Here is a 144,179-nt window from a genome sequence, read left to right as displayed (position 1 = left end):
GCCATTTTTAACCCTTCACATAGGTTCATACTATTGTAATTTACTTGGTGATTAAACGTTTTATGGATCATATGAAAAATAATTTATGAATAACATCTAAAGCAAGACTAAAGTTTTGTTGCCATGATAATATATATCCATTATCACCCCGTCTATCTGCTGCTTTTTTAATCTTAGAAAACAATTTTAGTAGCTTGTAATTGGAGCCCACCTGAAGGCAGATTTTGGAGGACAGTTTTCACTTTTTTTTTTTTTAAATAGTTTTGATTCTGTGGCTTCATTGATCCGCTAATAGTATCTATATACCTCAACAAATGTTGATTGAGAATGGAAAATTATCCTTTTATTTAAATATTTCTTTATATGTCTAATCAAAATTTAGTCATGGAAAAGAACTAGGGCAAATTATATGGTCCTCTCTTTGATTTGCATCACAAGTTGCACTCCTTGATTAAACTACAGTAGAGCTGCAATTATTAGTAGACTCCCAGTAACTACCTGTTTGCATCTAGTTAGATGGCAGTGCACTAAGCACTGCATTTTCTGATGTAAAGGTGCTACCAGTTAAAGCCAGAAAGAAGAGACTGTTAAAAGAATTAGTAAAAATGTACAGCAAGTATAATGGCACATGACTTAACATCTTACATAGGTATATGTAATAATGAAAGGAGTTGCAATATCAGTTAGTAGTAGGTAACCTTACACGTATATGTGTAAGGCAGTCTATAATTCATCTGACGGAGAGCTGGCTGTGCAAAAAGAAGAGAGAGCGATTGCTCGAAATTTGGGAAAAAAATGTTTGGGTGGGAGAGCAGCACTAGCATTTAATTAGGAGATTGGGATTGGGCACTCCCAGGAATGTGCAGAGGAAGAGCGAAAATTCAGAAGGGGAAGGGGAAATTTGAGGAAGGGACAGGGACCTAAGTATGGAGGTTGTGAGTCAGGAGACGAGGAAAATAAAACAAGAATGTTTCTAAAATCGTAAAGTGAAATGAAGTTTTACAGAGAAGCAATTTCTTCAGCTGCCCACGGGCCTACATTGTAAATCTTTTGGCATGGCCCAAAATATTAGATGCCTCTGTGTGCTTACAGCCACCTTCTACTGTTCTGAGTTTCTCCAATTAAATAGTCATGATAGATCCAATATGTACTGCCCTTATTGCATTCTGTAGGTGTAAAAATGCTCCTGTGATGGAATTTTAAAAACCTGGGCTCACACTCTACAATGAAACATTATTAATGCTGTGAAGTAAAATACTCAAAAGGCATAAAATTCTAGTTACCCATCTTGTGCATTAAATCAGGGAGGGAACTTGGGAAGAAAAGAATGACGATAAAAATTAAAGTTTGTATCATAGTACATACAGACACAACCAAATCGATGTTATCAAAGTAAGCTCTTGGCATCTCCATATACTTCAGCATGTCCAGGATTTCACCTGAGGTTTAACATGGATTCCTTCTTCATGATGCTATGATTCCATGTTGTTTGCAAAGTCTTAAGTCTTGAGATTTGACTAGACATTTTTTTCAGTGGCTTGCTCTTTTCTATACAAAGTAGGCAATAAAGCAGGTTGATATGATCAGTACAAACAAATGCAAAATAACAAAACGTGAGATTGTATATGGCAAAAATGCCACTGGTTTACTACTGTGTATTTAATATTTGATTTTTAGGAAACAGCTGGAGTAAGACCTTTCCTAACCGTCAGCTAATTATTACTACACGTGTTCTAAAACCAAAATAATGTAGGGAAAAAGTGCCCTGTTCCCATGCGACGCTGTGCTGTTGACAGAGAGTTAAGAATTCACCAATAGATTCAGAAGAGCAATTCTCTGTAATGATTGCATTATTTATTACCCACCTGTCAGAGACAGGGACAACACTTAGTCACAAAAATGTAAGGTTTTCCAGCTGTTTACCATCTGAATGGTAGATAAGCATTTGCTAAACTGAGGGAATCTAATAAAAGGGTGTCTTTACTAGAGAATCTCTGTAATTGGTTTACATAGTGAGCTCCACCAGATTTCCTCACTTTTTCCATTCCCTCACTTACTGATAATGAAGTCCATGATATCTACTAAATCTATGTAAATTCAGGCCAGAATAGTCATTTGATAATCTAGTAAGGGTGTGAAAGGATGTAAAGTGCTCGGGATCTGAGCGCAGGTCACCATATCAAGTGCAGGGTTAGAACAAGCATGTCGGCATCGTTTCTGAAGCATCTAGTGTGGGCCAGTCTTTCTAACTATAAAAAGAAGAAAGTGTCAAAATACCTTTGCATTCAGAGTAGCAGGGCAAATTGAGACTGTGTCAAAACTGCAGTTTCTTTCAGAGCTCCCGCAAGAGAGTTAGGCAAGATGGGACACTCAATTTCAAACTGACTGTAATTTAAAGATGCCTAGGCTCAGGATTATTGGATAGTTTATATTGCAAGTAAATAGCTCCATCCTGCTCCTCTGTGCATGTAGTTCTGTAGATTGAAGGAGTGATCCCTTCTATTTGTGAACAGCTGTACTTGCAAGAGTTCAAATGTCTCCTGCTGCAGCTGTTGCTCGGTTGGATGGCTATTTGCCTGTCTTGTGGTATCAGCAAGGATTGAATTTTGTCAGCAACTGATGAAGGTCAGGCTTTGAAACAGATCTTAATCAGAATTGATGTTGTTCTGATCTGCCTCTTTACTCCTGCCATATTTTGCTTATCATAACTATCACATTACTAAAATAATTTCTACCCTTTTAACATTAATTCCAGCTGCTAGTTTTTCACACTTTTTGACAAAGACTGTCCATTGCAACTAAAATACTCTCCACCCAAACCTAAATATTACTGTTCTGTGGAGCTGGAACGCAGAACATTTAGGAGGTGATCGAGAGAAAGAGAGGGGGGGAAAAGGCTAGGACTAAGGGATCTGTGTATTACTTTCTCCCCTAGACAGACAGCTTTTTAATCCTATAAAAGAGAGGGGAAAACTTGATTCCCTGATAGGAGTTTGTCTAGCGTAGCGGTAACTTCTCCTTATCAGCTGTTTATGATATTGGGTTGTGCATCCATACAGTTTGTAGCTCTTGCATCTCTGTTGGCTGAGCCGTTCTTGAGAGTGTGTTACTGCAACAGAGAGCTTTTCTGTAGTAAACTTCTTGACCTGACTGTGACAGCAAACTGTGTGAATACAACCCTTTGGCTTCAAGGACTTAAACGGTGCAGATTGCCTTGCCCTGTACGTCACGGGTGAAAAACTGTGGCATATGTGTGGAAAAAAAAAAAGTTTGAGGAGTAACTGTTCCTAAGAATGCTAGTTATTCACTTAGGCAGCAGAAATAATGTGATTTTGGAGGCTATTGACCACAAATAGTAAGTTCATAAAACAATTCATAAAGAACCAATACCATGAAAATTGCTTTTCTTATCAATTCCATAAATATACATACACGAGGTTGATTTTTCCAGATACTTTTTAAATATTAAAAACAATAACAAAACCAACACCAACACCCCAACCCCTTTTTCTCCCAGAAAAAAAAGGGTTTGTGAAAGCTTTTTTTCACAGTGAGTAGGTGTATGGGCTTCAGTGCTGAAGTTCCTATGCTGAACTACATCATGCTGAGGTACAGAAAATGGCAGTCCCTTGACATGGCAGTCAACTGAAAAAGTTTGGTTTTATTTTAATCCAGTTGACTGAAAACCACAGAATAAGAAAATATAAATATTTAAGAAAGTTACTGAAAAGCCTTTTTAAAAGAATTTTGACAAGCAGTTTTTTGCTACTTAACCACACTTCAATAAAATTCCTCTCTGAAGATCATGCCATTGTTTATTTTTTTGTTGCATAGCATTGTTAGACATGAACAATACGTTGGCAGTGCCTGGTATGAATTCTTGGTCTCTAAAAAGTCTCTGGTGAATAGTTTATCAAATTTAACATGTGTTCTATAATCTTGAGTTAAGGATTAGTTTCTCTGCTTGAGTAAATGGGCTGTGCCCTTCCTAATGGTTCCTGCTGGTGACTAAAACTTCTTGTATCTTTTCTTGATTGAGAAGCTTGTGGAGGAAAAGACAGCTTTCCTAAAGTATCCTAAAATCTGGGGGCTTGTTACCATTATTAGGTTCCTCTGTGAGGATTGTGAGGTTTATTAGTAATCCCCAATACCAACACATTGCTGTTGAATTAATGGCTATCAAAATCATGAAGGTATCTTTTATAGGAGTCTCTACTTGTACAGCTGTGGAGAAAAAAAAAAAAAAAGTGACAATGCAAAGAAAGATCACCTTTGTACACACAAAGTTGAAGTAAGTTTACATGAACAGTGTTAATTCTGGTATTTCCTGAATTCAGAGTGCTTGACTTTGCAATCTTGATTTTCTTTTGATGTTGCTGTAGTTGATAGTTATAATTGTCGATTTACACAGTTTGTCATGTGAGGAGGAGGAGGTGTCGGATCACAAAACTTACAAAAACCCCAAAGCTGCCATTTATTCCATTAAAAATTCTTTGCTCTGTGGAAATATTGTTTCTTATGCCTCCAGAGGGGTGTTTGCAATGTCAAGTCAAGGTACGTCTGCCTTTTTCTTCAATGCAAGGGGCAAAGAATTTTCCTTAAATATTCTTCTAACCATCTCTGTAATAGTTATAGGCACCAGTATCACACAGTGTGTCTCAAAGAGTGGAACTCTGATCCAATACCAGTCTTTCAACATCCACAAATACTGCTTCTCATGCAGGTTACTGTCTGAGTGTGCAAGCTCAGTAAACTTTTGCATGAGGGCAGTGATGGATGTCCTCAAGTATCCCAAGGGACCTGTTAATGTACAAGCAGGTGTTGGCATGTGGAAGAGAATGGAGAACTAGCTATGGGAAGAGGGAAAAGAGGAGCATTAAAAACAGTGGAAGAGAAGAAATAATTGAAAAGAAAAAAGGGGGGGGGGGGGAGCTCCCAGAAAGAGGGGGAGAGATGTGAGACCTGGAGAGGGACAGAGGAAAGTAATGAGGTCTTAATGTATGCAGTGCGTTAGAAGAGATAGGAGCTAGAAAATAGGAGACCCCTGGAGGTAAACTCCAGTATCCTTGGGTCATTTTAAGAAGGTGCAGGGAGAAATCAATGAATTTCTCATATAAATCCTCTCTTCTTCTGTCTGTGTTTTCAAACCATATCTAAGAGAAATAATATCATTTGGCAAATCAAACGTGTATTAGGCTGTACTGCATGGAATCTTTCATATCTAAGTTTTGTATATTTAATACTTGGTGTATTTTGGCTTTGGTAATGCAGTGAAGGACTTCTAGTCATGGAGTAGTTACTGTACCACACGGTGACAAAGCTATGGTCACACAAAAAATAAGATACTGATACCCAAAGGTGTTGATGAAAACTAGAAGTAAGTTATCTCTTCTGTTTTTGTATGGTGTGCTGTTTCAAGCCAAGTTTTGCAGGTGTGACTTATGCTTTTCCTTCTAGAAGTGACTCTCAGCTGCAGCAAAATGACCTGGTGTGGCTGGGACAGTGGTCATTATGGTTGGTGCTGAGCCGGGCCAACCCAGTCTCTCTTCTAGTTCTTCTGAAATTAAGGTAGATAAGTGAGACACATTCTTTTTTTTAATTACTATTTTTTCTACCCAAGTGAAGAAATCCATTCTTCTATGTGTTTGCAAACGAGAGTGCCACCCTTTTCAGTGGTCTCTGATTCCTGGACTAGATGTAAAGGTGCAGGGGAAAAAATATGGCTTCAGTAGGGTCACACCGATACCTGCAGTAGAAACTGTTGCATTGAAGTTTGGTCCTGTGATTTCAAATTTGTGATTTGTGATTCCTGTTCCTTTGTGAATGGAAATGTTGCTCTTTTCTAATGCGTGTGAAGAAACAGCTGGTCTGCTCTGCAAAACAGTACCATTAAGTCATACTCAGTCTTCAAGATTGTAGATACTGGCCTGCATTTAGCAGAAAAAGAGCTCCCATCAGGATTGACAGGAAGATAAGACTTCCATTTAGTGGTTCTCTGGAGTTGAAGATAATTTTTTTTGGAACCTTGGTGTCATACTTACAGACCAGTAACCCAGAGTGGTATTCCTGTAAAATGCTGAGGTCTAAATGTAAACTAATCTTTTTTAATTTCCTATGAGCTTTCTTTCTTGTGGATTTATGAGCAAAACTGAAAATACTGGTTTTTCTTTGTTTTAATGTTGGCTGGTGCACCCGATTTTGAGATAATGGTGCATTGGAGTATAATCAAAATAGGTGTCTGAAGAACTAGATTGTTTCATGTTTCTTAGGGATTATTTTGTGAAAGAGGAGAGTTCTGGTTTTGAGTGTTTTTGAGTTCCTACCCCACCCTTCTAAAAGATACATACGCTCTCCCTCTTCAGTTTTGAGAAACACCCCCAGGGCATCCTTTTTATTTGAATTGATTTTCTGGTTGTTTATCTTTTTCAATCTGGTCATGAAAAGCACATCTGGTTCCTATTTTAATCAGTATTCCAGTGGGAGCAACATCATATTATAGAAGGCTAACAATGCTAAAATAATAATCCATAATGATGCAACTTCTGGTAATTTAAAACTTTTATCCACTGTTTGTAGAAGTGTGTTAATGATGTAGGCCAACTGATCTCTTTGTAGATTAAACTCACCCTGGGTCCTAATACCAGAGAAATATCTGACATCTACATAGGCAAACCCTTCAAACTGTCAGGAATTCCTGTCTATTCTGAAGTGTCTCAGCATTTTAGTACTTATGGAAAGTGCAAAACTGACAGTTGTGAAAACTAAAGCAATCAGTTGACAAAGTGATTGGGTAAAGCGGCCCCAGTGCTAGTTTACATGTAAACTCGTTCTGCCTTTTATTTGATGCAGTTTGCGTCTAGAGGTGATAGGGTTGGAGGTCTTTGTCTTGTTTTTCTTTACTCTGTTAGCTGATTTAGTACTTGACGGATACGGTAAGACCGCCAGAAAGCGACAGCGGTTATTTTATTACAAAACTATGTGCTAGCGGCTAAACTGAGACCTGCCGTTTCGAATAGGTCGCCAAACAACCTTCAAGACTCGTTTTCTATATTTCTCATTTTGATATGAGCCAGCAACAAAGAGGAGAGACTGCTATCATTTCTCTGACTAATGCATACATACGTACTTTAGCAATTACGTAAAACTGAAACATGATATCTCTGCAGTTTTCACACGAGTTTGCAATAGTCCAGCAAAGCAGCAGACTGCAATACCTTGTGTGACAAGGCAAGGCTTTGTTGAACTGTGGACCTATCTCAGTTCCGTTCACATTTGCCTTGCCACTTACATTAATGTGTGTCCATTTTGATACCGTCTCCAGACTAGACTTCCACAATCCTGCAGAATAATCTGAAGAAGCTTTCCTTTAGAAATAATTTTTGAGAGGTGGGGAGAACATACTTTTATTTGTTGAGAAACCTCTGATAACAGAGTACTCTATCTAAGCCTTTAATTCAGCCTTCAAATTATTTATTGGAATTGCCACTTTAATATATACCTGCTTCTCCCTTGACTCTAGTTCAGCAAAGTCTCCCAGTGAAGCTGAACGTAGCATATTTTAAATCGGAAGGTCAAATTTAATACCGGCATGATCAAATCAGGAGTGACATTCTTGGCAGGATGACAGTGTTACACATTAATTATTTTAGAGACTAAACTTCCAAGTGAAAGTTGGAGTTCATGACCCCTACTTCTCTCAGCTCGAACCTGGTTTTAGGAAAAGCTGAATCCTGAAATAAAAAGAAAAATTAAGATTTTTTTGCAAATTCAGTTCTTAGAACAGGAGTGGTTATGTTTTCTGAGCACTATAACTGTGGTCACCATTAGTGGAATTCTTCTAGGTCTGTGTTCTTGATAGGAGAGCATAAAGAAGGTACAAAAATTAAACTCAGCAGTAGGTTTCTCTACTTCTCTTAGAAGCACTGCTCTTAATTTGTTTTAGCATTCACTTTCCTATCTCGAGACAACTGATAAATGGATTAATATTTTAGCACTTCCATGATTTCATTCTTTGGAGCAAAATAAGCTATTTTTCCCACAGTTCTAAAAGAGCAAATTATATAAAAAGTCAGAGCAAAGCAATCCAAATTTAAGAGGAGCTAAGCTTTTGAAATGCTGTGTCTGAACTTCTGTAAATAATCTGTGATTGAGGTCAGAATATCAGGTCAGGGATATCCAATGACTACACATTAAAGCAGGGGAGCCACAGTATCTCTCATCACTGGTTTTTGGTTTGCATTTTTAAATAAACCAGGAACAAGTGCAGGGTATATATAGTGTCACAGCCCTGTGTTGGCAGAGGAAATGACTTGAATAGCTTTGTTCCATCATCTTGAAACATGGAGTTAGTTTAGCTGTTGAAATGCTGTATTTTCAACTACCATTTACAAAATAGAATCTCTATACGATTGTCAAGTGCTATTCATTGCTCTCATTTGAACTGATGCTACTTTCTTGGTAGACATGGATGCATTTCAGTGGTAGATAAATGGAAATATTACTACCTACTACTTGCAAAAGTACTTTGACAACCTCATTGTATTGTGGAGCCATTATTTCTCTGCTAGTTGGTATAAAAATGTTTAAGAAATACTTTGCTTAGGGAGGAATTATAGAACTGAAAATAATAGAAAGATGGAAGATTCTCTTAAATGTTACTTTGGTGAACTAGATTTTATTATTTGTTTGACTTTTATTTCTATTTTGACACTGTATTATTTCAGCTGTATTTTATAAACCATTCTCATCTCAAAATGTTCTATTTTGAAAGGACTTTCCTGAGTCAAAAAATATTTGTGTTTCTATGAAAGAAGGGGATGGAGAATCACTCTACTGTCTGTTTGGCACTTTTAGATTTCCCTAGTAACTAGTTTCAAGCTGTGGGTACTGAAACAAGTTTCCAACCTGGGATGCTTTTCAAGTCGTAAATGATGTACATTGGCTAATGTTTCTGGTGTTGAAATTATGCCCTGAATACAAACAAAAATTAGTTTTTTCAGATCCTTGGTTTAATTTCTATATCCTTGTGGTCTAACATCAAGTGCCATCCTCTAGTATTTTTCTGTATCACAATGTAACTTCTACCTGAGTTGCATAAATGCTTTCAGGATACTTGGGCATAACTGTGTAAATAATAAAGAGGAAAAAAACCTTTCCTAATATGTAAATTAATGGTTTCTGAAAGCTGTCAGTCTTCTTCAGAAAAGAAATTTATGAACCGCATACCAAGCGGCATAAGCAAGTAGCAGTCATTCTGAAGAAATAACAGAGAAAGTCATTGTAACTTGGGCTCATAGTTGGGGCAAGTGAGGTATAAAGAAGTCAAGTCCATTTTGCAAGGCTGTGAGATGAGGTAGCCACAGACCTTGGAGTTAAGTTCAGGTGGCCTCACTGGAGGAGCTTTCAGAATGAGAGCAACCACTTCGGCTGTACCTTGGAGTGTATGTTTAATTTTTCTAGTTTTCCCCTTTTTTATATACTATTTACAAAAGTACATACATTGTCACAGTTTTCTATGTACATTTATTTAGGAACAGTGTGTATGTTGTCAAATAAAACACATTCCCAAAATGGGATAAATGTGCAGGGAATTAGAAGAAGTTGCGGAACTTTTGTGACTTTTGAGAACTACTTTTCCACCCCGCTCCATCACATTGCTCACCCACAGCTCAAACATGTAGTTTTTCACAAATCTCTCCTTGGCCTCGGTACCAGAATAGCGCTCTTTTTGCCACATTTTGTCAGGACACTTCTCCTCCCTCTCTCCCCGCTAAAAATCATTAGCTCCATCTTCTACTTTGGAAGATGCTCCTGTCTTGTTTATGGAAGCCAGTTCAGTTTTTCCTTTGGCTTGTTTGCTGAAGTTGTTCTTTCCGTGTGCATAGTGCCAGTTTGGAATTTTGCTGAATAAATAAGTAAATAAGATGCAGGGTGTGTGGGAGAGAGGCTGAAAGAAATATTTGGCGTGAAGTCACTTCCTCCAAGTAGTTAGTCAAGCAAATTAATAAATTTTAACAAATCTGTGTTAAAACGAAATACAAATTTAGGTGTAGCCTATAAAGTAAAAATTATCATTTTTCAATTGGCAAACTATAAATCAGTGGGATAATACAGCCTTTTCTTTTTAATTTTGTACAATTATACATCATTAGTTTTCTTTCACTTTCTCACTATAAGTAAGATGATACTGGATCATATAATTCCTCTGTTCTGGAACAGAAAACCCACCTGAATTCAATGATTTTGCTTAAAAACTGATGGCATGATAAAGTCACTCTATTTAACATCCAATATTATAAGATAAGAATATTAAGAGCAGCTTTATTGTACAAAATGAAAGCATATAAATTATCTCTGCTTTATCAAAGCTTTACACATTCTAGAAACAGATGCCTTTTCAACCCAATACAAAATTCCTAGATATTAAATTTTCAAACAATAACAGCTGTCAGGAATCAATCCCTTTTGATTTACTACTCTTGGAGTAGGCCAGATTTGTTTTAAAATTAAACACTATCACAGAATTAGTTTCTAAAATCAATATATTGTTTTCATGCTTAGTTCAAGGAAATTCAAGTTAATTCAAAATTTGTTGTATATTTCTTACCATATTTCATAATACGGGAAAATCTTTTGTAACCTGAGTTAAAATGTTACTTTTGTCTTTGCTCGCAGTTTAAAGACTACGTAATGCAGCTTTTCTCTTTAATTTTTCTGATTGTTTTAATCTATTCATAAGAGTGAGAAATGAATTAGGGCTGGTGTGGATTCAGTCAGTTGTATTGTTTGCCAGGAGAAATTATTCAGGCACCTTCTTGAAGAGATGAGTCAGTTGGGGAGTTGGACCTCATCTCCTCTTTTTTTTTTTTTTCTTTTTTTTTTTTTTTTTTTGATTATAAACAGATAAATGTGTAAATTGAATGTTTGGAGATGAAGTTTGGAATTGTAGGAGAGTGCCTGATGTCATGGAGCTGGAGTCCTGCTAGATCCTCTGCAGCATGCCTGCTTCCCTGCCCCACTGCACCTGTTCAAGCTTTCTGCTATTCTGAGAATACATTTGTGTGTGGCAACTAGTCTGCTTTTTAAATGGAGATGCGTTGCTAGTGCCTTCTGGGCAACAGTAACCAGTGTATTCAGAGACTCAGATAGCATGGTGCTTTCCCAGTCACAATTAAATTATTACATTGGAAAAAACAAAAAAAAAAAAAGGTAAAACATACATTCTTTCCTTTGCTGCTGTTACTGCAATTTTACACTAAAAGGTTTGGGGAATTCAGATGTTCTAATCCATAAATTGATGGTACAGTTTAGTTAGCAGTACTAGAGATAAGGAGCAAAGCTCAAATGATTGCCCATTCATAACCCTCACTTTAGACATTAATTTTTATTAACCAAAACCAGCTGTCTATATCTTAGGTGATTAAAAGCAAGATGCAGTTTTCATGGAAAAAAAAAAATAGTTTACTGTCCATTTTGGGAAGGATTGCAGTTCTAACTTTCTATTCAATTTAGAAGCAGCAATAACTGTGTAACTGCACTAATGAAGCTGATAACTGTCACAGAGATACTATCATTTGCAGGAATGCAAATCTTTGTTAATTAACTTTATCACAATGCTTTTCCTTTACTTTGAAGACAAATACAATCAGCATTTTATTTAACACCTAGTACTATTTCCAAGCATGAGACCCAATAATAAAAATACAGAAGTACAAGTTATTTTCTCTCAAATGTTGATGTCTGTACTCAGAAATTAATTAGACATGAACTGAAGTGTCAGACCCTCAAAACAATAGGAATAAATTTGTAGTGTTCAACTTGGAGGCATCCTAAGCATATTTTTAATAAACTCTTCCTCTGATAGTCATTTTCTAAAAGCACTCAGATTGCTGTATACATGGCAGTAATTAACGAAGGATTAGGAATTATAAGGTATTTTCTGGTATTCAAGCAGGCAAGCAAAAAACCCCCAGGTTTTCCGTTACTGTGAATGGAAATGATATATGAGACCAAATTTTCCGGACTTACATAAACACTTTTCAGGAAAGAATCTCTTTTAGGTAGTTCTAGGTATTTACACTGACTAAGGAAAATAGAAAGATGTGAGTTCCACCTACAGCACCAGTTCTTTTCTTCTTCCATATTTAAAAATGCAGGAATGTATTAAAGTGCTACCAAGTCCTCATCACCTGATATTTGTTCATTCAAAATTACCGTAATGATTAGAACCAGAATCTTAGCTCCTTCCTTTTTCTAAGCCTCAAATAGTCTCAGAGAATAGAAAGGCCTTGGAGTGTTTCATCATTTATTAAAAAAATGGAAGAAAGCTGAATTCCTAAAGCTTCTTGGAAGTTGCTCTTTGGGACTAACAGGGAACAGAATTTCTGTACCTGTTTCTTGGGGTGGTGTTTTTGCATTCATGCATATTTGAATGACCAAGATATCAGTAACTATTTTTCAAGACTCATGTATAAAAAAGGTGTGTCACCATGTCAAAAATACATCAGCTTTTTCTTGCCAGTACTGTTCCTGCTGTTAGTCACAGAGTTATATACAGTATTTAATCAGAAAGAAACAATATACATATTTTCTACTCCTCTTATTCTTCTACCATGAAAAAATATGCAAAATCACTTTATATAGACTGTTTGGTGGCCAATAAAGAGAGAGCAAATTTATTTTCATTGTGGACTGAGTTCACTTCTGTGCCCTAAAATCTGCTGCTGTAGGTTGTTGAAATATTTTTCTTGTATCTCCCTAGCTGAAAATGAAGAGGTTTTGGTTTTTTTCTTTTCTTCCAGCATGCAAATACTGCTCAGAAAGGTTCTGGAAGCATTCATCCACGGTGTAATCTCTCTGACAGTGCACACACTACTAATGGAATTTCCTAGATATGTGTGCAACAGTCATTTGCTTCATCTCATAAAAAGGGGGGGGTGTGTGGATGGGACCCATCAAAACTGTGTCATACTTTTTTGACTAGGTGATTATAAATAAAGCCTGATTATCAGTTGATAATAATTCTTCATTTCTTACTTTCATTGGTGGGTATTTTGTGGCATGCTACAGTAACTACTGACAGTCTAGCTAATCTGGTTTTTAAATCAAAATAATAAAACACATTTTTAAGAGTTAAATGCTTTCATTTAACCTGGAAAAAAAAGCCCCAGCAGAGTAAAAGCTTCTGTAGTACAACTTGTGCATGATACTAGAGCAGGCTCAGAGTTCATTCTAAGTTTCTGCATGCTAAGTGTCTACTGAAATCAATGGCAGCTGCACATGAAGATGTATTGCAGAAAACATTCACAGCTTAATGATTACTAAGTAGTAGATATGGGATAATCTGACTCTACTTCATTTTAATTGAGAAAATTTGGATTCAAAGTTTGGGATAATATTGTACCTAGACTTCTGTGTGAGTTTGTAAGGTGTCAGTTTACTTCTGAGTATGTCCTGTATAACCTGATTAGGTACTCATCCTGAGCAGTTTGCTCATGTGGCTTTTTCTCTACACATTTTCAATTTATAAGTCTAGTCTATTTTCTAAATCAGCTCTTTGTAGATATATTTTCAACAAATTCCTCTCAAATTTTATTGTAGCCAATGGGATAGTGTTTCCAGCTGTTTCTACCCAGAACTGATATTAAATACTGGAAGATAATGCAACCAGATCACTTTCTCTATCAGACTTTGACACTAGGTCATGAGAATTAATAATGTTCAAAATGTATCTCAGATTGAAGCTGGAAAAGCCAGTCAGAGATCTCAACCAGCAGCAGATGTTAAAGCCAAACTCTGATCCACTTATTACCTTGCACTGCAAAGAGGAAAAATATTCCAGAGGCCAGTCATGACATTTGGTCTTTCTGGGTGGCCTGCTTGTCTTCTCTTCAACTGATCCGTTCTGAATATTACTCGAGACACTTTCAGGTCCTTCAACTATCAAGTCAACATTTCATTGCTTCCCACTGCATGTTAAGATATTGGTGAGATAAGATGTGGGTAAGTTATCAAGGCAGTATCTAAGCTAATAGATTTGTTACTGCCATATTTTGTTAGGGCATAATATGGCTGTTTGGCAAGTTTCCATACTATTTCCTAATTGTGTACCAGAGATAACACTAAAGGTTATACAAAAGTAAGAATATTGAAAGCACGTGAACTCCCAATTGCTAGTTGACCAGAAGCAGCTGATTGGAAGTACTGGATGCTAACTACAAACTCCATACGCACTTGTAGTTATTGCTGATATTTCTGTTGTGATGAAAGGATCGACAGCCACTAATATGTGGCTACTTAGACATTTATTAATGAGGTAAGGAGTATATATGATGTGATATAATTTGCTCATATGCAGCAGTGTCTCTGAAGACTTTAGAGAACCCTGGTCCAGAAACCACTCTCCACTTGGGAGCAGTACAGTAGTTGTGCCACTATGATGTGCCATATCTAAAATAACCTACGGGGAAAGATCCCATACTTGCTGGGTGGCAGAATTTTTTTCAAGGATCAAGGTGATCACTTAACTCCAAGTAGTTTTTATGAATTCAATATGTCTTGTACAGTAAAATTTGGCTTCCAACAAAGTAATCAAGGAAAAAGGAAGAAAAAAAAAAAAGGAAAAAAAAAAAGAATAAATCCTTCTATTGACAGCAACAATATTGCTTCTGTAGACGCAGAAGCCTGGGCAGCACTGCTAGCAGCAGGAAGATACTATGTTGTGGTAGTTGGCTTGCACCCAAACATTCTAATACTATTTTATTACTAGTTGATTGATCCTACCTGCATGCCAGGTAACACATTGGTCATGGCTGTACACCTTAAGCAACAGACTAGTTTATCACTGCACTGTGCCCTTTGTTTTCAGGCTGATGCATGTCAGTATAATTTATTCTCTAGTTTTCCTAGACAGAATTGTGAATGTCCAACGTTTGGTTGAAAGAATGTCCGCATAAAGCTAACAATCTTCATAGTTCTGCTAGGAACCAGGTCTAGGTGAATCCTGAAAAATGGTTGTGGATCAGAGCTGCTTTGCTTTTTCTATCCAGTTTATTTGCTCTTTCTGCCTCTTTTCCTCCCACTAGCGCTGCTGAGAAGAGTAGAATTTAAATTGCTGTATACTGCCAGTGCCTCAGAGTGAACAGCTACTGAGAAAAGCTGTTTACTTTAACCTCTAAGCTATTTGTTTAGCTAAAGGACTGAGTTAAGTGAGGTGTGATTGCTTTATTTAAGGACTGAGATAAGTGAGGTGCACTTTAACAATTGTGCATCTTGATATCTGGGTCTGCAGACAAGCTGGTTTTTACAGTGATGTAGAAAAAAGGAGGGAGAACAGCTGATCTTCATCTGGCTAAGTAGTGCTGTAAAATCTTCTCTCAGAAAAATATAGACTAATGTTAAAATATTTGTCAAAACTGCTATTAAAAGTTTTGGTTATAGTCTAAGAACTTGAAAATACTGAATCCAGAAAATATAAATTCTTATCCAGTGGTTTGAGAATATTAAATGAGCAGAAACAGGAAAAGGAACCTCAGTTTATTCTGCCAGAGAACATTCTGGGAGAAGAGCTTTCTGTTTGCAAGACGTCTTAATATACAAGTCTTCAGCTATTTTATATGTTACAAGAAGTTCTCTGATTAAATGAGACTATCAGATTAAACTAAAATAAAATAGAAACAGCACTTCATACAATATTGTTAAGCACCAAAGGACACGGTAGGTACTAAATTTTAAAAAGATTACTGAACTAGTTAGAAAAAACTCATACAGATCTATTAAATAGAGTGACTACCTCTGGTTCCTGAGCCACAAAATGTTTGTGGCCACGAGAGATTTCTGTGGAAATACCACTAGTTGCTCGTCATGTTCTTAGTCTTCCTCAGGCATCTGAAGTTGGCCATAGCTGGAAGTTGGATCCTGGGCTCTATGTACCTTTGGTTTGACTGCGTACAGCTATTCTTGCGTTTTCTCTTGTAACAGGAAACAATCCAGATATGTCTTATTTGTTTCTACTGGGAGTAGTCAGATTTTCACATCATAAAGCAGATGCAGCATTTAGCACTCTGGTGACATCTAGTCATACAAGCTCTCAATGTGTTCATTTTGATTTGTAAAGATGAGCAGAAAACCTAATCTATAGATTTTATTTAAATAAGAAGGAACCAATAGCAAACCTTGATTTTTTCAATTATCTAATTCTACTCTTACTCAGAGCCTGCACGCCTTAGCTCCAGAGGCTTGCTTAGGAAGCCATCTTTTTCTGATTTTTTTTTCTTCAAGATTTCAAGAAGATTCAGAGTAATTAAGCACTATCTGATGGTTGTCAAAGTTGTTCTTTTGCATTGGTGTTAGAATGATGAATTAGGCACATTTTGAAATATCCTTCTATTGTTGACCTCTTCTTGAACATACAATTTTTAATGGCCAGCCTAACATCTTGGTTTGTGGTTTACTTATCCTGCACTTAGTCCCTTCTGTATTTCTTTCCCTTTAATCTTCCTTGGGTCACCAATCCTTCCTTCCTTCAACAAATCCATTTTTCTCTGAGGCTCATAGGACCAGTAATGTAGATAATTTCAAATTGGAGAAGCAGGTGACATGAGGTTTGCACCATGTGTAATTCTGAGTCCCTTACACAGTGAGGAAAGAGGATAATCTGCTCATCTCTCTTCAATAACAACATAAAAGCTCATGGGTCTTGTAAAACTGGTTCTCTATAGAAATGTTACCTCACATCTCTGAACCAGGATGACAATAACACTACTTCTAGAAAGATCTCCTGTTTGTTGCTTTTTCAATTGGAGTCATATTTTTTAAAGCATTTTCATACTTCTTGTATATCTGGAAAAGATAGTTACAGCACTTTCTACAGCAATACTGTTCTCTTTTCAGATAATCAGAGTCAGTGCTTCTCATTTTAATGACAAAGGTTGGTCTAGTTTTTCACATCTTGACATAGCTGTAAAGAACTTGCACAAATCTGAGACACTAAATCAGATTTCTTCCAGAATAAAATATTTTAATGATATATTTTTAAATTTTAATTGTATTTATATAATATGTTTAAGTAGCCCACTAATGCTACTGTTTTCAAATTATTTGTTTATTTTTGGAAAGCAAGGAGTAGAAAAAGGTGCATCTCCAAGCACTGATGATAATAGTGTGTTGCCAGTCATGATCCAGAAAAACAGATTACAATTTAGTTTACAAGGCTGTCATGCAAAATAAGCCAGTTGCTTTTGAACACCAAAAGGATGCAAATACTTCATGTGACAAGAATAGTTTAAAATCTCCACAGCTACTTTTAAAGATTTCGTTAAGGAATGATCTCATGGGAAGTTGTGGCTGGTCTCTTTGCTTATTGCTGAGCCTGTCAGATAACGGACGAGCTATATTGGGGTTTTGTTTGAGGCTGATTGTGGCAGCACACTTTAAAGTTGACTTGCTGTAATTTTTTACTTTCTTTTCAGAATGCCCTTTGTCATCCTAAAAAGAATTTAGTAACATGTTTCACTAAGCAAACCAACTTTTCCTTCTCCTTTCACTCCATTCTCCTTGTTAGGAACTGAGTCTTGTTGAAGAGAAGGCACTAATTCCTCAGCAGTAAGGGAGAAATCAGATAAAATGAAAGCCTGCAAAGCTCTTCTCCGTAGGATGACATGTTGGAAAAATACAACTGTATTCTGAAAAGTGACTGTAAAGATGGCATCTTGGGAGTGAGTGGGGGAAGGTTATGTTTATTATCTGTTAATGACTTCCAGATCAAGTTTGCTCAGTTTCCAAGTAAAAAAAACGATCCTTTTTTAACTGCCTTCTCTGCAGACTCAATTTGGGATTTAAAAATCAAGCTGTGCTAATTCTAATCCAAGTATTACTGTCAGCAATAAAAAGGTTCTTTGGGGTATATTGTGCCTTTAGTTAAACTGTCCATCAGTGGACTGTAAATGAATGATAATCCCGTTGATGAGAAGCTTGTCAAAATCAGGATTTGTCTAGTCCTGGTTATTCCTGATTAAGTCTTCCTTAACTAATTCTTATTAAATCTTTTTAAACACATCTATTTAAATCTGGACTTATCTACTGTGGAAGAATGTAAAAGGAAGAAGAATAAACCTCAGAGCTATTATTTGTGCATTCCTGATAAGAATTGATGGGTAAGGTCATAGGAGTCATAAAAGAAGTCTTGTTGACATACTAACCATCTTGTCAAGTTTAAATTTCTCAAGGATTTGAGCATCTAGCGTTCACATGTAACACAAATGAGAAAAGTTTGTGGGGAGAAGCAGTATTTTAACTAAACCAAACAATGTAATTTGGAAAACATCGGCTTTCAGACATGCAGGTCCTTCTTTAGATCTAGTTGTAATCATGTTATAAGAGACAGAGCCAGCGATTCAGGAAATGTTGAAATGCATTTAAGTGTGGTCTCTGACCGTGCTTTTATGGCAGTGCCACTGAGCTTGGTGGTTCCAGCAAGGGGAAAAGAGTGGTAACCCCGCACTCCTGCCTCTTTCTGACATACGCAGTGATTCAAGTTGTGCTCAAATCTTGTCAACAAAGCCCTCGTTACTGACTTGACGGGCTGCAGGGCTCAGCCATGTTCTGAGACATGACTTTTCCACTGCTGTTCTCACTAGGCTGGCAAACTGGGCTGGATACTCCCTCTCCTTGTCTCGCTCAGCCTCGGGCTTTGGGATCCTTTGGGGATCAAGGTAGGAGGAGAAAGCATTCATGTTCTTTGGCATCCCTTTTCTTCTTTCTGATCATCTGGCATTGTCTTTGAGGACAGTAGCTTTTCTTTAGCCTCATCTTGTTAGTTACCAATCCTGTTCCACTCTGTCCACTGTATTCTCTCCAGGGAGAACGCTACTGAGTGACAGGAGAGCGCCGCAAGGATTTGAGATCCCTCCTGGTTTTTAATAAGCAACAAAACTTCTGCCCTCAGTCCTGCATCAGAGGAGACCTCTCCATTCTCTCTCTCCCTGGTGTAAGGGTATTTCCTCCTCAGAGGTACCCTGCACCAGTGACATCTAAATTGGTTACTTCTACTGATCAGCCTTTCAGGCCCTTGTCTGCCTGCTTGCTGCTGCATCTTTCCATGGAAGTATGTTTCTGTGCCTGTTGCTTCTGCATGCAGTGGGAGATTTTTGTACAGTGCACTGATGTTTTTCCCAGATAGCATGTCTCTGAAAACAGTGTCGTGGAAAAGGTTAGATTTTAATTCAGTTTGAGTCAGGACGTTACTTCATCCATTTTCTTTCCTAAATTCATATCTTGGGGCTAAAGTGTTTCTGTGCTCAGTGGTTTCAGAAAGTCCTGAACTATGTCTGAAAAACCAAGCCTTTTCAATGACGTCTTCATTTGGTCTTACTGCTGAGACATGCAACTACACATGTCTGCAGAGGGAACGACCACCTAAATGACGTGCTGTGGAAATAATTGCTAGAAGGCAATCAGAATTTTATTCATCGGTGATTAGACCTGCTCCAGGAAGAGTTTACTACAACAAGGATGTGGCCAAAGAATTGTTCTACCTCACATCTCCGCTACCTGGAGCTGCATTCATGCTTTTCTGTGAAGCTCTGTGCTTGAATACAGTGCCTCATTCACACTCCCTGAATCATTGCTCTGCTGAAAGAACTCTCAGACACACTTTGAAATTATTATTGAGCTTCTGGAGGGGAGTGTTACCTCCTCAGTTACACCGTAAACAAGGACTTTTTTTTTTAAAAAAAAAGGAAATCTACTTTCCAGTAACTACAGATTTTGTGTTGTCCAAATATACAATCAGTGTCACAGATCTTTCTGTCTTTTTCTACAAGTCTGTTTTAATGCTTCTGAAACTATGAAGAACTGAGTATTCCTATGACTGTGCGGGGCTTGAAAAAGGTGAATGACTGTACATAATCTGTGTGCGCTGCTAAGGCAAAAAGGCAAGTGGTGAGATGCAGGCTGCTGGAGTAGATGTTTGCCCATGAACCAGCATATCTCGGTATGAAGTGACCTTTCTTCCTGTTTGTATTCTGACATCCTTCTAAGAATTCAGATTAACTGATCTGCAAGTGCTTGGTACCTCCTTCCCTTTTGCTAAATTTTTAACAGTCTGGAACATTATTCCCACACGTATTCTTCTTGTGAGTATATAAATTGTTTTGAAGCTCTATGGGCTAATTGTCATTGCTGGAAAACTTTTTTTGAGTGGTGTTTGTCTGCCAGCATCACAACTTGAGGAGGTTATTTCATCTTGGCTTTCATTGCAGTTCTATTTTAGCAGTTCTTTGTCTTCAACTCCATCATCTTCTCTGTGCACTGAGCTGCTGTGTTCAAAGACATTTTTTAGAAATAAAATTCTTCACTTTGTGGTTCTTACTCGATGATGTTATTTCTCATTTTAGGAGCTTTTGTATTTCTTTAAGGCAAATTAGGCATGTTAGTGGTTATTTGTAATTCTTTTTTGTTCCGTGGATTTCCTGTTATGCAGAAATGTAAAGCTTTTCTCGCTGTTCTTCCAAACTTTTGTTTTTCTGTCTTGATAGTTTTGTACATCTGTGTCTGCTTTATAACCTGTGGCTAAGATGTGCTTGCCCAGTTAAGATCTGGCTTTGTCTTTATGGATGCCTGACAGTTTACTGTAAAACTGCAAATTAGAACTCTCTTGCTTTCTTGCTTTTGCTTCAAGACCTTCAAGAAGTGAACAGCTTTATTTAACAGCTGTTCTGAATGGACGTGAGGGTGCTGAAGATCTATCTAAAAAAGTCAGTTTGTCATGCTTATGTACTCCGTTTGTTTGGTAATTGTTTTACTCACTTGTTGCTGTAACAAAAAAATTACAGGAGGAGCTTTGTAGAACGTAAGGCTTGCAGTTGGACAATGTGTGTGCATGTGTGTGCACTGCATAAAGTGGAATGTTTCTGTGTGGGGCACAGGCAAGATCCCATCAGCCTGCTTCTTGTTCAAACTGCACAAAGATGAATGCTCACATGCCTGTGTTTTAGAGTTTATTTTTCTCTTGGGGTGGGGACAGGCAGGCTGAAGGACGTCAAGTTTTGTGAGACTGGATAGTTACTTTCTACTACCCGAGGAATCTAGGATTATTAATAGTAGCCTTTAAAAAAGATCTGAGATAGGCAGAGCTAAGGATCTGTGGTTTATCACTAGTATTAGTAAGATGTCTAGTTTCCAATCAATGGACAGATCAGTTTGTTCCTAATAATGTAGCTTAATCATTTAAGATACAGAAAGTGGATTAAATAACCTTCTTAGCACCATTTTTCATTAATTGATTCATTATCTGTAGTGAAATCTCTTTGCCTAGCACTTTTGTCTGGAAAAACTTGTGGAAAATGTGCTAAGGAGAAGTTTGGTTTATTAACATTTCATAACTGAAAGTGTGATGTGTATCCCACAGCACCAAGAAAATGCTACGTGATGAAAAGGGATGTCAGAAAAATTGGAAGACAGCAATGTTCATGTGTTGCTAGCAAGGGAAGCTGTACAAGCTTTATACTTTTGTTAGCAGAGGACATAATTTGCAAAGATCTGCTTGAAGGTAGGAAATAAATGGCAATTGAAGAAATAAGTGAAGATTGAGAACATATAAGTGATATGCTGAAGGAATCCAAAACCATAACAGACGTTTGCCTTACACGCTTCTGATATTAAAAGGAGCAGACTGTGGGTAGCTCACTAACAATAGTCGTGTTTCTGTTAATATCTCTAAACTGTGCTACTAAAATACTCTATGGAGCAAAGTTGTCTCCATAGTGGCAATATCAGAATATAGAGTATTACGGAGAGAAAAGCAACTGTACGTGTGACTGGAGAAAATAAACAGAAAACCAAGGAGATTTCTCTCTGCTTATTTGCAGTTGCAGTAATTTTAGGTGTGATTATTTTTTTAAATAGATAAAAATCAGGCATAAGTGTAATCTTTGTACGTATTATACTGTCAGTGGTTTTGAATGTTGTTGCATTTGTTGGACTTTTACAACCTGTATTTGTGCTGGGATGTTTTTACATGGTTTATATTTTTTTTTCCAACTTTCTACCACATTTTAATGCTTTCAGTGCTTACAAACAGAAAACACTTTTGCCTTAGATAAGAATTACTTAGATTAAGGGGAGAGCCTGATAGTTGTAAACTGCAGTTTAAAATGGGATTCACTAAATTCTTTCTTGATAAAACTAATTTATCCCACACTTTGAATTTTATTTTTTAATTACTGTGCATAAAATACTGCATTGACTTTAAAATAACTCGGGCTTATTTGCAGGTGTTTATAATCCATGCCAAGGACTTGGGTTTATGACTATTGTAGTCTGCAGATTTCCTGTGTGAAATGGAGAACTATCTCCCATAACATTAGATCATTGCCATCAGTCTTTGTCAGTTATTCTGATCCCTTTTTGTACTGCTACCACCATCATGTAATACACTATGTTGTGGGGTTTTAAGTAAGATTTCTTTTTTTTTTTCACCAAAAAACTCTCAGCATAAGTTCCTAGTCTGTTCTGTTATTATTTTCAGACAGTTAGTTTGGTAATATCCTTTCCTGACATTTCTCCCATTTTTACAGTCCCCTTGTATCAGTTCAGATCCAGAATGCAAGCGTGTGCTCTTCAGACTTTGGCGGCCAAAGTCCTTTGGTCTCCTACTGTCTTAAGACACATGAAATAGATAATGCTGTGTCATATTCCTTGACTTGCAGGACTAATTGTACTGAAGTTTACAAACAACCGTATCCTTTTTGACTCCCAACCTGTATTGAGTTTCAAAACCTTTCCTCAAAACTTTTTGCCAAGATGGTTTAAACCAGCTGGGACAGGGAGGAGAAGAATGCATTACTAAATTCTCACCCATTTATTTTGTTTCCTTTTTCTGCTGTGATCCACAATAGCTGGGACACTTTTCTCTTTTCTAGACTGAGACAGACCACAGTAATGCAGACAATCTCAGCAAGTGGTTTGCCTAAAAGAGAGAAACTTAGAAATACAGAAAAAAGATTTGATTGGTCCTTCATCTTGTTATCCTTTAACCTAACATATGATTTCAAATGTCTTAAATGAGACTGCATTTCAGCTTGGTTACTTTATTTTATTTCTGTTAGGTTTTAGGGGAATGAGGCTGAATGAGAAACGTAAATCAAACCTCAAAATGTAATGAAACTCCTATTGTATCTGGATTCTAGCTTTATATATTGACTTGGTTCTATTAAGGCTCTGAACTATACTCTTTGGATCCAAACATATATAAATCTTGAAGTTTAGAGTCTTTCTGAATTTGGACACTTTTCTCTCTGGCATGTATCTTTCCAACCGTGGAGAGCATTTAACTGTTGTGTAGTACAGATATTCAGAGCCCTTTGTGTTTATGTCTTGAACTAAGGGGTTTCAGAAGCAAAGATTTCCTAATTAATTCTGTTCTTTTCCTGATGTATATAAAATGATTTTAACTAGACTGTTTCTTAATGAAGAATTACTTGAGTTCCCCTGAAACATTTTCTAATGGGAAATATTAGAATTTCGATCTTCTGTATATTGAAGTATTCGCACACAACACATTAAAGAAAAACTAGTTTGCCACTGCAAACCAATGTATTCTAAATATAGTGTAAACGACAGTGTGTTCAGCATAAGGAAGTCACGGCTTGCTTATAAAGAACCTGTCAAACCCTAGGAGCTTTAATCACAACAGGGCAGCTCTTACTCAGTGTATTTAGGTGTCAGATTCTGTGTTGCAGTAGTTTAACTTCACTGGCTTCAACAAATTTCGCAACATCATATAGAAGAATGGAAAACTCCATTTTTTTCCCCCCCACAACTTTCAGTGTGGTATTTTTATATTTGTCATATTGTTTTTATGAACTTTACAAGGAAAAATTGTAAAACTTGTTATTAGGCTGACTAATAGGATAAAAAGAAAATTTTAGACTTCATGTGAAACCGATTATGTTTTTCTCAGCAGATTTTAGGTGACTGTTCACATTATGAGCAGAATTCTGTCTAAAAATAAGTTGTGTCCACTTCTTTATGGGTTTATTGAGAACAGAAATTTCCACACCATTCTCCCTTTAATGTGACCACAATGGGCAATTTAATTTGTCCATTTATGTAAAAAGAATAAATTAGCAAATTAGCCACCATAAACTGTTAGTATATCCACTTTTGCTGACATGTTTATTGTAATTTGCAATATGCATGATGTTGATTTTCAAAAATGTTCCATTTTCTTTTTTTGAGAGTATGAATTATAAATTCATGAATCACAGAAAGCAAGACTGTAATAAAACTTAAAAGCTGGAAACACTACGTAGCGCTCATCTATGTCATCCTCAAAAAAACAGGATTTTGAAATTTTTCATAGTCTGATTAAAAGCCCAAGACCTTTTATTAATTTTAAAGCTAAAACAGAGCAAGACAGACGTTTTTTTCATGCATTTATGTAGCGAGCAAAAGGCAGCTAATGAAGGCATCAGAAAATGTCTAGAGAAAACCTAAAAATGGGCAAATAACTAAATTTCAGTGCAGCACTCGCAACTTTCCACATCATAGAATCTCATAAAATAAACACATAACTTTGTCTGAAGACTTGAAGTATTTTTAATGGGTTTTTTTTTAGTGGTATGTATTTCAAAGGAGGGGAACTTATCTCCAAAAAACACATCCAGGAATTAAAGATGGCCCCTAATGAACAGACAAAGGGAGTAAAAAAGTAGAAGCCTTTGCAGCCATAAAAGCAGAGTTCAAAATATCATCCCTCTTACAAAATATTTCCTGAAAACAGGCTTGTGGAGCACAAAAGTTAGTTCTGGAAACTCTAGAACTATGAAAGCAAGTCCAGTAGTCGGCACTTTCAAAAAATAAATAAAACCATCAGGCAACAACTGTATGCTAATTGCATTTAAGAAATAAGAGACCACCTACATAGAAATAAAATAAATCTCATTAGTGGAGCTAAAGCAGATAGTTGAGATTCAGACTCTGTTAACCCAGCCCCTTAGGCTTGCCTGAAAGAGCTTACAAAGTCACTGCCATTTTCTTAGTGATGGAACAGAAGTATAAAACGTGCCCCAAAATCTCGAGGCCTCTAACCGAAGCGTGCTGCAGTAGTTATGTGCATTTCTTGGCAGAGTTGTGCCCCCTCTTGCAGAGGACCCGACCAGATTTTTCTTGCTGAATGAGCACAGCTAAGACAGGGAGAAAGAAGGTCACCAAGAGCAGGTTGCGTACGAGAGGCTGCTAGTTCAAGTATAATACTAAAAACTCCCATAAATCTACATTTTTCTGTCAGTAAAATCTTGTTTAACCATTTGTTTTACCAAGAAAAGCTTTGCGAAGGCAAAACCCTGAAATCTCATAATCAAGAAAGTTAAATTTTTATGAATTTCAGACAAGACAATAAATTTTGGAGTTTTTCAACAACAATAGCGAGAGGCCTGTAAGTCTGTCTCTTGAAGCAGCTTATACTGGCCATGCTATTCCCTCTAGAGGAAGTACTGAAAATCATTTGCAACAGTGCCCCCCTCTCTCCCCACTGGCCATCATCAGGTTATAGATCTTCAGAAACAAAAGCTGCCCAGGCCTCCTCTCACTCTCTCAAATGGTCTTCTGAAAAGAAAAAAAAAAAAAAAAAAAAAAACCAGAAAAAGAAAAACCCACCAACAAAAAAAACACACACAAAAACATCTCCAGGCTTTTGAAAGCTCATCATCTGTTCTGCTGCTGATACAGTTGGTTTTGCTGTAGAAAGAATTGCCCAGGAATTTAACTGGATGTATTCTTAAGGTCAAAGCCTGACCAAAACTAACTCTAAAACCAGCACAAAAGGTATTTTTCCTTGATCTTTAACCCTTTGTCTCCAAATGTTTCCATTCATAGTGAGTATTTGTCTCTGATTAAGTTTATGATTCAGCTGTGGAGCTTTATCTCACAGAAGTTCTGTAAATCCTTGCTAGACTCTTTTGGTTCTGATTTTAGCTTCTGTTTTCTGTTAGACTTTTTACTTCAGCTATGAAAGATAGAGCTTTATGATTCTGACATAAAATTAGGTTCAGACGTTCATAAAAAAAATTATTATTCATGCAGCCACTATTGCTGCTTGAAAAGTGGCTCACTGAATTCTTCCTCAAGGATTGGGTCTCCTGGTAAAATTATAGTCTTAATTCTTCTCTAGACAGAAGCCTGGACAGGAAGGAAACAGTTACAAGAAAGGATGTTCACTGGGAGAACACCAATAGAAAACTCTTCAGCATTTAATCAGGACAATTTAATTCTGTTGGTAATTGATCAATAGAAACACAATTTAAAAATCCTGCTCAAAGTCAGAATAACTTAGCCAACAAAAATAAATATATATATTTGTCATATGAGGGACAGACAAGAAACTAGAAAATGTAGACCAACATGAATAAAACCCTCCATTATATGAAATCTGGCAAAAAAATAAATAAATAAGGCCTTTAATAATAATCCTCAGGAACTGCTCTAGGAGTTTCATACAAACCTGCTTCAGTGTCCCTTGAAAAATTAATATGGATTTTAAAAAAAACCCCAACACAACCCCCACATCTGGCCTGATCACTGGCTAATAGAACATATTTTTATTCCCACACCAAATCACACACAGCTCGTCTGGAAAGAAGACAGCTGCTTGGGCACCAGTGTGTTTCAGTTCGAAGTACATCTAATCTTTATTGAGTTATTTGAGCCTCATGTGCCAAGTGCAGAAAGACATGCTTTTGTGGGGAGAGGATTTTTTTTTTTTTCTTTTAATATTAATGTGTAATTTTGGCCAACAAAGTAGTGCTTAGGAGACAATAGCAATTCTCTAAATGCATCAGGCTTAAAATCTAGTAAATACACCAAATGCTTTTGTATAAATCCTCATCCAGTTGGTTACTTCTGCAGGAACCTCTGCTGTTGGAAATCAATCTCAAACGTTTTATTGGTCAATTAATTCTGAAAGCTCCTTAATGTCCTTTCATCTGATTAGCTTCAACATCTTTTACTCCTCTGCAGATTTTCCATAAGTAAGTCTTACACATATGATGAATTTGGCACGAGTGCCTTAACTACATGTGTGATTTTGGGCATGTCAGACTTCTGTGCAAACTCTCACTACATGTTATCCCCCTGAGTGAACTGCCTGCTAGGGAGTGTGGGCTGGGGCAAATCCACTTTCTGCTGAACTCGGTGACCAAATCTGCGGTCTTCAGGGGCTCCAGAAAAGGTTCATCAACAGATTTTACTGGTAAAACAATGGTAGCTGACCTGAGGAGAAAAAAAAAAAAAATTCTGCCCAGGAAACAGCAGTTCCCAATGTATCAATTACAGCTTGGTCCTGCTACCTTGTTTTTTAAGCCCTTGAAAACATTTTTCAAAGAGTGAGTACTGCAGTCCCACTGAAGTAGGAGACGTTACAGAGGAGGTGAGTATTGCCCACTGTCAGCACCGTGGCAGATTCTGTCTCCCAGTACATATGGTGCTGTTACCAGAGGCTGGGATGTGGCATCTTGCAGAATCTTGTAGTTACTTACTTTTGACACCAGTCCAAAAGCAGAGGGCAGAGTATAAGAGAGAAGATCAAGTGCAGAATTAATTTTTTGTCTCTATTTTATGGGATATTGAGTCCCAGAAGAGCGTTGAGTGAGAAAGCTGGCTAAAGGGAAGAGCTGAGGTGGGACAGATGTGACAGCTATATTGCTTGGCAGCACTTGCTCTGCCAATCCTGGGAAAATCTGTCAGACAGGGCTGTATCACAGGGAGCGCTTTTCAGTGACAGTTTTACATTCCCCATTGTAGCTTTTCTGCATTGTGAACTAGTCCCTTATCAATACCTAGCTTCCATCTCAAAATTAGCATTTAAAATATAATTTAATATGCTGCATGATTCACAGGTTTCATGACATTAAGCCCTACCAGTCTGGTTTTCATGCCGTTGTTACTTTACAGTATAAATCCTTTTATAGAGTTCGTTTTTCTTGATGAAGCATATAATTATGAGAATCAGAAAGCACTACTTCAATCCTGTCCTTAACAGCTATGATTTGCAAAGTATCTTTTTTTTTTTTTTTTTTTTTTTAGAACAAGATAACTCTGGTGAATGTTATTCTGGGTGTATCTTTGTTGAACTAAGTCTGATTGGGATTTAGCACACAAATAAACTTCGTAGTTAGATGAAAATACAAATCTTTCACTTGACTGAAACTGTAGTGCAGCAGTTGCTCCAACATATCAAGATGTTATTAAAGAAGACGCATGGACTCAGGGAGGAATTTCAGAAGGATTATACTGAGTAAGTACCCAGCAGTTACTAAAATAAAAGTTGGCATTCAGATCATATCAACTAGAAACCAATATTCCTGAAGATGTTATGTAAGTAATTGCTATACGTTAGGCTGCCATATGTATGTGTCTGCGTGTCTGCTGTGTCCAAGAGAGCAAATGTCAAATACACAGTCGTGATCCCCTCTCATCAAGTGAATGGTAAAATTACTCTCATTCTATTTCAGAGTGTGAGCATGCTCCTGTGCAAGATACACAGTCAGCAAATAGTGATGAAGATGTACCTGTCAGTGGGATTAAGATAATACAGAGCATTAATATGGCCCCAGGCAATGCTGCTGCACTTGGACATCTAACAGCATCTCCATTCCAAACCCCTTCTGGAAAGGTTTAGAACCCATTTACTGCACAGTAAGGTTAAACTCACCATTGACTGAATTACAGCCTGACATTATAATAAGATAAAATCACACTCCATTGATAATCATAGCTTGTGCTAACAGGACGCATCACCTCTGCATATATTCTGACATTTAATTTTGTTAGTTTTCCCTATCTCTCTCTATATGTATCTGTGGGGATGTGTGTATGTACTAATCATCATTATTTTAGCTACAGGAGAGATTTTGAAAACATAGTCAGAAGAATCTATTAAAAATACAGATCTGGAAAGCCTTGCTTAGGAAATATGCTTAGGATTGTTGCTTTATACACAAAAATTTTCATCCAAACCAAATCTTCTTGCTTTATTCTTAGGAATACTACTAATACCCTTGCTGCTTACCTTACGTACTGTTGGTATATCATTCTCATGCTCTGATTATTGTGTGGGTTTTTTTTACCATTATATAGAAAAATGTTTTCAAAGGCTTAAAAACCAAAAAAAAATCCCAAAACACAGATTCTTTTTTGTTGTTGTTTAAAAAGAAACATTTACTTCCTGTTGATAGTCGATAAATAAAAATGTCTGAGTGCCATTTTTATGTATATAGTTTGAATACTGTAGGTCTTTCAATGGAAGTTATGTCCCAACTTTATTTGCAGATTTCAGCAAAAGTATGGGAAAGACATTGAAGCAACAAAAAAGGAAAGGAAATAAATTAATCAGAAGTTTAGAACGTTTGGTTTTATTCTTTTATACTGTGCCAGTTTTCTGTTTTCCTTTTCTTTGTTTATGAGAATATAATTTATAAGATTCATTGACAGAAAACTTTTGAAATGTACTGCAGCCCAAAAACTTGCCTGCATGTTTTTGGTGCGATTCCATGACTTTGTGTGTCATGCTCAACTTGAAAAGGAGGGGAGAAAAAAACCCCAACCTAATATATCTTTATTCTGCTCATACACTAATTAGTGTTTCCATGAATCCAGCTGAACTAAAGTTCAATGCAAACATAACAATCCTTCCATTAATATGTACTGTGTTGTACTCCATTTTTATGACAGTATAAGAAACAGGAACTTGCTGAATTAAACCAAGGATTATATTTAATAAGGCAGTTGGTGACAAAGCCATGGCATTATTTTCTTTAAAATCTCTAAGGTTATCTTGGAAATTCTTGAAGATATTTACCTACTGTTGTTTGATTTCTGGAGTCCTGTGTTTACAGGTTGAGTTGAATTACAGCCTATCTGCTGTACGTTACAAATGGCTTAGAACATATTCAATTTAGAGAGTAATAGCACGTGTTTTGAGATTTAATTCTTGACTGTCTCCCTGATCCCTTGCTTTCCCCTTCTCAAATGCATCATTTTAACTGTCCTCCCTCCAAATCCTGTCTTTTCATCTCTCCCCATCATGCCCAGACCCTATCATTTTCCTCCTGACAACTTGATTTGCTTGATCTACAGCACTCTCTGTTCCACTTTTCCTGGTTGTCAGAAAACAGAAATCTTCTCTAGTGATAGTATTACCATTATATGTCCCCTCTGAGGTTCCTGAAAAGATCTGGCAGTTTGCGTTGGCTGTTGTTCATCTGCTGTGTTCAAATTTGGCAGAGTCCTCTCACAGAATTAGTAGCCTCTAAGAATTTGGTTTTGGCCTGAATGAGCATGGGTAATGTACAGAGGATCTCTTCTGAGCAATCTCTAATTTGACGCAGACTTCTGGATGTGAACTTGTACTCAGCATCACAAAAATGTGCAGAGGGACACATCTTGCTCTGTCTTTTATGGCTCCAAGGGTTATGACACTAGCAAAACTTCCCCTGAGTTTCCATTGTAGATAGCAGAGAGGTGGAAGCTTTTGTGCTGTGAGAGGGAGGGCGCAGGAACCCAATTTTCCACTCGGAAGCAGGTTTAGGGCATCTTTGGGGTATCTTGCTGTACAGTCACTGTTCTGCCATCACAGTCATTTCTCCTGGTGAGGAGATGGGTGCTGTCCTCCCAGTGCACTGCAGTTACAACCTTGAGATTGTCAGGGGTGTAAAGTGGGAGTGAGACTGGAGTTGGTCAGTAATACATCAGTGACACCTACTCTTGGTCTTGCCTATTCACTTTTGCTTAGTACAACTGAGTGAATTATCTCCTTAATGATTCCTTATAGATTTTAATTGCTTTTTTAACATGGTCAGTGGATTATATTTAATCCTTTTTAATAATTTTGCATAAAACCGCAAATGTTCTACCTTACAGAAGCACAGCTAGGATTCAACAATTAGAATATGGTGTTTGCATAACTCAGAACCAAACTTTGCTTCATTATTTGTTTACTCACTTAGGGGAGTGGGTTGTCATATTGTACAGCTCACAGAGAGAATTAATTTCTGTCAAAACTTTCCTCACAAGTCACACCTGCACAAAGATGCCTAAGAGATGTGGCTAGAAGGGAAGTTTTCTTTCTTAACATAATATATTTCTAATGTTTTACTTGGCTGAAGGTGCTTCTCCAATATTCTGAATAACAGCAGTAATATTTCTATTTGAGGAGAGTGTAAAGCTTCTAACATTGAGCAAGGTCCTTCCAATTTTCCGAATGCTTCATTTTATTCTTCCATTTTTACAGGAGAATCTAAACGAAAGAGTATCCAGCACTCAAAACCAATAAGCACTGAACAGCTCTGCAACCATTGCAAGGTTCCTACCCTACAACCAAACAGCTCATTGCTCCACCTGGTCTTACTTTTATGACAGTAAATGGAAAAGAAGAGAGATCCACTGTCACAAAGTATCACCTTTATTTCAGTTTCAGTTTTCCTTGTCAATACGTTTTTGTAAATCAATGTTTATACTGAAAGATATTTTTAGTATGGAAAAAAGACGACTTTACAATCAAAGAGTTTTCTTTTAATTGCTTCTTCAGGAAATGTATTTTGATAATAGCCACTGCTCATTACAGTAAAAAAACAGAAAAGGCATTCATTTACTGTGGCATGGGAAGTACTGCCAGTTCTAAATGCCCTACATAGTTTCTTTAAAATTTTTACGTTCTTTAGGCCTCAACAAAAACCAAAGCTCCTCTTCCAGGTTTGGTAGCAAACAGACTATTATTCTCCAGTGCTAACCTTTGGACATCAGTTTGGTAATAAGCTTTTTTTACATTTTTTAGGAAAGTGTTCAGCTTGTCAGTAGGCACCATTGACACAGTGCAGCCACCCCATCCAGCTCCAGTCAGACGTGACCCGATGGCCCCAAACTGCCTAAAACAAAATAACAGAAAAAAATCATGTAAATAAACCAAAAAGGGGTAATTTGTCATATATAAAATTCCTATAGAAAATTCATGAATACTTTACTCAAAACCATCTATGTCATCTGATTTTTCTGAAGTTTACTTGGTTGTATGCAACATTACAGCAATTTGCAGTTACCATTTTGGGAAAAAAAAAAAAAATGCTGACACTTTAAACTGTCAATAGTCATGTTATAGTCATTTCTGTCAATTCCAAAAGTCACCCTCTTTTATAATGCTTCAGCATCAGCCGTTTTAAGGATCACAGCACAGCTGAGATGAAGAAAGCAGGAGAAGAAAGGAATTGTGTTAGCAACATTCATAAGACATCAGAAGTGAAAACAGAAATACATGACAAAAATAACAAAAGAGGGTTCATAAACTAATTGCACAGGATGTAGGCATGCAAGCCATTTTCTAATGTGGCAAAGACAAATAGCTCTATTCTTCCAGGACAGATCTAAAACATGCTGAAGATTCACAGGCTTCTGCAGGACTGCTGAGCGTGCCTGTCAAGAAAAGGAGAGTTCAGAAACTCCTAAGAAGTCGTACAGTCATTGCACTCAAACATCTGTTTATGCTGAATGGACAGAGTTGGGTATCTCTTTAGAGGAACCTCATGAACTCAACAGATTTACAGCAGTAGAGGTAAAATAAGAATTTAGTCCCAAAAGAAAAAAATGCTCGTAATAAGGAGGGTGAATAGAAAGAACAATGACAAATAAATGACATCCAAAATATAAACCATTCCCAGCCTCAAGATACTGGCCTGCTAGAAATGTCCTACAGCAAATCCCATGCCATTACTCTGCAAGATTCAGATGCCATCTCATTAGAATTTACTAGAATTATTTTCATTCGTTTACTTACCTGTGTTCCTGATCCTTACTTAGATTCAGAAAAAGTAGGAAAATACCACATAATAAATTTCTTTGCCGCTTTTCTAACCTAGTCAGAACAGGATGATTTAGAAAACTCATTTGAAATCTTATTCTCATGAGAGATCTAATCTGATTTACAAACAAATACTTTTGATATGTTTCCAATAGCCATGCATGGAGAGATTTACGAGCCCTAGAATGTGTTTGAGGGAGAGACAGCATCATGTGAGTAACACTGGAAAATGACAGCTCATTCTGAGTAGGCTGTGGTAATTTTTCATATGTGCATTTTATGTTAAATGAATCTGGTATACCGCTGGGTTAGCAGAGGTTTAGGTCATATTTCAAGCAAGTACTTACATATGTGTTTGATTCTAAACATGCTTACATCTCTTCTTGAACAGAAACACTTTCTTCAGTGTGTCTGTGTGGTGCCACCCTTCATATTGACTCCATTTTATGTTCATTCTTTATTTCCTGTTGGTGTTTTACTTATTATTATTATTCCTGTAAACCACTCATTCTCTGATGCAATTTCTGATCCATGGAGCAACCTCCTAAAATAAACAGGATCCAATCCAGTCTCAATTGCAATCAATAAGAAACTTCCCATCGACTTCGTTAAGGCCCAATCCACTTTTCAGTCTGCTAAATCAACTGTCTGTACTCATTTGGTCTGTTACCTCAGTCAGAACTTCTTATTTCGGATGGTGTCTGGCTTTTATTCTGGTAGACAACTGAAATCCCTTCAGAATTGTTCTGAACCTTTTATTGATTTCATAATTCCCTGTGGTCATGCTCATGCCTCATTTTTACTGAGTCATTTTAAAATACTTAGTTGAAATAAAGCATAATGTAGACAGAAAAGATGCCTGTTTCAGAGCTGAAGTCACTGTGTTTCAAAATACTGTGGCTAACAGTTTCAAATGTGGTGATATGATTAGACACTTGGGGCTTAATGCTGAGGAACTTGGCGTTTTGAGGGCAGTGCTGTACACCTGAAAGCTGGCTACCTGGTATTACATGAACTCAGAAGTGAGCACCTGGTTCCACACCCACTGGACACGCAGTGTGCAAGAGCTATCTAGATCAAACACAACAAAGTCAACTTTGGAACAGGTCTGCAACTGTCTTTTTCAAGTCTTAATCAGTCCAGTCCTAAGCCGGACTCCTCTGGCACAGAGGGATTCGTAGCCAGACACTCTTCTTGTGCAGCGGCATCTAAATCATGCACTTATGAAGAGTATGAGCAGACAATAAGGTTGTGGATGGAGTGCTCACCCACACGGTGGGCGACGTGGATTTTACACGTGGGGAAGTACCCTATGGACTGCCTGGGCTGTGCTGCAGCCGTGGGGACAAGGAATAGGGGAGAGATGGGGGCACACAAGAAAGAGAATGCATCTGTAGTCCAGTGTTGGGGGCACTCCCATCCCTTTGCTTCTTGAAGAGATTATATATCTTGTTCCAGTATTCACTGGATAATTATCTTATGAGAAAGGGGTTGTGTGTGTGTGTGTGTAAATGAGAGTAAAAACATGAGTACTACAGCAAAGAAGAATAGAAATGCGGTGTACGGAAGCAATAGGTAAGACAATGCAGTATCTAATTTTAAAAATAATTGTGCTGTAAAAGGTGAAAATATCAGAGCATTATTATTAATTCTAAATACTGAAAATTATGAACCAGCTAGTCAGAAAGCATGGAGTTAACACAACAAGATTTAAATATATCAGTTGGGAGGGTGAATTATTTTGTAGCTTGGTGTGCGTTTGAATAACATCTTTAAGCCTTTTTGGCTCTGAAAGAGCTGCAAACTTCTTGTGGTAAGGTGTTTTTTTGTTTGCTTTGTTGAATTTTCAACTTGTGCCATGACTCCAAGCTTTGCAGCTTTAAGACAATCATCAGTGATAACGAGTCTTGATAAAATGCAGAGTTGACTTGGTTGCCATAATGCACCTGGATGTAATGTAAAAACTGTATCTTTTAAAAGTGATCAGAGAGGATTCGGCTATCTTCAACTAGAAGGGGCGTGGCTGGTAACACAAAAATTATCAGGATTTACACCAGTGAAATATGGAGAGTAAGGGAATGAAAGTTATTTGTAATACTCAAGGATTCCGAGAGATTTTCAGAAGCACCTAATGAATTCAGGAGCTCAGATCCAGTTTTTCGTTCCTGAATTGTTTAGCTAATCTTCAGTGTTACGTACTTTAAAAGACTAACAGGTAAAACAGCTATTACCAACATGAGGTAGGTTAGAGAAAGTATGAGTCTTCTGTCTTTGCAAAAACAGAAAAAACACAACTGACCAACTAGCGGTTACAGTTTTCAGCACTACAAACCACAGCAAGTATGGATCCCTTTCTTTCTTGGCAGAGGCTGTACAGTAAAACATAAAGATCTAGGCAAAACAGAAAACATCTGGATATGCAGATTATTCTTCACAGTTTAAACCTTGTAAGGAGAGAGCAGCAGTAGACTCGGGCAATTCTGTGGAATGTATTTTTGGAAAGGCTTTTTAAAGTTACAGGGCAGCTGTATATCATTGTATGTAAAGAATGTAATTTATGTAGTTCCTGGCCATTTCTATAATCACATCAGCCAAGTTTTCCTAGAGTGACTAGTGATTTTATGTCCCCTAGTTTTTTAATGTACAACTTGAGGAAAGTTAAAGACTTTTTTTCCAATAGTTTCCAAAAATTAGATGCTGGCTTAAGCTGCATTCATCTAGAACAGCTTTAGAAATCTAACCACAGATTCAGAAAACCTTTAAAGAATATCAAACTTCTAAAGAAGAAAGATACATTTCTTAGGAAATACTCTTGATGGGACAAGACTGTAAAGAATAATAAATAATTTACTTCCTTCGGTGTGATGAATGTAATAAAGAAACCCCAGATTAAATAATTTAAATGTACCAATTAGAAATTGTTTCACACGAATGACGCTCCACTGTGGTGCTTAGCTATGCTCATCATATTAGCTGTGGGCTCTTCTGCTGGTAAGTTAGAAATCTGATGTGACATGGGCACACACATTACTCTTTGCTGTTTATATTTTGGTCCCTGGAACTGAAATGCTCTGATTAATTTAATTTAGTAAAATCCTAACGGCATCCTCCTTTCCTTTGGGTTCTGTGGCTGTGTCCATGCTACTGCCTGCAAGTTAGTGTCACGATACCCAAGCTAGCTCAGACAACAGCAGCTGTCTAGTCGTGAAAGCACAGGGCTCAGCATAAATGAGAAACAGAGAATTTCCATCCCCACGCTGAGCTTCATGCTCCAACAGACTGTCGCTAGCATCCATGCTAGGTTATTTAAATGTAGGACAGATAACTCCATGATGTAGTGCAGATCTTACCAGTTTATACCTACTTGTTTTCCCCTACTTGAAACAGGATAGTTTTCTCCCCACGTTTCTAACAGGCCCTGTCAGTGTGACTCAAGCTGGATCCCCTGAGTGAAGACACTTAAAACGGCTAGTCACCTTTGCCAGTTGTCATCAGATGCCATTGACATCAACACTACATAGTTAATATACCTAAAAATAATGCAGATGTTTTAAGGCTTTTCCTCTGTCAGTGCTGTCACAGAACAGGCAGTGCTGACACTGAATCAAGACTTTGTAGCCTAGGATTTTTGATAATTCAGTAGAGCGTATTTTCTGTCTTCAGCTAACTCTGGAGACAGTTCTCCCTTCTCACACACAGATCAGCAATTCCCTCTGAGTAGCTGGGATAACCATGGAGGAATTGCCCTGCTGAGTGACTGTCGTAGCTTATTCTATTATGTGATCATTATGTGATACAATAAACTGAACATGGCCTGTGAGTTATGTACTGGATTGAATCCCAAGAGAAGAAACAAAAATTGTATTGCTAAATTACTGTCAGCCTGTCCAATGGCTATCATGGCTTCTTTGTTTTTTATCACAAAACAGCATGTATATCCCATATGCAAAATAATCTGTGAACGTCCAGAAGTCTTCGGTTCAGTTTTTAAGTTTTGTAGTTAACTGGCTCAGAGGCCATTCCATCTTGTCTGCAAAAGAAATCAGACTAACCTAAATAATCATCTGTATCATTCTCTATCAATTTACAAACCTGGTAAATGGGTATTACAACTTACAAAATCTGCGTAAGTACAGAAGTCAGAAAGCATATGGCAAATTGCATGTTTATAAAATTTATATTTTCATTACAAGCCAGACTAACTTTTTTTTTTTTTTAAAAAAAAGGCAGTTGCAAAATATTTTTGTAGCTTTCATTTTTAGGTGATAAGGTATTCTTTTTTTTTTTTTAGCTTCAAGTTGAAACAGTTTCTGTTTTCTTTAAGACTGAAAGATATATAGAAAGAATGGGATACTTCTATAGAGTATTTGCTTCTAAAAGATAGTGAAATGACATTTCATGGCTTAGGGCAGAGCTTCCCAAACCAAGCACACCCTTCTCCAAGGAGAAGCAGGGACCATAACAGATGAGCAGAAATATGAAGGTGGCATCCTGAGGAGCAATGATGGAGTGAATGGGGGAGGCAGCTGGGAGAAGGTGGCTGGGGCAGAGGCAGGGATGGAGTATGGGCAAGTGTTTATTCCCCCAAGCCACTGTTTAAACGATCACCAACCACTGAATTCCCTCTATAGGCACTGAATTTAGATCAAAGTTAGCATAAGATGTCTGTCCCACGGTTAAATGTACCAGAAAAGTGGAAATAAAGAGGGCCTGAAATGTGCACATCCTTTCATGCCGGTCCTGTGATATGGACAAAATACTATGTCGAATGTGGATAATAAGTATTTGTTTTTATTTTCTGTGTTAGCATATGGTTATACCAGATCTCATCATCCACTGTAGCAGAGTAATGAAAATAACAGCTTGACCTGTGACTTCCAGCTCACTTCAAGCCATTTCTCCAACTTGGTTTATTCTGGCTAGAGGATATGAAACTGGGGAAGAATTAAGGGAGAAGGGACAAAATGACACTGGGGCAATCTGTTTTGTAGCTGTGAGCGCTGGTTTTATCGTGGCCAAACTGAGTGAGGGAACCCAGCTAAAAGAATGAGGCTGGGGTGGCAATGGATGCTAAATAATGTGGGGTAAGCTCAGACACACAGTGCAGAGAGAAGCAGAGTGCTAACCACTATAACAGTTAACACACTCATCTTTTAAATGGGAAATGCCATCCAACCTATCTGATACCCTAGACAACATATTTTTTGAATTGAAAAAAAATGCAATAGAATTTCACAATATACCATCATGATTCCAAGGCAACCTAAGAATGCAGAATAGCTTGCCTATGCCCTGGAATTCCCATGGCAACAGTTCTGAAATGGTTAAGAAATACACAAAAAGTAACAGAATTCAAATAGAACAACTAAGATGATGTTTTAAGAAAAACAGCTATGACTTCTACAACTTAAAAAAAGAATAGCCAACAGTCTAACGTAACACTTGTGACGATGAGTCAGTACAAAAGCAAAGTCTGTAATAAAGCCATAAACTGCAGCTTTCATCTGAAAGTATTACACAGATGTCAGTAGGGAAACAATTGACCATGTAATGTCCCTGCAGGAGATTAATTTTGTAATAAGAGACAAGAATACTTTCATTTTAAAATTGCAATAGCCAACGATGTCATATTTTCTCATCAATTCAAACAATATTCTCAACAGGCGATTACTCTTCTTTGTGGTCAAAACTTACAGGCAGATGTCTACCAGCCGATCCAGTTCAGGACAGCTGCATTCATACATTTCCCTGCAGCTGATATAGCTCTGGTTCATTAATTCTCCCAGCAGCTGGATTGCATTGGCAGGTGCTTCATTGCATATCTTCTTAAATTCCAGCACTCTGGCAGCTTCGCTATACACATGCGTTGCACGCTGGTATAACTTAAAGGTGGAAACTAAACAAAATGGAAATATTAGGTACTAGTTATCCGTTAATATTCACTACAAAAGGAACATACAAAACCACGGTAGAATTATATTTTTTTAGTCATTTGTATTTTCTGTTAGAACTCTATAGGCTAAAAGTCTTCTACAAAAGCTCACCTACATCTTCTTTAAAAGCCCTAATAAAACAGCATTTAGAGTTCATCAAAAGACAATGTACTTATTTTTTTCATGTTGATAACTTCATGCACATGCTCTGGTTATTTGCTGTGCCACTGAACAGACCCAGTCTCTCTCCTTCTACTTTGCAGAAGCAAACCACAGATCGAATGTTAGCAGTGACATGCATCAGGGCATTAATCTAAAGCTTTCACATTTTCAAATACAAACAAAACTGAGTCATGAGAGCACCAGGAAGGTGCCCTGTGCCCTGCAGGCAGCCGTCAGCCAGCACCTGCTTGTATGTCACTGCTCCAGGCCAAATCTGCATCAGCTGTGTGGATGGAACTTTTCTTGAAAAAAACAACCACCAAACCACAAAAAACCTTTTCTTTTTTTTTTAAGACTGAGATTAACAAAAATGCTAGTATCCATATTGCCTTGTGCATAGGTAAAGAAGTACTCTTCAATATTTTCACCATGATGCAGGCTCACCCTGACTACAAATACTAGATTAAAGGTAGAGTGAAGAGCACAGGTGCTTTGTTTGGTCTTCAGGGTTTATTTTTGGTGTGTGTTACCAGCCGGAGTGTTAGTGCTGCCCGTGTGGATGTGAAGAGGTATCCAGCCCAGATAGGTACTGCTTAGTACTGACCTACTACGACCAAGGGCTAGTGCAAGGATTTGCCTGAAATGTTTCTATTGTGCCATGAAAAAGCAGTTCCTCTGGGAAGGCAGGGGGGTGTGCCCAAACGGGCATGGCCGTTGGGGCAGAAACCTCCACCAAGCCTGAACAGTGGGGCATAAAAAGAAAGGAGGGGATGGCTGGGGTTAAAGGCTCCTCAAGCTACTACTATTTACAGGAGGGTTTGGTTTGCAACTAATATCCAAGAATTGATCTGCCTTTCCCAAGCTATTGTAGTTCATTGTTTTACTCTCCCAGTATAGTTCTGTTTGCTTTAATATCGTGGCTGCTATTGAGGAAGTACTGTTTACCAGAAGCATATGTGACAAATTAAATTATTATTACATTGGTTTACTTGAGCTGTTTGGGTAGTAAACGTTAGATAAATGGACTTTATTCTTTATGTGAACACCTTCTGCAGTATATTTCCTTATTTCATCGCAACTCAAGCACGCCCTTGTTAGAACACCGCAGAACATCCTCATTTTCTTTCTACATGTAAATTCTCCTTCAGAGCAAAGTCTCTCTCCTTATTTCAGCTTCTGTCTCTCTTGCTTTCTAAATGATGAAACACTCAAATAGAGGTAAAAGGAGAAGGGAGACAAGCCGTGTATTCAAAACAGAACTCACTATCTGACCCCGACACGTGGAGTTCCTATGTGGCTGTTCTGTGGAGACAGCCCAGTTCTGGAACCACTTCTGATGATTTCAGCAGTCTACATTTGCAAGTATATGCAGAAATCTTCCTTGAAAGACTGGAAATAAAATTGTGTCCAGTATGAAGTCTCTCATATACTCCAGATTGCAATCCTTACAGATGAAAGCTTCATCAGCACCTGTATAATCCTTCTTTATTTCTCCAGAGTAAGTGTAAATCACAACTGTAAATGCTGAAAATACAGTGCTGAGAGACACACAAGTAGTCTAAAATGATAGAGAAACATTGAACATAGCAGTGTTCTGCTACTGGTGATGTTGCTTCTGGTGATATTTATTTTGTAATTCAATACAGCCTGCTACTGAGAAATCCTGTGTTGCTGTCTTTTGAACTGGCCTTCTGAATGCCTTTCAAACTAGGACAGAAATGAGAAAATTGAGTGCCCCCCCCCCGAAACATCATCTTGAGAGTATCACACAGGAAGAGCATATTTTGGTTTCCTATTTAGAGGTGTGTTTTACCCCACTGGATTTTGTTGCTGCTGGAGTTACTTGCGCTGTGTTTTGCAGAGCGATGCCTCAGTATTTTTAAATGGTGAGGAAAGGCAGCTTGGCCTATTTTAAAGGATGGTTTCTCTTTAAATACTCTTTTCTTATAAGCTATTGTTTTAGAGCAAGGAGATTTCTAAATGTGCATTCGTTTAGGGAATATCTAAAGTTGCGTGAGAGATTGCCATAGCTCACACTCTCTTGTAAATCACCATTGAACAGTAGTAACCCAAAGAATGAACTGAAAACATGTCTGGTTTCAATTGTAAGGCAACAGACTTGCCAAAGGCTGTGATTGATTCGGAGACCACCCTTTGGTAGAGCAATGCTCTACTGGCCAGATTACCTTAAAAATCTCCGGGGTTGTGTTGTGCTCGTCATGTTAGGAATTGGCAACCCGAATGGGCGCTCCAGCTGCTGGCTGCCAGCCAGAGGATCTGAGCTCTGTCCTTGACAGCATTCGCTCCCCAGAGAGCCCCTCTCTGTAGGGGAGAACTTGCTACCTTGACACTGGATTTCTCTCGATGCAAAAGCAATCCTCTCGGGCAGTTCTTAAGTGAGAAACAGTGGCTATATGTTATTTTCGGACTCCTCAGTGGACGTTTCCTGAATTAGTATCGGTTGTTATCATTTTGTTAGCTATTGGCTGGTTATAGGCAACAACTTTATTTCAGAAAATGATGTTTGTCTTTACAAAATTTCTTTTATAGTTTGTTTTTCCTCTCTGGCAGTGCACTGTTCAGGTAAAATTATCTTCAGGACAGCAAACACCTCTGTACTCTGTAAGCCCTATTCTAAAATAATGAAATGATTCACATATTTTCAGCTTTCAACACCAAATGCCTCTGACACAAGAGAAACCCTCTTGTATCTCTTCTGTTTGGATGGGTAGTCCAACTAACCATCTCCATAGAATAAAAGACAGCAAAGCACATATGGTATTTCAAAAAATTACATCTATATTGGAATGTCCTTGCTACATCACAGCCTGTATATTAGCTCCACATAAATAAAATCTGAATTAACAGGACATGCCAAAGAGCTATGGAGGCTGTGGTTTTAGAAGAGTACAGAAACTGATCAAAATCTGCATGCTTCATGCGACCACATTTTTTACAATTAAAAAGGGATGATTTCCCAAGCCATACTGTGTCACGGTTAAAAGGAACAAAACCAAAGTGCACACAACCTTCCAGTGTTGCAGAGGACTGGGTTATATGGTCTCAGCCTCTGTGGTGCTCAAAGGAGAGAAAAAAAAAAAAAAAAAAAGTAGGGTTTAGGGAACTAATGCCAGACTCTTAAAAGCATGTGTATCCTTAAATCTATTATAGTGTACGGAAATAAGGTATTTAATCTGACTGAAAATGTAAATATACTTTCCTAATCCAAAAGACTATAAAGGCCTGGTTTCTCCCACTTAAATTTATTTCCAGATTAGGGGTACAGGGACCCTCAGCTCCATCTTCTGTCAGCAAAAATAACAGGTTAGGGAAGGGTTTATCCCACCCGAGAGCTGGATTGCACTGTGGTACCCATTTCTCTGATGATTAGAGAGGAATTTAAAACCTCTGGTGCAATGAAATTATCTGGCTGCCACGCTGATGTAATTGTCTAGGCCATGTCTAAAGTAATGTTTCTTTCATAAGGGGATCTGTGCAATATCCAGTTCAGGTGCTCTGCTTGTTTAAAATGACATAGCACCATTCAGACTGATATATCATCTGAGGATCTGGTCTCTGACCAGAATCACGCTCTCAAAAACTGTTCTTTGAAAATCACTACACATTTCCTCGCTGCCACATTCTGCATTGCTCACTGCCATGCAGAAATGAACTGTTTGATTTTAGACCGAGACACACTCACACAATCAGAATCTCAGGGTCTCTTTTGCCTCTTTCTGAAAAGACATTATGGAGATTGTGATTTATTCTGTCCGGTATCAGCTGCAGTTTCTTGTGGACTCAAGTGAGGGTGAATGATACTTTTTATGGATTGAAACAGATACAGAGCATAAGAAACTAAACCTGAAAAGTCAGAATGAGATCAAAGAAAACTTTAAGAAGGACAAGGAATCCTATACCCATTTTGTCACTAAGTTTTTAACACATTCCACCTGTATTCAGCCTGTTACTGGAGCAGCTAATTCACCTTCCAGGTCACAGCCTCACTAACTGTGTTTCTGAAGTTTCAAAGAGGACACAGTGAATCTTCTACCAGGAATCTCCTCTGCTGTTAACTGCTTTGTATTACCAGTCCTTATCTATTTTTCAGAAAATGTCAGCAACTCTTGCTGACCCTTTGTGAGTTCTCTGCACCCCAGCTTTGCTCCCCTGCAGGGGGTTTCTGTAATGTCATCCACGAACAGGTAGCTTCAGTGCACTTACAGACCACCAAATGCCCTTGACAGAAATGGTGACGTTTTCCAGTGCACTAATAGCTCGCACTGCAGCAAGAACCTTCCAATTTGTTAAGACACAGCAGACTAACATTAATGAAAGTTTGTCCAAAATCCATATAAAATCTCTTAAAAACAAACAAAAATCCTGGGCTATTAGTCCCAAATAACTGTGGGGTAATTAAATATAACAGAAAAGGTTGCTGTGGGTTTTCTCCTGTATGGTTATATTTTTAATTTTAGCTTTACAAAAATTGTACAAACCTGTCCACTCCATTTACAGGGATTTTTTTCTTTATAATTAAACATTGTGGCTTCTCAGCAACTCATATTATGTGCTACAACTTCAACTTCAGCAGATTCCTTTCTTTAGAGGCTTCCTGTACAATTCTATCTGACCTTTAGCTAGAGACCAACCTCTTCAGGCTATATATTTTTTTTCTAGTTGCTTTGGCAGCTTCTTAAGATATGTTTCACTGTAGATTAATGAGCTACACATGGCTGATGAGACTGTTAGAAATTTACAACAGGAAAAACTCACCGATGCAAAATCATGTAGGGGACAGTTTCTACCACCATTACTCATGTGGAATAGTACCCTTCTCTGTTAGGCATCCTGCTGATTGAACATGATGAGGGTGAAGGTTTCTGGCTCATAATGTATATAAGAAAATGCTGCCAGATGGCTTTAATTTGAGCCAGATTGTGAACCCCCTACTCGAAGTGGGGAACAGTTACTCTACTGGGACTGCTCAAGTAACTGTTTGCAATCTGGCTTTCTGAAAATAAACCAGGGGACGAGTCATTGCTGGATTCAGTGACCCATTTAGCAGACACCTGCTTAGAGATTATGATAACTACTGGTTTGAAGTGATTTCTCCTCCAGAGGAATGCTAGCTTAACAAGGCTTTTGCAACTAACCCAGACCATTCAGTGCCTAACCCGTGGCACACCCCGAAGGCCTGCATCCTCCAGGTAGCTGTTTGGGATCTGCCTGGAGCAGCCCCCTCTCTGGGGTTCATCCCAAGTAAACCATCTTTTTGTGGAAGAGGATGGTATATTCCCAAATTTCTCCCATGACACGGATCAGGCTGAAGCTGGAGTAGGCACATGGACCCTCAGGCTGGGAAGTTCTCTTAGGTCTACCAGTTTGGAGGTAACTTCTGTTCATGCAAGACAGAGAGCCCTACTAGTGCACACAACAAAGCTTTACGTGTCCCAGAGCAGCCTGACAGAACATCTGAAGGTCCACCTTCACATACACTCGTCTGTGCAAATCAGGTTGAAGCTGTCCTCGCACTGAGATCACCATTAATACAAATGACTTGGCAGTGGGAATGAAAGGCTATTCAAGCACCACTCGTTGAAGCTACAAGCACAGATTTAGAATTCTCTTTCCAGGGGAAAAATAGGAGGGCAGTTAAACAGCCAGAACCACACAGCAAATGGCTGCCTGCTCCTCCCGTGGTGATTTCATTCCCAGGTTTAAATGTCAAAATTAGATTACAATTTTATACATGAAAAGGAAAAATGGGTTTAAAAATACCTCATTTAAGAAGGAAAAAAAACATTTCATGGTTAAAGGAATACACTGTTTTACAGGAAAATATCCTTTTGTGGTGAAGCTTATAAATACCTAATGTCCCACAATCACCACACACTAAATGTTCTGTGAAGCACTGAAGTCCAAGCCAAAATTATGGCGTAGTGCACCTTAGAAAGTAATAAATATTATTTTTCTAGAGATGTTCAGAAGCCACAAGTGCAATCCATGTGTAAACATTTGCAAGGGAGATTTAAACTCAGGATTTTGAGTTGGCCAAAGAACAACTGCAAGAAGTTTAGAGAGGCTTTATGCACCATCTGTACTCATCCAAACCTGGGGAACCAGTGGGCTGTACAGTGGGGAAGAGCAGAAATCCTTGAGTACCTGCCTATAAAAGAGATGCAAAGTTGCTGTGTGCTCACTGGAGAAGTAGAGGAGGAGAAGCTAGACTTAAGGCTAAAATAATATTTACACAGCACTTTCAGATCCTTAAACATGGGATACAGTGCCAGCACAAAACATTATTTGTAACTATCACTTGGCTTTGAATAATACCAGAAATTAAAACTACTGCCAGTTTATATTCAGCCACAGAGAAAAGTCAGAATCCAGTAAATTATCTAAATAGTAATTCTCATGCAAATAATTTACCTTTAACATTAGAATATTTTATCAGGTAAGTTTATAAAATGTGTACAAAGGAAGAAAGATACTCTAAATGTTAAGGTTCGTTCTTCATGTTGAACAAAGAAGTTCAACAACGTTCTGAAATTCTCTGCAGAGGTTACTTATTTGTTGGTATGTTTTCTCTCGGATGAAGAAACCAGCCATTGTCATTAAAATATAGTGGGAAAGTAGAGGGGAAATAAGAAAAATATTTTTGTCCAACAGCCTCTGGTTTTCCAAAGCCAACATAAAATGTAATTTGTTTAGTGTGTAACAAAAACAAACAGTGGATTTAGATTCCTTCTTTCTGTGTCTGTCTTGTTTCTTCTTTGCATATAGTTTTACAGAAATCTGTTATTTAATTTTATATTGTACGTGCAAAGAGGCTTTCAGCATAACCCATTTTAATTGGCCTTATCAAATGAAATCATAGTCATGCAAGTTTGAGAGATTCTGTTCAGCAAACATCTGCAAATGCTATTCAGAGCCGTGGTATAAAATTTCCTTTGAGTTTCTTCTATAGCTTTTATGTTTAAATTTTTTATCCAGACTTTGATTTTTGAAAAAAATCAAAATAACCTGTATAAACAATTCAATTCTAGAGAGCTGTAGAATTTTGTTTTATAAACCAGGTATGAGGAGTATAAACATGTGTAAGTTAATAGTCTTGTATTGCTTCATGAAGTGTAGGGTAAGGGGATAGCAAAAAAAGATTTACAATCTTGTAATTTTCCATGAAAATGTTGCAGAGTGCAGGTACATGGTTCAGTATATTCCTCGTGTACATAGAGCACAGAGTTACCATAACTCTTTCTATGGAGGTAAAGAGCTGGATTATGGTATCATATTCCATTCTGGTACCCTCTACGGTGTAATTAGACAATAAGATAGTTTCATATTCTCTGATACCACTGGGCTGCAAAACAGGTTATAGAATCAGGACCTGATCCTTGGTCAATGTCTAAAGTTTACAACCATTCTAGACATACAGTTTATTTAAATATAAGCATCAGGATAGATAGATATGTTACTGATTTATACACATCAAATATATATGTCCCTGAAAACAGTCTTGGGAAGGACTGGCAAGGGTGTAATTCAGCTATGAAACAGCAGAGGTATTAAGGCTACAGAATAGAAACTAGGAGATAAGGTTTATTTTAAGTTCTCAAAGAAGGATTCTGTTCTCAATTGGAAACCTGTTATGAATGCAAACAAATTATTTCATAAATGCTCTATTATTCAGCATTACTAGCAACCCTACTGTATGCATCCGAGAGCCATTCCATGTGTGCCAGTGCTCACGACTGCACGGTATAAGCAATAATACATGAGAGATACTTTAAATAGTAAATTGTTCACCTCCACCAACATTTTCCTAAAAAAAACCCCAACCTGATAATGACAGAAACTTCTTTCTCATGAGAGACCTAGACGACTTGCTGCCCAGTACATGTTTTAATGAAGTGATCATGTATTTATCAATTAAAAAACAGAAATACAAGCCCTCTGTGCTGGTGTTTAACACCAGCTAAGGGAGAGCAAACAGGATTCACTTTAATGATGTTGTAACCATCCAAAATGTTTGGTTTTGTTAGAGCTATTGCCTAAAAAGGAAGCCTAGTTTAGTCTTTTCCCTTGAATAAAACCTGGGTTATTTGGAGTTGACTCTCAAACAGCACAGGCTAATCTAAAACAGTAAGTGATCTGCTGCTTCTACCATTTTAGAAACAGTTTGATCAAAATCAAAGTTTTGCTCTATTTTAAGTTAAAAGTTAGAATGAAAATCATGATATCCCTTCTCTCACTTGTCACCCAAGGTTACGGAGAAGTATTCTGGCAAGAATTCCACTTGCACTACTTATTAATACATAAACTTTTTATATAATACAAACATTGTACACTAAACCCCACCATTTCATATATGCTTACCATCTTGCGTGTTTTGACTAAGGATCTGCGAGCGGAGCTCCTCCAGGCTAATTCCCAGGCATTTACAAATTTCCTCTGTGCTGTAAGGCTCAGGATGTAATACCTCCTTGACAATGGTCAGCATTTCCTCTAGGCTAACTCCTAGCTTGGTTTGCACATCATGGAGTCTCACCATTTTTTTCCAGTCCAAGCCTTTTGACTTTGAGAGAAGCTAAAATGAAAAAAAAAAAAAAAAAAAATTGTGCCTTCCTGTTTAAAACTATTTAATTGTCCATAAGCACCTTTAAGACCTCTTTGCTCTTTTCACTTCTTAACTGGGAACCATCAGAAGCTATTTTCTATCAGCAGGCAGCAGATAATAATTATATTTATTTATAAAAGGTCTGTGAATGACAGATACTCTCCCCTCAAATCAGATTGGATGTTGTTTCTTCAAGCCCTTATTAACCTTTTACAATCACATTCAGACAATTGCATATACAAATGCTATGATATTGTAACATTAGAAGTCACTTCAAAGTCTGTTTCTGTACTGTTACAATTTGCTCTAACATTTAAAACTCAGTTTGACCCTTCCAATAAGCTCCTGGAGTTTTCTGATGAACATTTGAGGTTGTCATTAAAACCCTTTCTCATAATAGTCTTAAAAATATGAAAGTGGGCATGAGATTTGTGTGGGAGAATTAACCGTAACCTTTCTCAATCTCTAGAGTTTAAAGTAAATTGTAAGTACATGCTTTTAACATCCAATTTAAAGGAAGTTTTGAGCCTTACAGGAAGGTTACGATGTGTTAGTCAGAATCTGAACCATTCCTACATGATTGCTATGATGCTAATTAGCTATAGACGTATCTGTTTTTCCCATTCCAGACAACTATGTCATTCTTTGTTTATCTTTGTGATGTTTTGGCAACTGACAGTAGTTACTTCAACACATCAGAATGCTAAAAGGAAATATGTCAAAGAGGCTTTTCTCTGCAAGGTTGCTACATGTCTTGATGCTCTCATGTGCCTAATGAAAATGGTTGAGTAAAGCATATTTCCTCATAAGGTGGAATATTTTTATGTGATGCATTATAGAATAATATTAAGCAGTCCTTGTGGGATCCTACCGACATACCATTTTTAATTTCAACAGATGACTACAGAGTAAAACACAAATTAGCAGGTACATGCCAATGTCAGTTTATGGTGTTCATAAGCACATGAAATACCTCCAGTTCTGCACCATTTAAATTGAGATAGAAGCCTGCAAGATGCCAGATCAGGCTGTATGTTTGCAGAGAGTTTAAACCAGTGCAGCAAGACCAGAGAATTAAGTCCTTTCCCTGTTCACATCAGCATTAAAACCTCTCAACAGGGTCAAGATTTCAACCACTGTGTTTTGTTATTCTTTTCAATAAACACTGGTTTTGAGTGAGATTGGTTTGAAATCATTTCTCAATTCAGCAAAGCCATTTAACTTCCTGGGTTAAAAAAAATCAAGAGATTTGTATAGATGTGTGAAAAGTATTTGTTTCTCTTTGCTTTGTGCAAAGTTACAGCATGAAATTTAAGCTGAAGATCTCCTGCCCAATATCTGCTATAGATCTCATCCTCCTGCTTTCCTCCAACAGTGCTTTTGCAGGGGCTCTTGCAGTTTTGCTTTAGTACAGTATATAAAAATTAACTACTTTTGGTGCCATCTAGTGACTTGCTAAGATTTATGTGAGCCTTAGTAGAGCAGAACAAACAAAATCTAATCAAAATCCTAATCATATGACTGTCGCCATCTAAAACACAGTTTTGTATGTTCAGTGGTAGAGAAAGAAGCAGCACTGTCTAGTGGCTAATAAAGAAATAAGGGTGAGAAAATTTCTCGTAAAAGACTGATTAAATCCTTTCTGGCCTGCTTTTCAAAGGCTCTGAGTACCTAGAACTCCACAGCCTTTATCTAATTGTGGTTTAGCTTATTGATAAGTTACAATAACAATTATTGCTTCGTTTCTTTTACTTAAATACTCAGTATCTCTTATGTTGGTGCATGTTTGTGACATGTTCTTGAATCTGCTTCAAGGTGCTAAATGGGTGGAAATGTTTCTCCTCATACAGTAATCCTAACGTTTAGCATCCCCTAGACTTTATTACCAGAAGTTAAACAGAACTAAGAATTTACCAAAAGAAATGTTCTATAAGACAACAAAAAATTTTCTACTCCCTTTTTAAATAAATAATCCCCTGTAGAAATATGTCGTGTGTATTGTCACATCTGTTCCCGTTTCTAGATGCTTTATTTTAGATGAGCTAACTACACTGGGGTTTTACAGGTCAAATGTTCCAAATGCAAACTGACCCCACCAGACCAGCAGGCAGGGCTTTGTTGGAAAGGTCTATACTGCTTATAGCAAAGTTTCAATTCTAACAGCACGGGGAAAAACGTTATGGGCAAACAGAAAGGGTTTTTGAAAACAGTCTAGCCACAGCAACTCGAATTGTAATGGACACAGAACAGAAATGGGAAAAAACCCATCTAATGTACAAAAGTAATCCCAATACTGATCCCACAGTTGGATATTTTCTTGATGACCTCTGACTAGATGGATTAAAGATGTAGACATCATGCAGCTGGCTCTTAACTGCCAGGATATAGCATCTGTATGGCTTTATTGTCCTTTATTGTTCAACACAGGCACTCTGGAGAACTGAAAGTAACTGAGAGGAAAACATACTTAGTAAATGATGGGACAAATATAAATAAAAGAAAGTCTGACTAGGAGCAAGTACAGGAATACTTAGCCTTTACATAGCAATGTCACTTTCTTACACTTTACATTTTTATAATGTCATCTGAGCATCTTTCAACATTTAACAAACATTAGTTAACTCTATGGCATTCCAGTTGCAGACATTCTTGGCACTACTCTAGGGCTGACAGTGAGGCGAACCACACACGGTGAAGCAGGGGAGAGCCCAGCATTCACTGATGTGCACATTCATCCTGCAGCACCTACTGTGATTTTTCTGAAGTATGAAGTACAAGTCAATTTCCTTTGGAATTGCCAGCGTTCTGCAGAACAGAAGAGTCTTTAATCATATAATAGAGTACAGGAAAGCAATCACAGGCTACAGCAAGAATATAGAAAGAAAAAAAATAACAAGCAAAAGATTGACTGTTCAGAAGGGAAGGGAAAGGAACAGAACCTGTGAAAGATAATTTTGTGAGGATGATCAGGAGCTCACTTGCTGTAGGACAGACTGACATCAAACTGTTCTACACTGATGCCAGCACAGGTACGTTGTGGAGCTTTCTGCAAACAGAACGAAATCTAGAGTGACCTAAAGCAGAAGGGGGGGAAAAAAGCCTATCCTAAGGCATTTACCAACAAGAATTTATTTTAAAGCATTATTGCAAGGCCCAGCATGTTATTTCATAGTTCCATTAGCTTAATGATGCTTAAAAGACTTCCCTGCTTCCACTTACATACCTGCCCTCCTTCACCCCACTGTGACCTGTTCCTAAAGACAGTCTTTTCCTGGCTCAACGTATTTTTATAGTGTGCAGCTTTCCATCTGGGTAGCATATGTTTAAAAATAGACAGGTGTGTGTTGTTAGACTCCTTAAAATCAAGCATCTGCTAAAGGTGCCTTTTTAGAGATTGCATCATAGCTAACAGGAATGTAAAAAAAGAATTTTTTCTTACCACCTTTTCATTTTACTGCACAGGACCAATTTAGAAAACTGTGATTCAATTCAGAAAATCTAGTATATGGAACAATACTTCAAAAGGTCTTACAACTTAACATACCCGTTGTAGTTTGCCTTTTAGAACAGATCATCTGTGAAGGCTCTCTTGTTTCTTATGCAAAAACAATTTCCAAAAGAAGCTCTTCCTAAAATACATCCTTAGTCAATTAACTATCCTGAATTGGAGGTTTATCACTTATACCAGAACCAACACACAGACGGGTCCTTATCTTGATTTACTCAGTGGCATAAGCATCTTTATAACTGCAGTGACAACAGCTCTAGTTATGGTCATTGGTGCTATTATTTTTACTGTATCTTACATACACCTAAAATGAAGCTCCGTTCTTTATACTTAAGTTTAAAGCCCAATTAAGAAGTCATTTGAAGTTTAGCTTCCCTCCTCGAAAAATATATCTCAACACAGTATTTTATATTCTATTCTTCAGTATTTGATCATCTCTTAAACTTTTTTTTTTTTTTTTTAGCATTAGTTAGGTAATTTTTCACAGAATTATGATGCAGATGTGCAAAGCACTTTCGAGTATTGCTCAGATTTTGGCCAAATATTTTGTGGCAAGTAGTCAGATGCTGAAGTTTTTAAAACTTTAATCTAGAATTTGTGACCCAAATTCTGTTCTTTCGTGTGAAAGCACACTATGTTGGGTATAACTGCAGTGAATTTTTATGCTTACTCCTCGCTTAATCTAATCAAGTAAAAAATCCACTGTATTCCTATAACAAACTCAAATCAAACCTTACATTTACATATTCCTAAATGTATGGTCTTACAAAATCCCATATTAAAGTGGAACTTTGATTTTTTTCATGTTCAAATTCCATACATTTTAGAGATAATCGCAAGCTGTAAACTGGCAGCACAACCTAAATGTTGGGTTTTGATTCAAGCCTGGTTTTAAACTTTACAGTGACATACATGCTGCTATTGAGCATTTCCAATATTACTTCCAGGCCTCCAATAAGTGGCTTTGATGTCCTCTAAATCCTAGAAAATACACATCTATTGCCCTATATACATATAAACATGTGACCACACTGGTTGCTTTCCATTATTTGTCATTATTCAGCTTTAATTAGAAACAGTCTATCTTATTAACTGAGAATACTTTTTGCTGCAAAATAAGACTTATTTCCTTCATCGAAATATAATCCAAAATAAATTGAACTAAATCACATAATCTTCTATATAAGGGCACAGTCCTTGCACTTCCATTAAACTCAGCAGGAGTTGTTTCTGTAGAGATGGAAGTGTCTGGTTCTGGAAAGAAAAATGCTACTTAAAGTAGCACCTAGCCAGGTGTTAAAGACACGGTTGGTCAGAAGTGGAAAAAAGCACATATTTAGATGAAGGTTTCATTAGAGTTTGACATAAACCATACGTTACCTTTGTAGCCAGACGACACTCCATTACCCTAATATTGTAATGAGAAGTTGCTGCTTTATTCATTTCAACACAACTGTTAGCAATAACAAACGCTGCTCCACTTGGAAGTCTAACATCAGTTGCCCTCAGAGGGCTGAACTCTATCAACTTGGCCTATTGAAAGAAAAATGAATGGTTAGTTTTAATTTACTACTAGCTAACAGTGCACTTAGTTCTATAAATCAAATGCAAATTTGCATGTTTTTTCTCTTGAAAATCCAAGGACAGTTAAGGAAAGAAAACTGACATGAAACAGCGAGAAAAGAGGTTTAACCTCATTGGCCAAATTACACATATATTTCAAACCTTTCCCTTGTAGCTGGATTTTAAAATGTTTCCATTAAGTCTTTGGGTTTTTTCAGCATTTCACAGAACCCCACCCAACCTATTTTTCTTCCCTGTTTAAGACAACAGTTTTTCTTTGATCTACAGAAAAGTACCAGGCCTGGCTGAAGCTAATGTGCGTGCCACTAGAAACAAGGGGCTTCGCATTCCCTTCCCCTTCACCAACGTCCATCTCCCCTTTAGTTTTCTGATTTTCCACTAAATCAAGATTAGTTCACTGACGTACAGAATAGTAACAAAATTTTAGGACTGCCTGGATCATGTTGCATACAGACAGAGAAGTGAAATAAAACTATATATAAAAATGTAGTTACTGTCTCCTCCCTTCTGACATAAGAGACTGCCTTGCCTCACAGATGCCTTACACAAGCTGTGTAAGATGTTCCCAACATTTGTGACCTTTTCGTGGAATAAGCTAGGCATCCATTAATTAAATAATTCAGGATGCAATGTAATCAAGAGATTAAATTCACATCTGTTTTTTCATTGGGATAAGTTGTAAATCATGTGCCCTGCTTTGGCTTCTTAGAATAGACTGTAACTCTGCAAGCAGAGACATCTTACTGGTTTTGGCATTGTTCACCCCCAGAGAGTTCCTTGAGCAGCTAGAGTGCTAAATAAACAATGACAAATCTGCTTGTACATTATGTACAGCATGTGTGTTACTCCCTGCCATTGAGATTCTGGACCACGTCACAAAATTACTATCAAGACAGACAAGCTTGCTTACATTTAAATATACCCTTGAAGAACTGCTACATTAGATCAGAATTTACCACTAAGCTGGTCCAGTGTCCTTTTTTCTGACAGTAGCCATAAATGGATATTTAGGGGGAATATAAAAATAGGACATATACAAACCAATCTTTTTTGGGGGTATATTTTTCCAGCTTCCCATAAACAAAGACTACAGCACTTACACTTACACTGGAAGAAACATCAGACTATTACATTTAATAGCCACAACTAGGCTAATACTCTATCAATGTATCCAAGGTGGTCTTTTTTGAACCCTTTTTAAACTTTTGCTTTCCACAATGTATGGTATTTCTCAATTTAACAATTAATGTTTTGGAAAAAAAAACCCAACTTCCTTGTTTGTTTTTAACAAGCTGCTTGCTAATGTCATTGTGTTTCCATTAGTTCTTTGGTCATGAAAAACACTGAATTCTCAATATACCTTCTCTTACCCATTCTCGGGTTTTACAGAGCTTCAAAATATCACCCTCAAAAAGACTTGTTTTCCAAGCTGAAAAGTTTTAAATTATTCAGTCAATATTCACATAAAAAAATAGCTTTGATCAACCTCTGTGTCCTTTACTGTACTTTACTCATTCGAGTATATTTTTTTTGAGATGGGAGACCAGAACTGCATTCAGTTGCAAGTGTACTGAATCAAGGATATTTTCCTGGTTTGTTCACAATTTCCTTTCTACCATTTTCTTTGCCTTTTTGATCACCATCTCTATATATCACAAAAGCCTCCACTTAATCATCTGTGTGTATGCCAGGAAAACATGTTGCTTCCAACATTCATGTAGCTGTGTGTTTACTACTAACAGTTTAAAGTGTGAAGGAAGGGTGTAAAGTAGGTACAGGTGATGGGAAACTGAAAATATTTGTCTCACAATGGAATTAAACATTTGGTGTAATTCTAGGAAATAGCTTATTTTCTGTATAAGCTCATTCAAGACATGGCAGTAAAGAACAAAAGATGTAATACCACAATCACAAGGAAAGTAAAGGTTGTCATGAAACACTACATTAATTTCAATGTAAGTATTTTGACAGGTTTTAGGTTGGAACAGTTGCAGTCCTGTGCACCCTCTGGGACAGTGGAGGAACTCCATTGGAAATTCCACTGCAAGCACTCAGGCATAACTTGTCAGGTCCTGTTTATCATTGCTAGTCCACCTTCTGTCACCACGTTTAAGACAGCTAAATGCCTTCTACATCAGAATCCAGCCACAGAATTGTCTGGAATTAGCAAAACTAGGGAAAAAAAATCTCCATTGTCTTTGTAACTGGACCTGGCAAAACTTCCTAGAACTGTTTGGTTATAAGAAGTTTCAAGAAAGCATTTTTGCAATAATTATCCCATTTGCACTGAATACAAGGCATACCGACCATTCAGATTTCATTATATGGGAAACATTCTAAGTTCAGCACTGAATTAGCCAGTGTGGAACCTGGTGCTCTTCTAGAGTACATCCTTCCCCACATCTTTTCTTTCCTCCTTCTTGCCATTTCTCATTTTCATCATCTTATTCATTCACACTTGTCATGCTTGATTGTACACAAGATTATACATATAATTCCTGTTTCATGTGCATACCAACGGTGTTTATACTGCTTACTAAGGTATTTCGGTTTCTTGTCTTTCTGCTAGATACATAAAAAGATATGTTTTGTTTACATAAATTATTATTACGTTGTTAGTTTAGATTACAAAGATCCACATACAGTTCCTTCTTCTGCCAGAAAAGAGATTGACTGGTCCATTCCTCCACCCTCTGTGCCAATATAACGTTCACTCTTTGTGCAAATTTCTGCAAGTTCCACCTGAAAAAAACATTAACATGTGAACCTTCAGCCAAGGTTAAAGATGATACTTTTATACTGCTTGAGTATGAACTAGTGAGAAAACAAAGGAGATAATGATAGAGCTCCGAAACCATTGTCTGACACCCCAAGTAGTGTAAGTTGGTGTCAACCAGGATGCCACATGGCCTCTTTTTTCTTTTGTTCTGAAGCAAAAAACAATCAGCTATTCAGCCTCCACTGGGCCCACCATAGCCAGGTGCTTTTCAGAGTGTTCTTGTTTAGGTGCCCGACTCCTGTAGCTGTCCTCCTCCCACCTTCCTCATTCACTTCACATCCTTCCATCCCAATAGCCAGTATGTTGATTTTTTAGTTGAATCCATCTGTATATCTATCTTGATAGCTTACAGAAAAATGGCAAGTTGTTACTTTATAGTGTTTTAATGCCCTGACTCCATGATCAGAAATTATGTATTGAATCTAACTCAGAAACCCTTTCTCACTGTAAATACTCTAATCAGTGGTGCTTGTCATTTCTCCTTGAGAGCCTGTACTCTGCTTACATTGTTTATCTGAACTAATTTGTAACTATATGCAATTTGCATTCTTTTGTGACATTTTAGGCATATCTTTGTGCATACTGATACCTGCAGGTCAAAGAATACTATGGGAGGGTGGAATATCACTATCATAACTGTCAAAAATAATAACTTACAGTAAAGCTTTCAGCCATCAGGCCAAGTCAAAACAAAACACAAGAGAAGCCTTGGAGAGTGGTCGAAGAACACAGACTAGTCAAAAAGAAGTCAATCAAAAGGAAAGCATCCACGTCCACCTACTATGACCCCTACCAGTTTGTTTTTCTAAGTACAAGGTAACCACAGGGAAGATGAGAACAGAACTTTAGAAAAGCCACAGTCTGTTTTTCAGTCTGGTGGCAAAGTCAGATTCAGATTCCACGCTAAGGATGCAGCATCACAGGACTGTAACAAGCTAACCAGCAAGGCAGGGACATTAGCCAGCACCCAGCTGTAAAAGGCAGCAGGCCGAGGCAGTAAATCACCGTGCTGAGAGGTATGTGCAGGGTGCCTGCCTCCTTGCTCCTTCAATTTCTGTAAGGCACTACAGACAAAGTTGTAAAATTGGTGCTTAGATCAATGTAATCAGGCTGAACTGTTTGCAAATGCACAACCAACCAATTTACTCAGGTCACAATGCAGATATGGCCAATAAGCCTTAGGCTGATAAGGAGAAGTTATCAAAAGAACATTAACAAAGTTACTCTAAAACTATGCAGACTGGATCTCTTTGAATCAAATACGGTAAATGACCCCTCACAAGAAAAAGACCATTAATGAGAGAACATAGAAGGTATAATCAGCAAAAATACTCTCCTTTCCTACACTGCCTTTCCTTTGTGTATTTTAAAAAGGAGCTGAAATAGAGATAATGCTGCTTTTATTTTTCTTGAGAAGGCACAGGAACATCACACATCTTGGTGTTCTTTCTAACAAAAGGCATCTCACAGTGCCTGACTTTTGCTGAAGGTCAGGTTCGTCAAAATTTGTTTTTCCTCCCTTGTCCCGTGGTCACTCCAAGCAGTCCCATTTCCAGTTTAAACCTCAGATCCCTTCATCCTATCCCTAAAAGTTTAACATCCAGTCACCGTGTGTCCCTGCTCCACTACAAGTTGGAAATAATTCTGAATGAAATGCTCATGAATGTAATGATGCTTTTTGTTCCCATTTAATGCTAAAATACTCCGCAACAGCTCCAGAGAAAAGAACAAACCACCACACACAGTAGATGCTTGCTCCTTTCTGTATGTGAAGGCGTGCCTATTTACAAACATCTGTTGCTGGGATGTGGAAATGCCAGCATGTTCAAGCCTGTTCTGCTGAACCTGCCTTTCGCCTCTCCGAGAACAGAGCAATACCACGTCCCTGATTTTCATAGCCACTGGCAGGAGACATCAGACTGGAGTTCGTGAATATTACTCACTGGCAGCAACAAACTTCTCCACACTGGCTGAGGAGACCACGTCAGCATGCTGGTCATGCACACTTTAACAGGAGTTGTGGCTCCTGAGGTACTCACACTTGGGCACAGCTGCCTTGCACCTGCAATTGCCAGATAAAGCTTTGCAAAGTCAGAAATTAAGCATTTCACCCTTCACTTAGTCTGGCTGCATTTCATCTCCATGTACACATCAGCTACCACTTGACTGCTTAAATCGTTTAGACTTTATGAGCCTGGGCTTATTAAATAAATATCAGGAGAAGTCTTGCAGAGGAGGAATGTTAATAATTAGGACAGTGCCACTCCCCTGTCCCTTTACATGGTCTGGTGAATTGTGCCTCGTTAAGCGTTGGGCCTTGCTTCGTCCCAGCTCACCAGCTGTCCAGCTGCGTATGCTGGGCTAACAGCGCTGTTCGAGCTTGAGCAACTTTTGTTTTGAAACTTAGCAAGGATTGGCAGGACCACCAAGTAGTAACTGGCAAGGGTTGAGAAGAGCCCTCTCCACAAGACAGCCCAAGGCATCCCTGAAACATTATTTGGTTTCTAATTTAAACAGGCCCTTGCTGACACAGGCTGGCCTTCTAATACTAGGATGAGAAGCATGTGAATGGAGAGGAAATGATCATCTGTATAGAAAACAGTTTCTACTTACTATTGAGACAAATGGGCAAATGTTTGCCATTTTGCTAAAACGAGTGAAAGGGCAAAGTTCAGACGAACTGAATTGTAGCATTGGAAACTAATATAAAGACTAAACTGGAGAGCCCTGTATACATGATACTTGGAAAAGGATGATCATATGACTGAAATAGTGATCCGAATGTCAGGAGGTCTGGGCTCAATTTCTAGCTCCACATTAAGATTCTTGTGATTCAGGGAAAGTCCCTTTAATTTCTCATGGCTCCATTTCCTCAGTAAAATGAGGAGTATCTTCCCCCCCTCTTTGTAATTAGTAATTGCTACTTGGGATTCTTAGATGATAATGCTATAAATAAGTCTGACTTCATTACTACAAACTGAAAAAAAAACACGTTTTGCTACACAAGTTCTCTGACTTCAGGCTTCCACAGAAAATATCTCTGAGGAAAAAAATTTGCTAGAACCATGTTACAAAAGGAAATAACTTTTGCCTATCTCAGGCCAATGACTTGTTTCCATTCAACTTGCAGTGATCAGAAGCTCTTTAGGACAGGGACTGTTTGAATCATCTGTTATTTCTATCTCTTTGTAGAGTATGTCTTGCCTGTAAAAATACAGAACTCAGATCCCAGATTTTATTGCACATTTTGGCAACGTATCAAATGTAAGTCTAAACGATACCTACACATGCATCACCTTCTTCTTCCTGGCTGCACTGCAGTTTTTGCAGAGAAATAGAGCATCTTCACACCACATGCAGGGGGACTGCACCCCAGGCTACTCCACAGCATCCCCTGCCAGGCAGGTGGGTCAGAGGGGGCCAGCCAATCCTTGGTAGGGCTCAAACTACAAATGTTATGCATATAAAAGAAATAGTGTTGCCCCTCCTGAGTTCTGCAGGAGCCCTAAACAGGCTTTCTGGTAGAGCTAGGTGAAAGCAGACATTTGTTCTTTGTGAAGCACCATGAGAAATACGCAGAAAGAACAAACCCCATCTGCACATAGACTCCATTTCCATCCCACGTATTCTGATCCGTACAAGAGATCACTTCGAGCCAGCCACAAAACACAACTAGTTCTACGCACCCAAGACTCATTAGCATGTTTTTTCCATCCCTAAAGCAGTATTTCAAAAACACTAATAAATCATAATTTAAGTCTTCACAGAATTTTACATACTTTACTTTAAAAGCATTCCTATAAGGCTGCTGTTATCTTCAATTTAGAGACAGCACAGATATTTACATGATTTGTTCAAAGTCATGTGAATCAGTCGCAAAGCTGAAATGAGAATTCAAAACCCTCCCTACTTCCAGTATTGTGGCTTATTTCTCTAGAGTTTGGTCTTAGAGAAACCTTTTCAGGGTGGGTTTAAAATCCTTTTAAGGCGATGGTAATGAAAATTGGAACAAAAAGATACTAAAATCAAACTAAAAATGGGTCTGAACAGTAGCGTTATGATTCTAGAAAAAACCGACTTAATCAGACATATCAAAAATTGCCAACTTTCTACGATCCACACATGCTACTGCCTTCCAAATTTCTGTATTATTGTTCCAGGAGCTTGTTCCAACAGGACTGGCTAGACCAGGTCATCTTTTGTGAATAACTGTCATGCAGACAGTAAGTCCTAAACTGTCATCTACACTATTAAATAAGCAAAGTGATATATTTAATGGAGTAATTAAAAAAAAGTAAAGCTCAAACATCAGGAAATGTTTCCTTTGATCTTGTCCCCCCCAAAAAAAAACCCTATCCAGCAAACAAAGTGTATTATAATGCCCATGAGTAAGTAAGGGGTTGTCAGCTAACTAAAATTCATTAGAAGATTTGGGTCAGAATAAAATTCTGGAATATATTAATATTAAAGCAGCCTTTGTGGGTCAAACCAATGCCACTTCTAGTTCTGTATCTTGTACCTGAAAGTGGGCTCTTAGTATGGACCAAAGGCCAAGTACAGATATTTTCTCAGACGTTATTTTTTAATAAAGAGCTTCCTGAGATGAATGTGAACTCTGCACACTTAAGTTACCAACAGTGGATTTCTTATACATGAACTTGTCCAGGCTCCCTTTTAACTCATTCAAAATTTAACCTGTAGAACATCGAGTAACAAGGACTTTTACAACCTGTCAGATCTCCTTTTGTGGATTATTAACGTTCACCTGACTAGCTTCATTTAATAGCTTCTGGCTCTTATAATGTGAGGGGCAATGAACAACTGATTCCTATCCACTCCATCAGTTACATTCATCATTTTATGGACCTCTGTCACTTCCTCCAAGTGCCTTTTTCCAGAGTCCCAGCTTACTTTTACAAAGGTCATTCTGCACCTTTGATCATCCATGTGGCTTTTCCCTGAATCTTTTTCAGTCTATCTTGGTTGGTAAGAAAGGAGAGAGGCAGACTTTAAGCTTTTCTTAAGACTACCTTAGAGAAAATGTCACTGTATTTTCTGCTATTTTTTATGTGGCAAATAAGCCACGTAAAATGTGTGTTAATTAGTGTTGACACAGACATACGGTAATGCAACCTTAATCAGTTCAGCACTACTTTCCACCTCTTTCACTGAGGTTACCGTCCTGACACCACAGTCAACGGGAAAGATTATGTGATCACACTTCAGCCACTCCTGTGCCAAGTCCCTTTGTTTAAGCCTGCTTTGCAGGGACATGGTTGAAGCAAACTGTTCCCTTCTGCTGACTGTAGTGAGGTCTGTAACAATGAGCAATAATAAGCAGGAAAGCTGGGATGGAAACTCAAGTATCTGACGTTAGTCTAGCAGTACCCTGAGCTATTTTGTACAACTGGTCTGTCCTGCCTCTGAACATGGGAGAGGGATGAGCGTAACATGACAGTAGTAGTAGCTGGTAGGTGAGTTAAACCTTCAAGTCTCCCTTGTGATCTCTCAAGAAACACTAAATATTGCAGCTTTTGAATGCCAGACCCAATATGATACATACAAACACAAACAGGACTTTCACAGCTGTTGGCAAGTACACATGCCAGGTTGGCTGTGCTTCCATGGGAGATGTTTAGTATCATGCGTTACATGATATAGTAAGGTTTTTTTGTTGTTTATCCAAAAAAAAAAAAGATACAACAGTACATGAGAATATCCATAATTAAAACTATACAAAGCAACATCATTAGGAGTAGAATCTCAGTGCATACAATTCACTCACGTGCCTAATGAGCATAAAGAAATTTATGTGAAGTAATGATCTGTTTAAGGAAACTGCTGTCTCTCAAGGATTTCAAAACTGAACTCTTAGGTTTTAGACGCCTTTAGTTGGAGCATATGGAAACATCTAAAACTAAAAATGTACAAAAAATGTATTTTTTTTTTTCAGGCTGTTCCTTTTCAGAAGCTTAATTCTAAACTCTGCTCAGAGTGTATCCTATTGCAGAAGGCAGTGCATACTGGTTTGTCTACCAGGCAACTGGCCCCCATGTGCAGACCTAGGCTAGCCTTTGATCTAAGAGCTCTACTAACTACCTCTGCTTTTTGTTTGAAACAATTTAAGGTTCTCCCTGATAAGGAGAAAGTCAATCTTAGGTTACAAAGAAAGAAATTACTACTACTTAAATCTGTTTTATCTTTGAGCTACAAGATTTCCTATCCAGCATGCAGAAAGTCTAATCTGGGAAATCATATTAGTGGAGATATAATTTAGTCTGACAAAGAAGGCTTGTGATTTTTTATTATTAGTTGCCTTATGCATAGTTACTCTAGATGGAGAGATTTCTTGTAATAAGAACTCATCAATAGCTCTGCATCATGTTACCTTGTTTGGGATTTTTAATTGAAAAAGTGGGTTTTCAGTAAAATGATACTTTTCACTAGTTTGTATTTTTCTCAGCTTGTTTATATTTCAATATGAAACATTTAAAATTCAGGGTTTGATTTTCAACTGAGTATTTTTGGTCTTTCGAAAATGCTGAAGAACTGATAAAAGAATATTTTTCTGCCTGTTTCCAAGCACAATCCAACACTGTATTAGATTTGGCCACATACACCCTGATACTTCCACAGCATGATAAATTATGAACCACCCAATACAGCTCATTTGATTCTGTTATCCCATCATTTACGTTGGTTTCTCTCAGTTTGATGTTGTTTATCAATAACATGAACATGAAGGCTTAAATGTACAAAGGTATTTAGGCATCCAAAGAATAATGAAAGTGAACACATGATTGCTTACTTATAAAAAAATTTCTAAAAATAGAAACCTAAAGAATTATCTGAGTGAGAACAGATAAGGGAGTTTCACCTTTAACAGTCCCCTTGCTCACAAAGAGGCCAAGGGCCAACTGCTCTGATTTTCACTCATGCAGTGGGCCTGGACAGTCTGTAAATTGTGACAGAATTTGTCCCTATATAACTGTCACTGTCAATATGTTCCATACCAGTGATCAATCCCTTTCAGTCTCACATAGACCTTTAAAGAAGTAAACCTGTGTAAGATTAAACCCCTTAAAAGAGTAAGACAATTAGTGAGTAGGAGACAGGCAAGTATTTGTTAGTAAAACAGAATTAGTGTTGCTTAGTATTTTTTTGGAACAGCTCACCCTACATTACCCAGAAACTTGATAGAGACAAATCCAGAATGACAGCAGCCAAAATAAAGCAACCTTCTTTATAAAATGATAGTATTAAATTACATCTGCCTCAGTGGTTTTATATAAGTTTATTTTGGCCAAAGTTAAACGTGCTAGATTTTCTATTTATAACAATGCAGGAGTGGTGATAGCTAATCTTTAAAATCAAAACCCATTTTTCTTCCTATATTAAATTTTATTGTTTGTGAAGGGAAGCTCTGTGAAGAAAATACATTCATTAATATGACTTATTTTTAGACTGTCATTTTCAGTGCTCCAAAAGTCTCTTAAGCATGCATATTTAACTAGCTGAAGTATTTAAACATGTCTTGAGCCAAAAGTCCTGTGCGTACACTTCATCTCTTTGTGGCAATACAGGAATGGTTGCCCAGTGCACATTCATTAACATTTTGTCAGTTTAATCTGAACAGTCATAATTGGTCTGCTGCTTCCCTTTATAACAAATAATGTTGGTCGTTTTACAGAAAATTTAGTGTAGATTTTCTGTTAAATTCCACACAGTTTGGTTCACAGCACACAGGACTGAAAACAGAGAAGAAGCATTTATAGATAAAGATTATTTTACACTAAGAAGAAACGACTCTCCATCACTTAAGCCATATTTAAAGTCTAGTTACATGGTGAATTTTTTTTTTCAATCTGTGCGTGTTTTGTATATATCTATGAAAACAACTTCTGAAATATAAGGCACCATGTTTCATTTATTAAGGTATAAAATGGAGCCCAAATTTTGAGGATATTTTTACCAACAGGAATGTCCTTATTTTTAGTATCTGGTCTTGACTAGGAATAGATTGCTGAAAGTTACCATCTGCTTCCAGTTTGCATACAAAAATCCCAATTAGCTAAACTTCATATATGTTCTGCAAGGTAATTATGCTTACTTTTTTGCAAAATGGAAAAATATTTGTCAGATAGTATCTGGATGTCCTCATAAACACTGCAATCTTAGCTTAGCTTCATCTGCACTCTAACATGCTCAAATACAAGGTTATCAATTTGGTTGATGAGAGATTATGGCCTTTGATTACCACTGCTCTGAAGTACTCTGTTTCCCCTTGATTACAAACACACATAGTCAAACTTAACAAGTTAAAGAACCCTAGTTTTTAATTCCACAGGGAGAAAGGAATTTTAACATTTCTCAATATTCACAGTATTTAAAATACAATATATACTGGTTTTTGTGTAAGCCATTTGAGTTTCTCATATAAATAACCTGAGCATGCGTCTATCAAACATTTTGGATGCAGCAATATTATAAAATAATCCTAATCAGTATTATCAGCACGTTATTAATTTCAAAATCACACAATCAGTATGAATATTCACAGATTTTCTTGCCACGTAGCTAGATATTAAAGCCCTATTGCACATCAGAAAAATGACTAGGAAGTGGTAACTTGTTAAATTAAAGCCCTTTCCTTATTATATACAGGCTTCAGAAACAAAGTGGAAAGGATTTCAGTTGGTCTATCTATTCTCACACTCGAATTCATCTGAGCCATAGTTTGAGAAAATTGAAGCCAATGGACACTGTGCCATTACAGATTAGATTTAGGTCCTTTATTTATCATTCTATCTGACTTAGATTTTTCTCAGTTTAGATAGAGCCAAATATAATTCTACTTCCTATGTTCAACATTTCACATCAAATTAAATAAACCCTATTCACTTTTGATCTGTTTTTCCCAATAAGTATGTGCACAGCTGCCCAGCCTTGAGCAACCAAAAAAATGTTAGGGTGGCTGAACAGAATTTAGTACCACAAGATTTAACATTTGGACAGCAACACTATCATCACATCTTTCAAGTAAATCTAGTTATTCAAAAGTACTAAGTGATTTTCTGTACTCATTAATTGCTACCATGAAACACAAAGCTGGGACAATTTAGAGCATTATTCTATTTCCTTTACAAAAAGTATCTTCTCCTGATGAAAAGTTGTACAAAAGATTGATTTTGTAACAGTAAAATAAAAATCACTTTAAAATCAAAAGCTAATACTGAGCATTGCTGTTCTTTGAGTGATGCCAACACAGTCTTAGACTGGTATCCTGTTTGGAGGAGAAAAATGGATTCTTTTTAAAGATCGCATTCTAAATTTTCCATCTTGTTATTTGAATGCTATTGCACTGCTGCAACTGGTTAGCACTGCACATCTGGCTGAATTGTCTTGGACTGGTATTTTCCCTAAACTATTGTGTATGTGTGTGATGGGTTTTCAAAAAAAATACTGTATGCACACTGAAACAATGCCCTATTGCAGACTGCTACACACAATAATTAGTGAGAGCATTTTTTTTTTTTCTGATTTTGTTTTCAACGTCAAAAAAGTGCTATTTTTAAAGTAAGCCACCATGAAATTCTAGCCATGCTTTTACAATATTTTTCTTTCTGTTTTTTTTTGGCTCTTAATCTCATAGGCCAAACTTCACACTGGAAGTGTTATCTCATAAAAGCTCTGAAGTACAATGATTTTTACTCTACAGCTACTATTTTAAACATATTTATCAAGAAAAAGAGCATATAACTCAAATATTCTCATAAAAATAGTTTCACAGAAACAAAACAGATAAATGTTCCATTCAGTAAAAGGTCAATTTTTCATAACTTTGGCTACAGAAGCCCTACAGTTCAGCCAAATTTGATTCCAAAGCCAAAAGTTTCTATGTTCTGCTGCTACAGACCATCTTATTAAGATTTTGCAGAACCCATCAGTCTAATGAGGGGCAAAAAGTCAATCCTTTCTCATAAAATTACCGCCATGACCAAATATTGTTACTTATAAATACTACCATTTACAACTTTCACAACTCTTAGGCATTTGGGGAAAAAAAAAAAAAGGAGAGAAGTAAAGCAATATTTCTTCTTTAAAAATAAACAAACACATAAATATCCAGAGCCCTAAAAACACAAGGTCCTGGTTTGCTTTCTAGTAGAAAGGTTCTGGAAAGCCCCTATTTCTGGTCAGCTAAGAATTCCCCTGCCATGGGGGAGCGCCCAGCTGATACACAGCCAGCATTACTGGATCCTGCACAGATACCATTTGACACCAGCACAGGATACATTAGGAGCTGGAAAGAGCGGCCAGAGCACGTTTTATACTTCTGAGGGCTCACATCTTACATTGCTCTAATTTATATTCAGACTAGCTCTGCCTTATACAAGGCAGTTCTGCAAGGCTAAGCATAAATTCAGTGCAACAGAGAATCTGGATTTAGCTAGATATAAGAGGTCTCTAATGCTAAATCATAAATTAGCCAAGAACACTGAACCTGTTTTTACTGTCCTGTAAGGTTTGGGGAAACTTAGAGCCTGGACAAAAGTAATCAGTCTTCAGACCTCTCATCCTCTGTCTTAACCACCACAACCAGGTGTCGGTCTATGCAAGCACACAAAACCTTGGGTATGTTCTTAACTGCACCTATGTTGGCTATTGGGAATCCTCATCTGTACATTAATTGCTCATTTTTCATCACAAGTGCAAAATATTTGGCTGCAGACATCAGGATTTCCGTACAGAAATGTGCAATTGTGTCTCTTCTGTTTGTCCAACTATATTTGAGACACAAGACTAACTTTCAGCACATTTTCCAACCAGCAAGCAAGAGATATTTTGGGTTGATTGAACAGGACGCATGAGGAGAAGGAAAGACATTCAGTGAGTCTCTGTCTTCCTTCTGCTCCTCCCCAAGTTTCTATGAAAATGCCAAAAAGAGTTTTGCACCTTTCTTTAGAACAGGTCTGGCTTAACGCCGGCCAGTACTCCCAAGCCATGTGTAAATTCAGCTCAAGATACACACTGTATCATTTATTCTCTCAAGAAAGCTGTGCAGTATTTCTTGGAATAATGAAAACCTGGCTTCTGGTTTTCCAGATACAGATTTCTACTACCTAGTAAAATGTGGGCTTTCTGACCTCTGTCAGTTTTATGGATTTTGCAGATAGCCAGTTTCTGAACACATGATCTCCAGTGATTTTGATCAGTAGTTCCCAAGCTTAGCTCATTTGGTTACCACCAACAGAGATGGCGCTGACCATCTATGCAAAACCAGAAGCTTCTTGCCAGGCCAGGTCCATATGTATAAAAAAGCACGTCTGTCACCTCCAACCTTCTTACTGCAAAGTCTCGTCCATCAAAGTGGGATCCTCAATTCCATGTTTTCATCTACCAGTGCACTATATGTCTTCCTCACAAACTAGAGCCTCTGTTACGTGTCCAATCCCTCACTCACCTTCTGACCCCACTCACACCAACACAAAACAGGGTGGTGTTGACTGTAGCCACATCCTCCTACATAAAAAAGCCACCCTTTCTCACCAACCCTGCTTCTTTCTGCCCAAACTAACGCTGCTTGGTACCTTCCCGAAGCAAGCACTGTGAGCTGTGCAACGTGGAATGGAGCACTGACTGCCGAGTGGATTGCTGCAGCTGCAGCTACGCAGAGAAGCAACTCACAATTGATCTGCAAAACCCTTCTGCGTGGATCTGTTTACCTCATGGCTCAGATAAGTGCTTGTATACAAGCACAGTTAACAGCTACCATCATGATGTACCACTTTAAGTTGGCTTTGAACCACAATTTGGGAATGTCTGCCTTAGACAATAGGCACAAATATGCATACAGTCACATTTAGATCTGTTCTCTTCCTGACGATGTTCTAATTTAAGATCCTAGTTTCACTTAACCAGACATTTTTACTGGAGAGAACTTCATTCCCATATGGCACCTTCAAGGACGATGACTCCTCCAGAAATTTGTATTACATGAGCCAAATTCTACTAACAGTTGTACTGCTAACAGGTCACATATTTGGGGTTTGTTTTTAGACTAATGTTTGTTTAAAAAAGTGAGGAATACATTTTGGATTGTAAATACATTCATTCCAAAAAAACTGTGAAGAGAATAAGCAGAGTCAGATGGAAGAATTTTACCTCTACTTTGTGCTGATTATATAATTTATCAAGAAATTGTTCCACAGGCCTCCAGCAGATGCTCTGCTGTTAAAGCCATGAAAAGTCATTCAGGGAGAGGGTAAAGGCCTCGGGGGTGTGGTCCACATGCTTCAGCACATATATCCTCAGTCCTGGCCTGCAGATAGCACATCTGGTCCAGGCATGGACCTGATGGTTGGCCAAAATACAGGCTTACAATAATGCTCCTTTTTTCAGCTTTAATGTAAGCCTGCTTTCTTGCCAAATTCAAATCCTGCCAAAATTTGGCCAAAGATGTTTGCTCAATTGTGCAATATCTTAAGTTTATATCCAACAACTCTTTGCAAAAACAATTGTATCGTGTTTTTAATGTTTACAGGCATTAACAATATTTAATTTTAAGTAGAATTTTACTGCTGACACTCTCGTGTTTTACAGTAAATTACCTTAGAGAGGGTTTTTCCATTAGCTCTTAGTGTCACGAGTCCTGCACAGCACACCAAAGCACTGGAGCTAGAGAGACCAGAACTTGGAGGGATGGTTCCATCTAGCAGACAATTCATTCCAGTTGGGTTATTAAGACCAAAATGTTCCTAACAATGAAAAAATAAACAATCTGAGTTTCAAGTACAGACAGGCTCAGGCTTGCAATTATCTGATACTTAGAAAGAGAATCTTTCTGTTGAGTTGCTGGAACCAAGGACCTGCTTCTGGTATCTCCAAAATAAAGCAAATTTTCATTCTATTCCTTAAGAACAAAGCCAATGGTAGGGCTTCAGCCAAAGGTATGTCTGCAATTCCTGTACACAAACATATATGAGCTGACAGAACTGTACCCCAAGGAGAATTCAGTATGGGCTAAACGCCCAATAATTTACCAAGCTTCGTGGGTGGGTTTTGCAGCAACTGGCTCTGCTCTGAGCAGCCGTGGTGACAGTACCAGAGGTTACCAATCATTTTATATCCTACTTTTGTCCTTTTCTTCACAGCTCCTCACTTTAAGCTCTTCAGGATGCCTTAAGTCCACTTTATGCTTCACTTCTAATGCTGGCATGTGGCATTAGGGAGCCACATCATGCTGATGGGGAACTAGTAGCCACGCAGCTGTATTCAAAGCCAGATACTCCTATCTCCTTGAAGCACCCACAGGACTGACACTGAGAAAACCACAGTGGTACTTGAAGGACATGTGGCTTTAGGAGGCACAAAGACACACCTACCAGCAGAGATGGTCTCTGTCATGCTATTTTTAGAATAAATTTTAAGGTATTTTTACATACATGATAGGTATCACAGATAATACATTTAATTCAAAAGTCATAAATCCTCGTATACATGCTCTTTTAATTACTCTTTAGTTGCTTTGTCTTTTTATTTATAATGACTTTAATATAAATTTCTCTCTGTTGTTAGTTTGAAATAAACATGCAGTACTTATTAAAAAATCATTGCATGTATACGGGGGGTATATGAATAGCTACAGATTTGTATGTCAATACTATATTACAACGTCAGTAATCAGAAAAAATGGCAGTGTTTCCATAAAGAAATGCCCACTTTCAAAAGATTTCTACTACTTTTCCTGAAACAACTTCAACCATAAATATGAATGGTAGAGATCAGCAAACACAAAGAGCCTCCTTTAATCTCTTCTACCATCACTTCAAATTATTTTAAATTTCCCTTTCTACAAATATAGAGGAATTCATACCTAAAATACTATCGCTGCCCATGAAGAACACTAGACAGGCTTGTTCAAAAACAGAAAATGCTTGAGTAACCAGAAACTGATCCACAGTTTCTGGATTGTCTTGAATGTGAATCAGGCTTGCAAACTTATCACGCGATGTTTAAATAGAAAACGTACTTCAATTTCAAAAATGAAAATGGACTTTGCCAAGTTCCGCAATAGTTCTGTCCCAAAAGGATAGCATGTTCAACTTAATATAAACAGATTATCCCGCTGGACCCTCTGAGTACTTGTATTTCAGTGTTTCTTAAGTCTGCAACATTTATGCTTATTTTCTGCCAGTGCTAGAGTCTGCAAACCTGCTTTGCAAATTAACCTTCAAGTATGAAAGCTTGTCCTTAGGAAACAAATCTCAGTAGCAGACTGCAAAATAAATAAAGTCAATTGGTCATGCTAGCCTTAATACAAGAAAGGATATATTGTAAAAGAAACCTAATCTATATCTCTACAGTCAATGCTATTTAAATGCCTGAATTACTGAGCAATACAAAATGGCAAGTACTCACGTTACTGCAAACGTATGTAATTTATTGGGGTCTAAACACAGGGGTCTGTTTAGGAACTGTGGATTATCATAAAGGGATTTGAGGCACTGATACAGGCAATACTGTATTTTGAAGACTCTGATGGCAGGTCTGAGGCAGGCTTTGCTGGCTGTCTGCAGTCCTTATCTACTGGATCATTCTGGGGGTGACCTAAAGGGCCTATCCGGAGGCAAACTTCTTGTGCTTTAAAAAGCACATTTACCCATAATTTGGGCTGGCTGTGGTGACCTGTTCCTGACCTAGCCATCACTGTTTATCCCATCTGCCCTTCCAGAAATATCACTGGATTGACATAGAGCTGAGAAGTCACCATGTTTTTTCCTCAAAGGGCCATGAATCACCTGCAAACAGCAGGTGAGATTTATAGGAAGCCTCAGTTGTGGGTTCAGGCTGCCTCCCAGGACAGCACTTGGTTTCACAAGCAGTTCAGTCTTCAAGTGAGTCTGGAGACAGGCTAGCTCACAAAGGAAAATGTCTGTTCAGTGTTCCTGCCTTTACTCTAAGTGTGCTGTTTCCTGCATAGCTGCACTCAGGAAATTTTGAAAATCCCATTCAAATTCCACACGCTGAAAATCTGGATAATTAATAGTTCTTTCTGGAATATTTCTTCTCAATGCTTTTTACTTACTTTTTACATTTTCTTTTGCCTACTGCATGAGTCAGCTTCACTCAGCTGTTGTGCACAAGTTGCAGGTTTCCAACATTAATGGAAATCAATTTTTTTTTAAATATCTCCATAGGAAGAAAAGGACTAAAATACGATCTTTGTGTCTTGACAGACAAGCCTCCAAACTTTTTAGAAGCAAATTTTAATCAGATTATTCCACTGGATACCATTCTTTTTAACTTCAAAATACAGAAATGTCATCTTGATAATGAGTTTGATCATGACTTTACTAAATAAATACTTGCTATTGTAATTTATGTAATAAAAATGAAAATAGTACTCTGCAAATATTTTAAAACAAACCACTCATATCTCCTCTTCAAATTTTAACATAAAAAAACTGTATGTCAAGAAAAGCTATAAAACGCAAGGAAATATTTTGAGGGTGGATAGGTACACCTGGAGTATTTAACTTCCACATTTATTTAATAAATTAAATGGATTTGGCTTACCTGAATACCCTTCATTCCACACTGGAAGTAGTTATGCCACTGAGGTTTGGTTTTGTTAATCTGAATGTTATTAACACTAGTACTGAAATCCCTGCAAAAACAGAAAAACCTTGAGGCTTTAACTTGTCAGTAAATTTAGTTTGAAAAAACGTGGCTTATTACTGCCACCTGCTGATGAACAAAAACATTTCAATGTTTATTTTTTTCAGTGCAATGGTTTTCCCTTTTTTTTTGCACAGATCTTACTTATTAATCGATTCTATAAGGATATTTTAGCTAAAAGCATAATAATTTTTGCTTAAGTTGTAGAATTTATTAAATAAATTCACAAATTAAGCTGCCTCTGGCATCCTTAAGGCAGCATGCCTTCTGTCACAGGTGTGTATGTTCTCTTGATCTGTTAGAGAAGTGAAAATCTAAATAATTGTGCCTGTCAAAGCTAGAATAGATATAAATACACTTCAGGGTCTCTGGTGATCCCTGATGAGGAATTCATTATCTTCGCTATGAATGGCACTCCATTAAAACAGGCCTAATGCTGTAAAATTACATTATGTATTTTACAACATATAATTAGCAAAATTTACTTTAAAATAGTTTATGTATTTCCTCCAGAATAACTCTGAAAATGGTTCTCCTACTCCCTTCTTCATTTCAAAATAATAAAAATGGGGAGTCTAAATGTTCCTAAAGAAACTAATGCTACAGATAGGTGCTGTCAAAATGGGCATGGAGTGATGCGCAGAGGCCTCAGAGGAGCAATCACCAACAAGTGCAGATTGTTTAGAAGTCTGTACTGTTGATGCCCAGTAACTCTATCTACTGATATCACCACAGCAGATGCCCAACACAGGAAGAGGAAAGGCACTGGGAATGTCAAGAAAAGCTAACAAAAAATACTCATAAGTTGCAGGCTAAACTGTGCTTTACATGGCAAGGTCTGCCAAACAATATGAATAGAGGCAGCTGAATGCCATGGAAATATTTAAATTTAATGGGAATAAAAACACTTTCAAGAAATTCAACCTCAGGTGACAGTCTACAACTCTTAATAGGATGGAATTTTTCATTCTTACACTAGTCTCAGTCTGTATCTGTGAAGTATGTAGGTTAGTGATGTAGGTTAGTTTTTATTTTTATCCAAAATAATGTTGCTAGTTAATACCTGTAATGAATACCAGTGTGAAGGTGGTTTTTTTCAGTATTCTGTTACCTATGAAGAAACACTTATATAATATAAAGCATCTTTACAATCATATAATTGCCTTCAAAGGATGGCTGAAATCTTCACTTTATTCTGGTGCAATTAAAGGCTGCAATTTTTGTCTTACACAACCCCCAAACCCGACAACCAGTGTAAAAATGGACCCACAATCCTGCTTCCTCTTCATATGGTCTACTGTTAGCTATGCTGTAGTGAGCTACTCCACTTGTATTACCAGTCTACAACCTATTTCTATTTCAGTGTTACGTGACACTTTGAAGTATCAACTTAGAAAATACCATTTTGTCCGTTATACATTCACTTTCAATATTCATTACAGTGCAGAAATATCAGATAGTTTAACATATAAATGGCTGTCTTTCCATCTGAACTGTTCAAAACAGTGCCACTTACAGGACTTTATCAACAATGCGGCATCAAAGAACTACAAAGTTAAGTGTCAGAAATTACTGAGGTTTGTAGAGTAACACAAAAGATCTGAAAGGGAGTATTGAGATTAGAATACTAGGACAGTTTGAGAATAGCTGTAAATTCTTCCAATTTAAGATTCATGTGTACTTAGAACAATGTCCCAGAGAATAAAACAACATCATTTTGCTTATGGCTTTTGAATACAATTAAAAAGCCAGAATTACTGGCAAAATAGAAAATGCTTGTCAAAAGTCATCAAGATTCAAAAAATACTGTGTTTGCTTATGCTAGTTTTCTACAATAATCCTAAATTATTATTGTAAAAAAGCAAGGTTGATGGAAGTCAGTGGGTAAAAGTGACTAACAGAGAGCAAATTTGAAGTGCTCTTTCTCTCAAAAATGAGTTCTAAAATATTTTATCTTTGTAATTCTTTTATACACTCAGACAAAGTAAAACTTCAGTGAACAAGAAGACATATTGCATTATTTTATTTGCTGGTTCTCAAGATAAAAGAATTACTTCTTAAAATGCATTTTGCTCATTTCTTCAATCTTTTCTCATAGAAAATGAAAGAAAAATTGGCTTTGATTTTGACAGGTTTCATATGGACATAATTCACACCAACACAGAATGTGAGGCTCTCGAGATCACCAGAATCCTTAAGTCTATTCTTTTATTATCACATTCAGTTTCTTATAAAAAACAATTCCTAAATGCCCAAGCTTTATCTTAAATCAGTACATCTTCAGGCTTGCCTTTGATCCTCCTACTGGAAGTTTGAGAGAAGAACTTTATAATAAAATAAAAAGTTGGGAAAAACATACATTGTCTGTTCTAGCCTTTCTATTTTCAAGGATTCCTGGGAAAGCTTGCCCTTTCTCCAAGGCTAGAGATAAGCATTCCGATTCTTCTGTATAGTTAGAAGAGGTGACTTTTTTGAGTACTGTGAAAGAAACGTGGCTGAGGTGATTTTTACTTCCTGAATAGTAATTAATCCTTATTTTTGGAAGACCAATTTGGCTCTTTCTTACAGAACCTCATTGCCTTGTCAATCTGTTAGTTTATCTGTTTGAGTCTTCTGTAAAAAAAATCTGATTTTAAAAAAAAAAATTTTCAGATTTTGCCACAAGATAGAAACCGATTTATAATTATCATCCTCTAGTATTCCTGAAGGCATCTTGAGAAGTATCATGTCAGATATTCTCTGTACACATACTTCTCAATTACAAAGATGTTAGGTGACGGGGAGGTACAGGGAACTTCAAAAGACTGTAATTTGTGAAAACTGTTTTAGCACAAATAACATAGAAGTCATCTGATCAGTTGGGATGATTTATGATGAAAAACATATAGGGAGTTTTTCTTGCAACCTGTTCTCTGTCCGTTTTTCCTAAAAGTTAACATAAACTGTCAGGGTAGGAGAGGGCTACAGAACTGTTACACATTTTACCAGTTCACAAAACATGAATGAAATAGGAAATAGTGATTCTACAGACATTTATGGTTAGTCCTAGTTCACCAAAGGCCTACATATATGCATTCACCACACGCATAAATCTACCAGTGTAACAGGCTGGAAAAAAAAGATACACTGTCAACAGTTTTGTTATGTGGTGTAACATTCAAAGTGTTGAAAAATACTTCTTTGTTATGAAATTATGGGCATGTTTTAGCTTTGTTTTTAAGCAACAGTGTCTCAACAAAACAGAGATGCTTGTATTCTGGGACGTCTTCTTGGTTTATCATTTAAAACATGATTTCTAACTGAAAGCAGGGCAGATATAAAAATACAGTGCTTGTGTATGCAATTTGAATTCAAAGGCTGTAATTATGGATTTGGTAGGAACTGTATGTACCTTAGGAGAAGGTCATTTCAACTGTGATGTAATGTGCCAAAGCCTAAAGACCAAGTAAAAATGTTTACCTTTCAGTTACTGCTTTATTTAGTATCCATTATACAACTCTTCCTAATCAGAGCCATTATAATTCTTGAACTATTGCCTCTTGCAGAATGACTTTGCAATACAGCTTATGCCCTGTCGGAGGTTGCAACTAAAGAAAGGGAAAAGTCCCACTCATGTATTCCATTTCCTTTCCCCTGCTCACACTGCATGTTCCCATTGTTTACCCCAAGTCAGCTTTAGTGCTGAGTGCATGGCAGTTCAATTCACTAAAATGACAGAAAATTAACCAGGCAAATGGGTGAACTGATGTTAAGAAGCAGGTACAGGGAGACTAGGGGTAAAAGAAGAAAGATATCGCCTTTTGGCAGTGGCAAACTTTTAATTCAGCTCAGCTATAATGTGAAAATATATTCCACAAAGTGAGTGAAAAATATGTATTTGTACTTATAAAAGTAAAAATTCGACTCAACTACGTTAGTCGCAGGCAGCAGCTCAGAACATACCTTTACAACAAACTGAGCTTTAAGCAGGAATATGTGATTAATAGTTCCCACTTTTGGCAGTATGTTCCTGTCCCCGTGCTGCCATACACTGTGCTTTCAAGGAATAATTTACCATTGGCTTAAACCAATGGCTTAATAAAAATAGCTTAAACTAAGCTTGTGCTGATACTGATCTTTGCAAAAGGTCATGTGGATAAGTGACCTGATCTGCACTGCCACGTGTCCTGGTTTCAACTGGGATAGAATTAATTTTTCATCTTAGCAGCTAGAATAGTGCTGTGCTTTGGACTCAGTATGGGATTTGGTATGAGAAAAATGTTGATAATAACACTGATGTTTTCAGTTGTTGGTAAGAGATCAAGGACTCTCCAAACCCCATGTCCTGCCCGTGCACAGGTGTACAAGAGGCTGGGAGGGAGCAGAGCCAGAGCACCAGACCCAATCTGGCCAATTAAATATTCCTTATCATGTAACGTTATGCTCAGTATATAGAGGAGGGGTGGCTGGGAAGGAGGGGGTTTTCTCTCACTTCCAGGATTGTGGTTTTGGGATCTTGGCTTTTTTGGGATCACCCAGCTGGGAACAGGCTGGGTATCAGTCAGCGGGTAGTGAGCAATGACATTGTACATTACCTGTTTGTACTTTCTGTTACTGTCATTATTGTTTTATTTTATTTCAGTTATTAAAGTGCTTTTATCTCAACCTACGAATCTCCCTTTACATCTCCAACTCCCTCCATGGCTGGGCTGGGGTAGGGTGAGCAAGCAGCTGTGTGGTGTTTGGCTGCTGGCTGGGCTCAATCAACAACAGACCTTTTTGGCACCACACACGCACACAAACCCAACACACCATGCAACCACATAACTATGAGTCTGCTACAAGGAAGGAGTCAGAAGAACGTGGCTGAAGTTGGAAAGGATGGCAGGGTTATTTCCCTACGTTCAGCACTTGTGAGACCATTGCTGGAATACTGTGTCCAGTTTTGGGGTTTCCCAATGCACGAATGACACTGGCAAACCACGGAGAGTCCAGCAGGAGGCCATCAAGACGGTTACAAGGGATCTCCAAAGGTCCCTTCCAACCTAAATTAGTCCATGATACTGCAAACAAGCAGCTGTGGAGGAAGTGGAAGAGAGGGAATACAGATAATTTGAGCCAGGATTGTTGCTAAAGCCCTTCTGTTGTGAAAATACAGCCCCGGGTTCTCCAGAGCAGGGGAGCATTAGCTTACATATGCAGTAATTGATTACAAAACATTTTACTCCCTTCTCCAGGAGAGACTGAACTGCTGCCAATCATGGGGATTACGTCAAGAAAAATGAGCTAGAAGAAGGGAAAACAGGACTGCACTTTTACAAAGACTGAAAAATCGGAGGCCTCACAAGAGAAATCTGAACAAATAGGTGGGAGGCAGAAGCAGTGAACCTGTTGCTCTGAACTAATACGCACAGCATAGAGTCAACACGATTCCATCTGCTTATATCGTTCATTTTCCACAATTAAACTCTATATTGCAATGGAAGTTTGTCAGATCTCTGAGAAGTTAACCTGTATTGCAATTGCATAAAGAGGTTCATAAAAGTTAGTGAATAAACAAATTACTTACAAGTACAGAGAATTGGTATTTGCCAGTTGTACAACTTGAGTTTCTACAGGCTCTACTGCAATTAGTATATCTTGTTCTATAGCCATAGGGAGCACAGCATAACCACAGTAGTCTATGTGTTCTCCTGCCAAAGAAACAATTAAAATATTTTGGAATAATTCTTTCTAGAATAGCAGTAACAGGGCTTCTACAGGGCTTCAGTGTTGTTTACTGTACAAGACAATTTCTGAGTCTCAACTCAAGAGTCTCTTATTATCAACTCATATAGTCTCAACTCCTATTATTTAGTTTGAGGTGCATTTCCTCCATTTCATATTACCGTGCAAAAATGTTGTTCTTTAACGATTTTATCCATTCCATCTGTTTATAAATCTTCATATTTTAACATAGGCCTATCAAAATTTAAAAAACACTGTGTAGATTATTGTCCAGCAATGAGATCAGCCACATTATTTGTACACTGTTGTGACAGTACAAAAAGTAAGTTAAATCAATCACATTTAACTGATGACTGGAACAGATAAAGGCACCACATGACTCCTCATTATGTGATCTCCTTAGCCACATTAGGTGATTTATTAGCCACTAGATAAGGCTTGTGGTGGAAATCTTATATTTTATTTTTCATAAAATTTCTGTGCGTTTTTCCAAGAAAGTAGTAATTATATTGAAATAATAATTAATACATTTACATACAACATATAAAGTAACATTCGCATAGAAAAATCTATGCAGTAAACACCCTCTCTCTCGGGAATAATTCCCAGTTAGCATACTCTGTCTATTTAATCTATATGTTCATGCAATTTATTACGATAATAAAAATCATCATTAATTGCACAATGGACTAATTAATTTTCAAAGCTCTGTTTTGAAGGATCTTTTTACTTACAGTGTCTTCAAATGCTTGGGGTTTACTTTATGAATATACAAGAAATTGAGATCTAGGGAGAGCACAATGCTAACATGGAGAAATCTACAAAATAAGGCTGCCACAGAAATACAACTAAGTCCTAAATACAAAATAAATTTGTCTCAGCAGTCTGCCTGTGAATTACGACCAACTGTTCTAAGTTCTGCGGAAACATTTCTATGGATGAGTAAAGAAGAGGAGATGATGGCAGAATCATTTCATGCTTCATCGTATGCACTGCTATGTGGCTGGTTATATTTGATAACTTAAAATGGAATAGGAAAAAATATACTCATTTAATTTGTGGATGCACTGTGCATCAACTACTTTAGATTAGATTTCCAAAGCCTTTCAAAAAACTAGTATCCAGCCATAAGCTGGCAAGTTACTCCAGTTTTCAAAACCATCACTACTGTTTATAAATTTTTTTCCAAAACTGATATTTGAGCGTGAAGTTGTTTATAACGAGGTGTAGTAAAAGCCAGGAAAGTATTATATTTTTTTTTTTTCATTTATCACAAGCATCTTCTCTGAAAAAGATATAATTAAGACTAACATTATTTTGATTCTATGTTTAAACTGAGAGATAAAGTAACAGAAGATTGATTTTTTCTTTTACCTATTAAGTTGACTCGCCCTGGTGCACGAACATAAAACTTGGGAGTTGATCCAAATTTTGATATAAACATCTCCTTCAGTTTCTGCAGTCTGAAAGGCAGGTTAGAAACATTTAGAAGGACTGTATTTGCATAACAGGCAGGAAGTTTCAATGTTTCATGAAGTAAATTCGATTCAACTTTTTGCAGTTATGTGGAACTTTCTGTTACACCAGGAACGACATCAAGCTGCTTATTTTTGCTCTTCACAGAACATTGATTGTGACAGACAAAACTCTATTTAGACTATTCCAATTAGTAAGAAATGTGTATGTTCACTTGAAAAGGACAGAAGGGGCCTTATTTTATTTAAGTCCTCTGTCTAGGTTGGTTCTAGAGAGAAGAGGGGACGGCAGTTGCCTGAGGTAACAAAATATCATGGCCTCCACCCACCTCTCCTATGCCACAGCTCTGTGAAAATCTGCCATAGCGGAACCAATGGCTGCTTTCTTGCGCTGGGATTTGTAACATAGGCACAGAGGCACTCCCTCCAAAGTCAAATTTGACCACATCAGGCAGGCCTAAGCAAATTACTTTTCTTCAAAGTTTTGACTTTTATCAATTTCCATATTGGACACTACTGCACTTCTGTACAAACGTGTACACAGAGAACTAAAATGCCAAACCTCAGATGATCCCTGTGACTTGCTCAGTATTTACTTTACAGGTTTACAGCACCAGGTCCCAGAAAGTTCTTCAGGTTTTCCATTTGGAGGTGCTAGACATACTTACTCAGTATTTACTCTACAGGTTTACAGCACCAGGTCCCAGAAAGTTCTTCAGGTTTTCCATTTGGAGGTGCTAGACATGCCACTGAAAGTTCCAATGCAAAGAAAAATCTGGCATATTGCTTTATTTCCTAAAACTCTAAAGGTATCTATCTTCTGCCCTGTGTTTGCAAAGTTGGGATGCTTTAGTGTGCCATGCAGGAACAGTGAGTAAACAAAGGCTGAGAAGAGATTAAGCCATTATTTTAGTGAAGCATAAGAAATTTGATAGTGATTCACTTCAAAACTACCTTAAAGCAATTGAGGTTGCACACTCACCCACCATCATTAATTTAAGCAACAGACTAAAATGATGAAAAACCAGTAAGAATATAAGAAAAATAGATCTTTAAAATAGGACTTAGAATATTTCACTGGCACACCCTGTTGGCTTTAAAGCATGTAGCCTTTTTTTTTTTGTCCTGCTAAAGTTTCTACATTTAGTCTAAAACTATAACCGGAAGCCTCGTTAATGCAAAGTGTTAATAAGAAGACAGCAATGAGAAACAGATGCCACAAATTTCACAGTCAATTATTTAGTTTGTACTTCTTTGTAAAAGCTGTGTTATTACTGTCCAACTACATATATTCAAATGTTTTGTAAGATTTCTTTAGAAGCTACAAAATACTACTTGCTGTGATTTTTTTAACACATCTTTCAGTACTTTTCCATCTTGGTGCCCTGTAACCAAAGATGTATTGGGTCCCTCTGTAATTTCCCTTCTTATCAAGTCCCCTAGTACTGACTAGTTTATCACTCTTCCAATTAGTAGAAGCAATTTCAGCCATTTCATTGTACAGTCCCTTTCCTAGATCACATTAATAATATTACAGTCCATAGGGGAATCTGTTGGCAGAATTCTAGGTGTTAACTTTATTCCTTTTTGTGACAGTATTTAGAATGCTTCTTTGTTTCACAGATTTTTATAGTGGTGTTGGTACCAAGAGACTAAAAACAAACAGAGCAGTCATGGGGGCATGTTTATCTAAGTGCTGATTGATCTCTTTTTTTAATGTGGGTTTTACAAGCAGGCCCGATGAAAGGCTATTTACAGGCTTTGGCCTTGATGTTGCAAGACGCATGCTGCATTTTAAGCACCTACATCAAAGATGATTGTCAGAAGTGTTAAGCAAAGGCATCCCTCACAACTTCACACATCCCAGTCTGGAAACGCTGGACTCGTCCTCTGCACGGGGCTTTCACTGGCACACTGTGTAGTCATGTGCAAGTAACAGAAGTTTAAAAAGGACCCTTCTCCGGTTGCTAACGCAGGTTAAAAGGTTTCTTTGAACTGCTTGTGCATTCTACTTCCACACAGCGAATGCAGCTCCGTGGGGAAAGAGCGTGGCGTGGCCTTGGCCCTCGCGGGCGAACCAGCGCAGAGCCGGGCCGCGCGGGCAGGTCTTTTAGAGCCAGAAGGTCGAGGGGATCATCAGTATCCCCAAAATTATGAAAATTAGGGAAGACGAACGACTCACTCCCTCTCCTGCCCCAGAGGCAGCTGCAGGGAGCGGTGTGAGGGGCCGGCGAGGGGCGCGCAGCCCCCCGCGGCGGGAGAGGGGCCGCAGGCCTCCGCCCGGCCGGGCCAGGCCCTCCCGCCGGCGGGGGGTCGCAGGGCGCCCAGGCCAGCGTGGCAGTAGCAAGGGTGCTGCTGCCGCCGCCCCGCAAAACGCGACTGTCACGCTCTTTGTGCTGAGAGAAGTCAAAACAGCACAAACCAACCCCCTCAGCCCTCAGAGCAGGGGCACGAAGCCTGACCGCCCCACCTGTCCCCCCCGTCCCCTCTGCGCCTGCAGCCGGCCCGCCCGCCCCGGGAGGGACACACGGCGGCGGGCTTCCGCCACCCGGCTGCGGACGTGGCCCGGCGCCGAGGCCGAGGGGAGCGGCCCACCCACCTGGGCTGCTCCACCAGCTGAACCGGGAGGGTGCGGGGGGCGTCCGCCGCCATGGCGGCTCCCCCCGCCGGCCCCTGCCTGAGGCGGGCAGCGGCGCGGCGCGGCAGCTCCGGCGGGACCGCGGTCACGGGACAGGCGGACGCGGCCCTTCCGGGCGGCGGAGCGGACAGCCCGGCCCGGCCTCCTGCCCGGCCCGGCCTCCTCCCCGCCCCGGCGCACCGCGGTGGCGACGGTGCTCAACGCCGCGGCCCGGCAGACCGACACCGCGCCGCGCCCCTGGGGCCGCTCCGCCCTCGGCTCCTCGCCACCACGGTCCCGACGGGACAGGAAAGCTGCTGCGACGTGCGAAGGAAATGGGTGTTTCCTTCATTGCTGTCGGAATTTCGCTGGAAACAGCGAAATTCCAAAACCTGTCCGCGGAGCCGGGTGCGGGCGGCCCCGGCGGGCGCATCGCGGACCCTGTGGGCTTGGAATCGCCCTCGGCGCCGGGCGTTGGGCCAGTGCCGGTTTTCCGGCAAAATGCACGTGTAAGGAACACAATAAACAGGCAGCGCGATCCCCTACGGTATTACTTTTTTCCCCTTGTTTTTTCGGGTGTGTGGTTCTGCCAGGTTCCCTCAAACAATGTCTGCCGTTACTTGGAGGAACTGGGCGTTTCAAACGCATTTACAAGCTCGCTTGTTGTTACTATTTTGGTATCTTAAAGCCCCTAAATACTCACGAAGCTTTTAAGTGCTTGGACTGGGAGAACCATAGTAACACTCGAGATTTCATTGTGGATTTAGGTCTTTCCAAGCTAAAACTGAAACTTTTTTCTCCTGGTTAGTATGGTTGGTAGACTAGAAACAGCGTTTTTTAAAGATGCAGTAGCCACAGGAAAAAAAAACAGACTGTCAGAAACTATAAAATGACCAACAGCTGACAAATCTGGAGACCAAACAATTACTGGAAACGTGCCTAAGGAGTCTGTGAGAACCACAGGCCTTGTGAAAGTTGTGGAGAGGCAAGAGTTTGTCGGGGGTGTTACCTCACACGGTTAAAGGTGGCAGCAGAAACTCGCGTGTAAAAGCCTTTAGAGACACGGCGCTTTGCAAGGCCCATATATATATATATATATATATTTTTTTTTTTTACCGTCTAGGCCTTTACAAACTGCTGCTACAGTATTACTTGCTGACGGCAAGCGCAGCACGGAGCGAGGCGGATGAACTGCGCTAAAGGCCCCGCGGCGCTGCCAGCGTCAGCGAGCGGTCGGGATTTTTGAATCCATCACGCAGAGCCGGGCCGCGGTTGCCAGGGGCCGGTCGCTAACGGGGAGAGGAAGCCGGCGGCGGTGCAGCGCGGATTGGGCTCCGTCCGCCCCGGACCGGGGGCGGGCGGCAGCGGGTTCCGGGCGGAGCGGAGCCACGTTGGGCCGCGGCGCGCGGGGTTGTGGGAGAAGGGGCCGTGCCCGCTGCCTCCTCCCCCCGCCCGTCCTCCGGCCAAGATGTCTGACATGGAGGATGATTTCATGTGCGATGATGAAGAGGACTACGACCTGGTAGGGCGCGGGGAGGCGGCGGGGGGGTGGGGAGCAGCGGGGGGGGTCGGCGGCGCGGCGCGGCGAGAGGGCTCTGGCGGGAGCGGCGCCGCTTCGGGCCGGTGCTGGCGGGGCGCGCCCGCCGCAGCCCCGCTGGGTGCTGCCCCGTGAGGGAGCGCTGACGGGATGAGTTTCCCTCCCGGGGAGGAGGAGTGGGGGCAGCGGCTGCGAGGGGCGGGTGGTGCTCTCGGAGCAGGCCCCGCCACCCCTCCGCGGACGAACAGGCCAACTTCGGCCGCGGGAAGTTCGGTAGGCCCCGGGCTGGCCCCCTCGGGCCCAGCGAGCCTGGGCCGCTGGTTGTCTCGCACAGGGGTCGGGGTGAGGGGAGGGCTCGGGCGCGCTGCCTCCCTCCCTCCCTCCTCCTGCCTCTGGCCGAAGTGTCGGGCACGAAGTCAAGTCATAAAGTTGTCTGCCCTGCTCCCCGAGAGCTCGTGGGGGTCGATGTCATCCCTGTGCTTGCGTGAGAGTCAAAGTGAGGGAAAAGTGGGGGGAAGAGAAAGGGGAGTGAGGACAAACGGCCCCACGGCCGGTTTCTGAGGCAACACGCCCAGGGTGTACTCTTTTTAAAACTTTTTATAGTCTTAGTGAGGTTTTTGCCCCCCATTTAAAAATTTTATTTTAATTGCAGGGTTTTGGGGTTTCTCGTGTTGTATCTAGTTACATTTTGACATCAGGTTTTTTCCTAAGCTTTTACAGTTAAAAAAGTGCTGCTTGCAGTTAGCAACAGATCTGTTTATCTGTAACAGATCTGTTATCTGGAGAAAATTAGGAACATAATGGGATTGTTTCGTTGTAATGTCTCCTATAAATTAGTTTTAAAAAAAACCCTTACCATGAGTAAAACCATCTTGGGGTAGGTCAGTAAACCCAATAACTGGCATATTTGAGGCAAAAAATGTTTTCTGTGCTGTCTGATGAGTTGTAATTCTGTTACCATTATCTGATAGGTTTGAGGGTTGGTTGGTTGTTTTTTTTGCTTGCCTGAACTTTGCATAGGTTTTTAGAACAGAAACGTTTTTTTTAAAAAAGATGTGTATGATTGAGGCTTGCTTGAGAGTATGTTTCATTCATTTCAGCTAAACCCGTATTTACAGTACTGCAATTTCACTGAAAAACCTCAGACGATTGCTCCTGGAAGATTTGTTTTCTAACAAATTATTTGACAATCACTGCTACATATGAATTAATTTAAAAGACTTGTCTGATTGTATTTGAAATAGCTTCTGGGCAGTTTTTGTTACGGACTGCTCAGAATGGCTGGATGACATTGGATATAGAATAAAAGCATCTAGGTTTGGTTTTGAGTTTTTTCAATGGACGTAAGAGTTTTTGTTTGACATGAATTGTCGACTTAACCTTGTGAGCTACTTGTGTCAGTGCTCCAGGAACTGTTAGTGTTCCACTTAAGTCCACGAATGAATTCACAAGCTTTCAGAAACAAGGTTTCTGAAGGAAATACACTGAGACTATTAAAAATATTTTGTTGGTCCAGGTTGTCCCAAAATCAATGTCCATTCATTTTCATTAACACTGAAATGTGTCCTGATTTAAAATACTGTTTTTCCATGTGATACAACCAAAGGAATACTAAACACAGCAGAATTCATGTTGAATATCCATAACGTGAGAACTGGACACGTAGAGAAACCACTGGAATTGTATTTTTTCAATCTTTAAATGCAGCTGTCTACATATAAATTTGAGTAAGAGTGTAGCTTTAAGATCACGATGCGTTATGTCAGCTATCACCAAGAATAATTGCTGGTCTGATGTTTTTTCCTGTGTTTCTTTTTTTCTGAAGTACTTTCTTCCTCTTTGGAAAAACCTTCCTGAAACTTCTTGCTTGTGGCAAATTTCAGCCCCTGACTGTAGTTACTTTTCCTGGGACTTCATCGTAATTAATTACCACTAGCCCAGACCTTTCAAAAAATTTAAAAATACTGCTTGCAATAATTAGGAGCGTGTTAATTTTTTTTCTTTTTCATATGTAACTCCCATGTAAAGCATTGAATAATACTTAAGCTGGCTGCATCTTTAAATAAAACAGATTTTTAAAATTTAAGTTGGCTTTGTAACTGATGGGAAGAAAACCCAACCAGAACTTGTGAATAAAAATATTCCAGCTAGACTAGTTCAAGCATTCTTGGACTAACAAACCACGATTGAATGTTGTTTTCAGATATACTTGAGACTGTGATTGCGGCGTTACACAAAATTGTTTGGAAAAAAGGGCCCTGAAGACGGGGCCTGATTTCTTTCTTCCTTTCATGTTGATATAAATCTAGTTAAGTTAAGAAAAGACTATAAGGGGATGCATGGTTCTCAAGTTCAGTGTAAAGGCTGCTGCAGAAGGGTTTGAAACAAAAAAAAATAGTACAAGACAAAATACTCTAAGTACAGAATTGAAAATAAAAGCATGAATGTGTGGTGGTTTGGGGTTTTTTTAAGGAATAGGAGGAGAGGCAGTAATTACAGCAAGTTAATGAAAGAAGAAATATTTTGTCAAAAGACAGTATGGTGAAACTAGATTCAGGTCTCCCAGGGTAGCTACTAGCATAAAAATAGTAGTGAAAAGAACATGTTGTTTCTCAACTCCCCCAAAAGTTTTCATTTTGTCAGCTTTTATTAGAAGTGATTACGGCCTTTCCTCTTTAAATGTGCTCTTGACCTGCTGATTCTGTAGAACCAGTCAGTTAAATTTCCTTAAATATACAAATGTTTCACACTTGAACCGAAATGTGAACCGGTATCCTGAAGGCCCGGCTCATTCCCAGCTTCATCATGGATTTTTGTATAATTAGACTAATTACTACACTGTTAAACAACTGAAGACTACCCACCTGACTGTTTCCACTTAGTTTTTCATTGCTCAAGGTTTTGCATGTAAATAACCTCAGCCACTCCTATAAAAGTTAACTTTATCTGTTGGATGGAGGTCTTGCTATCAGGTAAAAATCTCCATTTATATTTGTGGATGGATGGACCGAGATTCACAATTCGCTAGTAATGTACAGCGACAGCCTTGATTATAACATGGATTATTCCACTTTACGCTTCAATAAACAGAATAATGTTTACTGGTCATTACAAAAACCACTCACTTTTAATGTCTAGTCTGGTGCTATTAGGTGCCTATATGATTTCAGTCCAGGTTCTTTTTTACTAGTTTCAGCTTGAGAGTGGAGGAGGGAAGAACCATTGTAAATCCCATTTTCATTTTCAGTCTCAGACAGAAAGCTATGTTTAGATTTGACTTTGAGACTAAACTCAGCCTTTCTCCAGAAATTGATTCTTCCAGGCACAATGACAACACCATTGACAGCTGTTTTAATACATCTACTTGATTTGTTTGTTTGTTTGTTTGTTTTAAATAAATAAGGATTTTTCTCTGTGGTGTTCTTAATGTGACATCTTATTGTGTTCTGAAATTCAACTCTAAAATCAATCTGGGGGAAGGACAGACGAATCTGTTTGCTCAGCAACTTGTCCTTTTATGTTATGGAGTTGTATTATTTCAGTGACTTCAGTAGAAGACCTGCATACAGTTCCAATGAACAGCCAGCAGTGTGCATCCTGGTGAGGTGGCTACAGGTTTGTGAGGACCAGCAGGGCTCAAATATGGGGAGCATGCCTTCAGATTACTGAGGATTTCCCTTTTCAGGCTGTGTTGATATTAGGAAATAGGCAGTCTTACTTTTTATTTCAAGCTATCAGAATGGTAGCTTAGTAAACGTGAATTGGTTCACTCTCACTTTCCAACAGGGAGAAACATACTCCATTCCAAAAGGGATTTATATATGTTACCAAACTTGATAAGCAATCATATCTGTAGGCAGGGAAATTTGCACACCTTATATTGATGCATTTTAAGAAGATGCAGTTGAAATTTCATGCAGATACTGTCACCTCTTTCTCAGTATTGCCATAATTTTGAAAAATATATATATTGCAAACAAGAAAGTGATAATGCTGCAAAAATAAGCATTCAGAAGTAGGGAGATACCAAATCAAGCAGATCCACTTTACCCTCTTCTGCTTCTTTGTTATGCTTTATTACATTAGTACACGATTTTTTAACAAAAATAGTGAGCTTCGCAGAGGACATAGTATATACTGTTCTCTGAATTAATTACTGTTTCATATTTTACATGGGCTCAGCATGTGTCCTGATACTGTATTTTATGCATTCTTTTTGGACTCATCTTTAAACACAATTAATATATTTGGGGCTTATTTCACTCATTACTGTAATATCTCAGAAGGAAGTATTGAGACAAAAAGCATGAGAACAATTAACCAGTAAATTCTTTCCATTTGAACATTGACAAATTCTGTTCAGTAAGTTCTGTTGGTTTTTGGTTGGTTGGTTGTTTCTTCGGTTTGTTTTGGAGTTTTTTTTCTGAGAGTGTTATTTAGCACTCTGTTCAGAACAGATCTCCCCCAGGATCTGATATGCAGTTGGGTGTTAAACAGAAGTGAATTAGGTCTAAGTTATGCTAAAAACTGGACTTTTAGAAAAGAATGCACATAATTATAGGAGAGCTGTGTGATAGAGGTAGAAAGAAAAGGTGCTGCTTTTCAATACTCTTTACACGTCATAATATGAGCTTTTTCTTTCTGCAGTCTCATGACTCATTTCTGTGCACCTTCCAACTTCTGCTTAAAAATAAAAAAATAAAGTCAGAGCACTCTCTTCCCATGGAACTGTACTGACCCCATTGCAAATCGCCGGCTTCTCTGACTTTTTACTCTCCTGGTGTCAGCTCCGGTGTGAGCCAGCAGGCACTAGATGACTTGCAGAGTTAGCGAGTAGGAGAAGAAAAGCAGAGAGACCTGGAACGTGGAAAAGAAAACCAGGACTCCCCGTGCATGGTTGAGTGGTTGCGGACTTCTTACACAGATCACACACTCTTTGTTTTTACTCTCATGGTTTGTTTCTGTTCTTTTCCTCCTTAGTCTTTTGCATTCCAGTCTGATTGCTTGCTTTATATTCATGTGCCTGGATACCAGTGGCAAATGCACATAGAAACTGTTAACTTGCTTTTTGTCCTGGTGCCTGGGGGCCAGTGGTCCAAGAAAAGCAAACGGCAAAGCAGGCGGTACTGAGCGCTGGGATGGTGTTCCCTTGGTCCCTTTGCAGCCACTGCATGTGAGCTATGGGAAAATACTGCATATTCACTGGAGATTAAGTGTTGAAGGAACTGAGTTGCCAAGCTGTTATATTAACATATTGAGGAGTTACTGCCTTTTTTTTTTTTTTTTCCTAGTTGTCTTCTTTTAGGCATTCTGTGGGGTTTTTTAAAAAAACCCCAAACAAACGAACTGCTTCAACCCACATCACTAGTGCTCTTGCAAAACACCGGGTCTTCACTCCAAATCCTAGAGTTAGCTGACCCCCTAAATCCCATGGTTATGAAACAAAGTTAACTGAAGTAAAATCAAATTTGTACCAGACTTATTCTCAGAAACAATTGCACTTCATAAAAGAAGAATGGTTTGAGTCAGACCAATGGTTGAAATTTGGTAAAATAACCAGCAATTGAAAATTGACAGTAATAAGTATTGTTAACAGTGTCCTTGAAGGATACATTTCTACAGAAATAGAAGTCTTTGTATTGTGTCCTTTGTCTAGAAAGTTATCCTCTGTATAGCTACTTTCCCTTTTTTTAAAAAAAGGTTTGCAAAGTAGGAGTTTGGTCCCTATACAGCCAGTGAATGATATACAGAGAAGCAAAATTTTAGATTACTGCTCCACTTTCAATGTAGAGGTGGTTAGGGAACTGCTTCAGACGAGAGAGGAGACAACAAAATTAGTAGCTAAACAACAGCAGTTCTCACAAAATGCTTATACCTTTGGTTTTGTACATGTTTAACTTTTCCAGGTTAATGTGCCACTCTGATCTGCTGAATACCACAAATCTACTGTTAAATGTCACTGATACAGTCTTACCGTCTCCAAGTTCGCGTAGCTTACTCTGAGGAGAGGTGCTCATAGCATCAGGAGCTCTATATAATCTCTCGAGACCACTTTGACTAAGGCTCCTGCTGCAGTTTTCTGAAACCAGGAGCTGGTTTTCTTACCCATCCTGGTCCCCTGCTCCTCTGCCATTGCTCACCAAGCTCAGGACTGGGTCTTTGTAAGCACTGTGGGTCTGTTCTATCAACCCAAGCAGGATCATCAAGGACTCATACAGCATGAAACGTTGAATTGCCACAGTGAAAGGGAAAGGGTCGGTGGCACTGAGTGCTCTTAATTCGCTTTGCTGCTGGAGAAACTGCAGATGTCCGAAAAAGGACAATTAAAGCTGACTGGGGTGAATGGTCTTCTACGTGTGTTCATTTTAGAAGCTGAGGCTTAATATTTTAAAGCTGTTTACTAGATGAAATTAATTTTGTCAAAACTTAATACGTAATGTAATAAAGAATTTGAAATTAAATTGGTTACTTGGTACTAATTTAATTTTTATTAAAATTATTTGAACGAACTATGTTCCAGGCAGAGCAAGCTACATCAGAGGTTTTATCTCCATTACAGATGAGCGAGTGTGGTAATTTTTCTTCCCCTAAAAAATTAGGTGATGGAATTGGATTGCTTATAACTGACTACATTTAGAACATGAAGATTTTCAATGGAGCAATGCTTAAATAATATCTTAACTTTTTTTAACTACATTTTTTTAAAGCTGCATCGGGGCTTTCTAATTTCACGAGTAATAATAAAAAACCCCACTTGCTTTGATCCTCACAAGGGAGAACTAAATTGGTTTCAAAGATCAGTTCTGTTTATTCAGACTTCTGTTGTTTTCATTTGTACTGATAGTGTTGATGACCATTTAAAAAATAGCACCAAGATATTAATAAAAAAAGCTCTTAGGCCTGTTATTTTCTTTACATCAGCTGGAGCTAAAGTAGATCACACAGGTGCTTTTATATCTTGAAGTTATAATTAAGGGTGTTCTTCACTATGCAGAATATTAGGTTTAGATGGTACAGTAGAGACTTTTACAGTTATGTAGAAATCCTTTTTATAAAACTGATACTCTGCTTCGTTTCTGTGCACTTCTAGTTTGGTACTGCATTCTTTGGTGCAACAAACTTTCTACCTGAAAGGGTTGAGTTGGGGAAGTTGTTCAGGCAGGAAGCAGGAGTGTTAAAAATGAGGGTGAGGAAAGGTTAGGTGTTTGGTATCTGAAGTTATTGTTAAAAGAACTTTTCTGTACTGGGAAGGAAATGCATCTTTTTCTTAGTTTGAACTTTGAGGATACAGCTTCACACTTTTCCTTTCCTCCTTCTTTACTTTTGGTTTTGGCAAAAGCCAGATGTTCTCACATTCATGTCATACTGCACTAAGCCATCTCTTCATCAAAAAAAGGAGTGTTGGTCCTCCTGAATTGATCAGCACTGACATAATTAACACTGATGCTTTAACTCAGATACAGTATCTACATGGCTGATTTTTTTTTTTTTATTGTCTACAGATTCATGGCATCATCATGAAATTCTATTAGTTCATGGCTTTAAACCATTAGTTCATGTTTTTAAAATTTTCTTCACAGCCATGAAGTCTAAATATGTTTTTTAAAGTAAGCACCTTACATTACATTTTCTGGAAGTAGGAAAGCCCTATCTCCCTTAGAGCTTTGAGTCCATGTCAGCATCCTAAACTCAATGTGAGGCAAACGGGCATCAAGTGAAAGAAAAATATATCATAAAATATAACATAAAACACTACCTTTGCATTTCAGAGAATTTCTGTTAGGAAAAGAAAAAGATCTTTAAACTTAACACTTACTCTTTATTATGTATTATTATTAGGAAAATAGCTTTATGGGATATTTAGCATTGAGAAAAATGATCTGAGAAAAGGCTTCCTGCATGAATCCACATCCAGAATCACTGCCAGAGCTAAGATGAAAATTCAGATGTTTCTGGCTTTAGGCTAACAGCACATTGCTTTGTAAAATGAATTAATTTAGTTTGCTTTCCTTTCATCTTTACAAATAGATACTTCTGCCAAAAATATTCCCCATTGTTCAAGTTTAGTGTAAACAAGACATCAGCTGATTACGTGTATCTTAAATGCTATGTTGTTTAAGCTTTGGCAGCCTATATTTTCATGAGGTGTCTGATAAGCTTACTGCTGTTGACATTATGTGCATGTTCTTGTAGCTGCTCCATCAGTGTTGGATCAATCGGGTAAAGAATTTACGAAAACAAGCTAACCAAAATGAAAGCCTGCCCAATGAAATAAGATGCTTGCTGGTTTCTTCAGTATTAAGTTTTATAGTTGTCTGGGAATTCAGAAGACAGGTTTGTAGAATTCACTAGACCTTTAAGTCTGTTCTGTCTCACTAAATACAAATATTTGGTGTGAGTATAAATAAACACATATGTGAGCAACTTTTCTACATGTCACAGAAACGTTAGCAGGTTGAAGGATAAATGTCCCAAGGACCAAGTTTAATAACATTTGGGCCAACTGTGAGCTCCCATAATTAATTTTTCCATTAGAACCTTAGAAAACTTAAACTTTGAAAGATTTGCATGTACTGTAGGGAAGAAAGCTAATATAAAACTTCTTTTTGCCTCATCTTTTTTTCATTCCATTTCATGGTTTTGAAGGAGTCCATTAATCCTAGCAATATATGAATGAACAAAAGAATAAATGTGCCTGTTGAAGTACAGTAAAAGAAGAAATTCTAAATTAAAGAAGGCACCTGACCATGCATTGTTTATATTGTTACAAGGGAAGGTTATTCTGATGACAGTAACTTCGAGATTGAAATAGATTCTGTTAAACAGTTTATCTCCTAATAGCTAAGCACTCTGTTGAGAGAAGTTGGCTTAAAAATGCAGAGATGTGAAATGTTTTTTGACTTGTGTAAACCTCAAATTATTCGAGTTTTGTTAGTGTTTTGCAATTTATACGTGCAACACTTGCCCTTCAGCAAAAGAAGGTAAAATACTTAGGTTTTTTCATCAGAAAAAGCCTTGAAGTACTACTTTTTTTTTTTTAATGAAGGAATAATTCATAGAAGTAAATTATTCAATTTGTTTGGTGCTGGTGTACATGATGGGTAATTATTTGATTAAATTATTGTGCCTGTGCCCCACCCCACCCTCTTTGGCAGTATCTTTAGCATTTTCTCAATCATCTCTTGCTTCTCAGCACAGAAGCAGCTGGTGTTATTGTCATTATTCTTTTTTTTTAATTTCCTTAGACAAGTATGAATCGTTATGGCATAAAAAGGCAGATTAGAGAGAGATTCATGGAAGCATTTTATATCCTCTGTTGCTGAACCATTACTTGTGTGGCAGCTCAGCCAGAGTCTTTTCCGTGGATAGCAAAGGTCGTATAATAGAGCACCTTTCAGAAAACTAGTGGCCAGCATGTTCTCTCCCCAGTGCAGGAATGACACATGCTATTAGACATCTGTCCTTAAACACCAAAGTTGGCAGAATTTGAATAATACAGTCTGTACTTGTTATAAAGGCGAAGTTGATAAAGCTGTGAGTTCATTAGTGCAGAAAGAAATCTGTTGACAGGCAAGTGTTGTTGGATGGTAAGGCTGGCCTAGTAATGGGAGAGAGATGAAATCATTATGAGTCCATACCTGTAACGTACTCTAAAACTGAACATTTTCTGTTAATATATTAAGTATTCTGTGTCAGTTTGAGCAATATGTTTTTATATATTTTATCCATTTTCAGCAGAATATTAGATGCTCTGAACCTTTAGGTTTTTTCACTTTTTTTTTTTTTTTCCCCTCTTTTTTTTCTTAAAACATAGGAATATTCTGAGGACAGCAATTCTGAACCAAATGTGGATCTGGAAAATCAATACTACAATTCCAAAGCTTTGAAGGAAGATGATCCCAAAGCGGCGTTAAGCAGTTTTCAGAAGGTTTTCTGTCTTTATATTCTATCTCTCATTTTTATATTAATTCACATTTTAAAATATTTACTTACCATTTGAGTTACTTTCTGGAATTTTAAGAGTAATGTTTATATTTTAACTTACTAATGTGTTAAGTTTATCATTGGACAGCTTAGACTCCTGGCTGACTGCCTTTCAGGATCATTCTTAGGGAGCATAAATAGGACATGGAATTGTTCTATTTTATTGCAGAACTGAGTTTTAATCTTCAGAATTTACTAAATGAATTAAACAATCCTAAGTGTGTTTTCATATGTCAAGTATAGAAGCCAGATCCATTCATTTTTTAAAATGAAATGGCATTTTCCCCAGTGTCTTATGTGTAATGTATTATATTTGGTTTGCTATCTGATTGCAAAGTTTTAAATGTATAAATACTAAGTGATACAGAGTTTCTTTCCTTCATGTCAGTTTTATATTTCTAATGTTTGCACACTGCCACCAGAAAACAATATGTTAGATGCAACTTTTTAAAGAAAAAATATATTTTTGCATCTCTTGGCTTATTTATGTTTACTGGTATTATATACATGACTTTAAAAAACTTTCTGAATTTTTTATTTACAAAACATACCCTTGGCTATGTTACATTAAAGCCTAGAAGCCTTTCTGATATGTGAAGAAACTATAGTAATCCAGAAGTGTGAATTTTTGACTAATTTAGTCAAGGGGTGAGTTGAGTCAGCTTTGCAGGGGGGTGTTACAGCGTTTTTGTGTATATGTATTTATGGAGTGGCGTTAAAGTTTAGTGTTTGGTGTTAGACCAACAACAAAATCTTCAAGTAACAATTCACCCTCCCTACATCAGCTAAGTTGTGAAAACTAATGAGATACCCTTTGGTAACTTTCTCAGTAATACCAGGGAAGAATAAAATTGAAGAACAGGGCAGAGTGAAGCGTTACTTTGTAAGGAACAAAGTGGGGGGAAAAAGGCATGTATGAGCTGTGTACATTTTGAAGAAGATGCAAATCAGTTTAAGTTTGATTAAAGCTTTTATAAATACTCTTTAAAAAATTCTTCTTTTTCAGGTTTTGGAGCTCGAAGGTGAAAAAGGAGAATGGGGATTCAAAGCTCTGAAACAGATGATTAAAATAAACTTTAAATTGGTAGGAATTACAGCTATCACTTGAGAGTAAATGGCATAAATGTGTGTTTGATCCAGAGATCTTAAGTTATTATTCTAATTTATGGCTATGACAACTAAATCTGCCAGAACTTGTCTTTTGCGGCCTTTAATGGCTGCTACAGACGTGGCAGGGAAATGACGTGGTGGTTGGAGGTCAAAGGCAAACTGGATGCAAAATAGCTGTTGTAGTCAACTGATACTCTGAAAGTTTGAGGCTCAGTCCTTGCTATCCTGAGGTATCATATTGAAACTGGTGATGCTTCTGTATGCGTGTACTTCACCAGAACAAATCAGTGAAAAATTTGTATGCTACGTATGCAACCATTCCAAATAGTTGTATAGCCAACTCTGTTTTCTTTGTTGAGGTAAATACTTTCAAGAATTAAAAAATGTAACATCATTTTGTTGTTCTTTTAGACTAACTTTCCTGAAATGATGAACAGATATAAACAGCTATTGACCTACATACGGAGTGCAGTTACAAGGAATTACTCTGAAAAATCCATCAATTCTATTCTTGATTATATCTCTACTTCCAAGCAGGTTAGATCATCACTTCTTTCGTGTTCGTGGTCTTCCTTTTTGCATTTTTAACTGTGGACTTTTTGTGTGTGGTAGTCTGTTGGTTTGGGGTTTTTTGATCTTAATAGAGAACATTTGCAGTATTAATTTGTTGTTGTATGTTAAAATATATTTCCCACACTTAATGGAGAATGTTATCAACATAGATAACTTTTCATAAGTTTGTCTTCTTTTTGGCAATATTTACCTAGGATTTCTATGCTAATAAGTAAATAGATACTTTTTTTTTTTTTCCTAGTGGCTACACACTGTAAGTGCCCTCTCAAATATAATTTGTAATTAAACAATACTTTTTATATACTTTGGGGGGAGAGGAGAACCTTTGAAAAACTTTGCAGTGACAACACCAACGCTTTGTTGGTGTTAAATACTGCCTGTCTTTGAGTGTACTGTGCAAGCTAAGTACGTGTTCACAGATCCACAGCCCAGCTCCTTTCCTTTTGTGGTGTTGTAGAAGCTTTATGGAGAGTAGAATGCTCCCCTAACTGACTACCTGGAAGTAACATCTGCATATGGAGGATCACTGGTCTTTAGTGATGACTCCTCTGTCATTATCACAATCCTTCCTGTCTTGCCACTCATAGGAAATTAAAGTTTAATAGTTGAATGATGGTTTAGTCTTTAGGTCTAAAGGATTGTCTTAGACTATACCTCATTGGCAGAGGTCAGTGTGTTTGGTCTAAATAGAGTTGGGAGCCAGACCTGGAGGGACAATTGAGAAATCTTAATTTGATGTATAGCACAGATCTGTTATCCCCAAAAGAACAACGGCCACAAACAATGCATTCTCTGGAGAACCTTTGTTAAAGGTCATACTCAGCACTTTTGATTTCCTTTTTGGATGTTGTGTTTTTGGGTTTTATGCAAAGAAACGGTTTGATGTGTTCAGAGCTTTCTTTCACACAGCACTGATAGTATAGAAAGGAGAAAGCATCTTTTTCTTTGACCATTTCTCTTTGTAAATCATATTTTCTTTTTGATATGTAAATTATTTTTGTTTTTCTTCTTTTAAGTAGGAGCAATGTTGCCTGTTTTCCTTTTGTTACACAACATAAGAATTTTATTACTTGGTTATGTAAGATGGGCTTCTGTAAGGTGGCTTTCATTTTTCACTAGCATGATAGATGGTTGCAAATCTTAAAATGTGAATGCTTTTTAATGATATCCGTTTCATATAAGAAAAACAAGTGTACTTTTGTTACTTTAGAAGCTCTTTGCAATTTAAAAGCAGACATTCAGTAAGATGCACATACCTTTCTTATTTTGAAGTTCAAGCATGCACTTTTAGTTTGTTCAGGTTGACTTTATTAACAGGTACAAATTTGCTGTTTACAATTATAGAATTCTGATTTTTTATGTCAGATGGATTTGCTTCAGGAATTCTACGAAACAACACTTGAAGCTCTGAAAGATGCTAAGAATGATAGATTGTGGTTTAAGACAAACACAAAGGTAAAACATATGACTTACAATTTTTTGCTTTTGTTTGTGAAACCTTCAGCTAACTCTTATAATTATGAAATCTTAATAGACCTTAGCACTTTCACTTCTCTTTCATTACAGCTTGGCAAATTATATTTAGAACGAGAAGAATATGGAAAGTTACAAAAGATTCTGCGTCAGCTGCATCAGTCATGCCAGGTACCTTTATATTCAAAATCACTGTAGCTTAGTAAACAACACTGACTTTTTTTTTTTTTTTTAACATCTGTTGTTGGCCTTTGAGGCATGTTGCTGATCTTTAGTGCAGAGGGAAGAAGTACTGTGCCTGCTTTAATTTGTTACCTGTTTGATAACATGAACAAAAAATAAGTGTTTTATTCCTTGTTTAAAGATGACTTTAATAAAATTATTTACAACTGCTGATTAAATTTCCTTTTAGTCAGGTGCAAGGATGAGAAGCATATGAATAATCTATAATGCATAAACATTTATTTTAAAATACAGTGAAGATTCCAAGTGAGCTTTACTCAAAATTGAAAGTACAGCTGTTACTTTCCCATTTGGAAGGGGGAAAAAAAAAACCAGCCATGCAGCCTGCTGTGCTTGTTTATGTCCCCTTTTCTTCCACCAGCATGGAAAATGGGTTACAGATATCTGGGAAATGGTTCTGTTATAGGCAGCAGAAGAATTGTATGTGTTATCTCTATATATGCCTGTGTGTCAGTCACGGCATTTATACACTGAGAGTGTGGTTCAAGGAAAGTGGTAAAGAATAAAAGGCAAAGTTCTGAGGAAAACATTAAATTAAACAAAAATACTCAAACTTGGCCTGTGATATGTTTTGTGTTAATAGTTATATAAAAATTATAAAGTTTTAGGAATATGTTTATTTCTGACAGGAAATTACTGAGAGTATTTGGTAATCAGTTTTTTACTAGTATAAAACTGAAATTGCTGTTCTCTTAAAATTTCACAGTATTTATTACTTAATCTGTCCTAGACTGATGATGGGGAAGATGACCTAAAAAAGGGTACTCAACTATTGGAAATATATGCTTTGGAAATTCAAATGTATACAGCACAGAAAAATAACAAAAAACTTAAAGCACTATATGAACAGTCATTGCACATCAAGTCAGCCATTCCTCATCCACTGATCATGGGCGTTATCAGAGGCAAGTTAATCTTCAATTTTTCATTTAACTTCTGTTGCATAGATTAGTTTTATGAAAATCTGATAATTAATGTTTTTTCCAGTTCCAACTGTAAAGACAGAGGATCCTGTCAATTCGGAGGCAGACAAACCGTGTGTGAATAAGGGGCTACAAATGCAGTGGCTACAGTCTCCTCGTTTAATCTTTGCCTCCTGTAGGACTTATCTCTGCTGTTCTGGTGCCTCAGTACCAGATGCACTGGTCAGAAAGGCAGGACAGCTGTCTACATAGAGTGTAGGAGAGAAGCAACAGAATAACAAGAGGAAGACTTTCAGCTGTTTTGACGCCAAAGCAGGCAGCAAAGGATAAATGCAAAGGCGTTTACAAATGATAAAAACAAAGGCTTGACAGGACTGCTAGTAGAAGGGAAAGGACTGCTATTTCTGCAATCCCCTTTTGTAAATTTGTGCTTGATGTCTCACCTCACTCAAATTCATCAGGAACTGAAAGGCTTTAAGATGTGTTTGAAAACATTATTTATTATCTGTAGAGATGAATTGTAGTGGAAACATGCTGTGTGTCTTTCTCTAAAATACTGTTGTGCCTTCCTTCTTCCCCTGCTGTAGGCACTTGCACAGACAATCAGACAGCAGTGGGTACTTCAGAAATAAAAGGAGATATTGAGTATTTCTCAATTCTTCTGTGTGGTTTTGCTCAAAAGATAGGGAAAATTCAAAAAATATAGAAAGTCCATTGCCTTTGAAATGGAGATTAATTCCATTTCACTTTTTACAGTATTTTAACATAAGGTTAAATAATTATTGGCTGTGAGGATTACTGTTCTTTTAGATTTATGGTGGAGGTTGGGTTTTGTTTTTTCTTCTTTGGAATGGGTTTATTCAAAATTCAGTGCAGTATGTGAAGGCCCTAATGCTTTTTTTCCCTAGCAATTTCAGAGAATGAAAAGACTCCTGAAAATATTTCAGTAATCTATTTAGAAATAGCATGGAACTTCTGAGTACAATTATTGTAGTCAGCAACAAGCACGCAGTGTTCCTTTTCTCTTCATCTGTGTTTTCTTTTCAGAATGTGGAGGCAAAATGCACTTAAGAGAAGGAGAGTTTGAAAAGGCACATACTGATTTTTTTGAAGCATTCAAGAATTATGATGAATCAGGGAGCCCCAGAAGAACCACTTGCTTAAAATACTTGGTCTTAGCAAACATGCTCATGAAATCTGGAATAAATCCATTTGACTCTCAGGAGGTATTTTTTTTTTCTCTTTCCTTTTTTCTCCCCCCACCTTTTCTGAATTGATAGGAGAATTACCCAAAATATGAAAATGGAGGAAAATATTTAAAATCTAAATATGCGTATTGTGCTTTCTGTTTCTGTGTAGGCTAAACCATACAAAAATGATCCAGAGATTCTAGCAATGACAAATTTAGTAAGGTAAGATTTTCATTTTTCTGAAAAAGAGAACAAAAAATCAAAAGACTCGCTGTCCATAAATGGAACATTTTTATACATGGCTTTTCTCTGCACAGCTAACACAGTTATTTCATAAATATTGGGAGAATATTTATAGACTGTTTTTCTTAAGAAACTTTTATTTACGATGACATACCAAAGTATTTTTATTATACCAGGTAGGGGTACAGAAACATGCTGTTATTTTCTACTATGCTGAATTTCTTAATGCAGTGGCAAAACCCTTATTTCTTCCTTTAAATAAAGTTGTCCCACCTTGTACTGCAACTAGTCTTTAGGCTTTGGCTGATCATGAGAAGCTGAGAGGATTGACATCTTATACCAAAGCCAGCAGAATAATTGGATGCATGGATATGTCATGATTATTAAAGGAGTTTCACAATTTAGGAATACAAAACTGAACTCTCAAGTGATCTCCCCTATTCTTCAAACTTAGGTGAAAATCAACAGAAGGCTTCATTACCTCTTAGGGGCAACTGTGCTGTGAGAACTTTTAGTGTATTAAGATCATCAGGCAAGATAAATTGAACTGAGGTGGTTTTTGTATACTGTGCTTTGAAGCTAACCTGTTCCATCCACTCTATCCTGCCTTTGCTTTATCAAGCAAAAAAAAATGAACAATGCGTAGGAAAATTTTCCCACCTTTTCATTATGTAAGAAGTAATGCCTGCTGACATTTTGAAATACACAGTTGATCTCATGTTGGAACAAACCTTGCTCTGATACTGCTATGGTGCTCTCCCACTGTATGCATACAAATAATTTTTGAAAGTGAGGGTGTTCATTCATTATTGACATAATGATGAATAAATGATTTGGCAGTTTATTAAGGGACTATTTCCAATAATTCCACTTTAGACATGTCTTTTCTACTTTGCTGTCATAGTTTCATGTGAATTTGAGGCAGAAGGAACTCCAGATGGCCTTACCCAATCTGATTTTATTCATAGTCCTAATTTCTATCTTTTATCTCGACATTTGAGTATAACGGATTTTTTAAAATTAATAATGCAATTAAAGCGGTGTAGATAAGAAAAATGCAGAGGATAAAATCAAGTCCAAAGATTGCAGTTATGGTTTTAATTCATATTGTATTCTATGTTGTTTTACATATGATAAAAAGAAACTTCTGGAATAAAGAATAAAATATACTTAACTGAAATTCCTTTTAATTATTAAGTAAAATTTACCAGTTTCATGTGATACAGTCCATTCCGCTCCTGTAACTCCCATTTTATAAACTCAAGTTCCACCTTAAATTTAACAGGTCTTTTTATTGCCCATTTTACCGATAATAAAGGATGACTTGGTTTTGACCAGTTCAAAAACAACTTGAAAATGGACAGAGACTATGAAGGAAAAATAGATGTTTTTAAAATGTTTGTGTTAGTACTAAACAGAAGTTGAAAGCACGTATTGAACACTGTGTTTTTCAAATTAAATATTGATAGCCTGTGGCTTAATATAACTAAATTACTGTGTAAGTTTGATTAGTTCATAGATAGTTTCTGTTACAGCTGACTGTTCCTGTAAGAAAAGATGATAGATTTGAATTGTAAGCCCATTATATTACAAGAAAAAGATCTTGTTTCAGTGGTTACAGCTCTTACCTTTAAACGATGCTGTGATGCCACTACTGAACAATAGGTGTCTAAACCCACCTTTTGTTTGTAATCCTTTCTCACATAACAAGATTGACTAGTTAAATGATACATATACTAAGAGTCAGCTATAAATCTGAATCTAAGAAGTAATATTAAGCCAGAATTAATGGATGGTTAATCCCTGAAGTCAGGATTTCTTCCATCTTCCAGTATTTTTAGAATTCATCTTAAGATGGACATTCCAGAAACAGCAACGGCCCTCTAGACTCTTTTTAGCTCTTACTTGTTCCATAAAGTATGGCTTCATGAAGCCAAAATTCAAGTAATGATACTTTTCAAAATTGGCTATTTTTAGGGTCTAGGCTTTTTAAAATAACTTTTTAAAGTACAAAAGTTTGGAAACTAGAGTGCACTTGTGGAATAACTAAATGTTCGCACTAAACTTTTGTAAATGCTACTAAAATTGAAGTAGGAGAAAGATCATTTCTGTTGCATCTCATCTTGAAATAGTTTTTCCTTATAAAGGTTTTGAATATAATTATTTGCTACCAACTCTTAATACAGTTCTTTTAGAAGATGTAGAGCACAGTCTTATGAGTCTGTTTAACTTGTAAAAATAATAATTCAGAATCTTTTTTTGTTCTGAAGTGCCTATCAGAATAACGACATCACTGAATTTGAGAAGATTCTAAAAACAAATCACAGCAACATCATGGACGATCCCTTCATAAGGGAGCACATTGAAGGTATTTTTGCAGGCTATTTTAATCCTTTTTGTTTTCACTACTTGGGTAAGCTGTCCTTTTAAATTTTTTTTTTTATTTCCCCATGTTTTCTCTTCTTCTTGGCAAAGTTAGAGTTCTTTGTAAATACTTGTGAATTATTCCTTTACCGTTTCCAAGTTCTTTAGAAGTTGGTCAAGGAAGACATGCATCCAGGCATGTAGAATGACTGCAAAGAATTCTAGGAACGCTGGAGAAAATTCTAGCAAGAGTGGATATTCTAAGTTAATATTTACGATGGTGTTAGGCACTGAATATTTTGAGTATTGTGTTGGGTTTTTTTCCATTAGAAGGATTAAATGAGGGCAACCCTTACTTGTAAAGGTTGTTTGTGTCAGTCCCAACAGTTAGGTATTTAATAGTTTATGAGGTTAATTTTCTGCTTCAGATTAAAGACAAAATATGTAGACAATGTAATGAAGGTTGCCTTAATAAATGTGTAGTAATAAAATATATAACAAGATACATAATTCGAGTGTATATGTTGAAAAAGATATTTAGATTTATGCTACCTACACTTAATAAAGCAGGGGAGCACAGTAACACATGCTATTCCATTCTGTTAACATGACAAAATAAAGTTACTCCCTGCATTTGTCATGTATCTAAGAATTTATGTCTCTTCACTTGAATATAGTGTCCAGTTTTTCAGACAGCTACTGTTTTCATCAAAAGTAGGGTTTACTGTAGCATTGCAAGATCATTTAGCTGGATAGTTACATGAAAAAAAAGAGTAAAATCCAGAGACCTGGTTTTCTCACACTTCTTGTTTGTAAAAGAGAACATGGCAAACAGCAGGGGAAACTAAATATAACCCCTCTACTGCTGTTACATGTCGACTACTGGTAAGCTTTAAAGTCTTGTAGGGGGAGACTGTGTAAGATTAGAGAGATGGATGCTTAAGGAAGAAATATGACAGAACTGGAAGGCAAGAAAAGGACAGTTGAATCAAAGGATTGAAGAGAATTTGAGTTTCACCTCTTATGATAATAGTCTGCTACTGATATCCAGGGGGAAAAAAGACATTCTCATCTTTTTCACTCCGTCGTGATACAGAATATGTGTTCGTGGTTATAATGTTTACATACCTTTCTCATATTTTTGATCTCCCTAGTTTTATTGAGATACACAAGGACCGTTTATATAATGAAAAATAATACTGAAGACCAGATTATGTAACTAGTTTGGTAAAAATGGATCTAGCTCTTTTTCTGTTAATTTACAATTGTCATTCATGCTTTCATTTTATCCAAATTTTCTTGTAACAATGTAAAAATTTCTAAAACAAGGGCTGCACTATCTTATCTAAGCAAAACCAGCCACTTTGTTGCAGACTCTTGTTTTATACTTCTTCAGTTCCTTGTCATAATTATACCATTAGGCCCTCATCTTTTAATTAAAACGTGACTATTCTCCATGAAGTTAAATGCACACAGACTTAAGCTTCCTTAAGAATACCTCTTTTCACTTTTGTACAAGGCAAGCGTTCTAGCCATAAATGAGAGGGGCAAACATACCATGCAATAATCTGTATGATTTATCCTGTTAGTTTGAATAATTTTATTTTTTACCAGGAAATACATTGCTCCATGTTTAAACAGTTTTCAATTCCTATCTGTCTATCTTCAGAATTCCATGTTTGCTTGGATCCCTTTGGAAAAAAAGGGTCCCATTGTTTTGTTGTGTTTCCCCACCTCACTGAATTACTACCTTAAAAGATTATGGTATTTAGGATATCTTTCAATGTGGAGCTGTATTGCACCTTTATTTCAATACTGTTGTTTTTAAAGTATTTATTTTTTCTTCTCTTATAGAGCTTTTGCGAAACATCAGAACACAAGTGCTTATAAAATTAATTAAGCCTTACACAAGAATACATATTCCTTTTATTTCTAAGGTATGTGTCAGTGGAGCCTTGCAGTTGTTTAAGTAAATGATTAATTGTGAATAAAAGCTCTTGAATAAATACAGTGCTTCCAGAAATAGAACATCTAAAATATAATCTAAACCATAAAGTAGTGCTGATGCACTCCTGGCAGCTTTGCAGTGCGAAAATGTAAATTTCAAGTGTTGTCCCAATGCTTTTTATAATATATACTATAATATACTTCTAAAATATTCAATTACCATATTTTATTTGGTGTAGAAAAGCACTTTTCTGAAGAGAAATATAAAAAGAGAAATTTGTATAGTTCAAAATGTAATTATGAATGTAAATTTTATGAATATAAAAATCCAAATTTTAATTCCTTTTGTTCAAAAGATCTTCAGATGTCTGTGTTGTACAAGTTACAAAACTGTGGTAATAGAACAAACCAACTATTGGACTAGAATCACTGATTTCATTCCCTAATCTGGAAAGAACAAAATTAAAAACCAGTGACAATAAATGACTGTTTCCATCTCCTGTGAGTCTAATTTTTCTTGCAAAAATTCACAGCATTCCAAAATATATCATTGAGTATTAAAGATGCCTATTTTTATGCTTAAATTCTCTTTAGAATTCTGTATGTTGTGGGTTTTTTTAAGTTTGTAGAACTCACTTGAGTCAGAAAATGCAATTAGCCTTCTAAATGGTTTTGAGTACAGACTCTTTTCTGATAACTATTGTCTTATTTTATTTCCTTGGGGTTTTTGCGGGGTTGGGGTTGGGGGGGGGGTGGGGGTGTGTGTCGTGTTCTTCAACAAGTCAGCAAAGGAACTCATTTCTGAGTTCCAAAAATTTTGCTTTAGCCTTTTCAGCCTTTTCTGAGAGCTTACTGAGCTCTTGATCATTGGCCATACATTCTTCTGCTTGATAGATCAGGACTGAATTGATACTTTCAAACAGTAAAAAACAGAAATGAAACCAAATTCTGTAGATGAAAATATTGGAAGGATTTAATGTTGCAAAACAGAGTAGCAGCATAATGAGCTTTCTTTTTCTTTTAGGAGTTAAACATAGATGTAGCTGATGTGGAAAGCTTGCTTGTGCAGTGCATATTGGATAAGTATGTACTTTATTCTTGATTACTGATCTTTGATTACTTTAAAACAAAGTATACAAGCAGCAACAAAATTTTTGTGTTCTTTGTGACAATACTGGTTGATTCTAGAACTGAAAGGTGATGTTGACTTTGTTTGGATTTGCTTGGCTTATGAGCAGTAAAGTACATTTGTAAGATGTGAGCCCAGAAAATTATACAGAGGGATTGAGTGGCATGTTTTTACTTTAATTTTGAATTATGTCATAAATTACTAGAATTATTATGGAATTATGAAAATTGTTATTCTTAGTACCTGCTGCTTATACCCTTCTATATTTCTGAGTACATTTTCAAGTTGACAAATTAGTAGTCTGCTCTCCTTGACTGGAAAAACTTGCTACAATTTGTAAAATCTTTTTTTTTTTTTGAGGGTAACTTGTTATATATACTAGGAAAATATAATCCATACATGGGTTTATATTTTAATTTCTTTCTGCATAAATCTTATTTTTTCATGATTCCTTGACTTTCAAAAACTGTTTACCTCATATTGCTTTAGAGTTTATATGTAGGTAATAGCTAAGCAGATAAAATATGCGTTGCCCAATGAATTGGTTTATTTGGTTTCCAATCATGATGAACTAAATAGGCAGTACTACCCAGGCCAATAGATTATAAAAGGGCTGAATTCTGAAATGGACTTTGTGTCTCTCTTGTATAAGACCTCTTACTTTACCTCTGATTTACTGTTAGCTCCTATGTCCATGTGCATTAGTGATGTTTATTTATTTATTTATTTACTTCTAGCACTATACATGGCCGAATTGATCAAGTCAACCAGCTCCTAGAACTGGATCATCAGAAGAGAGGTGGTGCACGGTATACTGCGTTAGATAAATGGACCAACCAACTAAATTCTCTCAACCAGGCTGTAGTCAGCAAGCTGGCCTAACAGAAAACAAGCTTTTACAAACGTACTTAAGGCAACAGTGCAGTGATGTAAACCTTAAAAGAACTGGGAATGGCAAAACTACTGTCGGTTGGTGTGCCCTGAAATTATTGGAGTTATGGCAGAAGTGCTTTTTTGATCAGCTGGTTTGTGTTTTGCTGCTGCATTTATCCCAAGAAAAAAACAGCTTTAATCTCCAGAAGAAAACCAAAATGCCACGGGATTTATGCTGTATTGACATCTTGCCCGAAACATACAACATCCTAGTAATTTGTCAAAGGGCAGTTAATGACCAGAGAGAAGATTTTTGTCATGATTTTAAATACACTGACACGTTACTGTTGGTTAAATTTAAACATGTTTTACCTGCAGAAATTCTCTCACAGAAATAACCTGCAATAACTTGAAATGCATACCCTTTTGAACACTTCCTTTTCTCATGTATAAATTGAAATGTTTGCTGCATTTTGCAAAATGTCAATTCTCCAAAAATGTGTCCGTATATTTCTGTATCTGCAGTGTAGTAAAGGTTTAGAAGAAACCCCATAATTATAGTGGCATACTGTCACTTAGGTTTCAAGCAGCAAAATAAACAGTGCAGTTCAGAAATTGTACAGTTTGTTTCTTGATGTGCTTTCATTACACTTAATTTTTACTTTTGTTATTTTTAAAAGAAAATAGGTATTATTTCATCTTCACCTCACTTATGAAGGACAATATGGAGATTTTGAGTCTAAACCTTGGTATGTGTGCTGTTGATTTTTTTTTTTTTTTAATTTCCCCTTGAAATAGTTAAACATAAATACTAAAGAGTATAAAAGCTGACATTGAGCATTCTTGCTAAAGTGACTTCTATCTTGCAAGATACCAAACTACTATCAGTCCTGTCTAGTTGATGTTGGTGGATATTTGGCTTTTCTCAGGAATATGACCGGTTTTTATTTTGGTACTTCAAGAATACAGGTTTGCCAAGCAGTAACCTGGGAACAGAAATGCAGACCCTGATTGCTATCTCTTTGCCAAATCTGTGGTCTTTTTGACCACCAGCATATATAAAACAACACTCTGTGTATAGAGTGGGGACCAAGTACAGTGACCTCAGTAATAATGGAATCTGGCCTGTCTCAAGTGTTTAATTGTATTGTAGTCCCTTCAGAGCTGCTATTCAGATCCTGAAGTCCTACCACGTAGTAGTTACATGCCTTTGATGTCCTAAGAATTTGGGATCATCAGATCCATTTAAAATATAGAGCTGCAATGTTGACCATGGCAACTTTTCTTCCTGTAGCAGCTTGTCTAGAGCTGACAGAAAAATTCTCTTTCAGGTCTTAGAAATGCAGAAGAAATGTTGTAGGGTTACTTCTTCCATAACAGCAAGTACTCCATTTTAAAGCTGAGGGTACAGTGTAATGGTGCGTAAGGCAGTGCCACACACAGGCATTGTTGTAGCAGAGGAAAAATACGTATGTAGAGCAAGTGACACCACCCCAAAAATAATGAAAAAGCCTAATAAATGACACATGTCTATCACATACATGCAAGACAGTGTGGTAAACTCAGTGTTCTAGGGTGGGATTTAACTTGTATAGTTAAGTTAATTTTTTCCTATTTAATAATAAGCTTTCATCTGAAGGATAGTTATGTCCCTTTGAAAGTTATTTTGCTCTGCATTTGTCAAAGCAAGTGATTTTTTATTTTTTTTTTTTCCTGAGAGTTTACACAGTAGAACTTAATGTGCTGCATGGGAAGCATGATGCTGAGTCTTGGGTGAGCATTTTTCCTTCACTAATGCATATTTTTTATGAAGAGATGTTTCTAATTTATCCACTTAAATTAATATTAAAATATGAATATAAATTGAACTTAGTTTTTAAGCAAAATTTTTTCCTTCATAAAACCTGTAGGCAACATTTACTAAAGCACAGTGTTCATATTGTTTCCTTACAGTGCTGTGATGTCTAACACAGAGGACTTTTCAAAGTAAACACTAAGATGTGGAATTGAACTTAATAATATTGCACAGTAATCGGGATCCTTATCTACAGCTCGAGAGACTTTGGATAGCCAATCTTGCAAGGTGGTCCTTTCCCATGGGAATAGGGGACTGTGACAGCTATTTCAAGGTATTCCTTCCCATGGGGACAGGGGACAGTGACAGCTATTTCAGCATGTTTCCTTTCTCTGCCATTTCCTGCCACCCTTGCTGTGGGAAAGAACAACTACTCTCTTCTAAAGGAGGGAAAAAAAGAACTGTGTGTAGGCTTAGTATTGCTTAAAAAAAAAAAAAAAAAGTCTTCTTGACTTTGTCATAACTGATGTTACCTTTCCCATCCCAGCTATGCCTGTTGGGAAGGCATGTTTGGATTTTTCAAGAAGGAAATGGGAATACTGCAGTAAATCTTCTCCTATCCATCTAGTTCCCTTGTTTTATCTTTTTGTTGTGAAGGACTAACTGTAGTAGGACTAGTCCAACTAGTGAAGGACTATTAGTTTGTGTAGTGAGGGCTAGCAGTATGTTTTTAGACCAAAAAAGCATCAGTCTACCTCTAATAAATCGTTGTTTTGGCATACTTTAGTTCTTACTCACAGATACTGTGCCTTAGCATCTGTGCTCTAGGCACATAATGAAGATTTATATAATTAATCCCTAAGGGATTCTACCCCTTTTCTGAGTTCTCATAATTCTTAACTGGGAAGATGAGAATTTTCTGCAGGGAAAGATGGAGGAGCTGTGTTGTCATACAACTGCAGCAGAAATTTCTAATAGTTGCTATATTCCATTTAGTCCCTGGTAGATCTGGCTCTGGTGTTATTTCTACCTCCTCAGGAAAAGTGAACAAGCAGTTGAAGAAAGAGGGTGAATAAGTTTTCTTTTTTCAAACAACATTATTGCGCTGCAGGTTTTTCAAGAAGCACTAAGCATCTTCACAGTATTCTCCAATCTTGGTTCCAATCATTAAATTTCTGTAATTGTCATTAATTGTCAGAGCCACACTTTTCACAACTTTTTAGATGTTTTTATACACCTTTTGTTGCTGTTGGTACAAGACAAACTGGCACCTTAGTACCAGTAACACTGTTTGCAGAAGAACATTTCATGGCTGTTGTAATCTTATGTAAGATTACAACAGTGATTAAGCTGTGTATATATAAACCCTGCTTTTAAGTTGCTGGCAGCTTATGCATTAAAACAGAACATCATGCAAATTAAATCTGGGAGGATGTGGGTGCTATGTCTGCATGCATTTTAGAATTTTATTTTTTTTTTAAATTATCATTTATCAAACATACTTTGGAGGAATGCATTCTTAAAGTCCTTCTCTAATGGACTGGATCTGAAACCACGATGTAGATTTCATTTTCATTTTAAATAGGCTTAAAAATATATTGGGGGGAAAAAAACTAACCAAACAAAACAGAAAAAAGGCAAGGCAGCTGAAATGCACCTGGCAGAATAATATAATGAAGGTATTTGAATTGTAGTCTGTAAATAAACACTGTGATTTTTGTAATTACTCAGAAGTTGTCAGCTGTAAAACATTGTCTGTATTTGAAGATTGTATTTTCACATTTACTTTTTTTTTTTTGAGAGAGGTGGGGAATTAATTTATTTGAGCAGGAACTGTGTGTATGTATGGATTAAGAGTAAAATGACATCACTCTGGACAGTACCCCTTGCTTTCTCGAAAACACAGCAGTTATTTGAACTAAACTTCCATATATAGATGTTAATACTGACTTTAAAAATAAAAGTTTAGCTGTTACTTTATTATTTTCAACGTGCTAAAAATATGTTTCAGAACCAGATTAAAGAACTAGGTAAAATACCCCATTACAGCTAGTCAGAGTTAAGTGCTAATTAAGATACTGACAAAAAGGATTATCACCACTTTGAATGCTTCTAAACCTGTGGAAAGGTACATTGCAAACTGTATCTGCATTATAATAACTGCATATTTAGCACTAAATTTTAGATGTAATAACTGTAAGTGTTACAGCAAGAGTAAAGGCTAATCCCTGCCTGGCCATATTACAAAGAGTTGCAAGGCAGGATCTGGCCTGGTTGGCTGTACTCCCTCTTTGCAGCTGCTCTCAGTGGGAGTGCTGGGCTCGCTCTGTCTGCTGCCAGGTAGTAATTGCATGTTGCTATCAGAATCGTGATTCTCAGATTCATGGACTAGTTCCCAGCTCACCTTCCCACTCTGGTTGCAGTATGTTCCCTGTTGTGTCTGCCCTTAGCTGCCTGTGCAGGATGCTACATGTTGTATCATCAGATACAAATGTTTATTGGCCAAGATACACTTTGCTTTCTGTACTTGTCTTCTTCAATAATAACACTGAAAATTTTAGCCCCAGTCCAGTAAGACTGTCATTTTTGGAGTCTGCTTCATTCCTGCTTGCCTCTTCCACTGGCTAGCTGTGGCAGCCTCCAAACCCGCTAGTGCTGCTGCAGTCCACGCTCCGGCAGTGCTGCCGTGGAGCTCAGTCTCAGCCTGCTTCTACCTCGGGGGTGGAGAGGGGTGTTACTGAGCAACCCTTATTTCATACTTCATGCCAGTGCGATTAAGCTTATACGTATGTTCAGCTTTTAAGAAGCTGCCTTGATTTCAGGGAGACGTGCTTAATCACATCCTTACGTGTTTTGTAGGACTTTATACCCACTGGATGTAAATAGAGCCTATGTAAGTAGAACGCGTGAGTAGCCACACATATGCTGTTAGATTTGCCCGTAATCCTATGATTTTTAATTCTGAACACAGTCATTACAAGTGCCTTTCCATACCGCTGAGATATTTTGGTTTAGACTCCCATTTTTTTTATTTTTGTGTCGACCTAGATTTTCATCTTCATTTGGCTGGTACCCTGTGGAGGACATCTCGCCTATCCAGCAGATGTAGCAATAAACCCAACAACTTATTAGAAAAATTGCAGTCAGCACCCGCTAGGTACAAGTATAATTTTTGTTTCCCAACTATGCATTTATTTACTCCATGTTGCAATAAAGAAGCAGCAACAATTGTTTACAAACTGCCAGATTTGAGAACTGGACCCTTAGGACTGAATATTCAAAACCAGCTACTGCAATTACCATTGTGTTTAAATTGAACAGGGTTTTAAATTTTTTTTTATGGCTTCCTTAAGGACTGTAACGCTGTTGAATTCTCTTACACAACACTCGATCAAGATGATGGTGATGATGTAACCAGATACCCTAGCATAGCTGTGGACAGAGGATCTAACATAACTGGTTCCAAGTGCTTTGGTATGTTTTTAGTGATAACACAGAGTTAAATTTTATGGGAGACTGGAGTTCTTTTCACCCGAGTGGCCACTCAGGTCACCCAGCATGACTTTCTGTATTATGTATATTGTATAGATTTATGTAGATCTGATGTCTATTTAATCACTGCCCAATTTAGATCTTAGAACTTCTTGTTATTGTTGTTTAAGTATGCATAACAGCCCTTTCAAGTGTGACCTTTCTGTTGGTATGTATCTTGGGAACAAAAGAAGGATTTCATAATGAACAGCCTTGCCATAATGAGTCATTATTTTTTAAAAATACAGCAACTATCTTAAGCAAATGTCATAATATATATTCAATGGTCAGCACCAATCTGGACAAATTACACTGCATTCCACACTAAAATGCTGGTGTGCTAATACAAGAAGACAATTGTTCGAGTTGTTTCAGTGGGATTTTTTCACTGTTTTCTGTGCGGTTGGGCAAGTTCTCCCACATTACTTGGGAGATGAAAAGCGACTAGGTTTTAAATAAGTCAACCTAATTTTGCACAAATAAGCAAACCGCATTCGACTCTTGGGAATAAAATACATTTCACTCAGTAGAGATTTGTTGTTTGATTTACAGATGTTAAGTTTAGGTGGCTTATGTTTCATGATTATTTATCTATAGATTTACATCTGGTATGTAAGCTCATCAATGACTAATGAAACGCTGTTCCATTGCATCAGCTGAAAGCTCTTGATATAACCAACTTAATGGCCAGTTTTACTTTCGTGACTTATTGTGGTGAAATAACAAATGTCATTGTGTAAAAGCCCCTGGGAACACAACATCATAACCTCAGATTAATCTGTGTTACTACCTTGAAATGGCTTCCTAGGGTTATGAACGCTTGTGTTACTTCTGCTGACCATTTAATCTCATCAAGAAAAGCGCTGCAATACAGAAGTGCATGTAGAGTGTACAACTGCTGCAGCTTCTCCAGTTTAAGATGAGGTTTCTGTACCAGTTATGGTGCTGCAGCAGCCCTCCTGTTCTCTTCATTTGTAGTAAAACACTGTCCTCACTGAAATGACTATAAATTCTTATAGTTGAATTTAATTGGGATTACAGCGTCACCCTCTCCCTTTCACATATGATCCATGGGACCTATGATTTTGTTGGCTGCAAGCCCATGAAAACTTAAGTCACAGAACATAAGTAATGTTGCAGACATCTAGGTAAAAGTTATACTTAGATGGTAATCCCGCTGATGCGGGTGGAATAGCCCAGAAGGCATCGAAGTCTGCACAAGTCCTCTGTTCATCTCATCTGTTTGCAAAATGAGATCTTACTGTGCAATGTAATAGCCATCTTCATGATACCATATGTTCCATACGAAGTTTTAATGGTGAAGAGAAACTCTTAAGAAAATACAAAGAGATTACATGGATTAATCCAAGAAATAAAAATTTTTGAAAGTAGAATGGATTGTTACATAGCATAACGAACATAAACTGGAAAGATGAAATTATTATAAAGGTTAAATCTAGGAAGCTCTAGCAAGATAGCTCTGTAGAGGCATTTTTGGAAGTTTTATCTCTGTGAAATTCAGATACAGGCTTGCTTCCTTTTTCCCTTAACCATTTCTTTCCCACAAGGAACCTCTATCAAGCAGAAACCTGTTTCTTGTATTAATACATTTTATACATGTATTTTACCTGGAAGTGCTCAAGCGTCTGCTCCGGTATATCCTTTGCGTATTTCTTTTACACAGGTACCTTAGTTTAACTTTTTCTTTTTCCCTTGCCATGATTAAGGAACATTGACAAAACATTATCAACCAAGTTGTAAATAAATCATGCATGATTTCCATTAAACCCAAGGCAACAGACATAACAGCTTACTGAAAGTAGGAACATTGCATATTGAGTATGTGTATGGAGCAGGCATTGTTACACAGGGCCAGCTCCTTCCCTGCGCTCCGCGGCCTGAGGAGAGAACACAGTCTCATGGGCTTTGCTGGCATTACTCACAAGAATTAAACCCAAGTTACAACCAGGGCAGCAACACAGACAAAAGAAAACGTCACGCAACCTGTGCCAAAACTCACGTCTTAAAAATCTCCCTCCTGCCACGGCAGCGACCCGGTCACTACCCACGAGCGGACGGCGCCGGGCTGCGGGGCTGGGCCGGGAGCACGAGGCGGGCGGCAGCTCCAGGCCGCCTCAGCCCAGCCCCGCGCTCCAGACGCTCGTGCGACATTTTTAGATTTCTGCCTCTAAATAAATCACAGATAGATTTTTTTTTTTTTTTTCCCCGCTTCGATGTTCCAGATAATTTCAAGGACACCGTCTGCCTGAGTGTCCCCCGACACCGCCTCTGAGGAGACCGGGCCCCGCAATGCACCTGCCGCAGGCACAAGCGCCGCGTACGCGACGGCCTCGGCCACAGGGAACAGCACGGCCCCGCGCCCGTTTATTTTTTATGATTTCTTTAATGTTTAAGTCACAGCCTCGCCTGTTTTCGAGTGGCCAGAACCCAGCCCGGCGAGCCACCGGCCCGGGGACGCCCGCCACCACCGCCACCCGCCTGGGGGGGGAGCGCCCGGCGCCGCCGGGGCGAAGGCGTTCCGCGCGGCGTGGGCCCGCCCGGCTTCCGTCCCAGATGATCCCGCCCCGCCGCCCTCGCCCCGCCGCCGCCGTCCCCCCTCCTCGCCGCTCCCCTCCCCGCCCCCGGCCGTGGCGTAGCCGGGCTCGGTTTCCGTGATAGCTGCGAGCGGGGCCAGCGCCGCTCCGGGTGTGTGCGGGAGCCCGGCGGGGGAAGCGAGCGCCATGGAGGAGGCGGCTCGGACTCTCCGCCGTCCTCATTAGAGCCGCCGCCCAGCCCAGCTGGAGCCATGGACAAAGCTGACAAGGTGCGAGGGGCGGGCTCGGCGCGGAGCAGACCGTAAACAGCTGCGGCGGGAGGGGGCAGCGACGCCCCGGCGCCGCGGTGAGGGAGAGGGGCGAGCGGCCGGGCGCGGGGGAGAGAGGGGAGCGGCGGGGCGGCGGCCCGGCTTTGTTAGACCCGTCCCTGTCAGGCCCGTCCCGCCAGGCAGCGGCCCCGGGCTCCGAGCGGAGGGGCAGGGCGCGGCCCGCGGCCTGCCGAGGCCGGCGGTGGCTCGGGGGGAGGACGGGGACGGGTCGCGAGGGGGGGGTTGCCGTGCCGCCCCGCCGGCGCAGGGCCCCCGGGAGGCTCCAGACGAGGTGTTCCCGAGGCTGGGAGCGGCAGCTCGGTGCGTGTTTGCCGGGTCGGTCAGGCGGCCGCCGGCCCCTCTGGCGGGGCGGGAGGCTCCTGCGAGAGGCGTTGGGCCGTGCCCGTCCCCAGCGCCGGCAGAGCCTGGGCTCGGCTTCTCTGGGTGAACTGGGAAGCCGGGAGCATCCCCCCTTGGTATGCGCGAAGGGATGCAAAGCTCCGTTTTGGCCTTCTCCCTCCCGTTCCTTCGGGCTTTGTTTCAGCTGAGGGAATAATTGCAGTTAGTGACATTTAATTTAAACCTGCGTGGTCACTAGAGGAATCTTTTACAGGCTTCTGAAGAACTTTGCAATGTGAGAGGCGTGTCACTCTTGTTGAAATACTGTAAATTTCAGGTTGGAGTCTTCAGTGTTAGGACGTACCTGATGGTCTCAACTGTTTAGCTGAGTAGGAGAGAGTTGGTTATAGCTCACTAGTCCTACAAGTCGCTATTCTTTTTCTTCAGTTTTTACCTTTGCTTTGTGAAGGTAATCAGTTCGCATTATTCTTAAGACCCGTCAGACTGTAGGTGTGAATTAGCTTAAGCTGGGACTTAAGAGTTCATATGATTTGTTACATACCTGCAATAAAGTGTTTCATCATCAAGGAAGGAGTTCCAAAAGATATATCTGAAATGAATGTTACAGTCAGTAACAACCTGATCTCTTAAGCTTCTGTTTCAGCAGACTGTGTTGAAAAATTATTGAATTACTACTGTTTTTCTGTAGTTTTCAGCTTTGGCATCTCCAGGGGGTCTAATGGTAGGGCTAAGCAATAAAATAACACAAACTCCAGTAGCAAAGGAGATAGTGAGTAATAATGAGCTATGTAGAGGTATATTGCTTTTCATTTTGTACATATGTCTGAGGAAGCTAGTGGGCAGTGTATCTTACTACAGCATGGCTCCCATTGTGTCTTTCTTACTAGGCTTTCTGGTGTGATGATGACTTCAAATTAATTATTTTTCATGCTTTCTTATTTGCCTTCATGTAGAAAAAAATGATCTTTGTAAAATTTATATTTGTCTAACCTGTTGTACTTTTTGCTTTAAAATCTTGGTGTTTGTTGTGGGTTTTTTTCTTACCCACTTTGGTTCATCTGTAATCAGTACTGCAGTACGCTTGTAAAATATTTATTCCTTGTTGCTTAAGCTCTTCGTTACCAGAGGATCACACACATGCCCCTGTCAAACTGTTCTCTTTTTGTTTGTTGGACTAGCTCAAGAAAACTGGAATCATGGTAATTTTTTTTAAGTGTAAGATATCTGTGTGATTATCGTGTCTAAGTACAATATTTCAACTTGGAGGTGCAGTTAAGATCTTTGAGTCAAGAACCGTCATTTTCTTTATTCTGTTTATAGCATATTTAGTCCTGTGGGTTCCTTATCCACTAGAAAGTCTTCTAGGCAGGCAAATAATTAATACCTGATGAGTTTCTAAAATGATTCAACTATCTTGTTGCTTTTGTCTTCTCGTTATACAGTAGCATCTTGATTAGGAGCTCCCTGAATGCTTTGGGTTTGAACCTTTTGTGCTGTAGGAATTGAATGTAATCTCCTTTACCAGTGTAAGTGTTTGGTAAGGTTGCATCAGGTTTGTGTGCTGCTCCGTGTTCTTTGATTGAAGTTCCTTTCTGCACCTATATTGCATGGCATCTGATAAATGAATATTAAAGCATGCAGATGTGTGTTAACAGTACTTAACGTCTTTTCCCCTTTGCCCCAGAATACTCTCAGCCACAGCATGGTAACTATGTACGTGCTGATAGGGATAACTACTGTGGAATTAGAATATGAAGCGGTAGGAATATTGTGCTATGTTTATAGTATTTCAAGAGTAAGAGGGATTGCAAGTACTTTTGATGGGGAATGTATTTGAACAGTTTAGTGGTGTTGGCTCAGTAAATCAGTACGAGATGTCATGCACCAAGAACATTTGGACACCTAAATGACAAAAGGATGTCACTTGTAGATTGCCCTTGAGATTTCTATTACTTGAGTTCTAGTGTGACTTTGCTTGTTATAAATGCGAAGTGATATTTTGGAAGCTGACATAGATGAAAACATAATGAAGCTGTTTAAAAATAATTATTTTATGATAGGACGTGTTACGATTTTTGTAGTGCGTGTGGAAATCTATTTCTGTCTGTGCTAGAACTGAAAACTGTTCCCATTAGAAAGTGTATGGGTTTCGGCAGTTAGTGTAGGTTATTTTCTAGAGAGAAAACTTGGCGCATGACCTCTGGCACTCTTTCTATTGAAGCTGATTGTGGTAGAAAACTACAGAGGAACAACTTCCTTTCTCAAAGAGGGGGTTGTGCTTTGATTTTTTTTCCTAAGTGCGGTATGTTTCCCTTGCCCTGTGATTAAGACACTCGGTTCCATTAGTGCAGTTGAGAAATCGGGTGAAGTTGCAAAATCAATGACCTGTGTTTTGTATTAGCATTGCTTAAAGACAGCCTGTTCTGCTTGCCTCTACTATTCTTGCCCATTCAACAGCTGGTTTGATAATACGCTTGCCGTAGAAGTAGATCTAGATCAATGTCTTCTGCTCTTTATCCTGTCCAGTTTCCTCCAGTGTTTCTTACCCATGACAGAATTCTCAACTGAGGCAAACTGGGAAAGGTCTGTTCTGCTGTGCTGTATGTTCTGTATGTTACTTTCTCTTGAACCTTGGAAGTGCAGAACAGCTTGGGTATTGTGGAGAGTTTTGTGTTACGTTGTTGTTGAACGTGTTCTCCAGTGAATGTAAATGTTATTGATATCTGAACATAACCTTTTGTTCACAAATCTATTTATCACTGACTTATTTGTGGAGATGAGGAAGCTGATTTCCATGAATGGTTTGTATTAATAGTTCTAGTACATAGGCTACAAAGCCCTCAAATACTGCTACTTCGCATTGATAGTGTGAATTTAGAAGTTTGTATGCACTTTTAAATGCTGTAAACTAGATAAGTGAAGAGGATCCCATTGGTAGCTTTTTTTTATCTTTTACAGGCTTTGTAAAATGTATTACATTTCGGTGTCCCCCCCCCCCCCCTTTTTCCCCCAGAATATTATGGTTTTGGGTTTAAACATGACACTTGTTCATTTTCTACATATATGTAAAAACTAATAGCTAGCTTTGTTGAATTCTGAGCATGGTACTTTGTATTGTGAAAGAGAGAAGTATTATGCATGGTTCCCTTAAGAGCTGAGGGACAACGGAAAGACTAACTTCATAGTATATTCACTTTAAGTGTTGCATTGAAATGACTCTGTTTAATCTAAATAGGGAGGATTAAATTTTGTGCTTTGTTAAACGGCCTGCTGCTGGTGTTTCCAGTTGGACTGCATATTTACCATTCCTTGAGTATCTGCCACTTAGAAGCAACTAATTATAGAAACAATGACTTCCATATTTGTAAAGTTTCTCTTAAAATAGATTAAATGTGACCTGTCTTACTACTACAATTACTTCTAAATTATGAAATCCAAAATTCAAGAGCAGGGTTGTTTCTCTTAACTTTTTTTTTTTATTTGAGCTATGTTTTTATCTTACATTTGTGATGAGACTTCTTGTTGCCAGACTTTGAGACAGTAAAACAGCTGATTTTATTATAGCCCTCTGAAATGTGGCATCTGTGTCTATTTTCTCACCCTGTAAATGCTAAGATTGATATCCAAGTGTTCTCTTCCAAGAGAGCAAGCTGACAGAGATCCTATTTAATGGAAAATGCTGAATGACATTAAGATACAATGAACAAAAACTTTTCTAAGATTAAACATACAGTCCTATAACTATAGGACAAAGTTTACCATTCTGTTCCTGCTTGTGTCATCTTCTGTCTTTGCAGCTGTTGGTGACTACAGTAGCTTTTATATAGGAAACAAAGGATCGCTTCAGTATATATGCTGTCTTGAAAGAGTTGTAATTGTTGGACTGAAATATGTAATGAGCTGCTGAAAAACATTTTGTAACTTGCAGCTAGGGATATCTACAAAAGAATTTTGTAGAAATCTTGGTTTCTTCTGAAGGGGTCTGCTTCCATTAATAAGCAACTGATTGAAAATCTGATGTTTCAGCATGACAAATTTATATTTAGAATCGAGTTTGGTTATCAGAGGTCAAGTTCAATAAATCTTTGTTTAGCTTTGTGATGAGAGAGGTTGAATAAACATGAAAAAGTTCCACTCCAAAATAGAATTAAGTTTGATCTTGCAATATTTGCAATGTTTGACTTTAGATTGCCTGATCAAAACCATATATTACTTAAATATAAACTACTTAGGATCTGACCTTGCATTCACTGATGTCAGTGGCAAAGTGCTGATTTTTTTTTTTTTTAGTGAATGCAAGACAGAATAAACCTCAATACCGTGTGAGCAATTAGAGTATAAATTAGTATCGTAAGTGCTCTGTTTTAAGGATTAGGAAAAGTGTAGGAACCTTCCCCCAAATTCTTTGGTGTTTGACAAATCTTTGTCTAATTCTTTTTATTTGCTTGTGGTTACAAACCAGTGGCATGATCAGTTCTGTTCATCTGCACTTGTTGCTCCATTTGTACTGTGTGGATGAAGTCTTCGAGGAATTGCGTTCATACATATTTGCAAGTGCTTTGATTTATGCACTTAGTATTTGCTTCTGAAACATCTTGCTGTTTAAACTAGGATCTCATCTCTTGTTCTGGAGTTTCCTTCAGTTGTTATTCTCAAGCATGTCAATGTGGTAGTTAAAAAAAAAAAACAACAATAACAAACTGTTTTATTTGGCGGCATTATTTCTATATCTGGCCAAAGGAGCGGAGACAACCTGTTAAAAGAAGTTTCACTATGTTTTGCTTGTCTGGTGCAATGACAAATTAGCAGCACCTTTACTTACTACTAAATTGATTATTATTTTCTTTTGCTTTTTGTTTCACTTTCCCTTCTTAAAGGAATATTATTTCTGTTGTTCTGACAACATATTTAGGAGCCAGGAGACCTGAAATTACATTTATTAAAAAGAGGAGTTACTTCTCTACCTTCACCAACCCTTCCTCCTAACCAAGAAAACCATAGTCCTAAAAAAATCTATTTAGATAACTTTGGGCAAATTAGCATTGCTGTTTTGTTTACCTTGCATGTCAGATGAAACCACTAGCCATCTGTGAAATGTATTGAAATGTCTGGATAATCACATAATCACATGTCTGTTTATATTTTGGCTTGGTTAGCAGTCTGACCTGACGTAGTTTTGTTTCCCTTTTTTGTTTTTAAGTTTAATGAAGTTTATTGCCCTCCTCTGAAGACACATCCTACGTAAAAAGGAACTTTTAAGTATTTTAGGGAGACTGGTAAAATACTCTAAGGAAGCAGTATGTTGAAATTAATTTTGTTTAGTTGGTAATATGCTTGAGCTGGTTTCTGTTTTCTACCCTGAAGTGGAAACGGGGCCTTATTGTCTAATGAAATGTATCTGTTGTGCTGAGAATTGCTTGTATTATGCTTGCAGCATGAGTTTGAAACACTTGTATTAAGGTTAAGTTTTTTCAGTTGCTATTCTGGTGAGTTAGTGTGTGTGTGTAAGTACCTATTTTATATATATATATAGTGCCTACAGAACAAAATGCAAAACTTAGAAACAGAGGTTTACCCTAAATTCTTCTTTGTGCTGAAACAAGTTTCTTGGAAGCATTTAAAAAACCTTCCACAAACTAAACAAACCTGTAGGTGTAGATTAGATTGCACAAGGAAACGGTAAGGTGTAATGCATGTAGAAGGTCTCTGAAATGCAGTTTTGATTCCTTTAAATAACAAACACTATCAAAGTTCGGTAGGCAAAAAAAATTCACTTTCAAGTACACCATATGTGTTCATGATTACAGGATATGCTGTGTCTTTATTTTACCACTATAGGTAAGCAAAATATGTTACAAGCTGTACAGAAAAGGGTACTTAAATCTTTTAGCCAGTTGCTCTTTCATAGCAGTAGTTAATCATTACCTTTATAAGAGTCTGGGCAACAGGAAAAGAAACATTAAAGTTGTCCTTCTAGTGTGGGCGTCTCGGAATTGTTTGAACCTATCAAAATCAAGCAGAATAATTCGAATGAAATTTTCCTAAACTTGTCAAATTACATAAGAGTTTTAAAATCAATTTAAAAAAAAAAAAACAACAAAACAAAACCTAGAAGATGTATAATCTTTTTTTTACTGGAAAGATTTAAATAAATTTTATCCAAAATATTTGGATGGAAAAGTAAGTATTATCTTTGCAACCTGACAAGAAATACTTTGCTTTGGCAGCCTTGCTGATGGGAGTGATTTGGCTCTTTCTTTGAGTGATATCTCCTATTTTTAATGCACGATGTGAAAGACTGTTCTTTTATAACACTAACAATGAATGATGATATAACACAGTATCACAAAAGTAATGGTAACGGGACCGTTCTGCAAGTGTCTCGCCATGAAGGAGTGATTTTTGTATTTCCACATCAGTGTCCCAAAATAATATAGGGAAAGAGCAGACAGCCAGACAGGAAGGACCTTGAAAATAGGGAATCTTGTCCCAACCTGAATCACATATAAAATGTTTTGACTATTTTCTGAGCCAGTGCTGAAGTGGTTTATAATTAGTATCTTGGCTAAAGTTCACCTGACATGTTGCTGGGAGATAGTGACCAGCAGATGAGGAATGGTCAATTGAAAGTTTTCAGTGCTTCATTAAGAATCCCATATTTGTAAAGCATTCATCCTGGTTTTACTGTTGAATTTTCTATGGATGAGACAGCCTTGGTGTTCCTTTAATGTTTATGCCATCTAGTTCTGTAGGCTAGTCCACAACTGAATCTATTCTTAAGGAAATATTTTTGCCTGGCGATCTTGAAATAGCATGAAAAAACCTTCTTAGTTTTCAGGGAGGGATTTCAGTGTCGGTATTTCTGTTATTTATTAGGTGATCACTGTACATAAGCACTTGACAATTAAATTATTTTTTTTTTTTTAATGGGAAGTGTTTATCCTCATGGTGCTGTGTGTTGAGGAGAATGCCTTGGAGTTTTGCAGAGGGGGGTAGGTGAGTCACTGGCAGCTGAGGGATGTGCCCAAGCTCGAAGAGGAACCTCTGGGTAGAGCAGGGTGGTTGGTTTGTGCCGCCCAAGTGCGGTGCTGCTGCTGCAACTGCACCACAGCTCTTCCTCTGAATGTAACTTCAGGAGTTGAAAAAGAGGTAATGTAGAAGGAAGGAATTTTTTCCTACTACCTAAAGGTCGAGAAATACATTTAATTAATATTAAGATGATTCTTCCACTGTAATGCAGACCTTGTTGCACAGCAGGTGTGATACTTCTGTGTTGGTGCTTATAGCCATAGGCATTTTCAGAACAGTCATTAATAACCACTTTTTTGACAAGGATAGTGTATCTTGTCACTTGTGAAGACATTTTTTTTTTTTCCTCCTGCCACTCTAGTTCCACTTTTATCCTTTATTTTTTTAGATGTTTTGTTTTTCTCTTTTGCTGCTAAAACTTCAGGTCTCTGATGCTACACTTCTATCTGTAAATGACTGATGTTCTTACTAAATAAGCATATCAAAGCAGAGACTCATTTGGTTGAAAGGGACATTTCTGCTTTCCCAGCACACTTTGACAAGTCCAAAGGCAGGGAAGCTTCTCAAGAAATAGTTAAAAATAATCATGGACTCTATACTTCATTATTTTTGCTTTTTTTTCCCCCCATTTTGTGTAGTTTTTTTGAATTCTCAGTTCAGTTATAAACAAGCTCTGCCCTTGGTCACTGTGGCTTGCAGAATGTTGTACCATCAAAGTTCTTAAGGATGTAACTTTGATCTCATTTTAATACTTGCAGGCATCTTGCAGACAAGGATGTCCTATCCTAAACAGTATTTCACTTAGAAAGCTTCTTCCTGGGTTTATAAAGCTCATTTTTTTTGTGAGATGCACAGTATTTAGAAAAAGTGAGTGATGTTTAAATAGAAATTATTTGGTGAATTGATATTTACAGGAAATGGCTGATGGTGAAGTTTGAGATAATACTGCGTAAAATCTCATGGAAGAAGTATGAGGTAGCAAATTTTATAATGGAAGTATGAAAATAAAAACAGAAAAAGACACTTAGTATATAAAAACACTTCTTGTAGCAAAAGTTTGACTCCATACATACAAGTTATCCAGATAGCTGTTATAGAATGACTGGTTTTGCAATTATTTAGTTTGAATGCCCTATTTAAAGCTGAAAATAATGCACTGAGAAAAATCTTCAGTGTAAGTTTTTTAATTGGCAGGGAATTCTAATATTTCAATCATAAGTAATATATATTGAAAGTACTTCTGTATTATAAAAATATGATGTGTCAGTCACTGTAGTTATGATTTAATAGTGGATATAATACTTAGATGAAAGTTAGGGAGCTTCTGCAGTCTCAGCTATGTTGTTTTTTTTCTTCTCTTTCTAAAAGTATGTGACAGCAAAGTACTTAAATACCAGTTGGTTTTCAACTTGTTTGTTGAATTACAGTGTAACTCATGATCTTAGTAATTTACTTGATGATGATTCTTCTTCTTGCTCAGTAATTAAGTTTTCCTGTATGTAAGTGTGTCAGACTGACTAAACAAAGATCCAGTACTTTGCATGAGTGGGTCTTTTCTAGTTCAGTCATATATTTAAGTACCTACTCATTAAGTAAAAGTAGCTTTTCTTATTGAGTGGGACAACTGTATTTTCAAAACATTTTTGCACTTGTCCCTCCAACCTCCTCAGCCCCCATGCTGCTAAACAAATATGGGATCTTATTTAAAAAAATAAATTTTGGGGACTTCTAAAATAAATTTGTAGAGTCAGATATTGGATAGTAAGGCTGCCTCTGGATGGCTTGTGGGATTGACACAGAGCAAGAACATGGACTGAGCAGTGTGTGGTAGTCACAGGACTACTTGCCATGATTTTTTCAGAGCTCCTGTTCTTTGACTGATTCTGCTCATGTGGATGTTCTACAGGTAGTGACCAGGACCGAAAACTGTCCTCAGCACATCAAACCCTCAGAGTCTCCTTTCTGTAAAATAAGAATATGTACTTGTACAGGTTATGCTTTGCCTTTGGAATTCTTTCTCTGATATATGGGAAGAAAAGTTTCTGGAGGCTTTGCCTGCTTTAGATAGAATCTTCTTAGAAATCGGTATTCTATGAGATACTAATGTGAGACAGGTATGATTAAGCTGAAATCTTTGTGCAAAAAGATGCTTTTCTGCTGAATATAACTTATAATGGGATATAGAATTAAAGGGTACTTTGGATCTGCAGTTGTCTTATTGAAGAGAACATATTTCATTTTTTAATGAAACCCAGCTATTCTGTACAAGGCCAAAAGTGTGGGTAAAACCACCTTATAAACTGTTGAGGATACCTTCATGATGAGGGGAGATGCTTTGAAAGCACAGTTTAAAAGTTATTTCTAAGCGGTCTTTACTGCCTTCTTCATGGCAAAATTTAATCATATTCTGAACACTTCAAAATATGTTGAAATTGTGCAGATGGAATGGGGGGGGGGGGTTTTCTTCTCTGATACACCATCTATTTTAGCAGTAATACTGCTGAAAAATCTTTTCTATAATTGCCTAGGAACATGGTCAATTTTGTAGAGCAGGCCAGGCATTACTACATCTTCCATATGTTGGTTTCACTGAAGAAAGCCTACACAACTGTGCTCCACCTACAGTGCTAATTTGATTTCTCTCTGTGCTCAGACTAGTATATCCTCTGCAAGATCTGAACTTCAGTCCCCTTTAAATTAATTAGTGTTTGTATTGCACTTTGAAAATTTAAAGGTTAATACAAATGCTAAATGTTGGTGATCTGTATTACACCCTGCGTTGATTGGAAGGATGTAACAAGCACTTGCCAACTGTTCTCCGCCTCTTTTAGTTTACTGCAGAAATCCTGTAGTCGTCCTCCATTTGCCTGCTCTTTGTGGTAATTACCATACAACTTGATGGACCTAAATTTTCCCAAACAGTTTATGATTGTATTTAACGCAGATATTGTTTCTTTTCCTCTTTCTTAAGAATGTCAAGCTGTCAGCTGAAGTAGAACCATTTATTCCTCAGAAGAAGGGTCCAGAAGCACTAATGATCCCAATGGCACTTCCGAACGACAGCGGAGGAATTAATGGCATGGAACCAACTCCTATCCCTAGCTACCTGATCACTTGCTATCCGTTTGTACAGGAAAACCAATCTAATAGGTAATAAGTGGTTGTGGTCTTCATGAAAGGTGATCTATTTTTAAATGAGTTTAAACTTTTGGTAGACTTGAGAGGACTCAGTGACTGTTGACTGTATATTCATTTTCTTCACCATATATAATCTTCTGACCCTTCATGGGTGAGGATGAAGTTTCTCTGTCCCCAATATTTACTTCTTTCCTTCCCTCTACTTTTCTCTGTTCATATTTTTTGCTGCTTTTTTTTCCCTGGCTACAGTGGTGTGGTACAAATCCCTCCCAGTCACCTGCTGTGCTCATGCATCTTCCAGGGCAGTCAAGAGGTCTGTGCCTGAATCTCTGATGCTGAAGCAAGGCTCCAGGTGTCCAACTTAGATCCTGCCATGGCAAAACAATGTGCAGCTGACACTTGTGTTGAGTGTAGCTGTACCCAGGTTTCTTTGCACAATTAGTTGTAACACACTGAGTTTAGGAACTCTTTTTATTCTAGCCCAAATGTGTTGTTCACTGAATGCACAACTTCAGTGTTGATTATTTTGTCTTGAAGGCATAAATAATTCTGTTTAGTTTTGAAAAATGTGCCCAGTGTTTGCTTAGGACAGCACTTTAGTGCTGCTGCACTTGAATAGGTGAGAACAAAAATAATCCTTTAGCAACTGCCTGCTCTAAAGTTATCTTGAATGTTTACTTTTCCTATTCTATTTCTCTAATATTCCGGCCTCTGCATTTTCTGTGTAGACGGTCTCCTGGTCTCTTGGGGTTTGAAGAGAAAGAGAATTGGGTTCATAGTTTCCAAGGGGGCGGTCTTGTAGTATGTGTATCACAAATAAATGCAGGAAGAAGTCTCGATACTTGGTTTCAGTAGTAAGTTTGTAAATGCTGTTTTCATGGGTGTTTCTGAAGGCCTGCATTTTCATAGGAATTTTTGAACAAGGGTGAGTTGGCAATTTAATATACTGAGGTACTTGGCCCTAAGTTAGATAATGAATGTCACTGTTCTGTGTGTCTGCTAACTTACCTTGTGTAAGCTTAGGTACCTACTTAAATTATATGTGTTTTCTGAAACAGTGAAATTGTAACAGGTCTGAAGTACTTGTTAAAGGAAATGCCACATTTTATTTGTAAGCTTGATACTAGAAATTTAATAAGTTTAGACAAATGCAAGATCAACAAAGATATTTATTTTGCACTTGAATTTAATGTGAGCTTTAATTGGCATCTCTAAGAAGTCCTAATAAATTTAGGTTCAGTTATTAAAAGCTAGGAGCTCACGAAACAAATGTTGTGGTTATTTGGTTGGTTGTTGTTATTATTTTAAGGGGGTGTTAAGGGTCTGAATTTCCTTGAGAGGGGAAACCTTACTGAGCAGTGTCTTTCCCTTTGATTTTTACAGACAGTTTCCATTATACAACAATGACATCAGATGGCAGCAACCCAACCCAAATCCTGCAGGACCATACCTTGCTTATCCTATAATATCTGCGCAACCACCTGTTTCTACAGAATATACATATTATCAGCTGATGCCAGCACCATGTGCTCAGGTCATGGGTTTCTATCATCCTTTCCCTACCCCCTATTCTGCACCCTTTCAAACAGCAAATGCTGTAAATACAGTTACTACAGAGTGCACTGAGCGTCCCAACCCATCAGGCCAGGTCTTTCCATTGTCCAGTCAGCGGAGCAGAAGCAGTAACAGGGGACCAGTCATACAAAAAGTAAGTCTGTTTTTAATACGGTAAGTAGAACTGTATAAGTAAACTATCTTTACACAGGAAGCATGCATCTCATTTGAGCAAGAACAGGTATGTCAGTAGTATCAACGGAAGGAAAGGTGTTAATCAGAGGGTAGCAAAACTCTGTCTATGGAGATATTTTGTGTTAAAATACTTGGTGAGTTTATAAAGCTTGCAAGTATAACATAGGAAGCACCCTTCTGCCTCTGTGCTAGCTTGGTCTGAGAGCTTAGAATTGCTTCATTAAAGAACAAAGGAAGTATACCTCTACTTTAACTTCTTTTGATACTTCCACGTAATGAGGAGTTCATGCAGAAAATACTGCAAAGAGGTTAATAAATCAAGTATTTTTATGAATAGCTCCCTTAATCTCTTGTCTTTAAACATGTGGCTTCTGTAGGCAGCATAAGAACTTCTAATTGCTTTGATTACAACTGTGAAGTCAAATCATATGACTTATATGTATGTGTGGCTAATCTTTTAAAACAGCAACAACAGTTACAGACGCATGTGAAAAACAAACGTCCTCCGGTGAAAAATGTCGCCACTCAGAAGGAGACTAGTTCATCAGGTCCTGAGAATAGATCAAAGATTGTTTTGTTGGTTGACGCATCACAGCAAACAGGTAACTTCTTTCTTGTGTTCTGTGTGTACGAAATAACTAGAACTACGTGTCGGTTGCCATCTTTCCTAAAAGAAGGTGGACCTGGTTTGGAGGTGGCTCTAAAGATAAATCTTTGCGGATCAAAAAGATAATGAAGAAAAGGTGCTGTTATTAAAAGGATATAGTTGTCATGTGCAGTGACTTTGGCTTTTTCAGTTTGTTTTTGATACATCGGTTTTTCATGTCTTTTAAGAATTGCTGCACAAGTAATTATGTTTTTACTGCTTTTTGCAGACTTTCCTTCAGATATAGCTAATAAGTCACTTTCTGAGAGTGCCTCTACGATGCTGTGGAAATCAAAAGGCAGGCGCAGAAGAGCTTCTCACCCTGCTGCAGAGTCCTCTAGTGAACAGGGTGCGAGTGAGGCAGACATTGACAGTGACAGTGGCTATTGTAGTCCTAAGCATGGCAATAACCAGGCTGCAGCCGTGGCTTCAAGAAATACAGATTCTTGTGCAATGAACGTATGTAATATAACTGAATAACTTAATTATATTTGTAGCCTACAGATTAATAAAAATTACTAAAACCTTTTTTTTCCTTTTTCAGGTTGTCGAACCATCAATAAATACAAGTAAGCATTGTCTTAGCTGGCGAGCTGTTTAAAAGTTGGCTGGGTCACTTTTGTATTTTTGCTTTATCTTTTGCTAGGAACCACCTCTTGATCTACTTCCAGCATGCTACTCTAACTGATCAGAGACTTCTGGAAATATGTCTTTATTATGATTTCCACCATCTCTACCAAGACCCTTGTTAAATGAACAAGAGTATAAGTAGCTATCACTAACGATTTATCGACAGCTGCCTTTCTTTAAAGGATTAAAAAAGCTAGAGACTCCAGCGGAAGCATTCAGATAAAAGCTGTGCTTCTGTTATATTTTATTCTCAAGCTTCCTTACCCTCTTGGACTGCAGTTCATACCTGGGTAGTAATAGAGCCAAAGAGTTCTCATTCTCTACTTGAGAAGTACTAATGCTTTTTTAGAAGCCCTAAAGTAGTATTGTAACACTAACAAATATTTTGATTAGTCTGGTAGTAGCGGGTAATGCTAGTGGCTATTATTTGTGACTGGACCAAAATTGGCATGGATATGAACCTGAGATTGCCTTTGCCTGCCTGCTTCCTGATGATCAGTTGTTGGCAGTTTGAATGTCTGTCATCTGATGCATCTATAAAGGCAATTCTGCAAACATCTGGAAATAGTTACAGAAGTAAATGTTGTCAGAGGAGAATCAGATTTTCTCAGCAAGCTTTACTTGTGTTAAAATTATGCCCCTGGCTCTGGTGGCATGTATATCATTATGACACATTTTGTCATACTAATTCATTTTTTCATAGATGGTGTTTCTTTTTCAGCTGGTATAAGTTGGACTAATGTAAGTTCCCAGGCAACTCAAAAAAAACCCTGGATTGAAAAAACTCAGATGTTTTCTAGAGGTGGAAGACAAGCTGAGCAAAGAAATAGTTCACAGGTATGTTGTTAATGGTTCTGAATTTAAGTATTCTGTTTCTTGTAATATATGGAAATAAAGAGTTTGAAACGGATTATAATATTAACGTACAAAGAATAGCTGATCTAAACAGTGAATGAAAAGTGTAGAGACTCAGCCTGGAAGTTCAGTTGCACATTTCGACCTTGGAGGTTTCTTGAATTAGCACTAGATAGATACATAAAATTTTATGTACTTGGCAATCTTCTGCCTATGTCCTGTTCTTTATATGTATCTGCCTAGGAGGAACATTTGCATATATAATTTGTGAAATGAAGATAGTGTGGGTGTAGAAAAGTTAGTTCAGTGTTTGACCCATTCACGCTTCAGAAGAAAAAAATTTTCAAACTTACTAAAGAAAGATTCTGATGTGATGGTGAACTCGAATCCTGTGTTCTCACTCCTGTTGTGTTTGAAACTCTTTAAATTTATATTAGCATACCGTATTTTCAGCATTTTTATTATTAATAAATTAATTTAAATTGTTTTCACAGAAACAATCTTCTAGCATAAACTTTCTTCAAGTGGGACAGGATTTCTGTAATTAGTATGTGAGAAGATGACCTTCCTAATTTTGATAGTCTAATCTTATTGGGGGGGTGGTATGTCCAGAAGGGGGACAGAGAAGGCTGAAACATCTGACTTTGCTTAAACGCAGGTTTAGCTTGAATTCATTTATTGGAGACGAGAATAGCGGAGCTTGAAGTAGAAGCTTTATCACAGATGTTGCCTCCATACGCAGATATATGTGAGCTAGCTTGCCCAGTTTAGGTTTTTACATGGAATTGTTAATTTGTCTTGAATCTTCTCATTTGGTATTCATGGGTTTATTATATAAAGCAGCTCATTGATGCTCATATCTGGCAGTGTAGCAGTTCTGAATCTTTTTATAACCTGTAGTCAAATTGGAGGCTTTTAGAAGCCACTATTTGTGTCTTATGGCATTGGGAGAGTAGGAAGAACCAGATTTCCTTTCATCCAGTCACAGTTTAGACTCTAAATCTGGTAGTTATTTTAGATATCTAAAAACAAAGCTGGCACAAAGAGTTTTAAATAAGGCTTCCCCAGCCAAATGCACTGTACCTCAAGGCAGAATTGTCCTAGAAACTATTTTCCTTTGAAACTAAATTTGTACCAGGTCTGTAAGAAATTTTCTTGAGAAATACATTAGTATGAAGGATCCAAAATTTGAGATTCAGATCATGCTTTGCTTTCAGCCAACCAGTCTTGCACATGGCTTTCCACCAAACTCACATAATAAACAGAAGAATGTTTATACCACTATAGCAAGGTCTCTGGTTCTTAGAGAACTCTATGCCTGTGCATTGTCATAAAACACATGTTGAAAAGGCAATAATTGTATGGAGAATAATTATGTAGTGGCAGAAAGTTATTTTTATTGATCATGGTTACAGATGTTTCTCAGGATTTGTCTGAGTTACATAGTCACTACCAGTACTTGAGGTTTCTTCATGTTTGGCCAAAAGGTCCTTATTTTTTTAAGTTGGAAATTTTAAGATGAATATACAGAGATATTGTATTTGGTTTGGGCAGGAGGGGAATAATCTGATACTCTCTGTAGAATATGTTTGTGCAGGTTTAAATAAAAAAAAAAAAAAACAAATGCACCCCCACCCCCCCAAACCAACCAACACCCCTGCTCCAAAACCACCACAAAGTACAGCTTATTAAATGTAATTCTGTAAAAACTTGTACCACCTTAGGTGCTAACTAGCAGATAGGAGAATACCTCACATGTGTGCACACACATCTTGAAAAATTAAAATTGCAAAATGCCAATCACGTTCATTATTTTCAGTCCGGTTTCAGATGCCGAGACCACAGCACATCTTCAGAAAGAAGGCAGAATTTGCAGAAACGACATGAAAAACCTCTAACTACAAGCCAGTCAAGCAGAACAGAGCAGAGTCCTGAACCTCTGTACTTTGAGGTAGTGTTGTATGGGAACTGTTTCTGTGTGATGCACATTGTGCTTGGAATAAGTTTTATGTTTTCAATGGGAGAAGTTGCAAAACATCTGACTCCAAGAAGTGTATAGTATAGTGTGATAATTATTATTATATGATGCTTTCTTTGTGTACATATAAAGACTTGTATTTGGGTGTTGTGGAAGGTGTAAGAATTGAAAACTATCAGTGACTGACAAATTGGATAAACAACTTCAAGTAACTCTTTCTGTTCACTTGCAAATAAGAATTACTGTGTTCTCTAGTCTATCCCATCTCCTACCTAATTGTAGTTGGATTTCTTTCGTATAAGACACTAATAAACTGTTATTTTTTTAAAAAAAGGTTATTCAGATACATAAATGCTTTGTTAATTTTTCTTAATTTTTCTATTTGTGTCACTTTTAAGAGCTTCTGGCTTATTTTGGGACTTCAGGATTAAATTAATTCTTCTAGCTTCAGCCATTTCAGTTGATGCTTTTCATGTGCCTTTTGGTTCCATTGTCTTCATTCTTCATTTGTGTATTGTTTAGGATGAAGATGAATTTCCAGAGCTAAATAGTGACAATGGCAGCAGCAAAAGTAGTAACATCCAGCAAAAGATTTCACCCAAAGTAGTAAGTAATTACTTTGTTTTGCGATGCTTTTTTAAGTGGTTTTTTTAAAGACTACTTGATTTATGTAGGTTTTTTATGAATCTCTGCTACAATACTTCTAATGTGGTAATGATGATGTTCTAAGTGTATTTGCATTACCAGTTTTAGATGCTGAAGAAATGGCAATTGAGTTGTGCAGAGAACCCATCTTTAAAAAAAGACTGTTGTTTGGCTGCAAAGGAGATTAACAAGTGTAACTAAGATATATATGATAGACACTTAAAGTTAGAGAATATCCCAAGGTGCAAGGGACGCATAAGGATCATTGAGTCCAACTCCCAGTTTTTCCATCATCACTGATGGCTTCTCAGGAGTGTTGTGCTTTTTGAAGTTGCATGCTAAATTTTGGATTAACAGTAGATGCAACAGGAATTTTTTTTTTGGAGATTAAAATTAGTTTTGAGGCTTATCAAGCTTTCTTTGTCTTAGTATGTAAATTACATCCTTGTTATCCTTTCTGACTCAAAGGACTTGCATTCAGACTGATGCGTTGATGCAGGCTTTTCTTAAAATTGTTAAATCTGCAAATATGTAGCAATGGTGTTGATTTTTCAAAATAACTATAGCTTGTGTAGTTTATTCTGAAAAGAAAATAACCTAAACTCTTATCTGCTTTAAAGCTGTAGAAACAGTTGTTGGAAAGATGCTCTTTTTAATACCTGATCTACTTAAATATTTATTTTGTCGCAGAACCGTACGTAAAGGCTACTTAATCTATTTGGCAGTTTTCCAGGGAAGTAAAATTCTACATGAAGTCTTTGCAGGGGGGAGGAAAAAAAACCACTCCCTTATTTAGCGGTCAGGCTGGAAAATCTTTTGAAGGCATAACTGGAGAGGAACATAATAGTTTTGCCATACAAAAAGGCAATATATGTAAGTTTCTAGTTTTATTACCTTACTGTGTCATCTAGCTGTACTTAATTGGGATGTCATACTGCTGACCAGAGCAATGGTTCATTTGGTTTCTGGAGTGCCCTGTTCTCCTGAGGTCTTGAGAGAAAGGTCTTTAATTGTGGGGTCTTTTTCATTTTGTTTAAAATCCTAGTTGGATGACTTACCAGAAAATTCTCCAATCAATATAGTCCAAACTCCAATTCCCATTACAACCTCTGTACCAAAGCGTGCAAAAAGTCAGAAGAAGAAGGCCTTGGCAGCAGCACTTGCAACAGCTCAAGAGTATTCCGAGATAAGCATGGAACAGAAAAAACTTCAGGTGTGTAGTGCTACATGCCCTCACCCCACCTCACCCCCCCTCAGTTGGTGAAAAGGAGTATCAGTTAACTGTTGCTCATCTTTATTCTGTAACAGTAAAACCCTCCTTGTAAAGAATGTTTTGCAGGCACTATTTCTTTGTATTTATCAGCATGTGATGTTCATGTTGTAGGAGGCTTTATCAAAAGCGGCTGGAAAGAAGAGCAAGACCCCTGTTCAGTTAGATTTGGGTGACATGTTAGCAGCTCTTGAAAAACAGCAGCAAGCCATGAAAGCTCGTCAGATCACCAACACCAGGCCCCTCTCATACACGGGTATTTCTAGTCTGCTTGACTGTTGCTGAATGCATTTTGTGACAATATAAATGGGATTGATCTGAGCGTCTTAAATACTTCTTTTTCCTGACAAGCTTTAGTTTAATATAAACATAATAAAAACCTGGGAAGGCTTTCTTAATACATTTCTCAAAAAATTCACCTGTGTCGCTTTCTTCTGAGCTGCAGTATGTAATGGTGAAAGTCCATGTAGAACTGAGGACAAACTTCTTTTAAAAAAATCTAATATTCAAAACTCAGGATTCATGTCTTGGGAGTAATTTAGTGCTGAAATTAGTATGTTTGTCGTGACCCAGTACAGTTATTCTCACGCCTGCTACAGATATGACAGAATTCTCTGTGAAAGCAGCTTAGAGAGGATACCTGTGACTATGATATAGAGGGATACCTCTCCAGGATATTCTTCCCACCTCTACTGGTTATAGTTTAGGGCCTCCTGACCTAAGGCTTTCTCAAATTAAACTCGTTTCTTAAACTATCCATCATTTCTATCACATGTTTTTACTGTCCATAAGGTCCAGTGGCAGTGAATTATAACCTTACTACATGCTGTGTGGAGAAAGCTCCTTCCTTCTTTTCGGTGGGGGGTTGGGGTGGGGGTTTTTGTACCCCAGTCATAACTTCGTTAGCTTTCATAGCCTTTGTATTACAAAGACTGAGCAGTCATTCCCTCCTGTCCTTCTCTATGATTCTTAGAGGTATGTCATCTCTTTTCTAGTCTGAAGAGAGTTCAGATAGAAATAGCTATTTTGTTATTCCACTGTGGAAGCATGTCTTTCCCAATAATCCATATTGCTTTCTCTGTACCTTCTTGTAGTTCTATTGCATCTTTTTGGAAATAAGATCAGACATGCACAGAGTATTGTTATAGTTCATCATGAATGTATGCAATGGCTTAATTATGCTTTTTTGTCCTCTGTTTCTTTATCAACACTTAAACTAGCTTTTTTAGTGCTGGCTGCTAACACAGAATTTATGCTTTTGTAGTTACCTGTTACAACCCATGAATCTCATTCCGAAGCAGTAGCATGTAACCTAGAGTCCATCCTTATGCACATAGTTACCATTTTCCTTCTTGTGTGTTGCTTCGTTTACCCACCTTGAGTTTCGGCTGTGTTCAAACATTAATTAAAGTTGGCAAGGTTATATCAAACAAAGCTCAGCAAAGAACGGTTGGCATTTCCATTGGAGACCACATTCGTTTTATTCTTTCTTGCAGAAGATACTTAACTACGTGCTGTACTCTCTCATCTGTTTTGTCCTGTCAACTAATCAAGTCTCTGACAACTGAAAATCAATGTTTAGAATAAATATTTGCAACTTATCTTACAATTATCATTTTACTAATAAAGCTACATGCAGTCATTTGAGAGAGATCCCTTACCAGTATTAAAGTAATTCCTTTTCTGGAACCCATAGCTTCCTAAAATATGAAGCTAAGTTGAAGAAAGCTTAAAACCATCTGGAAGCAACAATATCTGATGACGTAATTTTCCTGTCATTATGAACTGCTTTTTTCCAAGGAAGGAAAACGTACTTTGAGAATTCATCAGTGGAAATTCTGGAAACAGTGTTGAAATAAAGCTGACATGTCTTGATGAAGCTAATACCTTTCTTGTGTTTAGTTGGCAGTGCTGCTCCCTTTCATACCAAAGAATCTGCCAACAGAAAGTCCTTAACAAAGGGACAGCCGTCTATGGGTTGCCTTAATCCTTTGGATTCGACTGCCCCCAAAGTGAAAAGAGGAAAAGAAAGAGAGATTGCAAAACTGAAACGCCCTACAGCACTTAAAAAGGTAAACATCTCAACCCTGGAGTGTTGACCCACACTCATACTTCAAAAACAAAACCTGACATTTTCTTACTTGAGGACTAGTGACCATGAGCTTCTGCCTCTAGTTCCTGTTACGCTGTGTCCTGTCCTTTGGATCTAGGCATGTAACATAACTTTTATACCCCCGTCATTGGTTGAAGGTAATAAAATCTAGCTCAGTACGGATTGCAAGGATTTTTTTTAAACTACAAGCACTAAGATACATGGGAAAGCTTGCATAGTTTTTCCATGTTGTTGAATCCTACTTTGTAGTGCAATCTAATATGCTAACCTTAAATTTTCCTACTATTCTTTTTTTTAGGGATGGGTGTAGAACTTGAAGTAAAAACATGATTTTTAACTGAGTAAATTTAGAAGTAATGGGTTGTATATATCTATATACATATACACATAAAGTAGGCATGTACCCAGAGAATACAGTATGTATAGAAATTAGGAGGTAAAATACCAAAAAACTAGCCCTAAAAAGGAAAGTGTGAAAGCCTTTCACACTTTTTTTTTTTTTTTTAAAGTCTGTACTCAGGCACCACATTTCTTGTCAAGAACACTTTGATATGGGCAATTAAAATCTGGTAAAGCTGTGTTTGTACAAAGGTTGGTTTTGGTTAAGTTACTTCCCCCCCCCCCCCCCCCCCCCCCGCCCCCAGCAATCTTTTTTTCTGTCTTATCCATGATCTATCTGAGTTAAGAGAAATTCACAGCTACCTGTTCAGAAAAGTTTTCTAAATTCCTTGTTGTCAATGCCTTTATGTTCATATTTATCACAGTAATACCAATATATTCATGACTACTTTCCTTTCTTTTATAAAAAGGATTCTCCCTGTAGTGGTGCTTTAGAGATGACTAGTGTTCTTGCTTAAGGTGGTTTGGTTTGTTTTTTTTCAGGGGTGGGGATGAGGAATTGTTAATGAGTGAGTGTTATGTATCAAGTTGTGAAAGTACTTAGTGCTTTCAACAATTTAAGTATTATTTATGTAGAAGTATGAGAGTATTGAGTATACCATTGGTAAAATGCTGGAATGAAATCCTTGTAATCAGAGGAAGCTGAAACGATTTCAGGGTTTTCCATACTAGCATGTGAGTAGGAAGGTTCAAAACAACTTGCTTTATTTTGTGTTATGTTCAGTCAGCTGGACATTTTTCTTTACAGGTATCTAATTTTCAGATGCTGATAACTGTTGGTTTTGTTCTTAGATTATTTTGAAAGAGAGAGAAGAGAAGAAAGGCCGTTTATCAGCTGACCATAGCCTTCTGGGATCTGATGAACAGAAAGAGGTTCATATAAACTTGACTGCTGATCAGTCTCAGGAGCTGGCCTCTCAAGAAGGTTGGTCTCTGTCTTGCTAGTCCCTCTTCCCCCCCCCAAGTTGTACTGATCTGCTTGTTTTAATATTTTGTCTTCTTTTTTATGCAACAAAATAAATTGATATCTTTAACAGTTTTTTAACATTATGAAATACTAGAAAATGTAACCCTCCTCTTCTGAAAAGGTCTTGTCTGTCCCTCAGTTGTGGAAAGCTCAGGCAGTGTGGGTTTTAAGTATGTAATCTCCATACAGCCCCTCAATTAATTTCTCTAGAGTGGATGTTCCCAACACACGTCAGAGTTGATAGCATTTTTGATAAGCGGACGAATTGTGACATATTGTCAACCGTGCCACGTTGATCACAGTGCTTTTTAACGATGAGCATACTGAAACTTTCCCAGATACAGAAGTTGCAAACTGTAAATAAGGTTTTCCAGTTTGCTGAACACTCTTGTCAATCAGCTGCAATGTCAGGACTGTCAGTTTGCAGCAAGAGCTCTGAGCAACTGGGGAGCTCCAAAGAATTTTCAATGGTTTTGATGTGTTGGGTGGGGGGAGGGTGTGGAGGAGGTGTCCATCAAGATTCCAGATGTACTGCTTCAGAACCTTTCTTCTGAATGACCCGACTGAAGATAGTGTAAAAACTTAAAAATATTCTAGGAATAAATTAGTTAAATATTATGTATAAAAGTAGCCAAGAATTATTGGAAGAAGTTACAGCATTTAGGCAGGTTCTGTTCCATCCATTTTTCCAAACTAAGCTCTGAATATTCAAATATGAATATTCAAATATTGCTTATTTACCCAACCCATGCTGAGTGTTGGGTACATGTTATTTTGTTCTGCCCCCTCTCCAACTACTCCTCTAGGGAAGAATAGTGTTTAGTGTTTTCAGAGTGTGATTTGGAAAAAGCATAATGGTGTTTCTTTTATGTTAATGTCTTTGAATTTTTATAATGTTTCAAAACTGTCTTTCAGAAACTGGACTGAGTATGCCTAGTGATACTTCACTTTCACCAGCAAGTCAGAATTCTCCATACTGCATGACCCCAGTGTCACAGGGCTCACCTGCTAGTTCTGGAATAGGCAGTCCAATGGCATCTTCTGCAATAACCAAAATTCACAGCAAGAGATTCAGAGAGTAAGAGTTTTTCAATATTAATATAAGTTCCAGGCTTGCACTTCAGTCACTGTCATCTTTTTGAGTGTGGATAGGTTTAGTAGACTTAGGAGGAGCTTAGCGAACATAAGCTATCCTTTCATCAGTAGAATTTTCTACAAGTGTTGAGGGTTTTTTTGTCTGCCATAGATGGATTGCTCTGTGTGTGTATCTACACAGATGTTGTGTGTATGTGTGTGTATATATACATACACACATGCACTTCAGACTTTCTTTGCTTGCTGCAACAAATAAGCTAGGTGGAAATATTTTGTAAAAAGACATTTTTAAAGGAGGGCTACGTGTACTTTGGATGGGAGAGGAAGGAATACTTACAAATGCTGAAAATACTGTAATAGTCTTATTACATTACTACTTTTTTTTATTAAAGTATCTGTATGGAGTACCAAATTAAGGAAAAGAAAATTTGCTGGTGGCACCTATTAGAGTATTTGTATTTTTTAATATTCTTCTTGATTGACTTCTTGAGGTAAGGGATATTACTGGAAATAAAAATGTTCTCAAGATGTATTTTAAGTTATACTATACAGTCTGATTTCTAAATCCTTTTAGTAACTTTAACAGTTTAATAATAGTTTTACTAACTGAGGAAGTAAAGTTACTTTTATTTGGTAAAAGAAAAGGCTTACTGAAATAGTATTGATTATGTACTGTGCTAATACTTTGTTTTTTGAATTGACAGATACTGTAACCAAGTTCTAAGTAAAGAAATAGATGAGTGTGTGACACTTTTATTGCAAGAGCTTGTCAGCTTCCAGGAACGGATTTATCAAAAGGATCCCATGAGAGCTAAAGCAAGGAGAAGACTTGTTATGGGGTTGCGTGAGGTTACTAAGCATATGAAATTAAACAAGATCAAGTGTGTAATCATATCTCCCAACTGCGAAAAAATCCAGTCAAAAGGTATAAATGATAAAACAAGTGGTGCACTTAAATGTTTGTGGTTTTCTTGTGCAGATTAGCAAGGTCAGAAGCATTTTTTTAGTTATTATGCATGATGTAACACTTCTAGAATCAGTTGTGTAATTGCCACTCCACATTCATTCTCTTTTACTCCATTCTGAAAGAAACTTGTTCACAAAGATCGAAAAGCTTGAAGAAAAATAGATATTACAATGCATGCAATAGACTTGAGTCTTATTTCATTCAGTCTGATACACCCAGAGCCCTGAGCACTGGGTGCCCTTAAGGAGGCTTCCTTAAGAGGAGTGTCAGTTGGTTAGTTAACCAACCCAATGCATTTTGCCGTAAGCAGAAATGTGAACAGAGGCTTCCTGACATAGGAGTTTTGCCCTGCTCAAGAAAAGAGCTGTGAAAAATTCTGGTTGTGTGCAGGACTGACAGAGAATACAGAATATCACCTTGATCTATACTCGCTCACTATACTTGAAATGTATGGCTTGTTAGCCTCCAGGAAATAGGAGCTGGTGATTGTGTGTATTGAAGTTTTACTGACTAATTACAATTAAAATGGAATAGAGTTGTACCATGCCACGCTATGACTTTGACTAGATGTCTCTTTAACATTGCTTTCTTCAAGGTGGACTAGATGAGGCTCTATATAACGTAATAGCCATGGCACGGGAACAAGAAATTCCTTTTGTCTTTGCTCTTGGCCGTAAAGCTCTTGGCCGTTGTGTGAACAAGCTGGTTCCTGTTAGTGTAGTGGGTATCTTCAACTACTCAGGTGCTGAGGTGAGTAATTCCATTCACATAAATGACTGGAGTAAACAATTATGTTCCTCATAGGTAAGAATTGATTTGGCATGGAGAGCACACTGAACTAACATGCATTTGATGATGACCCTGGCTTGATCTGCACTACAGCGTGGTTTTCTTTTAATTCCGTATTTACAGAACTGAGAAACTGTGTTGAAACATTCTGGTTGCAACATCTCTGTAGCTTTCAGATAGACTTAAATGCCATCTGAAATTCTCTGGAAGGCTTAAGACTGTAAGAAAAACAGTATCTTTAAGTACATCTCCTCAAAGTTGTGTAAACGTGGTGTTCTTATTTAATACAGAGAGGAACTAATTTTTAGTTGAAGTAAAGGTTAAGGCTCACTGTGTGGTATGCCTTTGACTAAAAGGAGTAGTTTAAAGCGAAAATTATTAGTAGGAACTACTGATTATAAAAACTTGTCTTTGTACTTAGGACCTATTTAACAAGCTGGTATCACTGACTGAAGAGGCCAGAAAAGCATACAGAGATATGGTTGCTGCAATGGAACAGGAGCAGGCAGAAGAAGCCTTGAAGAATGTAAAGAAGACCCCCCATCATATGGGTCATTCTCGTAACCCCTCTGCAGCAAGTGCTATCTCATTCTGCAGTGTTATTTCTGAACCCATATCTGAAGTGAATGAAAAAGAATACGGTAAGTGTGCTACAACATACTTCTGTAACCAGATGCTGGAATTTTTCAAATGCTGCTTATTGCAAAATGTAGCTAAAAGGACAGTATTTCTTCATAATTTACAGTAATCTGCAGTTTTCAGGGATAAGAGAAAATTGGTTAGTCTTCAGGTAGTTTTGTAAGTAATTTTTTTTTTTTTTTTTTCCCTGAGCTATATCGAAAATCATTTTAACTTCCAGTCCTCAGAAGTGTTACAGTTACCTAACATCAGTGGAGGTGGCTTCTCCAGTTTTATTGAACTGGTATAGAAGCAGCACCAAACACAATCGATTATATGATTGAGGAAGAACTAATGATAGAGGGTAGGAATTAAATTAGTGAGGCCTCTGAAGGTAGGACAAGTAGCTTAAATTTTGAAACTCGAGATGGCAATGATTCTAGTGTGAGCAGAACACAAGTTTTACTTAATCAGTTGCTTAAGCCCAGATGACAGACAGGGTAAAAAGGAGAATGCTTGTTTGAAGTCAGAAGTCTTCTTTTTTGTGTGTGTGTTATGGTGAATTAAAAAGAATACTATCTTTAGTTAATTCTTTAGTGGTGTCTCAAAATTACTCCATTTGCTACATAATTTTTTTGAAAAATCCTTAAAGAGGTTAACTTCATATTGTGGCAATTTTCTGCTTTTAATTTGTGTTTGAGAGTGACTACTTTGACTGCACTTGCTGTTACATTTGGTGCTTTCACAGTTTACACACAAAAAAAAAGTGCATTAACTTTCAACTTTGTAATGGCTGGTTTAGAATACTGTAAAAAAACTAAGTTATTCACAGCTCTTTCTGTTGTCTCTCCCTTTCCCTTCTTCCCCCTTTTTCTAATTGAAATTTTTCTAGCAAGCATAGAATAATATTAAAATTATTAGTTCCTATTGTTATTTAAACAATTCTGGGCTGTTCAGGAGAAGTACTCTTCTATAGAAAGAATTAATGTTTCCTACTTAAACTTCTTTTGAAACTTGTAGAAACAAACTGGAGAAATATGGTGGAAACATCAGATGGGTTAGAAACCTCTGAAAATGAGAGAGAATCCTCATGTAAGACTGCGGTACCGGAGAAAGCTGGTAATGGTCAAATTGAAAAAGCCACTCTTAATAAACAACCACCTCTGGCTACAACTGGCACTACCTCAGCAACAAATCCTGGGAAATCCACACCAGGTGACAAAGATGAGGTGAAACCAGATGACAATCTGGAATGGGCCTCGCAGCAGAGTACAGAAACAGGATCACTGGATGGCAGCTGCCGAGATCTTTTGAATTCCTCCATGACCAGTACCACCAGTACTCTTGTACCAGGAATGCTAGAAGAGGAGGAGGAGGAAGAGGAAGATGATGATGAGGATTATGCCCATGAACCAATTTCTGTAGAGGTTCAGCTTAATAGCAGAATTGAATCTTGGGTTTCAGAGACCCAGAGAACTATGGAAACTCTTCAGCTTGGGAAGACCCTTAGTGGTGCTGAAGAAGACAACGCAGAACAAAGTGAAGAGGAAGAAATAGAGACTTCTGAGCAGGCTGATCCGGTTACTGATGGTGAGGAATGGACAAATGATAAGCACGCAAGCAACACTCAACATAAACCCACCATCTGCAATTCTTTGAATAAAGAACACACAGATTCCATCTATATGCCATAAAAATAAGCAGCAACTCAGGAACTTTTCAGAAATTCTATTAAAACTAACTGTTGTAAAGGTTGCAGCCATGATTTCATATGCTTCATCTCAACATTTTGCACTGTTAAACATTTAATATGTGTATTTAATTCACAACGATATTTTTGTAGCTGTTACTTGTTTGATTTAAAAACTAGCTTAGCTTTTAATCAGTATTTGTTTCCCAGAATAGAAACTGTGTGGAAAATTTGTCAGTAAGTATTCATTTGATCTTTTGTAAAAGGAAACATCTTGTAACTGACCAGTTTTAAGCAAAATTCTTTTAAGGTGTGACTGACTTAGCTCATTTTTCAAACAGATAATCCATATTAAATTACCAACGCTTTACATTGGTGTTATGCCAGGCACGTCAGTGTATTTGGTCGTGATTTTCTAGTTCTTTCTAGAAAGAAAAGTAAAATTTTGGTTCTCTCTTTAAAGAAAAGCTAGAAGACCCCATTTGCAGTCTTAATGAAAAGTACATAGTAGAGAACTATATGCATGATTCTTACACTAAGGTAGATGCAGCTTTTTTTGTTGGTCTCATTGAAGGCATATTTAAAAAGCTGCTGGTAGTTGTGATGGTTACAATAAACTGTAACAACTTTGATTCCAGAAAAAATTGAAACCAGAGGGATATAAGTGATATTTTGGGGTGTTTTTTTACAAGGTGGAAATACTGCATTAAAAAAAAAAAAAGGAAAGGAAACAAATTCCCCATGCTCTTCGCAGTTGCTCTCTGCCAAACCACACACAGTGAATCACTAACCATAATCCCTATCCAGGGCTTTTAGTAAACTGATGACTTCCTCTTTCTCCTGTCACTTACCTCAGGAATGCTGTTTTGCATATTGTAAGTGCATAACGTTACAAAAAGCAAGAATAATCCTTTAACAGCAAGTGCAGATGACGTGGTGGCTCAGTGTATCTACAAGTTCATCTGCGTGCTTTGGTTCTGGCCACCCTCCTGTTGAGTTGAGGATGTATCTTAACAATTCTTACTCAAAATGTGACCTCTTTTGGTCTGTCCTCAGAGTTGTAGCAGCTTTAGGAGTTGACCTCTAGAGTACAAAAGGAAGTAGTTATTCCAGGAAAGGAGGAAGTGCCCTAGTAGGGGGAGGTATTTCGGTGGTTGAGGTAAACAAAACTATGTCCTCCTTGGAAACATACATTTTGCTAGAGAACTGTTTTGTGTTTTGTTCTGAATATTGATAGAAATCTATTAACTGATTATGAATTAATTTCAGATTGAAGATGGAGTATGTGTCTAAACACTGCATGTAAGGAGTCTGTTTTCCATTTTGGTCTTGGTAAGGGATGCACTGAAACTGCCAGCAGCAGGAGCTTCACTACAGGAGTAGCCAAAGAGTAACTCACATGAATAACACTTTCACAGCAAACATATGTTTCTTATAATTCCACTTGATTTTTCTAGATCACTTATATCAAAATGCATAAAAATCCTCTGGGTAGGCTGAAAAACACAAGAAATGGATAACTTAGTTGGGTATTTAGTCCACACTTATTAATATGGGACCAATGCTTATAGTACTAGTGATGCTGGCATTTTAAGTTGCACTGGGAAAATACGACTCCAGGTTTAGAAATCATCTACCCCTGGGTGTTTTTTGGATGCTAAATGAGAATAATAGAAACTGTGTGTATTCTGTAAATAATGCTTTGATAGGTATAGGCATAGCAAATGCTGTGTAGATAAGCAGTACAGAGAGCTGCTAGGACAACTGGCCGCTCTGTCACGTTCTTAGTTCCTTAATGTAATCTTCCTAGGTATTAGAACAGGCATTTTATAGGAAAACAAAGACTAAGGAATGATGCCTCCTGAATGTTAAACCTTTTACTGTATGTATGGCAGATTTCTACTTGTCTGTATGTTCTGAAAGAGTTTTTGCTTTAGGAAATGATAAGTGTTTGAACTGCTGACAAGCAAAACTTGCCCTTGGATGTGTAAGCACATGTCTCGACGCCAAGCTGAGAGCAGTGTATACACTGAGGGCAAAACTTCACCAGAACATCAAAAAAACAAAGGTGTTTGTAACTTTTCCTTTTGCTTTTTCAGTGCCAGTGATTCAGATAACTTTTGATCTTGAAGTATTAACATCAAAAGCGCATCTTTTTTATATGTCTTTTCTGAACTTGGACTGTCATTTTAAAATTTTCTGACATTTATATCAAAGAAGTCTTGTACTATTCAGCCCACTATTTAACTGCAATTTTGCTACAGGTTTAATAGAGTTCTTGAAGGTGATATAGCACTTCTAATGTCTCTCAATTTGCCAGCAAATAAGGAACTAGTCTCTTTTTAACATGTGGCAGATCACCCTTAGAGGGGCAAACTGAAACTGAGTAAATGAAACTGGTTTTAGTGCTTCCTTATTGATAAGCTGGGAATGAGCAATAACTGTGAGAATGAAATTGCAATTCCTTTGGGAGTGATCCATTTGCATCTAAAATTAGGGAAGTTCCTTGCCACTTGAAGCACTTGAGGAGAGTATCTCACTGTGGTAATTTTGATTCTGTTATCACCAGAATTTAAAAAGAAAGCATATAAATGTTTTACAATACCATGATTTTTTAAAAAAAGTAGCTGAATTTGTATTTCAGTATAAAAGTATGCAGTTTATTATACAGGTTGTTACTGTCCCCAAGAAAAGATGTTTCTGTAGTTATAGGTGTATAGATATTTTTGTTGTGAAAATAATTATTCGGAAAACAGATCTACTTTTCTTAAGACATTCTTTATAGAAATGATTTCACCACTTAATTTATCTGGTAAAATAAAAAAACAACGTATCTGTGGTAGGGGTAGGGATCTTTAAAACTGATAGAGGTGGCTATGTATACAACCTATTTATATAAATACTTTAGGTATCTCTGTCAATAATGAAACGTGGATTACAAATCTGTAAAAGGGAAAAACTCTGAAGAACTTTTGTCCTTAACTGGACCGTGTAACAATGCCTGGGTAAGGTTAAGGACCTGATCCTGCTAACACACGCTTAAGAGCTTTAGTTCCACTGGCTTCAATCAGTGGCCTGTTTATCTGCTTAAGTTGTGTGCAGGTAGCTGTAGGATGGTAGCTAAACAGTGACAGAGGGTATTGACCTGTGTTTTAAAAATTCGTTATAGAAAATGTTCAGTAATGCACTTGTTGGTGTTCTGGTAAAGATAAGAATTGTCTTTATGCTCATTTGGGTGGGTGGGAGCTTACACGATGTGATTCTGTCCAGTTCTTTAACACAAGCTTAAATTTTAATAATGTTACTTTACATATGTAAAAAAGTATTATCGTTTGAAAAGCTGCTGTTTGCTGAAACTGTCATCAAGTATTTCCTGTGAAGTTGTGCCAACTAACGAAGCTCTGGAGTTGATTTCAATGTTAGCCATTTAAAAATTAGACATGACGATTTGTTAACGAAACGAAAACCAGCAGAACCAAGCCATAGAAACAAGTGACGTGGGGTTTCTACCCACCCTGCCACACACAAGTTAATGTGAGAATGTCTAACCTGAAACTTCCTCGCCAGGTAATGGTAACACTGAAAGTAGAAACCCTGTTGGCACAGCCCACCTTCCACGTGTTCATCAATAGTTCATATATTTCTTTTAAATAGATTCTAATAAGGAACGCTGTTTAATCGTTAATGTCTTAAGATTTATAGTAATATTTAGGTTAAAGCAGTAGAAAAATCATTATGAAATACAATATGAAGGGTTTTGTTCCATTTCTTTTTTGCTGTATGAAGGATAATTGTTCTGTCTACCGTACTTTCTGGAGTAATAACAGCTTTTTTGCACTATGTAAATACTAGTGGGGATTCTTCCATAACTAATAAAAATGATTGTAGAAATTTACGGCTTTGTTACAGTGATTGTGTTTGTTCACAAACACTTTATCCTGAGTGAGTTTGTAAATGCTGCCCCTGGCACCACGGGAGATGGGGAAGGTCTGTGTTACACCCTGCTCGGCCACAGAAGCCACGTGGTGGCTCCTTGGGGTGCCTCGGGCTTGGGGGTGCCCCGGGCACTGGCAGAGAGCCTGAGGAGAAAAACAGGATTAGCAGAGGATTTCTCACATTATGGAGTCCAGATCCCTGTCATCATGCACCATCTCGATGATGACCAGAAAAATTTTACTCGGAAGAACCCACCATTCCTCAGAGACCACGGGACTGAACTAGGTCTGAAGTAGAGTTAGGGATTACATTTTACTTAAGAGTGAACACGTAAGAGTAACCACAGGCACCTTCAAAAACTAGGATTTCTTGCATGCTGCTAATGCCTGAGAATTAAAGTTGACCTCCTTTATTGTTATCCTCGTGCATGAAGTCACCTTTGGAAAATAACACAAAGTTCTGAGCATGTTGTCCCCTTTTCTCCAGTGACTCACTGGTAACTGCTCACGCTTCCGTGGCTCTAGTAACAGTGTCATTAGCTGGTTTTGCAACTCCCACGTGTGAGAACATTTGTAGCAATTCAAAAAGGATACGGCTTCATCCTGTAACTTTTGAAT

At 37.8% G+C, this 144,179-nt stretch overlaps 3 protein-coding genes across 8 annotated transcripts; 2 read left to right on the top strand and 1 right to left on the bottom strand.

The window, feature by feature from the left end:
- Nucleotides 1–31,438: 31,438 nt before the first annotated feature.
- On the bottom strand, nt 31,439–81,190 carry GALK2 (galactokinase 2). 5 transcript variants are annotated; one of them, XM_074917122.1, is made up of 10 exons: nt 80,893–81,188; nt 78,193–78,281; nt 76,661–76,784; nt 71,011–71,101; nt 68,043–68,189; nt 55,296–55,394; nt 52,449–52,601; nt 47,320–47,530; nt 38,540–38,741; nt 31,439–31,919 (listed from the first exon to the last, which is right to left on the bottom strand). In XM_074917122.1, exons 1-10 carry the CDS (start codon nt 80,943–80,945, stop codon nt 31,712–31,714), a joined length of 1,377 nt encoding a protein of 458 aa, XP_074773223.1. In that variant the 5' UTR covers nt 80,946–81,188; the 3' UTR covers nt 31,439–31,711. The 5 variants fall into 5 exon arrangements, with proteins under 5 accessions (XP_074773223.1, XP_074773225.1, XP_074773226.1 ...); XM_074917124.1 differs by lacking the exon at nt 80,893–81,188 and adding an exon at nt 80,100–80,208; XM_074917125.1 differs by lacking the exon at nt 78,193–78,281 and having other exon boundaries at nt 80,893–81,185.
- A 1,131-nt stretch (nt 81,191–82,321) lies between these two features.
- Nucleotides 82,322–105,119, top strand: COPS2 (COP9 signalosome subunit 2). Of its 2 annotated transcripts, none has more exons than XM_074917429.1 (13): nt 82,322–82,432; nt 92,262–92,375; nt 93,438–93,515; nt 93,953–94,078; nt 95,480–95,569; nt 95,681–95,758; nt 96,561–96,735; nt 97,801–97,979; nt 98,113–98,165; nt 100,457–100,554; nt 102,405–102,487; nt 103,522–103,580; nt 104,364–105,119. In XM_074917429.1, the coding sequence occupies exons 1-13, from the start codon at nt 82,379–82,381 to the stop codon at nt 104,506–104,508; spliced, it is 1,332 nt and encodes a 443-aa protein (XP_074773530.1). In that variant the 5' UTR covers nt 82,322–82,378; the 3' UTR covers nt 104,509–105,119. The 2 variants fall into 2 exon arrangements, with proteins under 2 accessions (XP_074773530.1, XP_074773529.1); XM_074917428.1 differs by having other exon boundaries at nt 95,459–95,569.
- A 7,310-nt stretch (nt 105,120–112,429) lies between these two features.
- On the top strand, nt 112,430–143,515 carry SECISBP2L (SECIS binding protein 2 like). Its single transcript, XM_074916878.1, has 18 exons — nt 112,430–112,649; nt 123,049–123,227; nt 124,599–124,923; nt 125,431–125,566; nt 125,840–126,069; nt 126,155–126,179; nt 126,962–127,077; nt 128,915–129,046; nt 129,596–129,679; nt 130,764–130,931; nt 131,103–131,244; nt 132,891–133,060; nt 134,293–134,425; nt 135,383–135,545; nt 136,267–136,487; nt 137,125–137,279; nt 137,740–137,959; nt 138,957–143,515. The coding sequence occupies exons 1-18, from the start codon at nt 112,632–112,634 to the stop codon at nt 139,628–139,630; spliced, it is 3,291 nt and encodes a 1,096-aa protein (XP_074772979.1). The 5' UTR covers nt 112,430–112,631; the 3' UTR covers nt 139,631–143,515.
- The last annotated feature ends 664 nt before the right edge of the window (nt 143,516–144,179 follow it).

Source organism: Athene noctua, chromosome 13 (assembly GCF_965140245.1).
Source record: "Athene noctua chromosome 13, bAthNoc1.hap1.1, whole genome shotgun sequence".
NCBI classification, from domain to species: domain Eukaryota; kingdom Metazoa; phylum Chordata; class Aves; order Strigiformes; family Strigidae; genus Athene; species Athene noctua.
Note: the sequence above shows the minus strand (reverse complement) of the source record. Positions and strands in the feature narration are given on the sequence as shown.

What these genes read in the sequence shown, in the direction of transcription:
- GALK2 (XM_074917122.1), bottom strand. Translation starts at nt 80,945, where the DNA reads ATGGCGGCGGACGCCCCCCGCACCCTCCCGGTTCAGCTGGTGGAGCAG. An exon ending in GTGGAATGAAGGGTATTCAG is followed by an intron (nt 68,190 to 71,010) that starts GTAAGCCAAATC and finishes TTTCATTGTTAG; the next exon opens with GAACATTTTGGTCTTAATAA. An exon ending in CGGCTGGTAGACATCTGCCT is followed by an intron (nt 31,920 to 38,539) that starts GTAAGTTTTGAC and finishes ATTTTGTTTTAG; the next exon opens with GCAGTTTGGGGCCATCGGGT.
- COPS2 (XM_074917428.1), top strand. Translation starts at nt 82,379, where the DNA reads ATGTCTGACATGGAGGATGATTTCATGTGCGATGATGAAGAGGACTAC. An exon ending in TTAAAATAAACTTTAAATTG is followed by an intron (nt 93,516 to 93,952) that starts GTAGGAATTACA and finishes TTGTTCTTTTAG; the next exon opens with ACTAACTTTCCTGAAATGAT. An exon ending in GATCATGGGCGTTATCAGAG is followed by an intron (nt 96,736 to 97,800) that starts GCAAGTTAATCT and finishes TTTTCTTTTCAG; the next exon opens with AATGTGGAGGCAAAATGCAC.
- SECISBP2L (XM_074916878.1), top strand. An exon ending in CAGGCCCCTCTCATACACGG is followed by an intron (nt 131,245 to 132,890) that starts GTATTTCTAGTC and finishes TCTTGTGTTTAG; the next exon opens with TTGGCAGTGCTGCTCCCTTT. An exon ending in AGTGAATGAAAAAGAATACG is followed by an intron (nt 137,960 to 138,956) that starts GTAAGTGTGCTA and finishes TGAAACTTGTAG; the next exon opens with AAACAAACTGGAGAAATATG.